Source organism: Leptosomus discolor, chromosome Z (assembly GCF_034619465.1).
Source record: "Leptosomus discolor isolate bLepDis1 chromosome Z, bLepDis1.hap2, whole genome shotgun sequence".
NCBI lineage: Eukaryota > Metazoa > Chordata > Aves > Leptosomiformes > Leptosomidae > Leptosomus > Leptosomus discolor.
Window position 1 is genome coordinate 27671076 of NC_141419.1, and position 137892 is coordinate 27808967.

General features: G+C 39.5%; 2 protein-coding genes across 2 annotated transcripts; one reads left to right on the plus strand and one right to left on the minus strand.

Annotated features, from left to right (window-relative positions):
* Positions 1–4965: 4965 nt before the first annotated feature.
* On the plus strand, positions 4966–95649 carry SNX24 (sorting nexin 24). The gene is made up of 7 exons (XM_086480494.1): positions 4966–5025; positions 49402–49485; positions 57927–58031; positions 88607–88701; positions 89829–89861; positions 90789–90853; positions 95579–95649. Exons 1-7 carry the CDS (start codon positions 4966–4968, stop codon positions 95647–95649), a joined length of 513 nt encoding a protein of 170 aa, XP_086336620.1.
* A 2830-nt stretch (positions 95650–98479) lies between these two features.
* PPIC (peptidylprolyl isomerase C) lies at positions 98480–107112 on the minus strand. Its single transcript, XM_086479177.1, has 5 exons — positions 106990–107112; positions 102580–102693; positions 102018–102111; positions 100228–100412; positions 98480–98810 (listed from the first exon to the last, which is right to left on the minus strand). The coding sequence occupies exons 1-5, from the start codon at positions 107095–107097 to the stop codon at positions 98682–98684; spliced, it is 630 nt and encodes a 209-aa protein (XP_086335303.1). The 5' UTR covers positions 107098–107112; the 3' UTR covers positions 98480–98681.
* Positions 107113–137892: the final 30780 nt, after the last annotated feature.

The window sequence follows — 137892 nt, forward strand, 5'->3', positions numbered from 1 at the left end:
AAAATGTTACTTGTTATCTGCTAAGGGGATTCCTCCTTCTTTTAAAATTCTTGTTTTCTATAGCTGAATGGGCAGTGAGCTTGCTAATAATTAAAATAACTTCTGGCTATACTGCTAAAACACTACTTTTCCAGATCAGTGAGGATCTTACTAACATAGGGAAGGGATATAAAATTATCCAAATCTGGTTTCTGTCATTAAGAAAGAGGGTCTCAGAAGACTATGCAAGGCAGCTTAGGCAGAATCCTTCTAGCAGGATATATTTATGAAAAAAAAAAGTAAAAGAAATATGCAATGAAAATGGAAGGGCAAGAAAAGACTTGAGATAAACCATGGATCTGTGGTTTAGGGATCAAGATAAGAAGAGCACAATGAAGAAAGATAGCACAAACCATAAGAATGGAAATGCTTTATCTTAGCCTCACATCTGATGTGGAACTTCCAGGGGAGGTCTCAACAGGGTAGAAGAGCACTGCACTGTATGAAAACCTGCAGTTATCTTACATTGTACTAATACATTGAATTTCCCCCCCTTGCCCCACCCACCTATGTGCACACACACTCGAGCTGTTCAGAAATCTACCAACTTACCCGCTCCAGATATCGTGGCTGCTAAAAGTACTGAGGTTTTTATTTGATTCTGTGAACTCATGTAGAAAACTGACTGACCTTTCCAGAGCTATGAATCTGCCTGTCTTCTTTCCAAGCAGTCTTATTTGTACTCACTGGCTGATGAATGTTTGTGATGTTTTAGAAACAACTACATCACTTTAAAAGAAATCCAGTCAAATCTTTAGAGGAGTGAGGAAGATGTGAACTCTTTAAAAGGCAAATGCTCTTTTGCTCAAAGTTTTATCAAGTATGTTGATTTTTGTTACTATTTACTTAGAAGACCAGTATCTGTAAGAGTATGGTGAGGTGCAAATTTACTTAAAAACAGTCTTTCTGGTAGCAACAGAAAAATTGGCAAACTGAGGTTGTGATCTTATTAAGGACTATATCTTTTTAATCTGGCCTCTTGTTTTGATGTGTACTTTACTTATCTCTTTGATTAGATTTTTTACATGTATTTCATTGCCTGCTTCTATTCTGGAAACTGGCCATTCTGAAACTCCTTGAATCGCAAGGATTAGTGGAAACTGATCTTTCAGCTCTGCCTGTGCCCATTCCTTTTTCTCTCCTGTGGATCTTTCTAGCACGGTGAATGCTGAATCCTCCCCTATAGGAGGAATTGCACAGTGACAACTTTGGAAAAAAAAGAAAAACAGAAGTGGCCAACAAAGGGGGTTGGTGTTTTTTGCTTTAAAAAATATGATTTGTTGTTAGATAGTCTGTAAGTTTGGTTGTGAAAATGCCTCGTTCTTATTCAAGCGTGGCATACTTCACTGATTGGACCCGACTCTAAACAGTGATGATTCGTAGTTTCTGTAATCATGGAAGGTTACGCTAGAGTCTAATGACAGATAAGATTTACAACTGGTGTATATTTTTTCATTTATTTTACATTCTGGATCAAGTTAATTTAAGAATATAACCCAAGATGCTGATAACCTGTAACAAAAAACAATGTTGAAGACCCAACACCTATAGCTCCTAGAGGACCCTTTGGGGCCTGTTCAACAGATGACTTTGAAGGCAGCCTGCGTAATTGTTGCCAGTAGAGCTCAACTCTTTTACAGTTTTGCTTTTAAGATTACTAACATGATTTTACTACATTCAAATCAAGCTACATTTAGACTATATTCTCATTGCTTTGCTGTTTGTGAGAATCATTGTATCATTTGTGCAATTAGCTTTCAAAAACAAGAATCTTGGATGGTTTTCAGTGCATGTTGATAGCATTTTATGAATTAATGTTTCTTAAATTTTTACTCTTCAAAGTATGAGACAGAAAGACAATTCTTGGCCAGTGAGCCGTGTGGAGAAATCCTATTTTTTCTTTAGATGTAACTTTAAAGATTAGCCAACTAATGATGATTCATTGTGTAAATTAAGTATTTAACATTCCAAAACATATTGACGTATTTGAATTCAGGTCACTGTATAATCTTACTTGTTCCTCTTGGCTGATGCACAGCCAAAAGTTTCATTATGTACTATTGAATTTGAAACCAGATTAATGTCTCAAACTTTTCTTTGTTAATAAGTTAGATGATATTAGGGAGAAAAGTAGCTTTTTGAAATAATTGGTTATTAGATTGCAAACAACAGCAAATAGTGCCCCTATGAAGTTCTTCTCCTGGCTTCTCATCAGCATAAATGCATTATAGCATAAACGTTGTCATTAGAATTGTCCATCCATTTTGTATTAGGGGAAGAACAGAAAATAATCTTAAAGACTCCAGTCCTAACCAGAAACTAACAATAATGATAGCATGATAATTATTCTCTAGCATGCCCACATTTACCAGACTGATTAGACTGCTATTATATGGTGTGGACACATGCTCAGCTTGTAGGGTCATTATGCCCTGGACAGAGCAAGGACAAGAGCTGAGCAACTTGTTCATTTGGCAACAAACAGCAAAAGGATAAGGGTGCTGGTATCTCCTTTTCCTTTCTACAAACTTTGTGAGGGGAGATAACATCTGAAAGAGGGAGCCCTGCAGGGGCAAGATGGCTCTGTTTTGGCTAAGGAGTGCAGAAAAACAGTTTCAGCACAAAACTGTGAACTCTACGCTGCCCTGGAGTGAAATATTTGCTTAATTATCTAGAAAAATTAATATTACAGGTAACATCCCTGCTTAATTCTATACATACATGACTATGTCACTCAACTTGCTGCCTAAATCATGCTATACATAACCCTTGGGAGGGGAAACAAAGAATTGGAAAATAAAAAGAGGAGAGTAAGGGGTAAAAATTGAGAGAAAGGGACTGAAGATCTAGAAGAGACGGTTGACAGGCTGTGCTCCTCTTCCTCCACCCAAGATAGGGACGCCTTCTTGGTAAGAATTGTGCCTTCACCCATGGTGAAGAATACCAGGGAAAACTTGGCCAGCATTATTGTAGTACATTAGCAGTATTGCAGTACGTGCATTTATCAACAGCATTTCCGCAGCTGTTGTATCTGTCGCCATAATAAATTATCTATCTTTGCAATTTGGCAAAACTGTTTCAGTGAAGGTCCCTGAGAGGACTCTGACAGGCAAATGTCACATCCTTACTCTTAACGTGACATATGGCCTGTCTTTCCTTGGCATGGTTATAATGTGTTTATCAGAGTATGCTTTGGGGGGATATGGGGTTTCTTATTCACTCCCTTCAGCCATCACTGTGTCCAAGCACATGGTCCCTACAGCGAGAGCACACGGGGACTAAAGACCTGTTTGCTTTTGTCACCACTACCGCAGAGCAGCACTGGGACTGTTCTGCTGGTCAGCAGCAGTTGAGGACACTGGCACAGGAACAGCATTGTGCTGAAACGACTGTCCAAGGACTATCTCGCTTTGATTTCAGGTCATTTTTTATTACATATGGTTGTTACTTTGCTTTAGTTTAGAAAATTGAACTAATGTTTGCTTTCTTTACTTGTCTTTTAGTCAAAAGCCCTCTATTTTGTATTGAATTCTTCAGGCCACAGGTCTTTGCTCAGAGCAAAATATAATTAAATTTAGCTGGCAGTAAAATAAAGAGAAATGGAGGGAAAAAGAGCTCATAACATTTTTGCCTCCTGATGTTACTAGTCTAGGAGGAAGCAAATTAGTTTTCAGAAGGCAATTCAAGAAGCTGATCTTAGAAGCATTGAGATAGCGTAGCCACAGAGGTCAGATAAAAGCAATCATTTGTTTTCTGTCCATTTTTGAGGTATGTTTTTACACTTGACTCGGCTTATGCAAAATCAACCCTGCATACACATGAATTTACCACGGTAGCTACTCTTTAAAAGATCAGTGAGCGATGGTGAAGTTGCACTTCTTAACCATTTAGCCTCCGAGATTCTCCAGCATTTGTAATACCTTACAAGGCGAGTTTTAAGATGCTGCCATCTAATACAGCAGCAGTTTGTTGTCATTTTGCTGCACTTCCAAATGGTTTGAAGCTTGAAGTTAGAACATTTGTGTGAGATTGGAGTGTTACTCTGTCCTACTAAATGCATCTAGTATTCTGCCTTCTGTTTCTGTCTCCATTACTTTTTGAGCCATCGACACAGCTGGTTATTTTGGGGAGTAAGAAGTTTTATTTAATTTCCCCAATGACCAGAAATCATCTGCACTTCTCTGAAACGGTTTGGTTTGCTCTGCTAAACAACAAAGTAAGAGGCAGCTTCTCAGGAATAGCCAGGATACGGGCAGCTGTCCTCAGCACCGAGCTTTTATTCCCCCCTTGATTTCGTGTATCATTTCACAACAGACATCACGAAAGGTGCTGTGTTTGTACAGCTATCTGGAGTTTGTTAACCAAGCAGGCATAGGAAGAGGTTTGACCCGTGGTGTGAATTTAGGACGTGATAAATTCGTCCCTTTTGAGTTAATTCTTCTCCTCCCCGTTTTTCTGTGCTCCAAAGCCCTGGCCTATGAAGGCAGGTGCTCTCAGACAATGTTTTCAGAGGAACATGGGCTCCCCTCATCTCACACCCCACCCACCGGAGCTGGGTGTCTGTCCCCTTACGTGGCGGCGGCGCGGCAGCTCTGCCGGCCGGCGGTCAGCCCCGGGCCCGCGGCGGGGGGGGGCGGACGGGTGGCGCCCGCCCCGCCCCGCCCCGCCCCGTCCCCCCGCCCCGCCGGCACCGTCTCCCCGCACGCCGTCTCAGCCGGCTCAGCCCCCTGCCGCCCGCCGCCGCCGGCCGTGCGGGGGGAACTCCGCGCCCTCGGCCGGGCCGGCGGCGACCGCAAGTGCCGCGGCGGCTGAAAGCCACGCCCAGCGTCACGTGCGCGGCGTCACGTGCTGCGTGCAGATGGCTGCGGCGGCGCCGCTCGCCCCTCGCTCGCGGCCCTGAGGGAGAGCGGGCGTCCCTTGCCCGCCATGGAGGTGTACATCCCCTCCTTCCGCTACGAGGAGAGCGAGCTGGAGCGGGGCTACACGGTGAGGGGCGGCGGGGCGGGAGACCCCCTTGCCTCGGGGCGGGGCGAGGCGGGGGGAGGGCGAGGTGGCGATGGCGAGTGGGGGCCGCGCCGGGGGCCAGGCCGCCATGGAGGTGCCGGCCTGAGGGGCCCGCGGGGTGGGGCAGGGCCGCGCCGCTCTGTCCTGTCCTGCCTTGCCTTGCCCTGCCCTGGCTGGCACGGCCCTGCTGGCCTTGCCCTGGCCCCTCGGCCCGTCGGGCATCTCCTGCCCCACGCGAGCTTTGCGCTGTGGAGCGGTGGCGACAGCGGCTAATGGAGCGTGGCCAGCGGGTGGGGAGAGGTGGTGCTTCCTTGCCTCTCGGCCGTGCTGGCAGAGGCGCGTCTGGGCTCCTCAAGAGCGAGCAGAGGTTGGAGCGAGCCCAGTGCAGGGCCAAAGATGTTAAAAGGAAGACTAGGGAAAATGTGGGCCTTCTCCAGAAGGATACAGGAGTCCTGGTTACACAGGATGTGGAGAAGGCTGAAGTACTCAACGAGTTTTTTGCCTCAGTCTTCAGCTGCAAGTGTTCCAGCCACACTGGAGCAGAAGACAAAGGCAGGGGCTGGCAGAATGAATAGCTGCCCGCTGTAGGAGAAGATCAGGTTTGAGACCATCTAAAGAATGTGAAGGCACGCAAGTCCATGCCACCTGATGAGATGCATCTGCGGGTCCTGAGGGAACTGGCGGATGAAATTGCAAAGCCACTGTCCCATCATTCTGTGATGAAGGGCCTGAAGCATCTCTTGCATGAGGAAAGGCTGAGAGAGCTGAGACTGTTCAGCCTGGAGGAGAAAAGGTTCAGGGGGACCTCATCACTATGTGCAAATGATCTGAATGGAGGGAATGAGAAGAGGGAGCCAGACTCTTCTTTTGGTGCCCAGTGACAGGACAAGTGGCTATGGGCACACATCAAAATACAGGGAATACCTTTTAAGCACAAGACAAAAACCTGTTACCATGAGGGTGGTCAAACAATGGCACAGGTTGCCCAGAGGACTGTGAAGTCTCCATCCTTGGAGGTTCTCAAAGCCTGACTGGATATGGTCCTGGGCAGCCTGCTCTGGCTGACCCTGCTTGAGCAGAGGAGTTAGTCTACACGATTTTCAGAGGTCCTTTTCATCCTCAGTGGTTTTCTCATCTGATGGAGCTGTTGGGCTGTAACACTTTGCCACATATTGCTAGGTGGAGCCAGGGGATGCTGTGGACCAAAGCCCAAGCTGTTTGACTGAAGGTGGATATTCAAAGCTAGCTTCTTATATTAAATCTATTCATTTGGTAGTTCTATTAAGAAATACTAGGAAAAAAATGCAATCCTGTAGAAGTGCCAGAAGATTGATTCATGTAGGTATAGCTACATCAAGAAAGAGTATCCACTTGATGCTAACGCTGTATATTCTTTGGTCCTAAGTACTTACAAGTATTTACAAGCTTTGTAAACCGCTTTAGATGTGTTAACGTGCAGTGTAACTGCATTAATATTTCTACCTCTTAGTTGAACTCAAATGCAAGTGGTCCCCTATAACATGTCTGCAAGATTTTGGGGAGTGAAACTGGCTTTAAAACATTCCAATTGAGTGTAGTTACAATAGTGCAGGCTGATCGCGGCATGTCCCAGTTGGCCCTGGTTAGTTGAAGGGACAGAGTGATATCTACGATGTGCATATCGCACAAATAGGGTTTTTCAGGCAATATTTATTTTTAGTATCTGTTTTCGATGTGTTTTTTGTTTCTTTAATAGTAATTCTGTCAGTGAATCCTCCTATCTAGAAGATTCAGTTTTTTAAATGTTATAAATGTTAAGCTATGTAAGCTTCAAAGAAATCAGAAATTAAGTTGTGTCTTTCTGAAAGTCTCTCAAGAAAATGATCTTGAAAGTGAAAATGTTTGATTACTGCAGCACTGTTCTCAGATCACTGGTGGTGGGTCAAACTCATGCATCTGAAACTTGTTCTAGCTCAGTAGGGTTTGGTAGTTGTTTCTGCATGATTACTTTGCCTCTTCAGTCAGATGAGGGGGGTTCTATACCACATCATGTACAAAAACTATCATGCTTTATGCTATCAAATGTATCGGTTCAAGGATTTCCGTGACCATGAAACTGAACTAGCTAAAGTTCCCCTGAGTCAGGCATGCTTGTGGGACAGGATATGGAAGACTGTTCTGGTAATAACATGGTGTATTTCCTTTATGTTTTAAAGAGCTTATGGACTATGCATGAGCAAGTCTTACTCTAATTAATTGTCAGTTCGTTACATTGCTAAATGATTTGCATAAGTATTGTTCCAAGCACAGAAATTCATGGCCAGTGCAAATGAGTACACTATAAACCCTCCCTCCAGCAAAACTGAGGTTAATGAGAGCTTACTATTGCTCTGTACTAGCTAGGAAGATACTGTGTAGGCACAGATACTTACTTAAGAAAAAACAGCAGCATAGGAATTATTTTTCATTGAGCAAGAAGGTGATTTCACTTGGACAGTGAGAGCTTGTAAATGTTTCCGTGTCCAAACCACATCAGCTCTTGTTCTTTTACACGTTATGTGGGGGTTAACAGCCAGAAGCTGTGGGTTTGGTAGATACCGCTATAAAATATGGGGATTGCAGGGTGTTAAAGACTTTGTGATTAAGTAGATGTTTCACCAGTTCTGTGCTACTTGAATGTGATGAATTAGAAAAGTTGAGATAATTGGAGGAAGTGACATCATGAAGTATTGGATCTCTTTGAAATGCAACCTTCAAATTAAAGGGGATGGGTGAGTTCCTGGACTAGTAAGTGTATCTGAGTGAAGTATGTTTTTTCTCAATGAAATTATACAGTTAATTCAATTTCAGTTATTTTGCATGATCGGGCTTACGTATAGTATTAACGTTCTAAACAGTGTGCTGATAAAGATCAAAGAAAGTGTACTCCCCCCAGATGAACACAACTGGCAAACTGGTAACAACGGATGAGGAGAAGGCTGAGGTACTTAAGAACGTTTTTGCCTCAGTCTTTGCTGGCAGCCTCTCTTCCCACACCTCTCAAGTGGATGGGCCACAAGGCAGGGACTAGGGGAGCAAAGTCCCTCCCACTGTAAGAGAAGATCAGGTTTGTGACCACTTGAGGAACATGAACATATCTAAGTCTGCGGGACCTGGTGAGATGCATCCCAGGCCTTGAAGGAATTGGCTTATGTAGTCACCAAGCCACTCTCCATCATATTTGAAAAGTCATGTCAGTCAGGTGAAGTTCCTGGTGACTGGAAAAAGGGAGATGTTGCACCCATTTTTGAAAAGGGTAGAGAGGAGGACCCTGGGAACTACCGACCTGTCAGCATCACCTCTGTACCTGGGAAGGTCATGGAAGAGATCTTCCTAGAAGCTGTGCTAAGGCACATGGAGGACAGGGAGGTGATTTGAGACAGCCAGCATGGCTTCACCAAGGGCAAGTCCTGCCTGCCCAATCCAGTGGCCTTCTATGATGGAGTGACTATATTAGTGGACAAGGGAAGAGCTACGGATGTAATCTGTCTGGACTTCTGCAAGGCCTTTGACATGGTTCCGCCACAACATCCTTCTCTCTAAATTGGAGGGACATGGGTTTGATGGGTGGACTGTTTGGTGGATGAGAAATTGGTTGGATGGTCCAACCATCCAGAGGGTAGTGATCAACAGCTTGATGTCCAGATGGAGATCAGTAATGAGTGGTGTTCCTCAGGGGTCTGTACTGGGACCAGTGCTATTTAATATCTTTATCAATGACATAGTGGGATCAAGTACACCTTCAGCAAGTTTGCAGATGATGTCAAGCTGAGTGGTGGGTGCAGTTGACACTCATGAGGGATGGGATGCCATTCAGAGGAACCTGGACAAGCTTGAGAAGTGTGTCCCTGTGAACCTCATGAGGTTCAACAAGGCCAAGTGCAAGGTCCTGCACCTGGGTCAGGGCAACCTCCGCTATCAGTACAGGCTGGGGAAAATTTCTTTACTGAAAGAGTGGTCAAACATTGGAACATGCTGCCCAGGGAAGTGGTGAAGTCACCATCCCTGGACGTGTTCAAAAAATGTATAGATGTGGCACTTTGGGACATGATTTAGTGGGCATGGTGGTAGTAGGTCAAAGTTGGAGTTGATCTCAGGTCTATTCCAACATAATGATTCTATGTAGGTATTGAGAGGAGGATTCAGCAGGATTCTCCTGCTTAGAAGGACTTGGGAGTGTGGGTGGATGAAAAGCTGGACATGAGCAGCCCTGTGGGAAAAGACTTGGGGGTACTAGTGAATGAAAAGCTGTACAGGAGCCATCAGTGTGCAATTGCGGCCCAGAAGGCAAATCACATCCTGGGCTGCATCAAAAGAAATGTGGCCAGTGGGTCAAGAGAGGCAATTCCGCCCCTCTACTCTGCCCTGGTGAGACCTCACCTGGAGTACGGCCTTGAGCTCTGGAGCCCCCAACACAAGAAGGACATGGACCTGTTGAAGCGTGTCCAGTGGAGGGCCATGAAAATGATCAGAGGGCTGGAGCACCTCTCCTATGAAGACGGGCTGAGAGAGCTGGGATTGTTTAGCCTGGAGAAGAGAAGGCTCCAGGGGGACCTTATAGCAGCCTTCAAGTACCTGAAAGGGGCCTATGAGAAGGCAGGGGAAGAACTGTTCACAAGGGGGTTTGGCAATTGGATGAGAGGTAATGGTTTTGAGCTAGAAAAGGGCAGATTTAGACTGTACGTTGGGAAAAAGCTCTTTAATATGAGGGTGTGTATCACTGGCACAGGTTGCCCAGAGGCAGCGGAAGTCCCATCCCTGGAGACATTCAAGGTCAGGTGTGATGGGGCTCTGAGCATCCTGACCTGGTTAGAGATGTCCCTGCTTCTTGTAGGGGGGTTGGATGACTTTTAGAGGTCCCTTCCAACCCAATACATTCTATGATTCTGTGAGATGGCAGTGTGCACTCACAACCCAGAGGGCGACTGTATCCTGGACTGCGTTAATTGCAGTGTGGCCAGCAGATTGAGGAAGGTGATTCTCCCCCTCTATTCTGCTCTGGTGAGACCCCACCTGCAGTGCTGCCTCCAGCTCTGGGGCCCCCAGTTCAAGAAAGACATGGACCTGCTCAAGAGGATCCAGAGGAAGGACACGAAAATGATGAGAGCACTGGAGCACCACTCATATGAGGAAAGGCTTGAGAGACTTGGAGTTTCTCAGCCTGAGGAAGAGAAGGCTCCAGGGAGACCTTATAGTGGCCTTTCAGTACTTAAAGGGGGCCTGTAAGAAAGATGGGGAAAACTTTTTAGTATAGTAGGGCCTGTTGTGATAGCACAAGGGGTAATGTTTTTAAATAAAAGAGGGTAGACTTAGACTGGATATAAGGAAGAAACTTTTTACAATGAGGGTGGTGGAACACTGGAACAAGTTGCTCAGAGAGGTGGTAGATGCCCCATCCCTGGAAACATTTAAGGTCAGGCTGGATGGGGCTCTGAGCAGCCTGATCTAGTTGAAGATGTCCCTGCTTATTGCAGGGAGGGTTAGACTAGTTGACCTTTAAATGTCCCTTCCAGCCCAAACTCTTCTATGATCATAGGAGTCCTACTTTACACAGTTTATCTTTTACTATTCTCTTTCTCACAAGTACTAACTTGCTCAGAATTAAAATGTTTTCTTGGAGGAGCTGAAACAAGGAACTGTCAGAGATGACATGACTAATAGTAGAAAAGGATGATGGAGCTTGGGGGAGATAGAAGATTGCTCACATCCTGACTCCCCAGAAGGCCAGTAATGTGCCAGGGAGCTACAGTGAGTCTTCTGCAGTGTGACTGTCAGGGGCCATTGCAGAGAAACAGGACTGACAAAAGAGTTTTTGAGAAGTGCGGTCATGGTTGTCCTACTTTCTCTGCTGGAAACAGTGATGGTGGTGACCTGCTGAATGAAATGGGAGACTGGAAGGAGACTCCTTCCTCTTTACAGTGGCTTTGCATGGATACCAAAACGTTCTTTCCTGACATCTCTGAGTTTCTGGTTCCTTACCTGTTTAGCAGAACAGAATCCAGTTTCTCTTGGATTCAGGCTGCCACTGTGTACTCTCGCTGCCTGGAAAAGAAAGACATAAAAAGAGTGTTTGTCCTTTTCTTTAAGGAAGCTCATTAACAACTTCCTCTTTTGTTTTCAGCTCCTTTCCCTGAAACCTGTAATTTCAGATTGTTTTCTTTTTCTTCTTGGTATGGCTAGGCAGCACTGGGAAAATGGAATGGGCAGAGACCCATCTACTACCAGCTAGCTGTAGACACAGGATGCAGTTCTAGGGAGAGGGTGGAAGTGGCTTTCCACAGAAACTGGAAACTTCTCCCTAGCTTCAAAGGGAAAACTACTGAGGAATAGAAAGGGTAGGGTGTTGACCAGTGAAAGATCGGTTTAGGAGGAGAAAAGATTAGAAAGAAGAATGAGGGAAAAGTCTATAATGCAACACTTAAGATAGGGCTCTGTCAAAAAAGCAAATGGGAAACATGCTCTTTTCAGTCTTTGTTGCAGGAGCTTAACTTTACCAAAGCACTCTTCCTTTGATACAAAACCTTGAAAGCCTTTATTGCACCACCACGTGCCCACCTCCCCCCCCCCCCCCCCCCCAATGTAAGGTAAACTTGCACTCATTCCAGTTCTGTTTGGGGTGTACATAAAATGATGAAACACAGAATGAGGAAAATGTCTGATTTTCCTTGTGGACAATTAGATTTCATTGTCAGTTTAAATTGATGACACTAGCTTCCAAACTATTGAGCCTGTGCTAATAAATGCAACAGTTGTTCATAATTTGGCTGTGAATGACCTTTAAATGTAGACGCTTACTAAGGATGTCCCTAGGGAACAATTCAGCTTCAAAATGACACCCATGTGTTCTTGTTATCATTTAAATATGCTCCCTTTGTCAATAACAGAATAATAAATACTAGTTAGATTTCTAATGTTGATTCAGATGCTAGGAAACTTACTGAATAAATTAGTGTATGTTTGATTTATATTGACCACAAAAATTTTACAGTGGTATATTGCAGGTCAAGGTGACATACATTTAAATGTGTGTAGAGCAGAGGGCGTACTTGACTGACACATGTGCTTACTACGTTTTTAGTTAACACTTCCAATACTACCCCCTATTGCTTCTGGATGTGCAGTTATTGTGGAAGTAAGATATGACATGTAAGATCCTAAAGTACTGTGGATTTTTTTGAAGATTTTACCTCCGTGGAAGAAGCAGTTTAATTACTAGGTTGTGCTCTTGTTTATGGAAGTATAAAACTACAAGAACTTGAAGTTTGGTATAGCTTATGTGTTTCAGCATTCTTTACTGTTAAAGTAAATGTGCATAGAGTCAAAAAGGGAAGTTGTTAGATAGTTCTTCCATTTGAAGCCTAAGAGTAAGCCACAATAGCAAGTGATAAATGTGAAAGATAAAGGGGGAATATTTATAAGTATTGTAGGTATAAAGCATGAGAGAGTAATTATGTGAATAAGCTTATGTACAAACACTTTGAAGTACTACTATTCTAACCCTTTCATTGAGTCTCTGGACTGTGTGAACTTGGTAGTTTTAAAAAATCTGAGCAGGCTTTCTGTGCCTTGAGTATGAAATCTGCCACTATGAAGACTTACTGCTTACCAGTCCGGCTTGTACAAGCTCACCATATGTTATATTGTGTCACGAGTCATATTGAAATCAGTGACAGACCAGTTACTCCAAGTTCAAGAAAGTTAAAGAGAAGTGTTAGATCTGTTAGATCATTTGACTGTTTTTGTTGTCTGAGTGTTGTCTTAGAGAATTTTTAAATGTCCTGGTTACTCCACAAGGGAGTCAGAGTAGGTCTATACAGATAACTCTCTCTCCTGCATGGGAAAATAAAGATAATTTGACAATGCCAATGATTCTGAAAAATGCTATTTTGACCCTTGTTTTTTTCAGTTCCAGTGAAGGAGCGCATATTAGTGAAAGAAATAGACGGGATAATTTAGGCCAAATATTGCTGTTATTGAATATACTTTCGTGTTGTTGTTGTTAACTTGTGCATTTGTCATCGGTCATGATTAAATTTCTTTCCTCCAGTCAGTTTTCCTGTTGACAGACTTTAAGTCAGTGATAGGAAACTCACCGTTTGGTATGCAGCAAGGCCTTGAAGAGTATACAGTAAGACACAGAGAATTTTGCAGTGCACATAAAGGCAGCTAAGGGAGAAACTGGAAAAAGATAAAACCAAAGTGAAAAACTGCCAAGTGTATACATAAAATTCATAATAAATTAAAGTTGTTTCCTTGTTTGTGTGTTTCAGGGTGTAGACAGATTAGACAGGGACATATAGCTCCAGTGATCTCTAATTGCTGTGCAATTGCTCACACACACCACCCCCTCCCTTGATTCACAGTCATGAAATCCTAGTGGAAAGGGCCATGTAAGATTTCCCTGAGCAAGAAATCACTTTTGATGTATTCCTGAGGGGAGTTCAGCAGTAAGATAAAGAAGCAGCATCATGATTCCTATATCAATTTGCCATCTGAAAGACGAAAAGTTGACACATTCTGTCAGTAAATCATAACTGCAAAACATCCATTACCCAATTCTCTCCCAAGATCTACTGAGTTGCAGTTTTGATGAGGAAGTTACATTTTCAGAAAGGCAGGGGGTAGCAGAGCATTCAAACATGCATCACAGTAAAGATGTATTTTAATTCCATTGAATCTTTGAGAGGTAGTAGTGGCAAGCCTTTGTTAATAATGTAATGCTACCAGTGGAATTAATTCATCAGAGGGTTCATGCTTAAGTGCTCCTGCTGATGTTTTCTGTCTGTATAGCATCAAGTTGTGATACTTGTAAAATCTTGCCACAAAGATAGCGTTAAGCATATGTACGTTCTTTACTTTCCAGGAGTTAGAACAGACTGGCCTTTAAAATGTGACATGAGGGAAGATGTAATAGATCTCTCCCTTTTTTTGTTACTGTCCTGCACATTTTAATTGGTCTTTGAAGTTCTTAATGCCTGATGTAATTTCTTGCAGGTTTAATTGATACTTTGTCATCGTTGTCCTGGTATTTATGAAGTTATCTTAGAATTTCAGTGTGTGATATCATTTTCATGTTAGTTGACTGGCAAGTCCTGAAGAAGCTGAAGATGTGTTTTTTTGTCTACAGCAGTGACTAGGTTATTAAATTAATTTAGTTAGTTATGCAGGAGCAGTTTTACAAAGCTGTCTTTTTAATAATAGGTATTTATTTTTAGAATAACTGGAAACTTTAAATGACAATTCTTCAAACCATTACAATTCAGAATTATCTGTTGGAAAATACCATCAGATATCTACCCACTTATAGATTTTAATTTTTGCAGTCTTTGTGAAGAATGTTGTCTGTGCTGCTAATTTACAGGAATGCATTCTTCTCGGCCTTAGCAGTCTCTCTTCTTAAGTTACTTCGTTAATTTTTTATATGGAGGAATTTAAAGGATTGCTTGTATGGAGACTGAGTATATATAAATCTTAGTGGTTCTTGTAGTTATTATCTTTGAATTCACAAGAAATAGAAAAGAAATTGATGGGTGTTTATACTTAGTGACCTAATTGTGTTTCTTATGCAATAGGACACTGAGGACAAAGTTTAGTCGGTCTCAACCCAGCTCTTCCTGGCGCCCTGGCAGCAAGGCGAACATAGAGAAGACAGGCTTGCATGGCAGAGTGCTTGGTGGTAGAGTTTCAGTGCTGCATTTGAGTACAGTGGAAGTACTTACGTTAGGTATGCACCATGGAAGGGTGATAATGGAGGCTTTGCAACTACTGCTTAGTGTAAGCAAATATTTCTCCTGTTAACAAGAATTAAAAGCTTTTCCATTTTCTGCAAGCTTCAACTTTCTGTGGCTTGAGGAAGGCTAAAATAGCATTTTGTGGAGCATTCTGGAAGTGGATTTTGATGACAAAGCTGTCATTCCCTTTGAAAGTGGCATTGTATTTTTAATGGTAAACGAAAGAGGAAGTGTATGTGGTTAACATATGTAGTATCTTAACAAACTATTTATCATCAGGACATCCGAGAATAAAGATCTTATAGCTAGGACATGGATACTCTCTTTCTGGGAACAGTCTTTTTTATCAATATTTCAACCTACATATCATGTTATAAACGTTTCACGTTTCGTAAACTATTGCACACTGTGCGGTTGTTGTTGGTTTTTTTTTTAAAATAAAGTACTTGAGGCACAACATGCTTAGATACTTTTAGACATTGAAATAAGACAGGGAAGAAGGAGCATACCATCAGAAAGGAGTACCACCAGGCTCTAAACAAATGTGTTTTCCTCTCATTCCTCCTCTGCTGGTGCAGTGAGAGCTCCACCTCCTGTTTGAAACAACCTTCAGTTCTAAAAATGTATAAATAAGAAATCTGAGAAGATGCTTTTGGATGTTGAAGCTGCCACCAGTGTAGCTAGAGTAAGTAATTTATAAGAAATGACAGCCAAACCTCCGCTGCATCTTCCATTTAGTATAGTATGTATTTGTATGTCATAGTGTTTGTGGGTCCCAGTTAAGACTAGAGCCTCTAGGTGACAGTTGTTGAATTGTGTACATGGTACACAGTTTCAAAAATCAGTTTTGAAAGGGTTGCCGACACTTTGTAATAGTTGTTTGTCTGAAGAAAAGTGATGTCTATCCAAAATGGTATTATTGTGGTTTGACTACTTAATTCTTTAATGTGGTGAAATTTCTGTGAAAGTCTTTTCTCTCACTAGTCTACCTGGAAAACTGTGAGATAAGAATTACCCATCTTCATTATTTTAGTTTTTACATTCCTTGTCTCCCCTGTGATTGATTCACTTTTTAAAAATGGATTCCTTTTTTATGCCAGGGCAGAAGCTATTCATGTGCTGCAGTATCTCCAAATTGGAAAATAATGAAATCTAAAGCTTTCCTATCATCTTTTACATAAGGACAAACAAAGAATCTTGATTATGTGGTGAAACAATCAATTGTTCAGCAGCAAGTTTGTATTGATTACAATGAACTGCTTTTATGAAAAGTGACCGTAGGTACTTCAGCTAACTGCCTTTACTTCTGGTCTTGCACAGGACTTGGTTTCTTTGCCTATAGATTCCCTTCCGTGCTCTTTGCTTAGTAATCAAGCTCTTTCCAGGAGTAGGACTCTCTGGCCATGTGTCTTCCTTGTGGTCAAGCTGTGATGGTAATTACAATGTAACTTTCTTTTCTTTAGAGTTGTGGAAACATAAGGAATGTCTTCAGTTTAATCATAAATTAATGGACTAATAGATTTATGGTAATGTCAGGGAACGTTGTAAAAATATTTGCTTTGCTTGAAAGATGTGAAGAAATGGATATTCACAAAAAAAATGCAAACCAAATTTGGAGTTGAATGCTATGCCATGATAGCATCAGAAAATATATTAACCTATTGCTTTTCTGACTTCTAATAAAACTTATGTCCCACGATGACAGATGCTACATGAAACTCCAAAACACTCTGTTCTTAAAAGTTAGAGAACATTTAAAAGTCAGGTTTTAATAAAAGATCGAGTCTCCCTCTAAAAGCCGAAGACCTAGCTTTAGTTTTCACATTGTAGTGAGTGAGCATAAAAAGTCAGTAAATACTGAAAACATCTATTTTTGATATTGAATAGAAAATGTCAGAGGCCTTTCCTTTTGCTGAGCACTCAGAATGTGGATGTGTGATTGGTAGGAGTACAATCTTTGTACTATTTCCTCTGCACGTTTTAAAAATTCCTTTTTGACACAGCGATTACAAAGCTCAAGTAGATTCTGAAGTACAGCTGAGTATGCTTTTTTAAAATTTCCTTTCCGTATTTCTCGTCTATATCAAAATCTGTTCCTTTCGTAGTTTCAGTTTTACCTTCCCTTGTCAGAAATGTTATGATGTCGGACTTCCAAGTTTTGCCATAAATTCTTAGTGCCAGTAGGGAAGTGGGAAAGAATATTTTTACATATGTTTTAAAACAACTTGCTAAGAACTTGTTAGGAGTGTTATTGAGGGTAGTAGTCGTCTCCTCTCAAATAAGACATTCCTTATGTTGACCTGAATTATAGACAAAGTAGGAGAATATACTCTTAGGTTCAGTGCTTGTGGCTAAGAAGTCTTTTAACATTTTCTCTTTACTTTTTGGTGCCTACTTGCTACTATTTATCTGGAAACTAAATGTAGGGAGAATTAGTGGGAATTGGAAACAATTTTTAAGGTACATGGTTGCATCATTTTCTTCTCTAGGTGCATTTAGTCTTCATATTTGAATTTTTCCTTTACTACTGAATTGTTTGTATCTAACTGCAGGTTTAGAAAATCTCTAAACATAGTTTTAACACTGCAAAAACCTGGTACCATCTGGTTTGTAACATGGAACTCTAAATTAAAAGCCTGATTTTTACCTAGACCATGATAGAAAGAAGGGAATTTCTTTTGAAAGATGAAGTTGTTCTGTAAACTAAGAAAAGATGATTAGAAATTAGTTTCTTAAACCGTGAAAGTCACTGTTCTTTCTTTTGCCTTTTTGTTGTTTTTTTTTTTTTAAGTATGGATGTTATGAATGTCATTACTCTTTTTAAATTCAGTGGCCAGGATAATACCACTAAGGCAAAACTTTCCTAACTGCCTAAGTGTTTAATAATACATGTTGTGAACTGATACAGAAAATGCTGTTACTTTATTTTTGAAGTGTCTGGGGAAGAACTGGTAACATGTTACACATTCATAATTATTTTTTGCTGCCTGCCAACTAAATTGTCAAAAATTGCTGATTTGAAAGGCATTAAAAACCTGCTTAAAGTAATCACATACATAGCCGTTATCTATTATGGGCTAAGAACTTAATGCCTCATTTCTCAAATGAGTTTTTACAATAACGAGATAGCTGTATCACACTCCTACGTGAAAAGCTCATGAACTCACCTGCATGTTTATTTCCAACCTGTACTCTTCTAACAAGCTCACAAAGTTGTTGTTGCTTATAAAAGTGGAAAATGGACCTGATAAAATTCTTTAGTCTGCAGGGCTGTGTTTTATTTATCATATCACAAAAGAACAATGTTTTGCTGCATGATGGTCAAAATAGAAGCGACCTTGCTTGTTCGTGAGTGCTCAAAGCCTAGAGATAAGAGGCAAAATAATAGAGTACAATAGAAAGAGTGTAGTGTAATTATTTGTGGCTTGTCAAGTGAAGCCCTCTCAGGCCCCAAGTGATTCAAATCTGGGAACTCTGCACAATTCCGTACACTAACTGTAGCCAGCATCAGAGAAATCTCACCCAGTTTCTCCGACAGTACTGAAATTGCATCAGTTTGTCATGCACTGAGCATGCCAGCTTCACACAATATCATTTGCTTGCAAATGGGCCTGGCCCCAACGCCCTGAGACACATTCTTTGGTATCTGACTCTTGGCCTGTGATTTGTCATGTCTCTAGTGCTATCGGCGTAAAGTAATTTTAATAGATTCTGATGGTTTGCTTGTGGAAGGTAAAGAATGCACTACAGATTGTGTCAGGTAGCTTTCTATGGCATGTAGCATGGTAGAGGCCCTCATCATGGTGATAGCCAAACAAAGAGTATGGAGAAATGAGAACCCTATTTTGCGTGGTATTTGACGCTCCCCTTCTCAACACCCTGCTGTGGACATCCTTGCTAACTTAGCAGGTTCAAGAGCTTAGTAGCCCAACAAAGCAGTGTTATTTGTGCTTAAGAGTTGTTTACAGATAGAGCATATATAACCAAAAATCAGTGTCTTCTGTTTCTCCCTATTCAAAATGAAAAGTGTGTAAGACATGTAAAAATTTTAGTTTCCAGGGACTAAACTGCATATATTTTTTTCTTGGTGTTTAACTCTGTGTTAATTTTTTTGAGTTTTAATACTCTCTAAGTAAAATCACTGGATTTTTCAGCAAGTTTGTCTTTAATACTGTAAAAAAAACATACTTGTGCAATTTATACTGAAATGTGTCTTGCGTAAAAATACATAAATATGGCCTAGAATATAGAATCGTGAAGAATTTCTTCATAGATTTTAATTGCAATAGTTATTTGACAATAACTGGTTTACTAATCTTTGTTTGGAATAGTTTTCTTGTATTATGAAGTAAGTATGTGGCATTTTTTTACTTTTCCTTTGACACCACCGAGATGAGATTATTTTGCCATTGACAACTCTGATCTTTGCATCATTTTTTTCAGCTGACTTCCTTAATTGATTACTGCTTTGGTGTTGAAGCCTGCAGCATTGCTCTCCAGAATTCTGCTGACACCAATCGATTAATGTGAAGGTGTTAATGTTAGTGATTTCATCTAAGAAACATTCAAAACCATGTCAGTAATCTGTTCTTAAAAACTGCCAGATCACTGAATCTTGTTATTTTGAACATTTTCATTTGGGTTAACAAGGATTTCTCTGGACACACACACACACACACACACACACAAATTTTTAGTCAATCCTGTGGGAAGAGCAGATCTTTATTCAATTGTTGTACATTAGTATAGCATACATGCACATGCCTTAATATTTAACAGACTGTTTTAAAATATGTTCTTATTAATATTTATGGTATCTCTGAGGAATTTATAAAAATGCTTGAGCACAAACTATTCTTTTTAATTTTACCTAGGGAATTTCTGACAGCAGTGTAACTCTGAGCACCCCGCTAGCAAGTCTGTGCAAGTCTGCCACTTTCTTTCCCGGTGTAGCTTCCACATTTGCTTAGCAGTTTTGCATAGCTAAGCAAAATTTTAAAATGAGCCTGCATTTTTTCCTTTTCTGTGCTAAATATATGCAGAAAAATACTGTTGTTCTATACAGTTCCTCAGAGAAATTCTGAGTTAGGATCAGGACTCACTGCTAGATATTGCACATAAAAATAAGGAAGGAAAGTTCCTTTTTAAGCTTGACACAGACCAGCTTTTGAAAATATGTTTTACTTTTATTTCTTGGTGGAGCTTTTTCTAGGATGACTTCTTAAAGCAATGTAGATTTTTTATGGTGTGCCAGTTTATGTGTATGTGCATAAGTAAAACAGCTCTGCCTTATTTCCTAGTTAAAAAATGTGGTTGGTTGTGAAAATTGCAAGTTAGTTGAATTCAGTGAGCATGCTGTTAACACAAGTTTTATTTGTACTGAAGGAAATCTGCATCGGTTGCCACTAAGCAAACATCAAAACCAATGAAGTACTGTGGTCAGTGTAATCTCCTTATATTCAGGCAGGGGCAGAACATAGACATGCGTGCACACACGTGTGTTTGTACGTATGTGGAGGTACGTAGAAGCACATGCATATGTCAACAATGGGTTGTATTGCAGAGGGGTCTGTTTGAGGTCCTGTTGGTGTTTTAAAGACCTGGATGATGGACCAGGACTGTCCTTATTTAAATTTACCATCAACACCAGGGTGGAAGTGACTGAACATGCTGGAGAACAAGAGTAGAATTAAAAGTATTTGTGGTGAATTGGAAAGATTATTTAAGAAAGGAAAAGGGCTTGCTTATTCAATAGGAACTGATGTCAACTGCTGTACTTAAATAATCAGTAGCACAATTTAGGTTACAAATGTTCTTGAAAGGATCGGGGCATATCATACATCACAGCATGGCCATGTCACTGGTGTCATTCTGTTGCAGAAAAGGCAAATGCGTGTTGGGGTTTCAAAAGATGAATATAAAAAAGAGGTTGATAATGCGGAGTCTGTACTAAGCATGGAGTACCATGTCCAATTTTAGGTACTGCATTCTAAGAAACATGTGAGTTTATGGGAAAGAGTGCCCACAGGAGAAGGCAGTGGAGGAGGAAATGTGAGATGTTGCATTGCTTTCTGGATCTCTGATCAGTGAAGAATGAAATACACCAAGGGCTGTTTAAATTGAAAATAAAACACTGAGCAGGAACTTTGTAACAATCCTCAGTAACATAAATTCTTGAAAAAAGAAAGGAGGCAATCAGTCTGTGGGTTGGAGATGCACATTTTAATTTTTTTTTCCTTTTTTAAACACTGCTATTATTATTCAGTAAAGCATTTATGTTCAGTATGTATCTTGTTTAGTACTGCAGAATGAGACCACCTGTGTTTCTCCATAACTGTAAATGTACATAGCAATGAATGGAGGTGCAGAACGTGAGGGGCAGCATCTCCCACTATAAGCTAATCAAGAAACAGCAAAAATTCAGTACACCTCTTCCTGAGTATAATACCTGCCATAAAATGAAAGCTTTCTAAATGTTTAAATTGCTAGATGGCTAGCTTATTAAGAGGTGGCTAGATTGGTGGCTTAGCAGTGAAATAGAAAGCAGCACAGTGACAGGAGCGACAGGAATCCTGATCAGAGCTCTGGGTCTCCAACCCCAGTCCAGCCCTTTGTCCTCGTCTGCTTGTTAAAAAGACAGGCACATTTTTATAGGAGGGGAAAGCTACGCTGGAGCCGTTCCCAGAGTTAACACCTGGAGAGTCCAGATGTGTTCCAACTCAGTCCTGGCTCATCTGACGAGGCATGATCTAGTCTGTACAAGTTTGAAAAGTTAGAAGACTCTTCAGATTTGCTAGAGACAGAGATAACAGTACAAAGACCAAGTGGTTTGTGCAAATTACTCCCAAATATTTTCAGGAGCTGATCCAAGAATCTTATTTTTTAAAAGAGCATTTCAGGGGGATGTGTAGGGCAACCATTAGGTATCGCCTAATCTTGCATTTGAATTAGTCAAGCACGTGTTTTTAACTTTGTGGGTTGAGCTGCTGCTTGTGAATGTGTGCTTGAGTGCTCAAAGATCGATGTTGTCATCTTTTCTTGATGTTTCTTGCATGTTTGCTGGTAATGCACACCTTGTCTCTGCCCTCATGGAGGAGGCATTATGTGATGACTCTCGGTAAAGTTCTTGTGTGCTTGTTCCCACGTGCTTTCTGTTGGGCACTGACATGCCATTCCATTGCAGACCGTGTGCTTTTCCAGAAGTTGTGGAGCAAGGCAATACAACAGTGTTCCGCCACCTGCCACTCTAGTCCTTTCTTGTTCCTCTTAGCTGGAGACATCCACAGATAGTTTAGCTTCACTTAATTCTTGAGCTATGTAATTAGTTTATTGCTCATGTTTAGATATACCTTTTTGACTGTAAAACCAAGGGAATGGTCAAAGAATCTTTAGCAGCTCCTGCAAGAGTAATACCTTAAAACAGAACGCTTGGTGCAAAATACTGGATGTACAGCTGTACGGTGATGTGCCTCTCTCCTGAAGACTAAATATAAACCCCTTGTATTTCACCCCTTGGCTTTAGCAGGATATAGATCGGGTTGCTGATTAGGTCCAACCTGACCTTTAGCATTTCCACTGATGCAATATCCACAACTTCTCTGGGCAACCTGTTCCAGTGTCTTACCACCCTCATCATAAAAAAGTTCTTTCTTATGCCTGATCTAAATCTCCCCTCTTTTAGTTTAAAACCATTGCCTCTTGTCCTGTTACTACAGGCCTTAGTAAAAAGTCTCTCCATCTTTCTTGCAGGCCCCCTTAATATATTGAAAGGCCACAAGAAGGTCTTCTCGGAGTCTTCTTTTCTTCAGGCTGAACAGCCCCAGCACTCTCAGCCTTTCTTCATTGGAGATTCTTTTCATGGCCCTCCCCTGGATCCCCTCGAGCAGGTCCATGTCTTTTTTTGTACTGGGGACCCCAGAGCTGGATGCAGTTCTCCAGGTGGAGTCTCACCAGAGCAGAGTAGAAGGGGAGAATCACCTCCATCGACCTGCTGGCCGAGGAGGCAGCCCAGAGTGTAGTTGGCCTTCTGGGCTGTGAGTGCCTGTTGCTGGCTTATAACCAGCTTTTTGTCCATGCACGCTCCCAAGTCCTTCTCAGCAGGGCTGCTTTCAATCCCCTTATCCCCCAGCCTATATTGGTACTGGGCGTTGCCCCAACCCAGGTGCAGGACCTTGCATTTGGCCTTGTTGGACTTCATGAGATACACACGGACCCACTCCTCAAGCTTGTCCAGGTCCCTCTGGATGGCACCCTGTCCCTCCAGCAAATCAGCTGCACCACTCATCTTGGTGTTTGGTTCAGTTCTGTGTTAGATCCCAGCACTTAGAAGGCCTGGGATCAAACATGAGCGAGACTGACCACAACAGTGCTGGAAAACGTGGTTACTGAATAGTGCCAAGATCTTGAGAAATAAGTTCTTAATTATCTCTTAAGGCGTTAAGCCTGAAGGGATTGATTAAGATGTACATGACTGCATTATTTCTTGAATTCCCTGACTTTGGAGTGCTTGACTTTTAACCTCAGTGTTCTTTTGCTGTATTTTCTTTTCATGTAATAATGTCTAAATTTGTATTTTTACAGTGCATGTTGTAGTACTCAGTATTTCAGTGAAAACAATAGCAAAGTTCCCTGTATGGTTTTGAAAAAAACCAAACTGCCTTCTTAAATATTTTATAGCATGTCACTGTTTTTTTTCTTTTATTCTCCTTTGTGTAACATTATAAATATTTAAATATGGGTCTCAAAAATAAAATCTCTATAAAATGTTGAGCTCCTGTTGCAGGCTCTAGGGATTTGGTGTGCTAAGTTAGAAGTGGTTGAATGCATTTTTAAAATAACTTCTGGCTGTAATTGTTCACTTCAACAACTTTGACTAGTGGTCCAAACTAAGAGGCAGGGAGCAGGCCAGCCTGCTGGTGACCAGTGGGAAGCTCCGAGGTCCAGTTCTGCCTCCAGGTTCCAGCAACTCCTGAGCAGCTGGGATGAGGGATGTCCCTTGTAAGCTCCCAGTATGAGCACATACTGAGGCAGCACTGAACTTACTTGGTTTAGAGACAGTGGAAACTTGCAGTCACTATAGAATATTCCTTTTAATTTGCAGGGGTTTTGAAGCAGAGAGAGAAGAGAGGATTTCTATTTTTATTGCTTAAGCTTTCTAAGCAAAGATTTCCTTCAGGAATGGCACTGCTTTCTCTTACTAGGTTCTTGGAATTAATCCTGGCCGAAATGGAGTCAGAGGCAAATGTTTGTTTTGTTTGGTCAATCTCCTGCACGCTTAATGTTGTAATCATATGTATGTTATTAAAAACCCTAACAGTTGAAAGACATGCACTTAGAATTCACACATAGCATAAGCTTTACTATTTTCTAGTTGTTGATCCTAGTTGGGTACTGATTTTACAGGTAAGTGTGTGTATGTAGGTCTAGTATATGTATTTATAAAAAACAAGAGAACAATCAAAACCCGTCTAGATGCAGTCCTGTGTAACCTGCTCTAGGCGAACCTACTTTGGCAGGGGGGTTGGACTAGGTGTTCTCCAGAGTGCCAACCCCTACCATTCTGTGATTTGGTGATTCAGCACTTCAAATAAACAGCCATAGTCTTATTAATCTGCAAGTGTACTCATGTTAGTGTTAAGAACTTGAACTGATTCTCCTACAACATTAGTAGTTAAATTAATAAAATAGTGTATTGGGTGATAAAATGTGTGTGTTACAGAGCATGTTATTGGTTACCTGGCTTATTAGTTGGGTGTGTATTGAAACAAACAGTATTTAGACAATAATTAGATACTTTTGTAACCTTGCTTTTTATGTATAAAAGAGTAGCAAGCACAGTCTGATTCATAGGAACTTATTGTTGTAAATGCTATTAATGTTTAATTGGGAAAATAAAGGAAATACACATCTTTCTCCTTTAAAACCTCTAGTAGACTGACATTTGTTTCTCCTGGGTGTTTTTTAAGAAAATTTTTTGAAAAAGTTGAAACTCTTCATCATAATGTGGCTCTCAGCTATAGATACTGGTATATGGTAAGTGTTCTTTACAAGCCATTCGCTTGATTATTTTGTTATTTATAGTAACAAGAAGAATAAATGTGTAAAAGTCCATAGAAAGCACTGGAGTATTTTTGCCTCTACTGAGTTATTAGTGTTAGTCATTCTGTAACTTGATTAGGGTATGCAAGCTTTTTATCTGAGGGTTGTCCATGTAAGTTAGCTCAGGTTCATTCCTTGGAGTGATGGTTTTTGTCAGTTTGTATCTTTGCTGGCGTGCTTGGCAGACCAGTAGGGGTCACTCTGTGCATTGAATTTAGGAAATAGGTAAGTAATTTTAATTAATTTTTTAAATTACATATGCTAGCACACTTGAAAATAATAAATGCTGTTGTGATGATTATTTCTTATGTTATTCTTTGTCTTTGCGCTGGAAGTACCTGTACAAAACATATATAATAGTTAACATTTTATAAGCTAAGTGCAAAGCGAGGGTATGTCAGAGACTGGATGCCTAATGATATAGTTTCAGGAGGGTCTGACTTTGAGAAAGTCTTCACAGCTTGCTGAAAAACAGAATGTGCTGAAAAGAAAGTGGTTCTGGTTGGAGCTGCTGTATTTCCATGCCCTAACACAATATAAGAAGCTGGAAGGTCTGGTGAGGCAGGTTGATGGGCCACGTAAATGGTTCAGTAATGTTTTCTTCAATTTCACTCAAAAAAACCAAACTTTAAGGCCATTTTGATAAGTCTAGCAGAAAGATACCAACCATGTATTTCCTTCCTAAATGTGCATCCATTAGATGAAATAGATGGCTGATAATATTGTGCTCTTTTAAATCAGGTGGTTAATTGTACAACTAGTTGATAATCAATGTGGTCACTTCAAACTAGTATATAAGACCTATCTGTTTCCAGTTTTTCTGTAGTGGCAGTGTTGTGAAATATCTCTTTTCCTCCTGCCCTCCCCTAACATCTGTATCTTGGGATTTGAAATGTTTTCTTGTATAAGGTTGAAGAAAGATGAAAGGACATAAGCATCTTAATCCTTTCTTAAATGGGGCATTTATCCAGTTTTAAATCAAATTTGAAGACTGAGATTTGTTGTTTGTAATGCTTTCATTACTGAGAGTTCTTAATGTGGGATGCATTGCACATAATTAGATGGAACTAGCTATGCCATTTATTTTCATATCCTTCCCATGATCTCCTCTTCCACACTTACTGTAGTAGTTTCTGTATATGTATTATTCTGTGCCACAGTTGTGCCTTCAGGGGTTCACATATGGCTCTCTGGCCTTATTTCAAAATATTTTGAAGGCATTGAGAATCTTCAGTGTAAGTGGTCTGTGGAGAAAGCCCCGTTTTCCAGGAAAAACCACCCCAGTCTGGTGCCCTAACTGATATCCAGGACCTGAGAGCTCAGTTATTGGTTCAGGCAAGTTACAGTGGTCTGGTAGTTTGCTTCAGAAAAGCATGGACAACCATGCGGAGTCAGGTGAAACTGTAATACTCATAGTCTTTGCTTCAGAGACTGACAGTAAGGGTAAGTGATTCATTTCTGTAATACTGGTGCAACAGCAGATGAGAACAGAAACAAGGTAATAGCAAGATAGCAGGCAGCAGCATTGCTTGTTTTTGTGTGCCTGCTGAGATTTGCTTAATTTGAATGATGAGCAGTATCTGAAAACTTGTGCTGATCACTTTTGCACACATTCCACTCTGACAAAAGAACCAAAGATCTGCACAAGTGTGTGTCTTTCTCACTTTTTTCAGTGAGTTGGTTGAAATTCTATTTATATTGGTAATTTGTGTATTATAATAAAGCATAACTTTGTTTCTTCCTTTCTTTAACTGTCATCTTTGCTAAGAGTAAATTGCATGGGAGAGAGGGAATGATGGAGAAGCAAGTGGTGGAAAAGATTATCAATCTTTTCCTTGTATTCTTATTTTATAAAATTGGTATTTTGCTTGATTAAGTAGTCTTAAAGGTGATATCTTACAAGCAGAGAAATGTCTTCAAATGACTAGGATATATTTTTTGTTAGAATAGAATTACAACATTAGTAATCCCATAACAAAAAGCTATGAGCATCTTAAATTAACAAAATTAGTTCAACTTCAGTGTAAGTATTTTTTAGTGTAGCATGAGCCTACTTGTTTTTCCTTTTAATGTTTGTTCTCTGCATCTCCAGTGAAGTCATTGTAACTTAAGTGAATGACAGCTTACTTAACATGTCCTACATATGATGCATTCTGGTGGTTAATGATAAATTAGTAGTGATAATTGGAAGATGATTGTGCTTTTTTTTAAAAGGGACTATTTGATTAGGGCGAATCGTTGTTGTGTTAATCAGTGATTAATTGTATTACTTTTTGCAATTTTTTCTTAAAAAAAGCTATCCATTCTGAGGTAGATTGAAGTAAAGCTTTCCATGAGGGCTTGAGTGTTTGTTATGAATTAGGAATACAACAAGATGTCAGCATAATGAGCTATGCTTTGGAACAGCAACTTTGTGAATGAGAAGCCAGAGGGGGGAAAAAAGAGATCCTTTTGCTGCTTCATTGTTTTGGGGAAACATACACCCATCTCTCTTATAAATATATCCAAAGAATGTTTTTTGAAGTGTGTTGACAAGATCACCAAATTTGTATGTTCAGACCAGATAAAGGAAACAGATTCCAGGATCTGAGAAGATAAAAATATTTTATTACTTTATTGACTGAAACAGTGTTTCTGTGGTTTTAAATGAACATGTGATTCTTCTTTTATGTGCTACTTTTCTGTACCTACACTATAAATTTTGATTCTGTTTAGGCTTTTTTTTCTTAAGTCACAGATGTAGCTATTTACCTTTTTTAAACTCAATTCATTTTCAGGTATACATGTACTTAACAAAAAACTTAACATAAAAATTAAAAATTAGTAAAAAAAGAAAAGTAGTTCACAGGCCCAAACAGTTAGTAATATAACTGAGAGCTGATAACAGTTGAGCCATCTAGGCAGAGTGAAAGAACTTGTTACATCATACCATAGTAAATGTTGTACTAGTTTTGGAAGTTACTGCTTGTACACTGAACTTTGTACAGAACACAACGGGTCATTTTGCCAAGGAGCAGAGTAAGAAGACTGAAGCTGGAGGAGGGAGCAAAGAGTGATGTGGAAGTGCACTGCAGAAGTTGTCATAGATCCTCAGTATGGGATCCTTTTGAATGATGTGACTTCAGTGCAAAGATGAATCCTGCTCAAAGGAGCCCTCTTAAGTGATGTGTTTTCCAATGGGAAGATCTGGTTATGTGATGCAGGTTGTAATGTCTCATGCTTTGGGATTCAAGGTAGCGGAGAGACAACTAAATTACTGCAACTTATTAAGCGTTGTAAGTGTTTGTGACTACATGCATTTGGTTTTGTTAGTCTTTCAGGATTCCTTTAAAAAATGTTAGGTTCTTGCTTTGTTGTAAATCTTTGATGAGACAGCAGCTTATGGCAGTAGAATCTATACTTATCCACTAACAAAGAAGGATGTCTCTAAAACATAATGAATCCAAATATTAGTTTTTCTTTTGACTTTGACTTTAACTCCATTGAGTTTAACTAGGAAAATGGAAAAGTCATTGCTTCAGCTTAGTGTGCCTGTCTAGAAAGAAGTGATGATACTGCTACAGGCATGCTTTGAGCAATGGCTTGGGCATTTACCCAGTTCATATATCCCTGTCATAAAGAGTCAGTTTCTGTTCTTTTGAAGTCAGGTGAAGTGATGTAGGCTTTCTGTGAATTATTCACAGGGAAGAAAGTCTTTTGTCTCATCTAAAACAGAAAGAAATATCTGTGATATATGTTTTCCTGTAGTGAAATAAAGGAATAGTAAAATAATGCCCTAAATACAAGCAAGTCATTTAGACTACTACATCCTGTGGTTAGGGTCTGCTTTAGGAAAATAAAAGCTGAATCCAAATGGAATGAAGTAGTAATATTATCAGATATGAAAGTCATTTTATGTTATCTAAAGATTGAAAGAGTGAAATGCATTAATTATAATTCACTTTCAAATTCTGCACATCCTCTATGCATCCATATGTCAGCAGCTTGTCATACAATCTCTGTTTCCAGTCCTCTTAGCTCCCATTCTATTACAGTGGAAATGTATGGCTTCTTGCTTTTCCTGAGAGAACTCACTCCAAGGTATGTCCAGCAAAATTTGGGAATGATTAATGTTGAGCAGTGTATCCTTGATTTTCAGAGTGACTCGAAATAGATTAAGTTCACTGAATGAAGGGAAGTGTTTCTTGTGTGTTGGATAGATAACTTTGCACTTCAAATAAAGCAGACAGTTCTAGATCCAGGGTTAATTTAAAAGTAAGTTCACTTGGGTTTTTTTTGTTTTTTCATAATTGATTATGAAATGCTGCCTTCATCAGTATCAGTGTCAAGGCTTTTAGCCCAGATATTTATGCCTATCAGACAACTGAGATGAAGAGAATTTCCTGTTTTCTCTATAAGCACGAAGTACAAAAAACAGACTTGGAAAGAACAAAATGTAATTTGTCTGCAACTACTTGTCTAAAGATACTCTTCTTGATAATTTTGAGTTCTTATGAATAAAAGTTTATGTAGCAAAGGATTTATGGCAGAATGCAGAACACTTCATCTTTGTTTTCTTTGTTTAAAAAAAGTCAGTGCTAAAATAAGTTTCTTAAATATACAAAAAATAGCATCCTATCTATACTGGCCGTTGTCTGGAGTACTTCCTCTTCCCTCTAACTTCAAGAAGATTACAGAAACTACTTTTCAGACATTTGGCATCACTTACATTGAATATGTGACTGTTTCTTTATCTTCCATTTTTCCCTTATATCAGTACATATTAAATATTCATGGTTTTGTGTATGTGCAAGCATATGCTGACAGCTAACCGTAGTATCTGAGATGATGCAGTTTCTGTTAGATGTATACTGAGCTAGCTGTGGAAGAATGTTGAAGGCATATTTGAAAGACATTTGGTAAGACTAAGTCCTTGGTTTCAGTTCTCTGAATCATTGTACATATTGGCTTTTGGGCTGAAATTTTCCATCACAAGTAATTAGTACACATTGAAATTCTTAAGTTTCAGTGAGATCAATTCATCTGCTTCTGAGAAAAAAAAAACAAAGGGAAAAAAGCGTTTTGCCAGGGTTAATAAAATAAATTTGGTCTTGTAACTGTTGTGTGACTTCAGTCAAGCTCTTGTCTCATGCTGCTTGTCTAAGTCAAGGGATAGGAAATGCCATCTCTGAGAACTGAGTCTTTTATCTCTTTCCCCTTGAAATGGAAAGAATTTTCTAGGTGTCTGAGGTGGCCAATAGTTTTGTTTTGAATCTGAAAACTGTTCTCAGTGTTAAGTAGTTAACCTGAATGCAAAACTTAACTTAGGCTGAGCAACACATAGCCATTGTGAAAAGCAACTTTTGGACCATTGGCCTCTTTTCCCCATCTGTTTTTTTCTTCTTCTTTGAAACAAAGACCTACTACTGTAAGATATGAAATGGAAAGCAAGTTCTTCTGAGGTCAGTGCTGTGATCAGTGTACATCTGGAAGTTTTGTGATTCAAGTTATTCAGGTACTTGTTGTAACATGCTGGCTTTTTTGAATCACTGCGGTTTACTTTGTGCTAAAACTGCTTTACGTTTTCCAGTTAGACTGCTAATGCAAACATAGATTCTGTAAAGAATGATTGTATGCTCTAATTATATCCTTACAGGTTACTCTCTGGCAACTGAGTTTACATTGATGTAGTTTTCTACTTAAGATAACCAGAAGAAAAAAGTAATAATAGGGAAAATAATGTTTTAGCTGCAGGACAGTTTATATGGAGAGCCTCTGCCCAAGAACTCTTCAGCATTAAAATCAATACAGTTTGAAAGACTCTCATGCAAGTTGATACAATAACCTCTGAAATACTAATGATCAGTTATCACTTTCATTGGGAAACTGTACCAGTCCCAAGCATAAAAATGGTCATTTAAAATGTCTTTACTAAGCAGCACAGAATTCTGCAGAACTAAATCTCAAGTAGATCTGGCTCCCTAAATGGTAATCCCATCTTTTTTTAAAAGGTCAGCTCAATTAGATTTTGGCAAGATTGAGTCTTCAGTGTCTCTTAGTATATTCATCAGGACACATTGGCTGGTAGTTTGCAAGTGTTCCTGAGCGAAACAGGTTAGTAATACGTTGGTACCAGTACAAACAGATTGTCCTCGTCACTGCATAGATGAAACACTCATGAGAACTGTGCAATTCTTTAAGCAGTAGTGGCAAGATATAATGAAGTTGTATTCCATTAAGCACTTGTATACAAGGGAGCAAAATGTCATCACCTAAGTGTGGCTGCATTTCTGTGATACAACCTCATCTGTGCCGTCAACTAGTTTTGTTCTGATCAATAAGCAGTTTTCTATGGCCTTTCACTACTGTCAGATGTCATTGAATGATGTAAATACACGTCAGAAATTAGAAACTTGACAGCTCACCTAGACTAGAGAGAAGTGTGGGAGGGGGTGTACAGCTGGGGTAGACAGAAATGACAGCTGATGACTGCTGTGTGTAAATGATTTGATATTGCTACAGATGACAAGATTTTTCATTTTCCGTAAGCATGCAACAAAATGACTGTGGCTTGTACAAGTCAAATCATTCAAAAAGACTGAAGAGAAAAAAAAAAAGGCTTTTTTTTTTTTTTTTTATTACAGGACAGCACTAAGCAGTGTTTTAAATAGCCTGCGTAAAAGTTACCTCTTACTTTTTGTTGTCTTTTGATACTAAATCTTGGGTCCTACTTGCTGTTAAAATGAAGGAAGATTAAATAATATTGAAAATGTTCTCCTAGGCAGCATACAATGAGTAAAATGTCTGTTCATGATAGCATACTCTTTCAAAGTATCCGAGAATTTACTTCTTCAGTGTTTCACCACAGAATCAAAAAATTGAGGGGTTTTGGTTGGTTTGGGTTCTTTTCTGTTGTGAAGAAGCCTAAAAAAACTTTCAAAATTGACAATGGGGGAGTAAAGAAGAAAATAGGTATGTTCCATAGTGGGGAATTGTAGCTGAAATGTACAATATTTTTCTCATTTTGCTTATACCTAATGATTCCAATGAGCATCAACTGCCAGGGAAGTTAGTACAAAGTGGAGTTTAGTACTATTCAGTACTTCACTTATTATAATAGTTGCTGTATTATGGGTTTACACTGTGCAACAGACTCTTGCTCCATACCATAAGGAGTTTACAACGCAAGTTCCAGACCACGGTTTTCTGAGAGGAGAGGAAATTTCTTTTATAGATGGTTGGGGCTAGTTAAACATTAAAGCTGTTCGAACAGGAACATGGTATTTGGCTTTCCATCTTGAGGCTCTAATCCTTCGTGTGCACTATAGGCGTCTTATCTTTACCATATTGGCTGCTTCATAAAGAAAACATGGAAGTCGTGGTTTTGAAGAGAAAGTAAATACGTGAGTGAAGTGAGGTCTGTTTCTAAAAAAATCCATGGTTTTAGTAATCTAAAGTAACACCTGCTGATGTATTAACAGAGAGGTCTGTACTCTAGCCTACTTGTAATAGCAGTCTCACTGATACCACATTGCCCTCCACCCTGCTCTCCTGGTCATTGGCAAAACTGCTGAGAAGATAGGAATGTTATCTGTGGGTGGTGGTGCATGCGTGTGTATACAGGTGTGTAATGAAGCTACCTGTCTATCATATCCAATTGAGTCTTCGCTACCTTAATATTATCATGCCTGTAGTGTTCTTATCAGTTGCACTGAAGCGTGATTTGTATGAAGAAAAGCTCAAGAGCCCACAGATTTGGTACTGTCCTGCTGTGCAGGCTTTAAGGATGTGCCATGTGGTCAGTGCTCACGTACTGGAGGTCTGGTCTTCACTGGTCAGTCACCGTACTGCCCTTGCGTACCAGGATGTCTCAGCTGAAAGGCCTGGTCTCAGAGCAGGAGTCACAATTCCCATTGACTTCTGGAGTCCTCAGTTTGGGCTCTCAGGTTATTGTCACCTCTGCACTCTAAGGGATTTTCTGCAGGGCTTTCAAACAATAGTTGTCCTCATCTGGAAAACTTAGAGCAGGTTTCTTGAGAAGGGCATGAATCTTGGTTAAGAATAGCCAAGGAAAAACACTCTAAATTAACTGTATTCCCTATTTTCTGAGGTCTTACCTCTACCTTTCTTCTATATTGTTAATTATTTGGTATGACTTACCTTTGTGTTGTATACAGGGAATGGCTGGATGCCCGTTTGCTGTTATACATTTGTAATGACTACTATAGAAAGTGAAGTGGAGATGCCAAGACATTAATTGCTACCCTGATAGAATACTTGAATTAATTTACTGCATGTGATGAAAGGGAGGCTGTTGGAAAGCTGTGTGTAAGCTGATGTTTATTTTAAATCAGAAAATTATTTTGAGTTGATTTCTAATTTGGCTTCTGGGCTCACTTAGAGCTAGTATTGTTGCCTTGCAAATAAGAAACATTGTCACTCTTTCTGATACATTAAATGACCAAAATGATTTTACAGCAATGTTAGTATGTGTAGAATAACTGTCACAAAACCAGAGTGGTGTCAGGGTGTAGCTGCTAAGTGTGACTTTTGTTACTGACTTCATTGTAGCCAGGATATTACCCACTTTTTTTGGGGGTGTGTGGGGGGGAAGGAGATGATTGACTTCTGGGGTGGAGGAAGTCATTACACAGAAGGAAAATATTCTAGCTGCAGCCTTGTGTATCTGGACTCAAATATCTTGAGAATGGTTATTGAAATTCTCTAGAAGCTAGCCAGAGGGCTCTGCTGCAACTTAGTGCTTTCGTGTGTTTTAGGATGCTTTATAGGTTTAAAACAATCTACTGGATATTTTCCACCTTTTTTTTTTTTTTTTTTTTTTACAGTATTACCTCTATTTCACTTGGAATACTTGGTTGCTAGCGCTGGCAAGTGAGATTAGGTATGTCATAGTCCAGTATAACCCCTCCAAATATTGTAACCTCCAGAATACATTGAAAATCCCCAAATGAAGAAGATAAAATGCCACTTTCCCGTTGTTCACAGTCACACTCTTGGCACAATATTTTAAAAATTCTTTCTAGAGCTATTTCTGCAACAGTTCTGAAATACACTTGCAATCCTAATACACTGCAGAGTGGTATAAAGATTAAAACTGGTTCGTGATAACGGAGTTGTGCAGTCGCCCCAAACATACTGATCATAGCAACTTTCCATACCATTCTGGTTTTTCTCTCTGTGTATTGCATATATTAAAGTAAACACATAGCCGGATTTTGTTGTGGTTTTTTTTTTTTTTTACAGATTTTGCAGTGTTTCTGTCACTTCAACTTCTTGTTCCTTATTAAGACTTCAGAGATACAAACCAGTAGCTCAGTAATTGCTTTCTTGAATCTGCCTTTAATAATTACATTTAGTAAAGCTGTATCGAAAATTAGAAAGGCAGAGACTAATGGAAAACTAGATTTTTCACTGAATTAGAAAGCAAGACAATCCATATATTGACAACATTTCAAGTTGAAACAGATCAGGAAAACTGTTTTGGACTGTCTGTGCAAAGAGGCAAACACAGGCCTGATGTGCAGTGGCATCTGCATTTTATACAGGCAGAGAAACTATAAGAGATTTCATGTAAATAGGTGTCTTGAGAGGGGACAGTGCAAATCTGATTTGGAAGCAAGTCACTTGAGGTTTTTTTCAGTCAGAGAACCTCTTTTTTCTTTGCATTAACAAAAAGTCTAGAAAGTACAACTTTTCACTGATTAAAATACTTTGAAATGGGAGGTAAGGGAAAGAAGAAACATGTTTTAAGTTCTTAGTTTAGACTGGACTGTAATCTGCAGTAGAATGTTTGTTGAAGTTGATATGATAACTCTGTGAGCCAGCTTCTATGAAGGGGGTAGAAGAGAGAAGGTATTGGGTCATTGTTTAGTCATTACTGGGACTTTTCACTAAAAAGGTAAGGCATTTGAATTCCCATTTTAAGAACAAGCAAAAACATGAAAACTATTTTCAGACTTCTATTCCTGATTTGTTGAATATTTTAAATGCCTCTTATTACAAGCAGGCTATGTTTATATGTATGTATTTATTAAGTGCAGTATATTCATTATAAATGGATGCTTTATGGTACCTTAAAATTAAAATATATATATATTTATACAGATCTTGCACTGTGAATAATCATCTCACAGTTATGTATTGTTAGTTGGATATAAAAGCTTGTGCTTAGAAGATTTGTATTTTAAACCAGGTTTATTTGCTCTTCTGTCTCCACGTGCTTTCCCTTTTCATGTAGTATCTGGATGTTTTGTTGATAAAGATCATTCGGGTATCTTTGCATCTTTTGTAGTGTTTTGAGGTTGGGCTTTGCTTCCATTATGCACTAAATAGGCACTGTGCCTGACAAAGGTCATTTTAGTATCCTCAGCATTTTTGGAGACCCTTTTTTTTACCCAACAGTATAGTCCCACTTACATGCTAGACATTTAGTAATAGTTTGCTTTGATAGCATAATGCTTTCTTCATCTGTGTGTTAGGAAATATTCACAGAGTTGGGCACATGTCTTGCCTGAGTCCTTGTGAAATTTGGATCGGTGTGCATCAGTAGAGCATAGATCCTGTGATTTTTATGACACCGAGGACCCATTTCAATAAACATGGAAAAAGAGAGTTGTGCTTATGTAAATTTATATAGTTTATTTATTGGATATTAAATTAATATTACTGAATTTTCAATTTTAAGTATGTTTCATTGGACGTAGGTAGATGGTTTGAAAGCTTCTGAACATAGAAAAGCGTTGATCTTCTCTTACTAGAAACTTCATCTTAAATCCTAATCACATAAGATAGAATTTAAATAGTAACTTTCATTGTTATATATATGTATTAATCAGTATGTAATCTTAAGTGCATGATTAATAGATGCTGATGATCTGATAACCTTCTTCATTAATCCAGCAACTCTTATGACATACAGAGAGCACTGGTTTTTGCTAGTTAGCTTTTGAACCTTTGTTGAGGCAGTGTGCTGTACTGTTCAGTGATGACAAGGAAGACACTATTAGATCACGAGCAGTCTGAAAAATTTCACTTTTGTTTGTAGAACCCGTAAAAGCTAATATTATCTTTGTATGGAAAGGAAATAATGAATGTATAAGGAAGCACTGCTGGGGTCACAGAGGAAACAGAGAACCACAAAGGTGAGGCATCTTTGAGATTTCCTCCTGGGTCTCTGCAGCTGCCGTTTGGGCAAACCAGTATTATATGTAATTTAGGAAGGATTTTGTCAATTGTGAATAAATTACTATTTGAACAGTGACTTTTGGACCTGACTTTTTCTCCTGTGCTTGGTAGGAAAGACAAAAGGCTCTTAAGAAGAGAAATAGTGTGAAACTAATGGGAATGGAAGCTAGTATTGTCTCCCTTCCCACCTACCTTCTTCAAAATATTGCAACAGGATCTTCACAGAAATAATGGGTTCAGCATATCATTTGGTAAATCAGAATAAATTTAACTTTTCCGAGTAGTTACCCTGCAAAGCTGAATGGCAAATTGCTGCTCGGTAACACAAAACTGTACAAATTTGTGATAGAGGAGAGGTCATGAATGTATAACTCCATCTTCTAACTGCCTTACAAAAAACAAGCACAGAAAAGGAAGCAATTTTTTTGTCTTTTTAATTTTTGTCTTGACTTGGAAGGAGCTTTCATAGGATCAGAATTGTTTAGGTTGGCAGGGCCCATGGAGGTCCAGACACCCACCACCACCACCACCCCTGGCAAAGCAGGGCCAACACAGATCAGATTGCGCAGCGTCTTGTCCTATTGTGTTTCAGCTTTCTGTGCTGCCTCTCTGGGCCCAGGCTTCAGTGTTTATCTAATGTAGACTTTCTGATGAAACTGTTAAATAGGCCAGATTTGGCACTAGATCTGGTGATGGTCTTATTTTTCAACAAAAATTGAGTTTTGCATGCAGTAATTTTCCATCGGTTCTTTGAAAAAATTGATAGAAGGAGATTTGATGGAGAATGTTGTTTTCAGTGCAGAGAAAGATCTGGGAATAAGATTATACATTTTACGCTATTTATTTGTATTTCTGATGGGTAGAATGTTACAAGCTACTTATTTTGCAGATTGATGTGGTGACATGTCTTGGGGGAAGACTTTTTTTGAAACTCAACATAGTGGGTACTATGTACATAAAGCAATAACTGTCCAAAAGCATTCAAGTCCTAGGTTTTTTTCTGAAATTATTTTATAACTAGTATCTTATCACTCTAAACTACAGTAATACTTCACATCTTCCTTTAAGACCACTACAAATCCTATCAGTCTTTACTGTCATAAATGTTATGTTCAGCTTTAGTAGGACGTTATAGTTTCATGTAGAATCAAGATCTTGCAAAGCTAACATAATACAGGAATAAGAAAATATCAGCCTTTTAACAGTAGCAGTTTTTTACCTACACATTGTGTGAATTGGTTTGCTCTGTTTTCTGTGGTCTTAAAGAATAATTAGATGATTTTGCTTTACTTAAAAATCCTCCACTGGTTTCTTTCAGTATTTGTTAGTAATAGGAGTGATTAAGAAGTTTTGAGAAGAAAAAAAAAGCTTTTCTTTTTATGTATGTCAAGGATACCTTAAGTATGAATACTATTTGATGATTTTTCAGTTACTTAGCATCAACATATGCCAAACATACTGTCTAGAGCAAAATTCTGCAGTGGTTCGTGGGTTTGCAGGTTAATGTCTTTTTTGAGACTTTTCTTCTCTCGTGAGGTAGAGGAGCAGAGAGATATTTTTCACTGAGAGTCTCTTTCCTCAGGTAGAAAAATCAATACTGCATTTTGTGGAATAGCACTTCTATTTCCTCCTCCACCTCTTTAACATACCCTGGAAGGAGAAGTTGAGAAATGTTGGATCTGCATGTAGAACAACAATCCCTGGACTTAAAACTTATGCAACTTAAAACTTAAAACATAATGCAACTTAAAAAAAAGTTGCATTATACACATACTCTGTGCAAAATTTTGTTAAGGGTGAGGCTTTTTTCCAGAAATTTAGGGGTTGGCCAAATTTGTCTCCCAGCTGTTTTCCTGGTCTTCTTATACACGTCTTGGGGGAATTTGTGTGAAATGGTTTGAGTTTTGTTTTGAGTTGGGTTTAGGGTTTTTGATTGGGATTTTTGGCAGGGGTAAAGTAAAATATATTTTTTGTTAAGTATGTATTTGGACTGTCTCAGCTGTAACTTTCTAAAAATATTTTCTGACTGAATCACATACCTGGTATGGAAAATTTAAGCACAAAAATTAAAGCGTGGCAAAGCTTTAAGTAACTGAGAACAGTCTTGTAATGGAAAATACTAGATTATTGTAATTACTCCCAGCACTGCTATTAACTCCTGTAACGTAGTATATTAACTCCATCTCAGGTACTCTTCAAATGTTATTGAGATGTTAATTAAAAATAACAGTAGAGTGTGTAAGCTGCAGCATGAAAGAGGAAGGTGAGGAATCAGCTGAAGCAAGGTGAACCCCTTCAGATACCTTACCTGTGAAAAAGATATGTGGGTGAAAGAAAAGGTAAGTAGGGACAGAGGCTGTACAGAAATGTGATCAATTGCTTGCTGAGGCAGTTGGAGGTGGCACCTCATACGCATAAAGAATAAGGTAAGTCACATTTTTCTCTGCCTTGTAAATAGAGAAGTGGCATTTTCTGTAAATATGTAGAAGAATCAGCTTTTGCTGCAACTAAGAACTTAAAGTAACCTAAGCGAAGTTTACATTCCTTCTGCAGGAAGGCACTGGAGGCTCACAATAATAGAGCCTTTGTAAGAAAAAAAAATATTTGAAGAAGTTATTTATGGCTGTGTTTTGTGTGAATAGAAATGGCAAAACTTTTTCTATTCAGTGCAAAAACTGAGAACCAGGAAAATGCCAAGACTCAATGAGGTTTGCGTAGGGGAGTAAAGTTTTCACTAAGTTCATGCTAAGGCAAAAAGAAAATTTGAAGCCTCAGAGTGAGGGAAAGCGTGATACCTGTGACAGTATCACGTTGCATCTGTAATGACTTCCTATTGTTACCTGTAATTTTTTCTTGATAGTACTTTTGAATTTGTCCAACTGAAATTGGGGTTTTGAGTCTGTACGTATGTAAACATGGGACTTGGTTGGTATCTGTAGGTGATGAACACCCAGAGTTTTCTAGTACAGTGAATGAAGATTTCTTTTACATCCAAGAACCGGGACGTGAAATGTGACTTTCAAATTTCAGCTAAAAATGAGTATATGGATATTGTTTCCTTGTAGTGCTGTGTTTAGGAACGTACTAGCTTTTATTACTGAGATGTTCAAGCCAAGTTAGCTCTTCAGTAGTCTGTGCTTGGCTTTGGCTTTAATTTTTTTCTTCTTTGAGGAAAAGACGGTCATAGATTTTTAGACCAGTGAATGATACTTTTTGACTCTGCTGCTTCTAGTTAACATTTGAAGAGATTGGCGTGTTGTGTTATCTTCAGTTCAAGCAACAGTTGGCAATTAAACATTTAGCACAATTCTCAGTCATCCATTGCCTGTCGCTTTGTTTGCAGTGTGCACACTTTTATTTCCACATTTCCAGCATCAGACTCAGTTTTTAACTTACTTAAAATCTTTCTGAAATGTTTTGGATACATAATGCTTTATCTGGCTGAATAAGTATGCAGGCATGTAATTACTTGATGTTTGTTGCACTATCTTCCAAGTGATTGAGAGGCCAGTTGCAAATTAACATAATTCTCACTGAATCAATTTTCATTGTCTTTGAAATTATAAATATTTAATTGTTCAATCAGTGTTCTCTGATAGGTTATTCAATCTTGTATCGCAAAATCACTAGTAGGATACTTTAATTATATATTATCATGGATATTGGTTTGTATTAGTATTTCTACTGCCTTTGAACCTATAGAATAGGTTGATGTAATTGGACTGGATGTAGCCTCCATAAGCAGTTTAGATGTTGCCTTTTCTCAGACATGAGTGTTTGAGTCAAATTCTGTGCTACCTTAGCTCATTCACTAGTGCAATACAGTTCTGCCTTGAAGCGTCTATGATTCAGCTGCTTGCTGTGTTTCATACTGTAACTCTAAGGAATGCAAATTAGGAAATATTTTTCCCTCTTCCCTGCATTATTCCCTTGTCTCAAAGTCAAATCTGAACCCTGCATCCCTCTGAACTTCACGCTCACCCTGCTCCCTTTTTGTGAGATGCCTGCACTGTGTTGACTGCAGCTCCTGCAGACATACCTGGCTGGCCCCCTGGCACCGAGCTTTGTCCAGACTTTGCCACAAGTTTTGCAGCTTGTGCTGCCCATGGTGCTGCTACTGTTATGCTGCCAGCAGTACCTGAACTGGTTTAAATCTGTCTCAGGAATGTCTGCATTCAGTGTGGCCACGAAGCCAACTCCAACATAACTGCTCTGTTAGTCACAGCATGTAAATTCAGAAGCTTTAAAAACCTAAATCTTAGTTTGGGCACGCTATTTTATTATTTTTGGGCACTGTTTGTGATAGCTGCTCTTGCATTTTCTTCAGTAGTTGTGCTGAGTTTGTCACTTCCATTCTCTTCGCCTTCCATGCATGTGAAGAACTGTCTGGTTTTCTGCAGTTGGGTGTATCAATAACCACAGCCTGGTAACCTGTTTCAGGTATTCTCTCAGTCACAGCAGGCTTAGTCCACTGAGAAATGAAACTGTCTTATAACTATTTGCGTTTGTTTCTTTGTCCTACTTTAAATTGCCATTCAAAGATTAACCTGGCAAGGGAAACCTTTGGTGAGCCAGATGGCATTCTTTGATAAATTGATATGATGACTCTTCTTTTCAGAAACAAGTGCTGATGTTTGAAATAGTGCTGTCAGTTGTGTGTGGGAATAACACAGGTAGCAGGCAATAGCAGAGATAATTAGGTTTCCATTTTGGAAGACAGACAAATGCTAATTTAGTGAAAGTTTAGATGAGTTGACTCCTTGAAAAGAAGTGCCTGAAAATGTTGCATCCTGCTGCTCATCTTTGTTATTAACAGAAAAGCATTTGAATCCTCCATTTTGGGGATAAAGACAGGCTAATCCCAATATTTAAATGTAATATATGAAGGATCTTAGCTAAGCTGCACAGACATTTAGAAAAGCAACCTCCTTTGACTACTGCTCTTCAAAAATTATTTGGATGAACTACTTAAGTTGATAGGTAAAGCTGAGGGTCTTCTCATGTGGGTTACTGCAGAGACCCTAGTAAGAAAAGATGCAAGGTGGATATACAGTATTTCTTTCCCCCAGTATTTAGTCACTATGAACAGTGTGGAGCTGATTTTTAAGAGCTAAGTGTATACTGTAACTTGACTAAATACTGATGTGTTTCATGTTCATATGTTGGTTTAGTTAGTCACTAGCAGGGGAAAAGGCTAAATTCACATACCACAGCAGACATACCATGGAACATGAGACAGTACAGAGCCAGCTCCTTCGAAGTGTAATGCTCATTACCCTGCTGTGTGTATACTTTTTTAATGTGTTCTTTGACACTGTTTGACGTTTTTGTTTGTAAACAAGACATCCATGCTTTGAAGGTCTTAGGTGGCCCAGGTGCTCTCCAGACAGCAAATACAAGTGCAAACAAAGTTTCTAGAAAAAACTCAATCTTGTGTCTAGCATCTTGCAAAATGGAGTTTCTTGCAGCTAGTTGGCTGCAACATGAGGGCACTTTCATTGTGATTAGGAGTTGCATCCTGCCTTGGGACGTGAGAGGACTCTTTATAGACTCTCCAAAGGCTTTTGTGACAAAACAGAAGAGTCCTTATATTTCATCTAAATTAGAATTAATCTCTTTCATGTAAATATACTTTTGCCATCAGCTATTTTTTGCGATATTCAAGTATTTTTTCCAGATGTACTATTTCTATTGGAAAGTTTGTCTTTTCCATAAAAAGGCTTGTGGTTGTTCTGTTAGTAGAACATTTCTGGTAAGGGACATTGAGATGATCCAGATGGACAAGTAGAGCAGAGCAGAACTAAGTTTTTTTTGTCTGTGTAACTGTAGGCATTAGCATGTGTTAGGAACTTTCTCCTTTTTCAGTAAAAGATCACTCCATTTTTGCTTGATTAAAGGAAGTTAGCCAAATAGTTGACCACAGTGACAATGAGATTTTAAGAGGGTATCATCTGTGTAACTATTGTGCTGTGCAGGGCTAATACAGAAAAATATCAAAAGCAAGTCAGATCTCACAGCTTCTTGGTTTGGTTACAAATTAGATTTCCTTAGTCAGTGTTTCACTGGCAAGGGAAAGGCTTTTTAGCTTGGAAAGCCAAGTAAGTTATTTTTCAGGAAATGACAGAAAAGTTCCTATGGGATTTTATGAACCATGTGTTTGGAGAAGATTGTTTTAAAGAGAGTTGAAAAAATCAGAAAACTACTTACTCTTATATGTCAGCTACTCTTTCATTCAACAGTGACAGCTCCGTAGAAGCCTCCCTTGAGCTTCCCATGTTGTAGGAATTACAAAACTGTCTGACTGGGTTGCAGTATAAATTGTTTTACTACCTCTTCCTCTAAACTCTAAGAAATATGACACACTTCTCAAAGACCGTCTTCAGAAAGAATACCCCTGAGTCCTATGAGCGACTTTTGTATGTAATTCCTACCAACACTATGCTATTTTATGAGTGGAGGAGGCCTATACTGCAAAAGAGCATAGGAGAGGGAATATCCTTAATTATTTTGTAGTATTGGTGGGGAAGACAAACTGCATGCTGAAAGGTTCTCAAAGAGACTGTAGTCTGGTTTAGGTAGGTACTGGTACCAGTAACACTGGTAACTGTTAGTGAAGAGACAGCTTTTTCAGTAATTAAATTGGCTGAAGGTTAAGTAAAATTAGTAAGGAGACGTTTGAAGTAGGAGCCACACTTATGAGAGCATGTGCCTGTGATTGTTCTCAGGTACCCGTCTATTTTTTAGTAATGAAGGTCCGAGTTAGAGTCCAGTAATACGAGATTTGATAGCAGGAGTCAGTGAAACTACGTACTTGTCTTCTCATGGGTTTATGTCACAGTAGAAAGCCTAAGTCTAAAGTTAAGGCTGCTTCTCCAGGCCGGGGTGGAGGGATGGGTCAGGTAACTGCTTCACAAAGGCTGGAGCTGTTTAGAATACTCTCTGGAAATCCTACGGTGAACGTTTCACTACACTGATGTGGTCTTTCACAGATTCTGGACAAAGCAATGTCATAATTTCATAATGTCAAGCCTTGATTTCCATAGTTAATAAAACCATGTACTTTTTTTGTTGTGCTGTAACTTAGTCCCAGTTACAGTGTACAATACTAAGTGAAACAGTCTGATGTCATATAACAGACATGACAGTGCTTGGGGTGGGGAGAGGTGCTGTTTGTGGGTCCAACCTAACTTTTGAGCTGACTTTATGTAAGATAAGCACATCTTATAGTGGATATTGTAATGGATCTGAATGTCTTTGAACCCTTCAGTAAAAGTGAAACACTTCTGTTGAGTAGAGGTATACCGCTGGAGATTGAAGCAGAGGCACAACAAGCAGTTGCCCAGATCAGCAGAGAGGTGGAGGTAGCGGTGGGCCCATTGCCTGCCTGGGAGGATGGTGCTCCAAGCATCTGTGTTAACTGAGCTGCCGGTATGCAGCTGCTGCTTTCTGTCTGCTCTCATGGCCACCAGGAGAACTGGTTCAGCACGTGTGAGGACTGCTAGTAGGAAGGACAGATGACTGTCAGCTTTGTCCCTGTTCACCCTCCCCTCCCAACACTCTAATTACTCAGTTTCTAATACCTAATATTTTGCTTCTTTTCTTTTACTGCCTCTTACAGCCACTTTCATTCCTAAGGCCCAGCAAAACTAAACAGAGCAAACTGAGCTTTTCAGGGCTGTTCTGCATCTTTTCTTGCTGTGCCCCAACTTGTTTCCCAGTTCTGCAGCAGGAAGGTGTCCCTTTCCTCACAGGAAGACTGTGCAGGAGCTTGTGTAGGGGCTGCTTTTGTAGAGTTGGGAGAGCAATTGCTTCAGAGAGGAGGCAAAGATGTGACTATAAGCAACCTGCCTAAGGCACAGAAGGTGTTAAGTTTCAGCAAGTGGACGTGGTAGGGATAATCCAAAGTAAACAGTGGCTGCAAGACAGGGGAGAACTAGAACTAGGGGGAATGTGGTTGGAGAGGAGAGAGAAAAAAGGCGATTTCCCTCGCCTCATGCCTCCGTGACCTATGTCAGCCTGTCTCTGCGCCCTTGAGCTGCCCTGTGCCCACAGCAGAACTGATTTTTTCTGCCCCCGCTTCCAAAGGATGAAGTCAGAATAAGTTAATTTGGTTTTGTTTGGGGGATACTGAGATTCAATTTTATCAAGGCTGCTCTGAAGTTTGAGTTGGCTCTGAGTACTGTCCTCGTCTCCACCTCTGCTGTGGAGGGCATTCAGAAGTATGGACCATTGCCATGAGGCACTTACACCCCTGAGATACTGGATTGCTGCTGCAGCTACATGCATCTGTGGTTACTACTGCCACCCAGGTGCTCGTACTGATTCTGTGGAATATTGTTTTCCCCCAAATCAGTTGGATGGGAATATGTTTAAAGTCATCTTTTGATCTCTACTACGTGCTGTGGTCTTGGTTCTAGTCATAGCACGACTGAGACAGAAAATGTGCCATTGTCTGAACAATAATGAAACACTAAACACGTGGAAATCCTATTAGTGTTCCATGGACCGTAGCTGTCATTTAATTTGCCCTGGAATTCCTTCCATATGGCCATGACAAAGGTTTAAGGTTGAGTTTCTTGACACTTTGAATGTATTGGCTGTTCCTCAGACAAAAGTCTGTCAAGCATACTGAAGCATCTAAAGGTATGTATTTATTTCTGTAAGTAGTGTATTAAGTAGAATTAGTGTTGGTAAGCTTGATCTTGAGAGACAAAAGCGCAGTACTAGAATTTTGTGGGGTTTTCTTTCCTGGTGAGTATTAGACAAATGTATCTGGTTTTTGTAAACTCCTCTTTTTCTGCTTCTGGTTTCCCTGTCTCCTCATTTTAAACAAGGCTGCCCCAAATCTCTTTCTCAACTGTAATTTTTCAGAAGTTTATGCACTTTGCCATTAATTTTTCCATGTATAAATATACACACTATGATAATATTAATTTACCATAATTATAAATGATGTACTTAATGTAATTTCCATGAGTGAATATAAAAGTGTCATCTATGTGTTTCTCATGTTATAGAAAACCAAGCTGAGAAGTTATTATTCTTGTTAGTTTTCCTCCCTACTCCTGGTCGTGTTTATCATTCTTGTCTGTGTTTTGTTAAGCTGATTATTCTGGGTTTTCTGGAGCTGCATATTTTCACATCAAATTACCAGATAAAAGATGTCCTTTTGTATTCAGTGTAAATGTTTGACATGGATAAAACTGAAAGAGGGGAGTATCAATGTTGTTTACTACACAGTTCTTGATGTGCACTTACAACACCCGTGAGCTCACAGGAAGGTGTGAATCATTCTCGTACGTCTTACTGGTTCCTGTTTTATTCTGTTTTCTGTTTTGGACATTCACAGTGATACAGTACCATTTATCTGCTCGTATATAATCCCATTTAGTTAATATGTAGTACTGTCCGGTTTCTGCAGCAAGAAGAGAAATGTTTGTATTCTTCTTGAAAATAGTGAAAAAGGATCATTTGGTTAGAGGTTTGCTGACGATCAGAAATTGATGAATTCAGAGAAATGCAAAATTACGCATACTTGCTAACAATAAGAATGAAGAAAATGGTTTCCAAGATCTGAATATAATCCATATCATTGGAACAAAGTGGAGGCAAAAAAGGGAGACAAAAAAGGTGATGTGGGTTGGTTGTTTGTTTTTTTTTTAATATCATAATGTAAATCTGGTTTGTAGCTGGACCTGAAAGTTTTTACTATCTTATTAATGAAAACATAGGCATTCTTCTTGAAGAGTTTCCTTCACGTGTTTGAGTGTTACAAATTGCACTGGCAGATCTGCTAGGCAAAAGATCAGCGTTATTCCTACTGATCCGGTCAAAAGGTGTTTGTCCCACACATCATTTATGTGGGTGGATTTCTGTTGGAAGAATGCTTTTAATGGATAATGATATTCTGGCTTTGTGCAAACATTGTGGAAAACTGTTTTGGTAGTAACCAAGAAAGGTGAGACATTTCTAGTTTCAGAGTACTCATAAAGAGTTTTCTAATAGATGTCTTCATATCTATGGCCCCTTGTGTCCTAGTCAGGATGAACTGCAAATCTTTCAGTGCAGTGTAACTTCTGGTATTTCAATGACTATGGGAAAAGCATTTTCCTTGTCTTACTCAGTGATTAATTGTTGCATATTTCATTTAACTAACAGTCACTTATAAAGTCGTATGTCTTTTCAGAGTTATCTGTTCATAGAACATGAACATTTCTACAAGAAAAGTAATTTCCTTGCAGTGTTGCATTTTTTCCCCCCTAGTTCTTCTGTCTTTATTTTGGCACTTTCATCTATGTTCACCAGTTTCCTTACATTGTTTTTCTGTCAGGGCCTGCAATTGCTCAATTAAATTTGTGTGAGATTTGTTTATAGCTATTTTGAATCCATGAGGAGATACTGTCTCTTGTAAGCTAATGTATCTTTCTGTCTTTCACACAAAGCCATGTTATTGCATGAAATAGTGGCATAGAAACTGACTTCTGTGCTTTTGATTTCCTCTTGTGAATTGTGATCTGGTAAACTGTGAGGAGGCAAACCCAGAATTTATGCTGTCTAGATAAAGTAGTTTAATAATGTGAGGTTCATAAGCACAATATGTGTTTTTTCAGTTACTTGCATTTCTGCTTTGTAAATCAGTTTAATATTTAATTTGCATTAAATGAAAACATTTACGTATTTTCCACTTATTTATCACAAATTGCTTTATATTTCTGAAGTATAGGTGCCACAGTGAGTAGATTATAAATGCCATTTTTGCAGGGTTTTGTTTTCAAACAAAAATTTTCAACTTCATGCATAGCAGATCTGTTGTCCAGCTTTGTAAATTTATATGGTTGCTGAAGTTGGACCCAAGGGCTCTGGACAATAGGAGGCAAAATTAAAGGCTCTATACTGGTACAACCAATTGAGGGTGTAAAGGTAGTAGATTTGTGGGTTTGGAAATCACATCACTGTGCATGGGAAGCTGTCGTTCTCTCTTCTCACATCTTCTGCAAAAGTGACCAGCAAATGTGTTCTCTAGTGTCATGTTGTTAGCAAAAAATTATGAAACAGTAATTAAAACTTTGCTAATATTAAAAAGGAGGGTGAATAAATACTTCATGCTTTTCAGTGTTCTGAAGCCATTTTTGTAATTCCTCAACTAGTGATGAAACACAGAACAAAATAGATACATGCTTTGAAAAGAAGGTCCACAGAGGGATTTCTATTTTCTTTCTTCCCCGTATTCCAAGTATTCTCCCTTATGAAATGAGAGGTTTAGAGGCTTCAGAGGGAAACACTTTTCTCTAAAGTTGCGCATATATGACTAAAACCAAAATGGGACTGCACAAGCCAATCCATGATTCACAAGAAAGTTACTTGTCAAGGGAGTGCTTATAGCTGAGGCCAGAGACCCTTATACTTCTCCAAATTGCATGGCAAACCCTGTGGCCAATAGAAGTGCTAAACTTAACAGTGCTGCAGTGGCTCTTAGCTGACTGAGGTGTAAGCGAGTGTTATGGGTTGCTCATAATTCCTGGAGATTTAATATCAAGTTAATTCAAAACTGTTGCAACACCTTAACTAGTGACTCATGGTCACTTCTAACTTGACTAGTTTCATATTCTGTTATCCGTTCTTCCCACCAAGTTATCCTTGAAACTCCTTCAGTGCAGTAGTTTTCCTATGCAATCCAAAGCATTTTGTTCCTTGAGGAACTGTTTCATACAGTGTGGAGAATATAAGATGTAAATAATGTTTTCCTATCGTATAATTAGGATGTTAAGTCTCAACTAAAGAAGCAAGCCTACATTGATTTTTCTTTGCATGTGATTGTCTTTAAAACTCTGAACTTACAATGTATTCCTAAGGGTGCCTTGGAGTTTTTTCACATGTAGAGAAAAATTGTTTAATAGCGAATAGCTGTTCTCCCAAAATAGTCTAAGTAGATTCAGGGGGGAGGAGGGAATCAATGCACCCAAATAAGGTCATCTGCTCACAGTGATTAGGACAGAGAAATAGTCCTTTTCAGAGAGGTAGAATGTAGCACAAATTATTACAACAATCTAAACTAATTTTGGTAATGTAAATGTTGGTGTGAAATGACTGCAGTCCCATCTACACTGCATTCAACAAAAGCAGATGCATTTCAGTCTGGATTACATAAAATGCTGTCTGTTTCTAATGTGGTTTGGCTAGCTGGTGAAAAACATGGCATTTTGACCTGTGTGAAAGGCAGGTTCTAGTGGACAATAGAAAGTGCTTATCCAGCATGGTTTCTGTATGTTTGCTCTGATCAATGCTAGCTGGATGTGTTGTGACAGAAACTGCTTTTTTTCTGCATTCAGGCATAGACACTGTTTGCAAATTTTTTTCAGACAACTTTTTATTTGGCCTAAGTCTTGATGTAGTAATCTGTCCTAAACATCATCTCTCGTTGTCCTGGAAATAATTATTTCCAGCATTTTCTGATCCAAACAGAAAACAAAGGACTCCTAGATAGATCAGGCACCTTTTCTGTATTGCTTTTCTGCTGATTTTGTCTTCATTTTAATAGACCATGTTTCCTTGAGTACTTCAAAATATTTCTCATCACTTGCCCTCAGAACTGACCCAGTGACCTGAGAATCAAGAAAATGTCATGTTAGTGACTGCTAATTAGTGGATTCAGAGAGCTGCTTCTCCTGGCCTTTCAACCTTCCAGAGGCAGCAACAAAAGCTGTCACATGTATCATACAAGGAAAACAAGCATTTGCTGTGTTAGGGTTTTTTTTTTTTCCTAGGGTGTGGATAGTAGCACAAGCTCAGTTGAGACTACAGATGGATTTGTAGGTTAGGAGGAAATTAACCTACGATACAGTGTTTGCATCTGTTTCTCCTTTTCCATGCATAACATACTACATCGGTTATCCAGTTCCTCCTGAACATTGTGAGTGTGTTAGTATGCTGTATTGTAAGAGGGAGAAAAAGAAGAAAAAGAATCTTTATTTCTTTTGTTCCTCTTTTTTTTTTAATTCTTGCCATCCTTTTTTTAAAATATTTTTTAACTATTTCAAAATGTATTAAATATGTCTGAAAGGAAATATTTTAATGCTTAGTTTTTAATGTACAATATACAGTCCAAGCTTAACTTGTCTTTTTGTATGTTTGTTGAACAAGCTTTTTAACAGAAGATTCAGACATACTTCCCATTAATCATTGCTGTAATTCTGCACCTCATGAGACATCATGGGTTTTTTGGGACCACCTACTGGAATGACCGTGGTAAACTGTGCAATCACAACCATGTCGCAGAACTGTTTGTGCAAGTAACATTAATTTCCTTTTTACTATTTATAATTTTCAGGTCTTTAAAATAGAGGTGCTAATGAGTGGAAGGAAACATTTTGTGGAGAAGAGGTATAGTGAATTCCATGCACTTCATAAAAAGGTAATGATCTCTTTCTTTTTAAGATGTAACTTTGTTTTGCCTTAGTTGTGTTGTTTTCCTCACTCTTGAATTTGTTACTATACATGGTTTATCTTAAATACATCTTCTGATTCTCTGGAAATGAATTCCAAGCTAACTCAGTTTCTTCTTTGTTTTGTGGAAGGGGATGATGACTTCGCAGTCTGAGTTACTAACTCTCCTTTTCTTTTTGATTATTGTTTACATGCTGTATTGCTAAAATGCTGTCTGTAGTATTTTTTTTTTCATCTTGTAAAATCACAAAATGAGACACATTCCTATAGCAAATAAATACATTTTTGGGGTTTTTTTAAGCCAATTAGACAAATAATTTGTTAGTTCTGTAAATTGTGTTGCTAACCTGCTCTATGTAAAGCTGAGGAAACAACTTGTATACACCAGGAAACTAGACACGAAAAAGACTGAGTAGACCATCTCTGTCTGCTGCTCTTCATACAATGAATGTGATATAAAATATGTGCTAAGCGTGTCTGCTGCATCATGTTACTATAGAAGGGAACTCGATGCTTTCAAGATTGGTTATCCACTAATTGTTCTTTAAATTGTTTTGATCACTATTAAAGGATAAATATGATTTCTCCTCTCTGAGCTGAACTGGATGCTGCTATACAGTTGTGCAGCTGAAAGGCAAGTTTTACCTTTTTTCTGCCTTATGGAGGCTGTACTTGAAGGAGAATTCTGGAAAAGCTTTGCAGCCATTGCCAGTGGTGGGACTGTAATGAAGAGCCTCAGTGCTTCGTTCCTAGGACCCGGGTCAACTGAACATTAAATATCTAAAGAGCAGCCGTCAAGAGGTTGGAGCCAGGCTCTTTTCAGTGGAGCCCATCGACAGGACAAGGGGCAACGGGCACACACTGGAGCACAGGAAGTTCCCATTGAACATAAGGAGAACTTCTTTACTCTGAGAGTGGCAGAGCCCTGGAACAGGCTGCCCAGGGAGGTCGTGAAGTCTCCTTCTCTGGAGATATTCAGAACCCATCTGGACGTGTTCCTGTGTGACCTGCTGTAGGTTAACCTGCTTTGGTGGGAGAGCTGGACTAGATGATCTCCAGAGGTCCCTTCCAACCCCTACTATTCAGTGATTCTGTGATTTGTTGGTATGTGGCTGTCAGTGGCAGTGGAATGTGTGCAGACTCAACTGCTTTGACTGGTACTGCTTGCCTTCATTATGGAAAAGCTTCTTTTGCAAACAACAGAGAGAAGCATGGCTGTTTACAGCTCTTGCCAGTGCAGTGTCAGAGGAGCGTACCCACACCAGCATGTTTGCTGGTGGCCCTGAATCAGCTCAGGAATCATCTCATTCAGGAAAGAAGCATTATCCTGGTGGCAGAGAGGATGGATTTTGCTAGCCTTGTATGGTGTGTGGGTGGATATAAGGAAACTTGAGTCAACAAAAGGCAGCTATTTACCCATCTGTGTGTTGGCTCTCAAAGGTCCAGAGAATAAGTATATATTTTGCTTTACTGCACTGTAATTATAATGTGCTAGTGTTTCTTTACTTCTTCCTTCTTGCCCCAGTTGTGGTACCAGCTGCCACTTTTTAATACTTATTTCCTTGTTTATTGTTTTAACTTAGATATGTCTGAGGTATTTTCCCCCTTGTGTTCACATTGAATATGATACCACATGAGCAACTGTGTCACACTGTAACGGGTCTGCGTGGCAAGGTTTTGGTAGCGGTGGGGGATTACAGGGGTGGCTTCTGTGTGAAGTTGCTAGAAGTTTCCCTATATCAGATATAGCCAATGCCAGCCGGCTTTAAGACAGGACCCGCTGCTGACCAAGGCCAAGCCAATCAGCAACAGCGTTTTTTGCCTCTGTGATAACGTATTTAAGAGAGTGAAAAAGTTGTTGTGCAGCAGTAATTGCAGCGAGTGAGAGGAGTGAGAATATGTGAGAGAAACATCCTGCGGACACCAAGGTCAGTGAAGAAGGAGGGGAAGGAGGTGCTCCGGGTGCTGGAGCAGCGATTCCCCTGCAGCCTGTGGTGAAGACCATGGTGAAGCAGGCTGTCCCCCTGCAGCCCATGGGCGGTGGAGCAGATGACTGCCTACACCCCGTGGAGGGCCCCCATGCTGGATATGTGGATGCCTGAAGGAAGCTGTGACCCCGTGGGAAGCCTGCACTGGAGCAGGCTCCTGGCAGGACCTGTGGCCCATGGAGACAGAGAAGCCCACGCTGGAGCTGGTTTGCTGCTAGTGACCCTGTGAGGGGGGCTCACGCTGGAGCAGTCAGTTCCTGAAGGGCTGCACACTATGAAGGAGACCCATGCTGGAGCAGTTCATGAAGAACTGAACCCGTGGGAAGACTCACGCTGGAGAAGTCATGGAGGACTTTCTCCCGTGAGGGGGACCCCACATTGGAGCAGGGGAAACGTGTGAGGAGTCCTCCCCCTGAGGAGGAAGAAGCGGCAGAAAACAGTGTGATGAACTGACCCCAACCCCCATTCCCTGTTTTCCCCCCGTGCCGCTGTGGGGGAGGTAGAGAAAAATCGGGATCAAAGTTAAGCCTGGGAAAGGAGGGAGGGGTGGGGGGAAGGTGTTTTAAGATTTGGTTTTATTTCTCATTACTCCTTTCTGAGTTAATTGGTAATAAATTACATTTTCCTTTAATCAAGTCTGTTTTGCCCGTTACGGTAAATATTGAGTGATCTCCCTGTCCTTATCTCAACCCCACAAGCCTGTTGGTTTTTTTTTTTTTTTTCCTCTCCCTTGTCTAGTTAAGGAGGGGGAGTGATAGAGTGGCTTTGGTGGACACTTGGCATTTTGGCCAGGGTCAACCCGCCACACACACTCAGCACCAAGCCTTACAATATATGTGTGCTTTATTTTACGTAGGAGAATAATCCTGCAATTGAAAGTAAAGGAGGTGACTAGAGATTATACAGCTAAAGAAGTTAGAAAACATTAAGAGGGGAAAATCAGGATTTATATGCTTAAAATGCATCCTGCCCAAGTAGATGGTCTCCTGTAGTATAGAGTAGAATTAGAATCATCAGGTTGGAAGAGACCTCTAAGATCATCAAGTCCAACCGTTGACCTAATACCACCATGCCCACTAAACCATATCTAGAAGCGCTACATCAACACATTTTTTGAACACCTCCAGGTCCACTTTTCAGGACTGACCAAAAGTTAAAGCATGTCATTAAGGGCATTGTCAAAGTGCTTCTTGAACACTGACAGGCAGGGCACATGGACCACTTCTCTAGGAAGCTTGTTCTAGTGTTTGACCACCCTCTCGGTAAAGAACTGGTTCCTAATGTCCAGTCTAAACCTCCCCTGGAGCAACTGTGGACTACTCTTACATGTCTTATCACTGGATCCCAGGTAGAAGAGCTCAGCACCTCCCTTAAGTGTCCACGTGGTTGTCTCTTTCCCATCCCCCTTCACTCACAACACAAACAGAACAAAGAGGCACAATCAACGGCTTCTTTCACTCTTAAATAGTTATTCGCAGAGGTGCCATTGGTCTGGCCTTGTCCAGAGACGGGTCTGAAATTGGAGCTGGGGGGGAGCTTGGAAGCCTCTTACAGGAGCCACCTCTGTAGCCCCCTCCCCCACTGCCAGAACTGCGCCAAAACCCAGCCAGACACTAAACCACCACACCTCCTCAGGAGTCTGTAGAAGCAATGAGGTCACCCCTCAGCCTCCTTTGTTCCAAACTAGACAAACCCAGAGGCCTCAGTTGCTCCTCACAGGACATGCCTTCCAGGCCTTTCACAAGATTGGCTACGTTCAAGGACCTTCACATCCTTCTTAAATTGTGGGGCTCAGAGCTGCAGACAATACTCAAGGTGAGACCACACCAACGCTGAATACAGTGTAGCAATCACCTTTTTGACCAGCTGGCTGTGCTGTGTTTGATGTACCCCAGGGTGAGGTTTGCCCTCTTGGCTGCCAGGGCACACTGCTGACTCCTGTTGAGCCTGCTGTTGACCAGCACCCCCAGACCCCTTTCTGCAGGGCTGCTCTCTCCCAGTTTGTGCTTGTGCCCGGCAATACTCCGTCCTAGGTGCAGAATCCAGCAGTTCTTGTTACATTTCATGTCATTGATGATTACCCAGTGCTCCAGTCTATCTAGATCCCTCTACAAGGCTTCCTGTCCCTTGAGAAAGCCAACAGCACCTACCACCTTGGTATCATCAGCAAACTTGCTAATGTTGCATTCAACTCCTGCATCCAGATCATTGATGAATATATGGAACAGAACTGGCCCTAGGATTGAGCCCTGAGGAACACCGCTGGTGACCAGTTGCCAGCCAGATGTAGCCCCATTCACTACAATCTGTTGAGCCCTGCCATTCAGCCAGGTCTTCTCCCAGTGTGCTGTGAACCCACTCATCCCACAGCTGGACAGTTTGTCCAGAAGGATGCTGTGAGGGACAGTATCAAAAGCCTTACTAAAATCCAGAAAAATTATGTCCACCACCTTCCCTTCATCCACGAGGCAGGTGACATTAAAATAGAAGGATATCAAATTAAACATGACTTTCCTTTCATAAACCCACATTGACTGTGTCTGATGATTGCATTGTCCTTTAAATACCTTTTGATAGCACCCAGTATGATCTTCTCCATATTTTTTTCCAGGAACTGAGGTTAGACTAACAGGTCTGTGGTTTCTGGGTCTTTGCTCATGCCCTTCTTGTAAATTGGACTAACATTGGCTAGCTTCCAGTCAGCAGGAACGTACCTAGGCTCCCAAGACCTTTGGTAGATGATTGAAAGGGGTCCTGCCATAACATCCACTAGCTCCTTCAGTAGCCTGGGGTGAATCCCATTAAGCCTCATGGACTTGTGAGCATTCAACTGACACAGCTGGTCCCATACAATTTCAGGGTCCACAAATGGAAAGTCACTGTTCTCACACTCAAGGTCCTCCAACTCAGGGGATCAGACAGACCAAGGTCTATCAGTAGTATTAAAGACTGAGGCAAAAAAGAAGTATTCAATGCCTCTGCTTTTTCTTCTTTTCTTTGTTGTCTAATTTCGCTGTAATTTCTGGAGTTGCACAGTTACTCCACACAGAAGTCACAAATTACTGCAGTCTCACTCTCAGATTTGTCTCCTTGTACACTGCTTCCTCTGCAGTAACTCCTTTTGCAGAGATTTCTGCTTAGAACACCAGAAAAACCATAAATGATGGTCCCTTTCTCTCTCTCCAGAAATAGCAGCAATATAAACAAACCTGAAAAACAGATAGTCTAACCACTTTGCACCACTTTTGAATTTGTTTCATCTTAGACCTCATCTGCTTGCTTTCTGTTTATATTACTCTGCAAACTCGATAGTGGCTTTTTCTTATTTGTTCCCTGTACAGGTGCAAAGCACCCAGCATATTTCAGCAACAATATACTTTTTTTAACTCTTTCTTTTGAAAGTTGTAGTGAGCTTTTAGTAAACATGGTTGAACAGCTCGTGCTCTGAACCTTTCTTAGTGCTTTCAGTGTTACAGAAATCCAGGAAAAGGCATTCTCTGGAAACAGTATGCAGTTTCACCCTTTCTTCTCCTCTGTTTTGTGTTAAAGCAGAAAATTGCTATGCGCTTGAAAAGGTAGGCTGTGTATTTGAACAATTTTTACCGGAGAATATTTTGAACTTTTCTCTCGATCGTTCTTTGTGAACAATTTATTCACATCCCACGACACTATTTGTACTCAGGTCCAGACACCAGTTTGCTTTCAGCATGCCAGTAGGGTATTTATTTTTTGTTCCTCTCTTCTCCTTTAATTTAAAATGTAAGTTTCACTCTAAATTGCTGTGAGTACATGGCAATTGGAAAAGTATCTTTAGACTTACTGCATATTCAAGGTGCCCTTAGTGCTGGAGATGTCTGTAGTGAGCAGGAGAAACAAAGCTTCTGTAGAGGACAGCCATGGTAGAAAATGGGAATAGATTGTGCCTTTCACCGGGGAAGCACATGCTTCACTGTCATCATATGGAGGAAGGAGGACTCCATTGCTCCTATAGGACGTTATTCATTCATCAGAATGCAAATTAATGTTTTGATTAATTTTGATGATTTTTTTTTTTAAACAAGTCCGTTTCCAAGAACATGGCTGGATTTGTCTCCTTCCTGGGTTCAAGCTTTCTTATATTCCAGTTGTGTAAAAAGTAAAGCCCCACTTCCTGTGCAATCTGGCTGTAGAGGAAAGGGTTTAAAATCTTTTCAAGACTGCCATGCTACACCAGGAGGACAAATTATTCCCTTGACAGAAACCATCTGCTGCTGTTGCCTTTTTTGAAATAGTTTGCATAGGCCATTATACTTTGCCTTGGTTATGAACGACAAGCCAGGCCTTTCAGACTATGCACCATTCACGTTACAGTATTGTATTCAAGTCTGAACAAAAGTTTTGTTATTCTCATATTGAGAGTATTTTAGAAATAATTAAATTCTTTCTATGTGTATAACATAGTTAAAACCGCAACCATTTATTCTTATTTATTCCCTAATTCCTTTTTATGTATTTTTTCTTTTACATTTTTAAATATCCGTAGTTCTTGTTAAGCACCAGAATGCTAGAAGGTGACAGTGTTAAAACTACTGCAGTGAAATCTGCAAAAATCTTAAGTTCTATACATCTTGTTTTGCAAGTTATTTATAATTTTAGAGTAAGTAGGGTACGCTCTAAATCATATTGACTTTTCACACTTGGACAAATAATTCTTTGCTTTATAATTTGAGCCAACTTTTAGTCTTGCAGGAAATAGAAACTACAGTTTGTCAAATAGGCATTAGGTCAGTGTTATGGACAGGAGGGTATTACAGACAACAGTTGTCCTTAGATAAATATTTCTTATGCAGAGAGAGGTCTGAAGCAATATAGCTAACACATAACGTAGATTTGCTTAATATTCTTTGACATTGTAATAATTATCTGTTGCAATATATAATTGGATAATTGTAAGCATAAGAAAGTGGGCTTATTTATTCCTTGTACATCTGTATAGCATGTGCTTTCTGCCAACAGACAGTACCTGTGCTTGCATATTTAAGCAGTTGTGTTTTGGGTGCTTTATATAACAGGGTTACAGAGCACAAAAGGCTTGTTAATCATCAGCTGAGTTACCAACCACTCAGCTAGGCCTTGGTGGATGCTTGCATTGTTTCAGAATCTGGAGCATTCTCCTCATTTTTTACTCATCTGCAGGTGCTGTCATAGTTTGCAACAGCTGTGACCATCGCATCTTCAACATTCCTGACCAATTTAGAGGAAAAAATGGGGGTTTGTATTCTGGCTTTGAGATCAGTCAGTAAAAGTACAGGGGTTTGGGGTTTTGTTCTGGTGGGTTGTTTTTCTCACTTCACATTTAATAGTAATCTAGCACTGTTAAGAAATAAGGAAGTTGCAAAATGTTTCCAGAGCAATTGAGGTTTCCTTGCTGCAGCTTCGTTACTTGTGATTGTAGAGACGTTGATATGTTGGCATTGCTTTTTCCTATAGTGACATCTCAGCAAGCTCGAAGATGAAATGTAAATTCTTAGTCTCCCATGGGTATGCATGTCAAAGTCAATTTTGAGTTTCTTTCCTTGCATTCCTTGCCTCAGATTTACTCAGAGGCAATATCCAACAGAAAGAATGTCTACTGTCACCTTCTATTAAAATGCAGTGGAATCTATTCCAGTTATTATTTTTGCTCTGTAGTTTTCAGGAAAACATTGATATTTTTTGCTTTTGAAAAAATGTTTTGCTCCAGCAAAAGGATTCTTAGTGTTGTAAGAAGGTATGTTTGTGTCTATCTGTATGCACTCATGTGTGTGCATATACACATTTCTGTATATATCTATAAAAGCATTCCTGTGGTAATCTTCAGAGGAATAGTTACAGAGCTTTCTTAGAAATGTATTCAGTGGCAATCTTTCTCTGTATAAGATATTAAACACAACTGTCAATCTGATGGTACAATTTGAGAGCATAGATATTTTGCTTTCTTATTGTTAGCTCTTCAGAGAAATGGTTAGCTCTCCACCCTGTACTTCTCCCACCTGTTCATAGTTGCCTAAACCTTGAGTTAGAAATTGTTGTGGTGTTTTGTCACCACACTTAGCAAGGCAATATCTGGGTACATTCAGTGACAACATGAGGATCATCCCAGGTTGACTAATGGGGAACTTATTTTAAGTATTCTCATGTAGTTGTTGCCATTTTTTTTTTTAAGGCTGTTAGTCATGACAAATTGTTAGTAGGGTTCCTCTTCACTATCCAGGGCAGCTATACGTGGAATTTTTTAACTGCAACCTGCAGGTACAAAGTCTGCTGTTAATTCAGTGAGTGAGTAACTTCATTGCCATGCTGTTGTCCTTTATGCATGGTTATTTTACCTGTACCCCCTCATCTCTAACATAAACATGTATTTTAAAAGCACACTTTACTTTGTCTGCATTTTCGTTTGCAGCTCAAGAAGTTCATAAGAACTCCAGAGATCCCTTCAAAGCATGTCAGAAACTGGGTCCCCAAGGTTCTGGAGCAGCGACGGCAAGGCTTGGAGTTGTACTTGCAGGTAAGTCTCCTCTCAGCACTGTGAAAGTAAAAGCAGCATCCACTTTCAGAGTGGTAGTATCCAAAGCATTTGAAGGTATGAAGTGGGGTGTTTTACTGATAGGCAATTTTAGAGGTCAGAAATGAACTGGATGCTTATGAGCAATGATGATTTCTGTTCTCTTAGGAGGACTAGCAGCTTGAAATCCTGACTGTTTTGCATTTTTTTCCTCATTCTGGCAAAAGCTGCTGACTGACTTCGGCAAACCTACTAGTGCCTCATTTTCCTGTGTCTAAAATGGGGAAAATAATGTTACTCTTTCCAAAGTCGTTCTGACCTTCCCAATCAAAAGTGTTGCAGAAGATACAAGGAGGCTTTATTTAACTCACTTCTATTTAGACAGACTAGAGAGGAATCAGATCATCAGATTCATATCCCCGTACTATACATGCTTGTGTCTGAATCGTTCGTCTAGTTGAAATAGGCATGTCATCCCAGATTCATCTCAGTCGGTTTGGAAACTTGCATTTAAAGTCCTTGCTTCTACCTATTTGGGTTCTGATTTTGCTACAGACTGTAAAAAGTCTTCAGGAATGACTCAGACATGCAGACATCTAAATACACCAGTGATAAATCCCAACCTTTTTTGATAAACGGAATTTCTACTCTTACCGTGATTGCTTTAAAAATGCCCTGTGGTGTAGTTTCACAGCCATTTCTCAGGTGACAGATTAAGGTGTTTACTCTAGATATGTTCCTAGTTCACTGCACCTTCAGCTGTACTGATGCAAGTGCTGTTTTATTGAAGGGGATCTTAGAAATCGCCTGAGTCGAAAGATAATTGTTTTGTGAGGAAGGCAAGAGTGAGATCGTTCTATTTTTACTCCAATCAGAGTAGTAAAAATAGTAAAAATTTCAGAGATATGATTCATGTCATCATCCTCAGTTGCAGTAGCACAACCAGAAGAATGGTGAACTGCAACATAATGGACAGTGAGCTGCATTCATAGAAAATAGATAGTGGCCTGCACCACTCAGGAACCTCCCTGATTCTCAGGAAGGTTTGTAAAATAAAAATGCTTAAGGAGGAGAATAGAATTATAGTGTGACACGAGACAGTATTACTTCTGACATTAAACTTTTAAGAATAAATTTGGAAATCAGGAGAAGAACACAGCTCAGATTTTGTTCTGACATAGGGAATGTTTCAGGCAACAGAGTTAAATTTATTTATTCTTAAGTATTTAGTTAGTTTTTTTAAATTCGAAACTTAAATCCTTTTTTCGTTCTTACTCTATGATATTTGTAGCATCTTTGGCATCTAAAAATTAAATATATTGTGTAGTTGAAAAAACACTGCTGTTGGAGAGACTTTGGTTTTGAAAAGGAATAGGGCCTTTTTGGTTTTTGATGGCTATCAGCACAGCTGGCTCCGTCATCGGTATGTTTTTATCTTGCAGCCGTTTGCTGTGAATTTTTTTTTTTTTCTGATTTTCATGTAACTGTCTTTTGGAGAATATTGCTACTGAGGCATGTGTAACAATTTCTCTTATGAGGTTGATTTTCTTAAAAAGATACAGGGATAAATTAGTTAGCACTTTTTAATTGCTGATAAACTTTAAAATAACATCTCCCCCTACTGGAAGAGTTAGTCAACTCTTGTTCTTGTACAGTCTTCTCCATTTAATTAAATTTTCCCTTCTCCTATCACCATTGGCTGTCATAGGAACATGCAGTGGTTTAGGTTGGAAGGGACTGCTGGATGTCATCTGAGTAAAACATGACAAGCCTCTAAATTATATGCATATTAATGCACATACCAAATTAAATTATTAAAATTCTTGGCAAAGTCATTAATTTCTGTTTCCGCTAACGGAAATCAGAACTAATTATCAGTGAAATTTTAGCTTTTAAAATAACGAGAGCCTGATTTCAGACAATTAAAAGTTCATATTATGGCATTTCAGTTATCAGAAGGTTTTTAGTGTTGCCAAGCATTTTCAAGACACAGTGTACGAATGTGCTACAATTTCAGAAGACATGATCAGTTTTTAATTTAACACCATATAGATAAAATATTGCAAACATATTTTCAGGTGATACTAATGACATTTAATCTGTAAGGGCAGTTTGGCTACTACCATTGCTGTCAGTGGTAGTACTAGTAGCCAGCCATTTGTGCAGCTGATAAACTATTATGGAGTCACAGTAGTCCTTAACTGTTTTTTCAGAACCAGCCAAAATCTCATGCCCAGTTGAGCGTTTACACAGATGTTGCATTCAAATAATTTGTTTTATGCAATCTGTCTTCATTTCCCATTATTGCACTTTGCACCTTGAAAACCTGTACAGGCAAGAAGTAACATGCCGTACAGAGGGCAGTTGAATGCAGACCTGTATCTGACATGGTCTAATCACATCAGGTTCTTAATATATTTTTAATTAAGTAGTCTTCTAGAGTTAAATGCAGATAAAAATAATTATATGAAATTAGAACAGTAGAATCAATCTGTATCAAGCAGTAAAGAAAGCAAGAAATTCCCATCTGAGCCAGCAGGTTGCCAGTACCTTGTTACTTCTCTGTGACCTTTTCATGATGAAACTGCCCTCTTAAATCCTTTCAGCACAAGGTTATTTGTTTCTTGGAGTGGATGGATGGGAGCTCAGAAGCATTTCATTCTATCTTTCTGAAGAATAAGAAAATTACGAATAAACCAAATATTACTAAATTATGAGATACAAGTAGTCATTTTCCTAAGTTTACCAGTACCCCCTATCATCTAATATTCATCAGATGGCTTATTTTTCTCCTGTTTTTGAAAGGCTGAGTGGAGATTTTTTCTTGTTACAATAGACCAATTTTCATGGAATTGTGAAAGAATGATTTATCTATGTTATCTTTAAGTGACTTTCATGTTTTACAAGTTTGACCAGAATTTAAAACTTCTTTTAAATACTGTGGAACAGTTGACTAGTAAGCACTAGTATGTATAGTAATTCAAATGCATGTATAATAATAGTTTTACAGAGCCCTTGTGAATACTGAGAACAATCAACTGGCTGACAGGAGGAAAGAAGGATTATGTTTAATTTATTAACAAGGAGACAGATGCAAAGATAAATGAATGACAGACTGTGGCCCCAAACATTCAAGCAAATTAGTATGAAGCAATAAGTTATTGCTCCTCTGCTGATCTGTGGTAACCGTCTCTGTGCATGATTTTAACCTACAGCACACAGGACTTAATGTTGAGCTGGTTTAGTTGTCACTGAATAAGAAAGTGCCTGTTACTGACTGTGGAAGAGGACTAAACCAGCTCTAATTACCCTGTGGTGGCTATCAACTAGGAGTTAGCATAAATCAATTAGTGTGTGATATAAATTCTGACTTAATAGTTACTGATTTCTTTATCTGAGCTTGTAGCTTAAAATACAGCAGAGATGGCAATCCAGTTGGTTTTGATTTAAAATTTGCAAAATAAATCATTGGATTACACTATTGCTGACAAAAATCTGATCACAGTGTTAGATTGCAGAAGGATTTGAACTTAGCTATGACTTGTTTATGGTTACAAAATGTCTTTTCTTGATATGTTTCCTGAAGAGTTTGGTGTTGAGAAGATGTAGAAGATACAGATATGAGGTAGCTGGTTGTGCAGGGAGCCTCTAATTTGAGAAGGGCTGCCAACTGGACCTGCATTGAAAGTCTGTGACTCCTGATAGTATATTTGTGAGCCTGGAGAAATATATTTGCTTGAAAGTACCAGAAGGTAAGTGTGGAAGATGACAGGACAGACTATAAATCAGCATTGTAGCTTCTGGGTGGTGGTGGTGGTTGGTTGTTTTCTTTTTTTAATCCATGTATAATCTTGGACTGACCATTGATCACAAAGCAATACAGAAAAATAGTCTGCTTTGGAAGTGTATTTAAAGGAGATATAGGTTACTTGAAATGCTCTCTCTTGCACAATTATTGTTGTGTATAAGTTCAGTAAGTCATCTTGTGGATGGACCAACTGAACAGGTAGTTGGGGTTTTATTTTGGACATTGAAGACATTGTTGGGATTACTAAGGGACCTTATCCAACTGGTTATCAAAGTAGCTGCAGCTGCATTGTCAATCTGATCAGTATTTGTTACAAATAGATTTTATATGGTGTACTCTTGGAGGAGCAGTTTTTATGGAGCTTATTTGCAGTGAATTGGTAATGGGGAAGAATTTCATCTAGCCACCTGCTCTTTACTGATTTGGAGTTAGGTCATATCCTTGTCCCAGTAAGCTGACACTGGATGTTATTGCCATCCAGTCTCTCTGCCCCAGGGACTTGCCCTTTGACAGGTCTGCCTTTTAAAGTTCAATGGAATAGATATTTTCTAACCCCCTTGGGCAGAAGAAATCTCGTCATTTGCTGATATCATCAGTCCAACAAGATAACAGGCATCGTTAACAGAATTCACTGTGAAGTGCACCCACACCTCAGCATGAAACTGTGTAGCCACTGCTGGTCTTCACTGAAACGATTTGGTTATGGAGAGAGATTTTGGAGGAGGCCTATATTTTTGATTAGCTTCAGGATACTAACTAGTTTCTTGTGTTTGGGTGACCTGAAGAAATTCTTCTTGTGACTGGCATGACTCTAATATAAAACAGAGGGCTGTAAACCTTCTAAACTGCTCTGTATGGGCGTAGGGTCTGTATGTACATATGTCTCTAACCAGAGTTAGTATGTAGAGCTAATATTTCTCTCTTGGCTGAGGTCAAGAAAACATACTTGCCTTTTATTTACTCTTGAACTTTTTACAAAGAGAACAGTCCTGATTCCTGGAGATAAGATTGGTTAAAGTGCTGCTTGGCTGTGAGGCTTGAAGACTTGATGAACTTCAACATTCCAGCAGTTTCAGGAATCTGAATCTTCAAAGTGAATTATGGAGTTTGTGAAACTGGACTAGAGATTTGTTTTCCATTTAAGGAAATAATCTGGAGATCTGAGAAGCACTTTGACCTATATTTCAGTATTCTTCAAAATACAGTTCTCTTTAAAAATATTTTAACTACCAATCCTTCCTGAAAAAAGATGAATAAAACCATATCTGTTATGATTTTGCTCTTAAGAAAGTAGAATGCAATCCTATACTCCTTAGCTGTCTTAGTTTCCAGCAGGGTGGAGTTAGGAAAACAGTGGACAGAGTGATGAATAATGTGTAGATGCTTTATGAGTAAGTTCATCAGAAATATAAAGAAGAAAATCACCCATTATTATATTGCATTTTTTTACTTTTTTTTTGGGGAACAGTTCAACAGCAGCTGTGAAAAAATGAAGACAAATGAGCTATTTCTGCAGTTAGTGACTGCAGAAGGAAAACTATCTTACAGAAAATTTGGCCCAAGGTGTCATTTTTTTCTTGGGCCATGATGATTTTCTTTCATTAGTTCCATAAGTGTTGATAGGAAATTCCATGTAGTAAAATTTAAATAAATAAATAAATAGCCTTTTCTGACAATGTGTATGACCAAATCAGTAAATCTGTATGGAAGGATTAAATAACCTTCCCTAGCCCCAGAAAAAAAACTTCTGATTTTAGTCATCAATCCAAATTATATTTTAGAGTTTTTGAACTAGCTTTTTTTAAGTTGATCTAATTGTGTGCTGTTGTTTCATAGAAATTTTAGGTTCAATTAAAAAAAATTAAAATACTGAAACGATCTTTTGGTTGATTTGGAAACTGTTGCAGAGCCTTTCAGAGCTAATACAATGTTTCATATTGCAATTGAGGATAAGAATCTTCTGCTTTCTTTGAGTGTCAGTCATTGCCCCTTTTCACTATCGTTTTGGGGAGTGAGATAATTTGATTTCTCAGGGTTTTTTATCTAATTGTGAAGAAAAAGAGTTTTCCGTCACCTACTGGGAAGTTTCATTAGTTCTTCACTGCTTAACTGATTCAATTTCTGTTGGCCTCTTGCTATTCTAACAAGGAGGAATGTGAACTCAGTCATTTATAACCTTGTCCATCCTCAAGAAGACTGGAGAGGTCTCTGCTCTAAGAAGTCCTGATGCCAGTCTGCAAGTACTCCACATTGTGCATTGGCTGGAGCTTTGCCTTTCAATAGCTGAATACTCCTCTGTAACTGTAGCTGAAATACTGTTTCAGAGCTGCCTGGGGTGGAGAGGATCAGAAAGTGGGGAAAACAGATCCTTGATGATGCACTGGATTTTTTACTGTACTCTTCTCTTTGTGAAATGGTGGAAAAAATGTCCCATGGTAGTATATAAAAGTCAGCCTGAGCTCTGCTAGGCAGAAGAAAAGCTAGGATTTCATATAAGGACAAGCAGATCTTGGTTTCTTGGTTGGTTGAAGCTGACATAGTTTTCTAGGATCAGGAATAATCTTTAAGTGCTTTCTAAATTGAACAGTTCTTGACATTCCATTATCAATATTAAAGAAGGAAAAAAATGCAATATCTGTAGAGGCAGACATTTTTGAACGACTGCTGTTGGAGCTGTTTAGAAATATTAAGATCTCTGTGTGTGGTATGTGAACTTTTATGAGACATTCATTTGCTTTTGGTCAATGAAAATAAATCAAGTTGGTTACTATTTAATTCTAGAAATGTAATGGCAAAATGGTCTTAGAACTATTCAATGATTGTTCAGCTATTCAGATTTTATTTCTGTGCAGTTCACATTCATCATATTTATCCACTCTGTCAATGTTAATATTAATTACAATTGTTCTCCCTTTATATTCTCAGAAATGCATTCTGTATCAAGCATTTAATTATTCCTGTATACCTGTGTGTCTTTGCCAAAGGGTGTTGTGAATGCAAAATTTTAAATTTGTTCAAGAGAAGACTGGAGAGGTTCAAGGAAGAGTAGTTTATATCAAGCATAGAAGGTCCTCAAGCTGGAAATCACTTTCAAGGCTGCTAGAGTACTAAAGGAAAACGTCTCATATGTTAGTCTTACTCATTTATACTCTTCCTCGGTATCCATTTATAGCCATTTTTGGAGAGAGGATATACTGCTAAATGGACCTTTGGTCTGAACTATTATGATCTTTCTTATCTAGTCCTTAAAGTAAATAAACACATACTTGTGTTTCAGCTTGTTACTAGGTTTGATTAATGTGTTTTCATAAACTAAGCCCTGTATGTATCACAAACACTATTCTTAAAAGAAAAAAGATTGAATGGTACGACTGAGAAGACACAGTTGAATCATATTGATATAATGAAGAGGTAAGAAGGCCGGATGCCACTGTGCAAAGCCACTTGTAAAGGCTAATGCCTTTTAAGACCAAATGCTTTACACACGGGAGGTAATTGGCTGTGTATTTTAAAGCTGAACTCAGAGGAAGACATTTTAAGCTATAAAACTTCTGTGCAAAACGTGGGCCTATTTTTGTTCTTCTCCACGTTACTCTATGCTTGCCTGACCTGTGGGGTTTTTCCCACTAGGCTTCTGTTTAACCATTCCCCATATCTGAGAGCAGGAGCTGGATAGAAATCACTTTAACTTCCTTGTGTCATTCATTAACCACCACAAAGATTTCTGCAGAAGCAATCCTTCCCTTTGTCCTATGTACACATTTGCTGTTGGGATCTATTTCTAACTAATTTAAGACCAAATTGGCTTATTTGCAGAAAAAAAAAATTCCCATCAAGTCCAGAACAGATGCTTATCTTCCTGATTGCTGTTTCTGGAAACCAGTTTTGTTTTAAATGCAGGTGAATACATTGGGAAGAACGAGTCTAGTGTTAGAAAGTTGCAAGTGAAAGTTGGATTCAGTGAAATAAGATTTAACTGATGTTTTGCTGGGAGGTCTGTTGAATCACCCACATCTATTAAACACATTCAAAATTCTCTCCGTTATCCAAAATTATTCAGTGTCTTCCTTCTCTAACTCCATTTAGTCTGCAGTAATCAAGGTTGAACTGTACCTGTAAGGAGCTCTAAAAGCAATGGTATGGTAAGTATGAAAAGACAAAATGTTCTTTGTCCTCATTAAAGATTGTGAGCAGAGTGTTAAATAATATTAATGGCTGGGATTGTCAGTACTTAACAGTACTTTCCTAGTACAAGTGATTTTATTGATCGATACAGTCTCAATGTAACAGGGCAGATTATTCTACTGATTTTATCGAAACCTTAACTAAGTTTGTTAGTGTACCACATATCTTTAAATAGATCTAGATGATGATGTAGATTAAGAAAAGCAGACCACCATCCATCTTTTTTTGATCGGTTAATAACTTAAATCCATCATTGCTGGGACCAGCTTTTTTAAGATTCTGTTGTGCATACAAGTTTCTTTGGTGATACAGATACGTAGCTGGTTTTAGATGGCTGTGGATTTTAGGGAAGTGTGCTTGACACATGCAGGATTGCATATTTGTTAAAAGGAGGCAGAAAGCAAGAGAAAACGGGGAAGCAAAATAATTCTGTAGATAATGTAAAGGAGAGCCATTTATTAAGAGTGTCTGTTTGCAGAGGTGTTTCCTGAAGAAATGTTCCAAGCATTTTTCAAGCGTGCTTAGGAAAATCACCTGGTTTATGTTTTAAGAATTTCATTTTTTGCTTTTCAAGTCCTGCTACATGGTAGTTTATGATACTTTGGTTTTTTCCTTCATCTTCAATATGTTTGATTTTGCTCTATAGAATTGTGCTGCATGAACCTTTTTCTCATTTCACTCACATGTTAGAGCTGATCAAAATAAATTTTCTCAGTTAAAAGCTGAATTCACATTAGAAGTCATGACAGGTTTAGAAACCATGTCTAAGTGCTTGTTCTCTTTTCATTATACTGTATATCATAACACTATTGTATCACGTGCTTTCACCCAAGTTAAGATTAACATCAAAGTGTACTAATCGTGCGTTTCTATACAGTGAGAAATGGTCTCTGTCATGACCTGCATACGCTCGGAATAACTGTAAGATATTTAAAAGGAGGGAGAATGAAATTAAATTCTTTGTCTAAGACATCACAGCCTGTTAAAGCAGAACTAGGGATATTAAAACTTGAGTGCTGGTGCGCTGCTATAGTCTGCTGATGGCCAATTGTTCTAATAGCCATGATTCCTTCTAGAGCAATATGATGTGTGAGATACATATTTCGTTTAGCCATGATGAAAGAAAAAATGGTTACCTTCCTTATCCTGAAGGGAACTCCTCGTTTGATGTGTAGGTATTAAATTTTCTTGTTCCTTAATAAATATGTAGTAGATTTGCCTGAGCTTCTTGGAGGACAGGGGTGTGGGGGAGGAATCAAACAACTTTTGTCCATTATAGTAAAGGAAGGAAGGAAGGAGCTGTAATTCCTGCAAAGAGTCTTCATTATTACCACCTGAAGTCTGGTAGAAAGACTCATTTTCCCCCATCTTTTTAATCAGTCTACAGTATTTGAAACACGTTTTCATTTCCTACTCTGTGTTGTTTTACATAAGCTAATTCTTTTTTTTTGGTGTACAAATGAATATTGCTTTTTTTAAGGCAAATTAAGTCTTAAGTGCTTTTTCTTGAAAATTAATCTGTAAAGCTACTTAATGAATTGCCAATGAAGGGAAAAACTTACTTTCTAGTGAAAGGGTATTTTATTATTGCATGTGTAGTGCAACATACTATGTTCTGTTATGGTTGATCAGTAGTGTACAGCACTAAATTAGCATGTAGTTTAGACCTAGGTCTGCCAAATCATTGCCTTTATACAATCTGATAGTATTCTTTTGCCTACACTCTTTGTGTGACTGAAGACCAATCATTAGTATTCTTTACACATTTATAAAATGCACATGAGGACTGGGGAAAAAAGTTCTCAAAGAAGTGAATAATTCCGTCTTTATAGCAGGATTTGTATTTGCACATAAGACACAGGCCACATTTGGGGGTGAGAGGAAGAAAATTAAATATTGAATATATGCTGAATAACTGAATAACATCCATTTTGTGCTTTGGATGAAGAACTGATTCAAGGAGGGGCGGGAAGTAGTACGGGATCATACTACATATGTAAGCAATAAATCTTTACACATAAGGAAGCTGAATTAAAGTTTGATTGATAAACTTTACCTGACAATTATTCACTTTGAAGTGTGCCATAATAACTGTAATGTATTTATCTAACATTTGTATCATTTAGCATAGCCCATTCTGAAAAATACGCAACAAAAAACTGTGTAACTAATCACAGGATTTTACTGGAAAGATACTGAATTAAAGAAGCAGTAATTCTTGAGCTTCTGCTTTAGAGATGTTGCAAGTAAAGAGCACAGGAACAGAAAAATTCTTTGCAAGAAGGGCTACTTAAGCAAGAAGTAAGAGCTAGTCCATCAGGAGCTAAGAGAGGTGAGCAGAGGAGGAGGCAACTAGTCTTCCTCAGGTAGGTTGTGGCAAGGTGGTCATGAGCCTTCTCCTTTGGTCCTGCAGTAAACTGGACTCTCCTGCATTAGATATAATTCCCTTGTATGTGTTCCCTTTTCTTGGATTTTATTCAGTCTTGCATGTCTCCCTTCTGAAGGATGTGTTGAAGGATTTCAGAGTGAACGAAGGGGTGAAAGCCCTGTGCTCACGGGTAGCCTAGGAGAATAACAGATGCTTGTTATCTCCTGCTAACATCTATCTCCATATGTATCAGCATTGCTTACCTTTATTTTTCTTTTCACCTGCTTACTGTCTCTGTAATCCGAATGGAATATGGATTTACTTAAGTGTAAAAAAGCTCATTTTACTGAAACTTGATTGTGGAATGTCTTGACTGGGACTTGAATTTAAATGCAGGTATTTTTACAAACAAATACGCATTACTGAATGATGCCTAAATTTATAAATATAATTATAATTCTGATACAGATTTTTCCTGTTGTCTTTAAAAACATGGACATTAAAATAAGAAACTTTAATAAACTTTCTTATGATAAATACTATTTATATATAAGAATTATATATAAGAAAATCTTTAATAATTATTGATATAAAAATTCAGTTTTGTGATGCAGTTTCTTCTTTTTAATTTCTCATAACTATCGTCTTTATCTAATATACTTTTTCTTCTATAGGTGTAAAAAGTTTGCAGAAACAAAGTGTGAAGTAGAAGTAGAACCTTTAATTTCATTAGGCACGTTGTAACTGGTGAAGATTAATGTATATATCTCTTGCTAATTCTTTTCAATTACTCAGTTCATATAAATTCCCAAACCTTGTTAATTATGCTGAAGTCAAGTGGTAATTTTTAACAGTATTTCCACAGCAAGGGAATTTTCCTGGTCTAACCTTGCCCTCCTGTAGAAACTCTCAGCAGATTAGGCATTCTGACTCTAGTCCATTCATTTTCAGCACAAGCCTAATTGCTGCCGACTGCCTGCCACAGGTACCCTGGTTATCGTACATTTAAGGGATGCAGGTTCTTCTGAGAACAAATAAGGAAAGATTAATTGTTTGTTTTGTTTCATCCCAAGAGAAATGTGGGAGCTTAATCAAGAAAAATAATTTCTTCTGTTGATTTGGCTTATTTGTGGAAAGGGATAATTGTATAGAGGCAGGCATAGAGCTGTGCATTTTGAAAGAAATTTTGTCATTTACCTGCTTGTGAGGCAAAGATACAGCAAAATGAATGTAACACAGCATTGGAATTGATGGGGATTGTTCACATTTCTCATAGTAAGTAATTTGGCTGCTGGGCTTTTATTTGAACCAATATTGCTAGGTGGTATTGTCATTTGTTTTGTCTGCTTCTTTGGATATCTAATCAAGGAGACAATAGTAGAGGGAAAAACGCTTTTCCAAATTGTCCTTAATTGCTAGAGCACGAAGTGAGCTAAACACTCTGGTATTTCCAATTAAAGAACTTGTTTCCAGCAAGCACCATTAAATCTATCTTTCCCAATCTGATAAATAAGCTATCAAAGAGTGGAACAGATTAATTGAGAGCAGTTAGTTCAAAGCTCAGTATAACAATCAGAGCAAACCAACATTATCAATGAATGCAAATTTTACGTACAGCGATAAGAAGCACCAATGCAACAAAATAGAATTGAGAATAACCACTAAGCACAATGGAAAATTTTTATCTGTGATACAGAAATTAGTCTTGTTTGTTTCTCTTTGCAACAAAAGCACTAAAGCCATTTTTTTTCAAGACCTGTTATGGGAATGTCAAATTGTATTTGACACCTTTGCTGTGTACATTTCTCCAGCATGCTGCAGGAAATAATAGACATGGGAAAATCATGGATCCTACAACTCAGAGCCAGTCACAAGATTTACTCCAATTGCATCTAAAGCTCAGGAAAGCCTGGGTTATTCTACAACATTTGTGTTTGTTACTGTCTAGAAGTGTGGTTTGCTTATGTTAATAACCAATTATGCCTGTGTTTGGTAGAGACTTAAGCCTAGCACATTGGGGTTTGATTCCTCTCTCATACAGATGGGTGTCCCTAATGATATGTATCTAGACATTTTTGATGGGTGTTCCTTTCTTCCAGCTGGCTGTGCATGCCAAATGGTATTCACCCACATGGTGTAAACATCATTCTGCACGTGGATCCTCTGGATATTTCCCTTGATGACAAACCGTAGGAAAGCTACCTGGATGCTCCCCTTAAGTGCTAGCTTTTTGCCTTTTGTGAATGAGTGCATCAACATGAAGAGGAAGCCTCTCTGTCACCTTAGATATTGAAATAAATTTATAGGCTTTGAGTATTAGTATGTTCAAAGAAAGGATGGCATGTTGCTTCCATTGATATTTGTTGTGAATATAAGGCTTTGGAGTACAGTGCTTCATCAAGAAGGCAGCAGGAGAGGATATACATAGCCTGTTACACACTAAACAGACTAATTTCCAAGTCAGTTTTTACAGAACTACCTTGACTAGGTAAATTGTATCACTACTGTGCACATTGACCTCACTCATATAAACGGAGAGCACAAATATACCAGCTGCCACAGCTTTTAAAACTGCTGTCCTAGAACAGAAATTTGTGTGGTGCATCCCTGGCCTTTACAACAGCAATGTGGCTGGAGTCTGCTTTTGTAGAATTACATTTTTTTTTTAATCTTACTTCTTATGCTGTTGCAACCCACTGGGTATGTCTATTCTAGGAAAATGAAAAGGTCAGTGATAACTTTCCCAATAAAACATTCTGAGAAAATGTCATTCCAGTTAGGTGTATTTGACTGGGGGCATTCATCCTCCATTTTTTGAGTGTCTTATTTTTTATTTCCAGAATATCATCATCAGTAGGGAAATACAGCATTCATAACTGTGATAGTATGGTGTCATGTCGGCTTGTGAACTGATGATAACAGACATGCTGCAACAGATGTAGCACTTTGAACACAGGTCATTTACAGTATTTTTCTTTGCGTCCTTACTCTCAAATCACTAAGAGATCACAGTTGTATTCTGAGTAACTGTGATTTTCTGAGCATCTTCCCTGTAATGTTGGCTTTTGGAAAATGGCCAGAATGTTCCCAAGAAATCATGAGGAAATTAGATGAGTGAGAACTCTCCCAGTTTCTCCAGATGTCAGGGCATCTGGATCTCCAAGTATGCTTTTCAAAGTGGGACCCAGCTCTCACACCTGGTTCGGTAGGGGAGATTCCTAATGTAACATTTCAAAAGCACTTGTAAAGCAACAGGAGGTTATGGAGAAGCAAAGACCATGCACAGGATTTGCAATCAACAGTTTTGCAGCCATTTAAGCAGCTGTCTCTACATTATCCCATCAGATGTTTCTCTGTATTTGGACTCAGTCAAGGTCATGCAGTGATACGTGCTAGTAGTTTTGAACAGTAGCAGTTGTATAACTTCAGGATTCAGGTCTTTTTTGTAATGACATTGTATTTATATGCCACAATAGTATTTACCTGCTTTACAGGTGGATTTTTTAATAATTAATCAAATTCAGGAACATTTAATCATGCAACCTTAATTAGTTATCCAACTTTAAATGCTGGAATGCTGAGGACATGTACTGCGAGAGAAAGTTACCATAGGATATTGGGGTCTTTTTTGTAGTATTGGAAATAAAGGTTAGTGGGTTTTGTGGTGAATTTGTGCTCTAATGATGCAGAAGGCTGTTGATAATTGTGGTCCAATGCAGATACTCAGGAACAGTATTATTAATGTAAAAGTACAGACAGCATTTCAGGGAAAAGGTCTAGCAGCCAAGCTTGGCGTCTCAAAAGAAATAGAATGTGGCCAAAAAAAAAAAAAAATCCCAATTGTTCTGATTTGGTCAATTATTTTTGCCCAATTTTACGATGTGGTGATATTCACCAAGGAAGTCAGAGGGATGTCCACCATCGGACCATTGATTGACGCTGAGATGTGGGACAGCTAGAGATGCTAGGCTTGTTAATGTGTGCATGAAGACGTCCGAATTATTTTCCATGTAGTGTATTTACCAGTTATCATTTTTATATCGATAGCAGATTCTATCAACTTCATATGTCACTACCCAACTTTGCACCTTTTCTTATTTTGTTTTTTTTTTTCCCTGAAATTTTGTTTTGTCCCCTTGACTGGTTTATTCAGACTATGTCTGCTGATAATCATGTTGAAGGTCACCTCTGTGTCCAGTCAACAGAGAATGCAAGGTTTTTTATAGACTTCAGTTCCACTATAAATTCTTTCTGAACCCTTATACTATATCCACACCCACTTTGATTTCAGGGCACCACTTCTCCAGACCTGCTTGCACTGATGGCATACTGTCTTTTATTTGCTTATCGTGGAGTCTAGAGTCTGATTAAGCTCTCCATACCACAGTATTACAGTACTGTCCTTTCACTGAGGCACCAAGGTTGTCAGGCATTGGAACAGACTGCCCAGGGAGGTGGTGGAGTCACCATCCCTGGAGGTGTTTATGAGACAGGTCGATGATGTACTTAGGGACATGGTTTAGTGGTGTTGATAGAGCTGGGACAAAGGCTGGACTCGATGATCTTGAAGGTCTCTTCCAACCGAAACTGTTCTATGATTCTATGATTCTATGACTTAAAATAACAATTTAAGCTTAGCTTCAGATTGTAAGACTTGCTTGTAGGGTAAATTGGGTATTTGGGACAGAATAACTACTGGGAAGGAAGGGTGCAACACAGCCTTTTTGCAAATTCTTCTTGCATGGGAAACCCAGAGACCAAATATTTATGCCAAAACTGAATATTAGAAGTAAAGAAGATTGCTGTCTAAAAATGCCAAAATATATGATTCATGAATTCGTCATTCTCAGTTTCAACCTTATTTGTGGAATTTACTGGCCAAAATTAAGTAGTTCTTTGGTTGCTGAGTGAGGAACATCAAGCAATTGCTAAGTGTGATGATAACATAAAAACCTTGAGATTTATGGAGAGCAGCTTGGCATTCTTGCAGTATTTTAATTTTATGATAATTTTTAACAGAAATCTAGATAGCTCAGTTACTTCTGTTAGGGATTTACCCTGCAATCTTGTTTCTCCTTTCTGGAGAAGTCATCCCTCTTTCATTAACAAGAATGTGGAGAGTTTTAGCCAAATCAGAACATTATCTGCAGAATTGCTATGCTGTGATAAATGCAGCCCTCCGACTGATGCTCCTTGTCTGCCATCAGCACAGAAGAAGTAAATAAGCATTTGCTGACCAAGTTAGGATGTTCTCTTTTCACAAGTAATTGCATTGTTCCTCACCTTTATCAAGGACTCACTTGCTAGTGAGTTTTGGGAGGGACAAGTGTCAAGGAACAGAACCATAATGAAGTACCTGCAATTGAGCAAGGATTACATTGCTCCGTTAATTCTGTAAAAAGTTGTCAGTTTGCCACCCAAATAAATGCCTGGAGTGCGTAAAACATGGAGCAGAGTGACCTCTAGAAGAAAAATCAATGGCAATTCATATTTCATATGTCTATAATTGCTTGTGAGAGCGTGGCAGCCGTTTGTTTATAGAGCAACCTTGTTCTACCAGGGGTTGTTTCCTGACTTTTTCTTCTTTTCCGTGGTGATGCCTCCCATGGACTGTGAATCAGCCAGATGTAGCAATAGACAAGTTTTATTGGTGGTGTTTTTTATTCTTGTTTTCACATTACTGTCTTCAGAATTGCTGCACCATGCTCTGTTTGAACCAGTGCACTAATCTGTAGTCACAAGTAAATTGTGTTCACAACTGTTTCCTTGGAAGGCTCCTGAAGCTGTTTTTTACCTTCTTTTTAGTAGGCAAGGCTTTATCCTCTGTGAAGTTATCCATTTGCTAGTATTTCAACCATCAAACTGAATCCATTGTGTGGCCTTCATTTTTAAGCAATTTGTCAAGAGGCAAGGAATTCTCACAGTCTGCTAATTTAAAGACAGAATTTTGAAAATGTCTTTTTTCCCCCCACTTTGCTTTGCTTTGTTTTTTCATTTTTTTTAAGAAGCTATTGTAAGATTTGTATCCCCACTGAGGACCAACATGTCATAGGGATAGAGAAAATGCCGCTCACTTTATGGATTACTGTTAGGTCAACAAAACTTTGGCAGCATTGATTAACTTGACAGTGAGTACAGCAGTACATTTATCACTTATGGCTGTGCTGTAGAAAATCTAATAAGAGGCAAACAATTCCCTTTAGAGCAGTAACAGGTTCACTGTGGCCAACGGTGCATGCACTGGAAATTTCTGACTTTAAATTATACCCTTGCTGCTAGTTGGGTCATTGAATCAAAGCTAGTGCACTTTCACTACTATGTTCTGTATTATTAATTTGATCAAAATTGTTTTGGCTTCTGTAAATGTGATCAAACTGTATATTGGAGTTCGTATAAACTCATAAGCATTTTTGAAGAAGGCATGCAGAAGGAGCTTGATCCAGGCTTTTCTTATGTAGAAGGGGCAGCTGCCTGTTGTAACCACAAATGTTTGGGGTCTTACAGGGCTATAAAAGAAAAATTTCGAACTGTTGCTTACAAATCTGCCTCTAATTCACAGACTTAAATAAACACAAAACCCAAACCTATCCTATATTTAAGAAGTTTCATTGGTTGGTCAGAAGGACTTTTTCATATTTGCAAATGTGTACTTTGTTAATTACCAGTAATTACCTTAAAGATTCTATGCAGGTTGATTTACAGATATGTTCTTCCAGTTGTCTTGTTTTTGTAAGAATTATGAGAATTGGGCAACAAACAAGATTTTCTGTCTCTCCTGTGTATAAGTGCTGCTGCTTGACTGCATGTTTGTATTTGGTTCCAATCTGATCGTGAAATTATTTTTTATTCAGTATTGCCTGGTTTCACTTTAATAAATCCTTTATGGAAGTCCATGACCAGTACATTGTGAAGTGTCTTTGCATTGCAAATATAAAGAAAAACAGTATTTTATTTTTTTTAAGTCTTGTGCTTGGTAGTACTTCTCTTATGGATGTTGTCATTAACATTGCTTGTCTTAAATGGAAGCTCTGTGTAAGATACTCTTTTACAGAAGTGTACCAAGCTTTTATTCAATTGAAATAACCAAAAGTAAGTAAAGGCCACATACATGAATAATTGTATTTCTAGGTACAAGCAGGAAAGAACAATGAAGAAAATGCAATATTAAGGCAGATCAGAACATACAGTGTGTAACTAAATTTGTGGCTTTATCTTGGTGATATAATTGCAAAATTGTTGTTCAAATGAGAGAGTAGTTAATTTTTTTTTTTTTTTTTATATAAGGATGTATGTCTCACTATAGAGACCCTTTGTAAGTAGCAACTGTTATTTCAAGTATTTTGTGTTATTTTAGAAACCTGTTTAAAGTGGAGGGTTTGTTCTGCAATATCTGTAAAAATGATGTCGTTTTCTTTGTTGGGAGAGAAGTATTCTACTTGAATCAATTGTCAGGAGGGTTAATGTAATAAGGCAGTTTGTGGTCTGACTAAAAGAAACACTGTGCAAAAGAATTCCCATAGCAGTTTGTTTTTAACAGAAAAACTGAGTTGACCTGAAACATAAATACATTGAAAACCAAGACTTAATAAGGTAGAGCAGCTTTAGAAGGAAACAGAGTGGGTTGCTGTCCAAAGTATGTCTTATAATAGCTACAATTTAACCAGATATCCACGTTAATGATAGTATAGCTCTATCTATATGAACGTAACAGCTGACTCTTTGCAACAAATGATCAGGCAAGTTGACATAAGTACCCTTTGCATAGTGAGGGGGAAAAAAAAAAATTAAAACAGCGCCTCCTGTTTCATTCTCTTTTTTTTTTTTTTTTTTAGTTTGCAGGATAAAAGTTGTGCTTCTCATTCTCTTACTTCATTTTAAAGGCAACAAGACACATTTCCACACTTTTTCCTGGGTTCACACAATAAAGGAGTTACCCTACTGCCTGCCTTGCTGAACAGAGACCTGATATTGATTAACTATCACACTGGCATCAGAACTACTCTTAGGATTCAATTTTTTTGTTGTTTTGCATATTTTATTGATCAAAAGTGGTAAATGAGCATCAAGCGTGCAAGAAGACGATGAATTGTTTACTTGCATAAAATAACCTTTCAATAAGGGAAGATGCATTGCTCACACTTTTGGTGCTGTTCTGCTGCCCGAAGCAGATGGCATTCAGCTGCTATTGATTTGCTCCTATAGTTACAGAGCAGCATGTAACAAGGCGTGCTCATTTCTCTGAAAGGGAGGTGAGGTTTTTTGCCAGGGTGGCGGGAGTGAAAAAGGAAGGGCAGGGGGGTTTTGGGATTGTTGTGGGGTAGGGTGGGTTTTTTTTCAAGAAAAAATTCGGAAAACCTTGTAAGCTTCTGTTAGTGTGTCTATGCAAACAAAAAGCAGGGTTTGTATGCTTGCAGAGAATGGGAGTTACTTTGTCTAGTTCTAGGACTTCTGGTAACATTAATTCCTACTGCAGATTGAATCTGTGAGTGAGCAAGTACTTAAGATTGTAAAAAGCAAAAAGCATCCAGAATTTAGCATTGCAGAGTACACCACGCTTCTTACCTGCTGTATTTTTTTATTTATACGTGTTTTTTCCTACTTGTGTAAAGACTGTCGACTGCTTAGTAAGACAAAATCATACTGCAATATGCTGGGCTTGATTCTGCAAACAGTTCATTTCACTGATGGGTAAAGAATTTAATAATTTGCTGTTGGATCTCTCCAGTAATGTGAGGGGGTGTGGGGGAAGTGGGGGTAGAGGGACAAAGAGAGCTTTCTCTGAAAGTTTATTTGAAAGGCTATTTCATGCAGAATTTTGGCACAAACAAGATCTTTGTTTGACAGAATTTAATGAAATGTAGATATGTGCTGGAAGAGGATTTCAGTAAACAGACCATAGGAGTGGTTGTTCTAAGACAAAACATTTTAGATAATTTAAAATCTTATTTCTGGAAGAGTAGTATGATGGGTGGTAATGAGAAATGGGGTGTGGTCCTGATCAATCTGTTTAAACATAGAAATAAGCCATTTGTCAAGACCCACAAGTATGACAGTATGAGAGTTAACAAACTCAGCCTCTTGATGACAAAACTGGACCAGGTAAATATTTTGACAACACTTACTAAAGTCTTCCTTGCCCACCTGACTGTTCTGCAGTGACTTTTAGTGCTGGAAGTGCTTACTGTTGGGTTTAAAATAGTCTTGGGCATTTTCCTACTCTGATGGTTTTTGGGAAAATAAAATAAGTTACTCTGTTACGACTGCCCTGCTATCCTCCATGTCATTTATATTGTCTTCCTTTTTAATGAAAATAATCCATGAATTATGACCCCTGACAAAATATTCTCACAGCATAGTTAGTAGCTGGTTATTTATCAAGAATTTAATTTAAACATGCATGTTAGTGTCTGTTAAAAAATGTCCTACTTCATCTGCTCAAACTTGTGTTCTCTGACATTGATTCCAATTTGCTTGTGTAATTTATGAAATGCTGTCTAAGCTTTTTTAATATCCATATGGTTAGATGTCACTACATCACAACCGTTTGTTATGCTGCTTCTGTAGCATAAGCAGGCAAGAAAAGATTGTCTGAATCTTTTAATCTGTTGGTTTCAATCCAAAGTAGAAATTTCTTATGAATGTTTTTCAAAGGGAACAAACCTTAGTGAGTTTTTCAGAAAACAGATGCTTTTGAATCAATGGCTAGTGCTGTCAGTACAGTGTTTACCGTATTCTTCCAAGATGATTGGGTCAAGCTCTCCTGTGGGGCTAGGGAAATGTTTTAAACATAAAAAGTATTACAAACAGAAGTTAATTTAATGGGACCTGGAAAAGTGCATGTTCTTCTCTGTTACAGTGGTTCAAGAAAGCCAGTTGCTTTCACAAATTAAAACAAATTTATACATTTATATTATTGTTCTATTTTATATATAAAATATTTTTATATATATACATTTATATTATTGTTCTATTCCTGTGGTATCTGTTTAAACTGTTAGGAGTGACTACAGTTTTCCTCAGCCCCCCTGGCTCTCTCATTTCTCAGTTTGTTAGTGGCCAAAACTTACTTTGTGCTTCTTTGCCCTTGTGTAAGCGTACCACCTCATTAACTACAAAATCAGGGTATCAGAGTAAATTGTTAGTATGTTTATAGTTCAGAAAAAAAAAAAAAAAACAACAAATTTTTACCTTGCCTTTGCTGCTAAAGGTAAGTAAATAACTTGCAAATGCAACATATATTTTCATGTTAAGCTATTTAAAATTTAATGTAAGCTTCAGAGTTTTTAAAATCAAGCTTACAGATTTCCTTGCAGTTACTCTTCCAACATTGTAAAATAGCCTAGAATCCTTATTCAACACCACATTTTATGCTGAAAGGGCTAGCAGTGCTCAAAACTAAAAAACAAAACCCGAAAAAGTCCCCACCATATAAATCTAAATATATTTGGTCAGCGACGTTACCCCTTGTTTAGCTCTGCAAAAGTGACACAATGCGTTCATTAACCCCAGATGCAGTGAATTCCCTGAGCTTTCTACATTCTCTTGTTTGGACTTTGGAGTGGGTACCTGCTGCTTAGTCTAATTAGTTTCAGTGGGAATGTCAAGTCATTTCTCAAGAGTTTACTCTGACCCAAAACCTCTGACAAGAAAATATCAGGGAGACAAAATAAGTTATTGTAGAGTTGAATAGCATTTTTGTTACCGTACCTTGTGGAAACAATGCAGATGAGGAAATCATCCTCAGATGATTTCTAGGGGTGGCTGTATGACATTTGCATGAAATTGTCATTCATTCTTGTGGAGAGCAATGCTTTTCATAGCTAACCTCCTCAGTTTTTGTCAACCACCTGACTCTTTCCTCGTTCCCAGCAAAATGGGTTAGAGCTGTGGGACGTTTCTTACAAAGCAAAAAAGAAGTGAAAATTATATTTCAAGGCTATTTTTAAATGTTTCAGTATTTTGAGGGACTTTTTCAGTTCTCTTGAAGCTGTGCTATTTGACCAAAACCACATTATCCAACCAAAAAGATCCAATATTCAGTCCAACATGCGCTTTTTAACAGAATAGTCTGTGATGTTATCTAGAGAGTGTGGGGGGGTTTTGGATCAAGAGAAGGTTGGTCACGCTGCAGAGCTACTCTTCTGTTTCTCTGACTGCTGATGAAATACTCTGTTGCATTTGGGTCTGAAAAATGGAGTACATCTTAGTTCTTTAGTCACTGGCTTTTCTTCAGGCTTGCTCATTGCTTTCTTCCTTATAAAGGACTATTTACAACCATAGTAAAAATAGTAGATAGGAAATATCACAATGCAAGGAAAATACAGTAAACATACTCTGTGCAGAAATAGGTGACATTTTTTTTCAAACTCTGCTTTGAAAAGCAGGAGAAAAAACAGGAGAAAAAAATTTTTTTTTTTGGTGTATTTTAGTATGAATGAGAAGTCAACATTAAAGTACAAACACTGCAGCCACTCTGCAGCCAAAACTATATTCCCTGTCAAGTAGCGTTTTTAATGAAGTGTGAATTACTTCAATATATCTCACAGCCTGTCCACATAAAACTTTTAGTGAATTGAAATAGCAGTCATTTCACTTTTATTTTACAATCAGAAATGTATTTTCTCTCAGATAATTTATATTCAATACAGGTAAAACAAGGCAAACAATATTTTGTTCCACGTGATGTTTTAAGTTTTCGTAAAATAATCGTTGTGTCCCATTAACTCTTTTCTAACTTTCTTTTGTACTAATATTATTTGGCTTTGGCTTTAAGTGGTGTGTGTATTTCTAAGATAAAACTTCTCAGAGTTGACAGCAAGAAAGAAGTGTTGAATTATCATCCCTGCATCACCCCTTCATCTTCACTGTGTGCAAATGGGGGTGCTGGCTGCCTGCCAGGTCAGCCTCCAGCTTGGACCTCTGTCCCCAGCAGTCCTTCACATAGGATCCACAAAGCAGAATGAAGCTCCCACATCCCCTCAGCAAATCTCCACCCTTACTAATGTTGGGAGAGGAAGGAGGTAGATGGACTTTGGGTGCACAAAAGCCAACAACCTGCCTTTCACTGTGGGATTTTGCTGGTGAGAGCTGGCAGGTGGGAGCAGACTCTTCCAACCACCTAAATGGCACAAAGGATGAGTGAAATGGACGGAGGAAAGGGCGAGCTGGCCATCTCCAAGGCATGCTCCATCTTCCTTCTCTGGGAAAGCCATCTGCTACTGTGGACTAGTACAATTAACCCTGTAACTCAGCTGGTATAGCATAAAATAATAGTTGGAGCAGATTAGACCAGAGGTTCCTCTGGGAGAATAGCCTGCCTCTGATAGCGCTTAAAAGCAGGTGTGTGAGGGAGAACAGAGAGAACATACTTTGGTAATTCCTCCTTAATACACTCTTGATGTCCATGCTTTTTCACTTCAATGAATTCCTCTTCCATCAATCCATTCAGTCTCTACTTAAACACATATAAATTCACAGCATCTGCAATATCCTGTGGCCTATGGTTCAGCTACCTGTTCCATGAAGAAGTACCTCCTTCTGTCTAAAGCCTCTCCTTTTTTATAACGATAATATATAATAATAATTTCGAATTATTTCTTGATTCCTTTTCTAATAGCTTCTAATAAACTTTTGATTATTTTTTTTTTAATTGCTGCTGGATATTGAGGTTATCTTTTGAGGGATATATAGTAGCCCACAGCTTCTCACTCCTCTGGTCACTAATGGTCAGTCTGAAGCTCGTCGTTGTTATTTCTTTCTGATATGTATGACTCTGGGCTGTGTTGTCCCAGCCTTTCTTTCAGGACTTATAACTACTTACCTCTGCAAGAATTAATCTGGATGAGGGGATCAAGCGCACCCTCAGTAAGTTTGCAGACGATACTGAGTTGGGTGGGAGTGTTGATCTGCTCAAGGGCAGGAAGGCTCTGCAGAGGGATCTGGACAGGCTGGATCAATGGGCTGAGGCCAATTGTATGAGGTTTAACAAGGCCAAGTGCCGGGTCCTGCACTTGGGTCACAACAACCCCACGCAGCGCTACAGGCTTGGGGATGAGTGGCTGGAAAGCTGCCCAGCGGAAAAGGATCTGGGGGTGCTGGTCGACAGGCAGCTGAACATGAGCCGGCAGTGTGCCCAGGTGGCCAAGAAGGCCAACAGCATCCTGGCCTGTATCAGCGATAGTGTGGCCAGCAGGAGTAGGGAGGTGATCATGCCCCTGTACTCAGCACTGGTGTGGCCGCATCTTGAACCCTGTGTGCAGTTTTGGGCCCCTCACTACAAGAAAGACACTGAGGTGCTGCAGAGTGTCCAGAGAAGGGCAACGAAGCTGGTGAAGGGTCTGGAGAATAGGTCTTATGAGGAGCAGCTGAGGGAAGTGGGGCTGCTCAGCCTGGAGAAGAGGAGGCTGAGGGGAGACCTTATTGCTCTCTACAACTGCCTGAGGGGAGGTTGTAGTGAGGTGGGGATCAGTCTCTTCTCCCAAGTAACAAATGATAGGATGAGAGGAAATGGGTTCAAGTTGTGCCAGGGGTGGTTTAGATTGGATATTAGGAAGAAATTCTTCACTGAAAGGGTTGTCAAGCACTGGAACAGCCTGCCCAGGAAAGTGGTGGAGTCACCATCTCTGGAGGTATTTAAAAGATGTGTAGATGTGGTGCTTACGGACCTGGTTTAGTGGTGGGCTTGGCAGTGCTAGGTTAACGGTTGGACTAGATGATCTTAAATGTCTTTTCCAACCTGAAAAATTCTATGATTCTAAGAAAGGGTTATCACAGACTAAGAAGAGAGGAGCATGCACTAAACCCGGTATTTAGAGGAACAGTCTTAGGACTGAAGAAGCACTTGCAAATTTGGAAAATCTAGAACTGACATTTTCAGTACCAGCTTTATTTGCCTTAAAGTAGAGTATATATTTATGATAATTACTTGATCAGATGCTGTTGCGGGTTTTTGCTTCTTATTCCCATCCAGCCTCTTCCTCAGCGCACAAGGATCGGCATGGAAGGAAGGCAGTGTCTGACTGTGCGAGAAACCAAACACCCACCAGCTTCCAAGCTTTCCAGGTGTTGTAGTTTGCAGCCTGAATGTTGAGGGTTTTTTCATTACAATATATTTGTATTTAGTTCCTTTAAGCTTTCAGTACTGCAAGTTTAAACTACTACTTCTTTACCTGCTGTTGTACTGCGGATTTTAAATGTGATCGCTTTTTTCCAAACCTTCTTCCCCTGTATTCTTGAGAAGACTTTTCCAAACATAATTACCTAATTTCTTTACCATCCTAGAATGTGTATTTTCTGGATCTGCTGATTGATACATGTATATATATATATATATATGATTGTCTAAGGTATTCCTGCACCTGTTTGTTTTCAGCAGCCTTATTGACATGGTCTTAATTACTTGCTAATTGCCCATTGTCTTAGTGGTCTATTGACTTTTAAAAAACAATCAGCCATTTTAAAATCAACGTTTATTTTTGGTGTCTGTCATTAATGGATCTGCTTACTCTTTGTACTACTTTTTCTCATTACTGATTTTTAAAAGCTTTTCTTGTTCCTACCAACTTTTTAAAATATCATTAACTCCTCCTACCCTTCTGCTTCTTTTCCTTTTGCTCTGTTCATTTCTTCATTTCTCATCCAGCTTTGTCTTAATCTCCAATCCTTTGAGCAGGTCTCAGGAAATGGTATTGACTGCTTCCTTTCATTTTTATTTTTCAGAGAAACTGTAGTCTGTTGCACTTTGTTTCTAATCTTTCAAGGGCTAGTCTCCTATTTTGCTGCAAAGAGATTCACTGTTTGCTCCCACTACATTGTGTTCCCAGTTTTCAAAAAAAAAAAAAAAATCATTATTTTATTTTTCACATCAAATAAGTTATGTATGTACACCCAGCCTCAAGTCAGTCTGCTCTGCATTTAGTGGTTAAATATTAGTTGGAACTGTAAATGTGTAATTAACTATCTTTTTAACTAAAGTACGTACTACCTTAAAACTTACTTCGTAGTATTTTTAATCAAAATTAGTAAAGTACTTTAAAATTAGGTTAGGTAAGGCGTAAGTAAAAATGTTAATAGGTTACAGACGCTGTAATGAATTTCTGCATACATATTTTCAGTGATAATCCAGTGATCATTTAACCTATTGGCCTTCCCTTCCATCTACTTCATTTATCCCCTGTGTAGCTTGAGAATGGGGTGATAGATGGATTTGTCACTCAAGAGATACCTGGTGATTTTTAAGCTGACTGGAAGTATAACAAATTGATCTGAAAGTTGGTGCAGGAATTTTTCTGCTGTTCTCCAGTCTTGAGGTTGAGAGGTGCAATTCCCCTCTGCGCTTTTTTTTTTTGGGGGGGGGGGTTGTACTTTTGTAACTTTACATTAACTTTCAGATAGTAACTTATGGATCTTTGTTGGAGTGTTTTGGCGTTTGATACCTACAGTCAATATCTTGTTCCCTTTCAGGCTCACTGTGTAGATGGCACTCCCTTTGATATGCAGCCTGGGAGCGTTAGCTAGGTGGTACTTCATACGGACCATCACTTCTGTGTGATTGTATGTGTGTTTGCATGCTTCTTGTGTCTTTATACAGAGGTTTAAACATGTTTGATAACCTCTTCCTGTTCTTACAAAACTGCCCATCAGTGAATGTTTCTGGTAGTAATGAAAAATGGAGAGTCCTTACTACAACAACTTATGTGACAACTTATTTAGAAATAATTCATGTTGATAACCTGTAAGAACATCCTCTTCATAGTTCTTCACAATGGGTAATATAAAACATTATTGTATCTGCTATTACTTTAAAAAAAAAAAAAAAAAAAAAAAAAAAAAAAAAGAAAGCTTGCTCTTAGAAGTCTGGTTCCTTTGTCTACTTGGTTTTTAGTTAATGTGTTCTTTTGGTAACCTTTTTATCATTTCATGGGACTGTGTAAAGCAGTTCAGGAAAAGCAGGTTAATAGAAGAATATAGACTCTAAAGTGTTCTAAAAGATGTGGGTTTTGGTCCCAGTGGAGACTGACACTCCAGCCTACTTACTGTAGCTGGAACGTATTGATTTTCCTCTCCCCCATTTTAGCTGCACCACTGAATTAGGTACTGTGAAGCATCTTTCCCTGTGAAGAGAGGAAAAACTGTCATGAACTTTTTCACCCTAACAGCACAGCATTTCAAACTAAGCCCAATTGAATGGAAAAGTCTGTAAGGACTCTTAAAAACCTTGTAAATCAGCTTCCCGCTCTCATTTCTCTCACTCAAACAGCTGTTCAGCAACCTGGAGAAATTATGATAGATGATTGTAAGAAATTAATTTTTAAATCTTTTTTTTCATTAAAATCAACAACAACAAGAAGAAAAGTCTGTCAAAACGATGCATTCCTGTGGCATGATCTCCTAAGGTTAGCAAAGTGGTCTTGTTCAGGTTTTCAGCAAGATGTTCAGTTACTGTTATAATTGGCTGATGAGTAGGTTTGGACCTAAGTAGAATGCCAGTGTTCGATTTCGCAGTGTCCTCTGTGAAGGTATGTCACCATTTACCCTGGCTTTAGTGACAATTTTCTAAAAAGGAAACTCGTGGGAAATCATTATGCTGTTTATATGTCTCCCTTGTTGGGGAGCATTATCCTGTGATATTTTAGCACTGTTTTCCACTGCATGATGGCATCTAGCTAAGGTTAAGGCAGAACAAGTCCCTTTGCAATTTTGTGACTATATTTTACTTGCTGAAGGAGAAAAGATAACCAACAATTAAGTATTTCAGATGTCACTGAAAGAACATGTGCAACTAATCAATTACATCCTTAGGGAACATGATTTTATGAAACTGATAAGGTAGAAAAATTGGGGGTTTTGTGATTTGTGTTACATAATAATAATTGCACCCTTTCGATGAAAAAGACATTTCTGTTAGTGTAAACATCAGGCCTTCCCTTGCGTTTTTTTTTCCTGAAGCATGGAGTAGTTCATTAAAGTATGACAGTAACAGATAAACACCCTTTACGATTTTCTAAGAAAATATGGCGCTTATACTCTTAGTTCAGCCGAAATCAATGAGTCTGAAAAATGTATTTCTCGAGTCACTTCCCAAATCACTTGCCAGAGGCTGTGTTAGATGGTTTTAGTTAGGGTTTTTTTTTATTTATTTTAGGAAGGAAATACACATGCTGGGGTTTTTTTTCTTAAATTAGTCGACTTAGCACTCTGGGTCCCGTATTTGAAACTCATTGCTATGATCTTGGTAGAATTCAGATGTATTAGAAATACACATTACTAACAAACTAATTGCGAGGGTTTATTTCTTTGAAAATACGTATCTTTAGTTTTCTGATTGCAAAGCAAACAAGGTACTAGCCATGTTTACAAGCCAATGTCATATATTCACTTGAAGAAATTATAGACAGGGGTTTAGAGACTTTACCTGCTGATTCCTTTCCTGCTCATCAATGGCTTAAGATCATCAAGTTTGCAAAATATGTATTTCTTACAAGTTTTCAGTCAGAAGTCAAAAATCTGTTGTATTATGGGTTGTTCTAGGGAAATTAAGCCAATTATTATAACATTTATTTCTAATGTAAGACTATTTTTTCAAATAACTTAAATAGGAAGTTGAGAATGCTTACATTTTTCTCTGTACATCCACTTTGGGCCACCACCAGAGATAGGAAATGCAACTAGACAGACACACCTAATCCAGTGTGGCTGAGGTTGTTTTTTATGGTTGTTTCCAGGTTTTTTTTCTCTTTTCCTTTGGTTTCTACCATGCATATTAAATGGCTGGATTATGGACTGGCACTGTTTTGTATTGAAGGCAATGAAGTCAAGCCAGAAGATAGTAAGGTATTAGTGTAATTAACTTCTACCTTCATTTATCTTCTGATTCCTTAAAATGCATGTCACATTACGTTACACCAGTTGAAAAATCTTCCTTTGTTCAATACAGTCATTGCTCCCTTAAAATTCTGGAAATGACAAAATTCCCGATCAACAGAGGTAGCATCCAAAATACAGTGCAGTGCAAAATTGCCTTTGCTTCTCTGCAAATTCTACATTTTCAAGTTTATTGATCACCAAAGTAGAGTTATTGAGAGTTAACAAACTATATAGATTAACACACTGAAACAGATGCTATTTGCTTACATCTTTTTGTGAAATATATTTGTTTGAGGCAGGATTTGTGGGCTTGGGTTGACTTGATGCATATCATGAAAAAAACCTAAAAGAAGCAGAATGAAATATTAATCTGGAGTGAATGGAAGGAGAAACAAATGGGTTTGTAAGAGCTGTCAGGAGTTTTCCTTTTATATAGTGATGTGTCCTTCTCTTCTTCCCTGACAATCACTGTTCTGTTCAGCAGCCTCAGCAGGCAGCTCAACTTCTGGAAAAAGCTGTCAGGACTTGTAAGTATGAGGTTGCATGTAAGCACTGGATGCCCTTAAACATCTTTATACAACTTTTTGCAGTTCTTCATTGCATATAATTAGTAAGACGCTTTTATTTGAGCAAATCATATGCATTAGTATGCAGTTCACACACCCTCTGAATATGCATCCACCTCCACCCCTCCTTCTGTGCATAACCTGAATGCAGAACAGGATAAATTTTGCAGCCGCAGAGTGCTGATTTTGCAGAATGCAAATGAAGTGGCATTTTTTAATGCAGCATCTTCATGTAGAGGTGAACTGAAAGGCTTAACACTTGCCAGCATTTCAGACCTCGCTATTTGTTACATCTGTTAAAATCTACAACAGAAATGTTCAAAAGATGCATTTTTCTCTCTTCTTGTTTTTAAGCTTGTTAGTGATGGCCTCAGCTGTTGAAGAAACATAGACTGAATTCAGATTTGCAAATGTAACATAAAAAAAAGAATCAGTTCTCAAAAACACATTTGAAAATAAAGATATCTCTCTTTAAGTCTATGCACAGCTTATGTAATTTTTACACTAACTGGGTTTTCATTAGACAAGTAACCAAACCATTTGCTATAAAACCTGCTATAAAATCTAGATGACCTCTAGATGTCTCTTCCAACCATTGCGACTGCCTAGCGATAATGTGATGTAAAAGAATACACATGCAGGAATAGGTTACCTCCTGAATGTGAGCAGAGCAGTGTTTCTTCCCATCAACAGTCTTGTTTCTTCTCTAGGATGTGAAAATGAACAGGATGGACCTGGATAGCTTTACTTGTACAAGTCATTTTATTTATAAGTCTGGTGAAGTTAAGTTTCTTCCGTGCATACATTCACTCCAGATCAGGTCTTTATGAAGGAAAGTTTTTTAGGGAAGAGCTTGTGGCTTTCATTTGCAGATGAAGTATGTGTGTTATTAGAATGTATGGCAGCATGAACAGTAAATAAACAGGGGCTTGATCTTTCAGGTGAGATATTGGTTGGATTTATGAACTGTTTAGTTTGCCTCGTGAAAATTAAAGAGCAACAATGATTTTTGGTCTGCTTCTGTGAAACTGTCGGATGTCTGTTGTTTCCTTTAAAAGTCATTCTTTCACAATGAACATGCACTTAAGCATCTCATTCATTTGCTACATATTTTGAAGTGTACTTGTAATTAATTTACTGAAAGTTGTAAATCATCTCATCAGTGGAAAAACAAAGGAGGGTGGAGCCCAGCCATTATGTCATTGCTGTGGAAGAATGTGGCAGGTCTAGCCTGCGGCTCTTTGGTTAGACCTTTGTCATTAGGAGTCACAGCACAGATGTAAGGAGTATGTTACAAGCTGATCTGTCAAGCCAAGCAAAATTTCCCTTGTTGGGATTTACCAAGGCATGCATTAATAGAATTGCACAAAGTGGAGACTTCCTTTTTCCACTGATGTGCCAGACAGGAGTCTTCTGTGAGGTGAACATGGAAGCATTGAGCTTTAGCTGCTCTATTTTGTGTTTTAAATAAACAGAATTTCATTCACAAATGAGTGTGCCAATAACTTCCAGAATCAGACATCTTTGCTTGAGAGGCGTCTAGCTTGGCACCAGTGATGGCAGGTGAAAAAGAATGTAGTAGCATAAGCTCAATGTATTTATATGTGATTCATTGAGAACTGTGGTTTTCCTATTGAAATGAAGCACTCCAAAATAGGTATAAAAAAAATGGAGAATTGAAAAGTGTTGCAAGTGGGAAATGCTTTGGTAGCTTGAATAAAAGTGTGCAATAGCTAAAATATTAAAAAGTCCTGGGTTTCTGTTGTGCCTTTTTTTTTGTTTACAGACGGTCATTTTAGAAAATGAAGAGCTCCCTAAAATATTTCTTGATTTCCTGAACGTTCGCCATGTACCTACCTTGCCAAAAGCAGAAAGCTGTGGGTAAGCTCTCATTTACTGGAAAATACATGGAGGCCAAAAGGCCCATATCCACTCAGTGCTGGTGCGATTCCACTGACTTTAAATGGTCTTACTGCCAGCTCTAATGCTATAAAATAAATGGGCATTAGGTTCACGTTAAGTATGTTTATACATCCTCAAAAAGTGGATAAATAAAAAATAAATCCAGCCTGTTCAAAGACAGAAGCGAGGTTTAATGTAATATTCTTGGAAAGCAAAGAAGAGTTTAGATGACAAAAAAGAGATTTTCTCATAGATCCTGAAGTATCTACTGAGATGTAAGATATTCGTAAACACTCACTAAAGTTGCATAGAAAGCGTTTGCATATGTTTTATGGTCATAGTATCTGCACAAAACAGAAGTACATTCTGTGCTCATTTTATGATCTCCTTCTGTGTGTTTAAAAGTGGTGTCTGTCACCTTTCTGATGACATCTACCTCAATGGCCCCATTGCCCTTCCCCTGGGAAGGGTTCTTGATCAGGGTGGGTGAAGAGAATCTTAGTATGACAAGTATAATGACTAAAGAAATACCCAAAACAGTGTAAATGGAAGCTCTGATGCTATCTGCAGCTGTAAGCTTTGTAGGGAGAATAATTTCTTCTGCTGTGCAAGCTGGTGTAGTTGATAGTCCAGTCGCATTACCAGAACATGTTCCCCAAAAAGCTGCGTAGCTCTTTTCCGAATTGGAGAAGGTGGTGTGGATCTGCAGTGGAGAGAAGGCAAGCTGAAAAAAAAAGTGGAGATAGTTTTGAGGACCCTCTTACACTTGGAGGTGTCTATGGCCCAGGGTGGTGTCTAGGGTGATTCAGAAGCTAACAGACTTGTAGTTAATGACAGCAGCTAATACCGACTGTATCCCATCACTTTTTGGATAGATAGATAGGCTTGTGAATCTGTTACAGTAAAATGGATTCTGTCATTTCCAAATAGTGGTTGTTGTAAAATGTTACTATCTCCCACATTCATCGCATCACACTGCATTATGCAGCTACTGACCAAAAAAAGTTTGCTCCCTTTGGTGGTTCTTAAAGGATTTGTTTGGGTTTTTTTTTTTATTGTAGAGTTAAGTTTGTTGTAACTCAAGTTTCCTCTCACTTTACTTGCAGATCTTTTGATGAAACAGAATCTGAAGAATCAAGGTGAGTTTTCTAGGTACTCTTTCTAGGACACCAGATTAATAAACTACTTGAAATTATTGGCATTTACTGTATTTGTTCCTTGCAGCTGACGAAACAGCGGTAGTTTAGCATTACAGTTAGATGTGTTTGTTAAATATTATGGCTAGTTTCATCAGCTGTGCAAGATCCATCCATTTGTAGTGTGAATTGAACATCCTTATGCTTGTATTGAGAAACTCCTTACAAAACCCTAATGGAATACTGCTAGCTCTGAAATATTTCTGGGAATGTTTTTTAGACATTGAAGTGTATTTGCCATAGCAAGAAGATTAAGCAGAAGGAATCAGAGGTTTGGGTTCTCCCATATGCATTTGATAGAGCTTTGTATGTTATCTGGTTGCACTACTTGGCACGTGTATGTACAGAGCAGAGCGGAGAGGGCTGGCGCTGGCTGGGGGAGGATGTCTGTACTGTGACCATGGTGGGAGATAGCCCTGTGAGGGGCTCCCAAGGACTCTCGGTCCATGGGTGAGGTGTACAGCAACTGCTTTGTGAGCTGGAATAATGTGAAATTTTGAGTCTCTTTGGTGGCCTGAAGAGTTAGAGACTGTGGAGCCTGGTTGTAGGTGATCTTGTAGCCTGCATTACCCCACGTGCCAGGGAGCTGAGCAGGATCAGGAGGTCTTGAAGTCAGCTGCAAGCCACCCCTCCTGGATGCAGCCCCTTCACCTCCAGCTTCACATTGACGGTTTCACTGTGTGGCTGAGGAGAGCGGAGCTTTGCTCCCAGGAGATGGAGCCTGCCTGGTTTTTTTGTCAGCGCTGGTGTGCAGAAAGGCACCGGTGTGGCTCCTGCGTGGCTCGACCACCTCACTTTATCAAAGCTAGTTTGTAGAATATTCTGTTTGCTGTCCCTTGATACTGACATCCCTGTTCTTGACCTTTCCAGCAAACTGTCCCACCAGCCTGTGCTGCTGTTCCTAAGGGATCCATATGTCTTGCCTAAAGCCAACGGTAATCAAACCTGTCATCTGTTAACAGCGCTTTACTGATCTGAGCCTGCACCGCATAAACCACATTATTATTAATACTGGCCTAGTCAAATGACACTGGTGCAAAATCTAATAACCTGCCAATAAAACAATAGTTCTTGTGTAAGAAACCATTAAAACACTAAGTGGGGTGGGTGATTTATAAAAGGGTGGAATTTTTACCCCCAATTGTTCTCTCAGACAAACCTACCGAGAATTCAAGTCAAAAGGCGAAGAACATTGCTTTGCTTTTCTTGTTGTTGACCCTTTGGGCTGTTTTGCCTGAAGGATTTGAATTTAGAGGTCCAGTCCTTTGTAAGTGCTTTTTCCGTAAACACCAGTCGATCTACTGTGGGCATGTTTGTATTTCCATTTGGATTATTACTATTATCATTTATAACCTCTAGAGCTCTTTAGGGGGGAAAAAAAAGTATATACTCTAAATATAATTGATGTGTTTCACAGGACATTTTAGTCTTCATCTCTTAATACATGGTTCAAAAGAGTGTTTGAAATAGCTTGTTATAAACCTTTTTTTTTAATAAAAAGTTCTTTGCATTATTAATTCAGAGAAGTTTAAGACCCTCTGTCTTAAATTAAATGTGTGCAGGAAAAAAATATACTATTTTTAGTAGTGTGTTCCTCCTGGTTTTGTCATTTTACTTGTTTGAACTGTTACTTCTACTAAATTTTATATTAAAAATGTAATATGCTTTCAAGGGAGAATTTTCTCCCAGAGCTGGAAATTAAGAATCCATATTTTTAATGTGACATTTTGTTTTATTTTACAAAATACTGTGTTGAAATCAAGAGTCAGGTTCTTGAGCTGCCTTGAAAATCATGAAATGTTTAAGAGTAGATTTAGGAACAACACTTGTTTGCTTGTAGTTTCTTAGCCAATTAAGTGTACTTCCTTGAGATTTTCTCAAGATGTACATAAATACCTGAAGGGAGAGTGTAAAGAAGACAAAGCCAGGCTTTTTTTAGTGGTGCCCACTGGCAGGACAAGGACATCAGAAACGTCAGGAAACATTTTGTCACTGTGAGGGTGATTGAGCCCTGGCACAGGTAGCCCAGAGAGGTGGTGCAGTCTTCAAGTCTATTCCTTGGAGACACTCGGAAGCCATCTGGACGTGGTCCTGGGCAACTGGCTGTAGGGGTCCATGCTTTAGCAGGGGGCTGGACTAGATGACCGCCAGTCATCTTCCAGCTGCAGCTATTCTGTGATTCTGTTTTTTTCAAGCTGTTTTTCAAAACTGTAGGGACTAGGCTTACGTATTTTGAGAGGGTTAAATAGTCTCTCTGGCAGGTAATGCCCACTCTGGCTAGTAGTGGCCCAACAGTATTGGCCCTATGGAGTCTTACTGAACTTGAAATTGTAGTTCTAGAGTGAAACAGTGAGTGCAGAGGTCCTGTGTGACCGGGGTCCACATTAGAAAACACATTACAGGGTCGTTTATTTTTTACTTTGATTTAGCGCCAGGCTGGTCACGTGGACTGAATGGCCATTTGAGGCTGGAGTGCAAATCACGTCACTGAACCAAAGCACAGTAAGGGCAGATGGTCACTTCACGAGGTCACTCCTGACCCAAGTGACAACAGTAATGCAGAAGCACCCACAGTTACCTCCGTCTAAAAGTTGGTCCAGATGCTGCCTATACTAATATTTAGTGTGGCCTGCATTGCATGTCTTAATCTACTGTTTAATGCTCCTCTTAATTGCAAACTTGGATTCCTTGAGAGCAGGGTGTAAATTATGAACATCATTTAATTCCATACCATTCCTGAGAGAGAAAATGGGTTTCATGTACAATCATCCTGAAGAATGAATGAAGATGGTGCTTAATGCTTCCAGCCCACATGTGAGGTTTTGCTCTAAGACTTCTATTCAAAATTTTGCAGTTCTGTGATGGTATTTATATTCCTTCCCTAATGTGTACTCCAAGTAAGGCTAAGCCTCCTTTTCTTGAAATCATTAGGAACTTGATAATGAATTTTGTAACCACTCTTTTAGCACTTTACTTGGGTTAAGATAAAAGCCCCTTCTAATGTGTGACGTGTTTAAATATTAAGTTAATGCCATCTGAAACAAAGGACTTTTCATTTTCAGGCTTTTGCCAAGGCATTTTTTGGCCTTGACACACAAGATTTAGAATTTCATGTGGCAAGTGAATATTCTTTCTATCTGAAGATCCTAGAACACCAAATTCATTTGCAAGTTATTATTTACTTAATGAATTAAAACACAAATTAGAATGGGAGTTGTAGTTTAAAAAAGGAAGATGAAAACCAAGTCGTAAGTCTAGAGGCTCTACTAGTTGACTCAGGTCTTGTTAGACAAAAACAATTTTTTACACAGCTACCATCACCTTTAATTCTTCTTTGATTTTAGTTTGGAGCACAGGGAAAATATAGATGAGCTGTCTAAAATTTTCTTTCTCAGATCAGTTGTTACTTTGATGGACTCTGATTCCTTTGTAAAAAGCAGCCAAGGTTGTTCAAACTATGACCAAAAGTAAGCGTCCATTAGCAAGTAACTATTCATCGTATGTATTCTTTGAAGAAGGTGAACTGTGACAGTTGTTTGGATCAGAAATGGAGTTAGTCTGTCCCGGATACAGGACTGCCTGTGTTAACATCTTCCCATAAAATAGGAAACTGTGTATTTGTGGGTTTTTAATGAAATAAATAGTTGTTTCTGGAACATAATACTCAAGGAACAGGGTTTTTTCCCCCTCATTGCACAGTTAGTTGTCTTTATAAAATACAGTCTTGCCATTATTCTAATTACTGGACTTTAAGCATTGTTGAGTTGCAAGAAAACTTTCCAAAAATAAGATTCACAGTTACAAACCTCATTGATTTTCAGACTTAGTTTTTTCATGATATATCTAAGAAGTCTGAGTGCATGAGCACATCACTTTTTGAGTAAGGCGGACACTTCTTTTTAAGGGGATGGGGAAAAAAAGAATTATGTACTATTTTGAAGAAAAATCTAAAATGCTGCAAATTGAAAATGATACCCCAGAAGCTAAAAAATGGAATCTCAGATTTGCTGTCACTTGTTTGAAAATTGTTCTGATGATTCTTTAAGCCATGTTAGTGTCATAGATCTGCAAGACTGTGCTTCGGTGTATTTATACATTTAACTTAAATTAATATGCTTGATTTTTTAAAGCAACAAAGCCTCACAGTTAATCTGCTGCTGTAAAGTTCTATCATTTTTTTAGTCAATACTCATTTTCCTAAATATACTGTGTGTTACAGAAGAACCAGTAAAAACTGGTTTCTGGAACTGCAGCATTTCATTTGGAAGGAAAGCATCAGATTGCCCTTACGAGTCTATTTTTAATAACATTAATGACAACAGCACAGGGTTATTCTGCCAGGGTGATTTGGGATAGCTGAGCTTGCAGGACTTGACGAATCATTATTGGATTCAAAACACTAACAAGTAATTTATAATGATGACTTACTATGAGAAGTTGGGGAGAATTATGCTTGTATTGTTTATGGCAGAGGTTGCAGTTCGTTAAAACACCCTAGAATATCTGTTTGTAACATCTTTAATACGCTGGAATCACCTTATTAATACCTATGAGGTAACACCTTTAAGTTAATAAGGATTTTTTTTCTTCTTACTGAGTCCAAATCTACTTTTTGCTCAATATTTTTACCTCCAAAATGACTTCAGCAAAAGAATTAGGGACAAAACCTAATTCCCACCCACATTAGGTGATCTAATTTATCAAGTACCTAATGATTTTTATAAAAGTTGCATCTCCCCTTTTTGAGTATCATGTAAGCTGACAGGTAGAGGAAAGATTTGATTAGTGTGGAAAGTTCTGTATCAGAAATAGTCTGTTGTTCTAGACAAATCAATTTCCTAGTGTACTAGCAATTTTAAGATCCTAAGATGTGATCGGAAATTTCTGATTTCTTAACTCTTAACGCCCAGTGATTTAAGCAAACCCTTCATTAAAAATACAGGAGTTGGCGCGTTTGAAAAATATTTTCACTTCAGTAATTTATATCCTGCCATCCCTCTGCATGGATCTATTACTGTATTCTATCGGTCAATTCTTTCATGCTAAATTTAACATGAAAACTACGTGCCAGTTTCCTCTGCGTCTTCGGTAAGAACATAGTGGGGTTTTTTCCTTCAGATATTATGGGATGACTTTTTGTAACACGGGACGTTTTGTGTTGATTAGACAGTCTGAAATTTTCCTGCCTCAAATAATCGTCTCTGATTGTACAGGCATCCTCGAGTCTTCTCAGGCTAAACGCTGCTGTAAACCACAATGGATAAACAGCTTTGAAGTATTCCCAGTAGCAATCTTGGAATTTCTTCAAGTATATTGAGATTTTGTTAGAAATTGAATCGCCAGTGTAATCCATCTTCCTTGTGAGAAAAGATTCAGATAAAGAGCTGGAGCCTAGCAGCATTAAGTATTAGAACATCCCTTGAAATCAATAAGCTACAAATCTGGCAGCGCATTCATGCAGCGCCCAGTGCTACGCTAAAGTGGCTTTAGTGCTGAAACAGCATTACTAATAGCACATCCCCAACATACATAAACAGTTGAGTGATGCAGTAACCCAAACTATATGAGGCCTTACCTAGTTAAGTTTCACAAAAACATTTGTATTGTGCTAACATAGATAAGAAAGCAAGTTTTTTTTCCTTTTTTTTTTTTTTTTCCAGATGACTTTCCAAACGTAGTTATAGAGGGCATTCTACATGGAATATTTTATCCTCATTTACTGCCCAGGTAGAAGTGACGCGTGGCTAGAAGAAGCTGAAGCAAGTCTCTGAGTCATGTTTAATGGAATTAACAGGAATAAAGTTCTGTGATGTGAAAATTACGCTCATAAGCAAAAGGCACAATCTCAGTTTAAGTTCAAGCATTGTATCTTTTTAAATAATGTCACTACAATTGCTGCTTTTAAAAAAGGAAGATATGGAAACAACAGCATTGAAGTTATTTATACCTTGTCTATATTGACATGCTCTATTTAACACTAAAAGCTGAAAGTCATACACTGAATTACACTAACCTTTGAAAATAATCGAAAGATTTACTAATTATTTCTATAATTTCTATCATAAATTACATTAAACCTTTTTGCACCAGGATTTTTCGCAGCACACTACCCATTGCTGGCAGTGGATGGATTAAAAGTGCTGGCACTGAAGACAGTGTGTGAGAAATTGCCAAAAAAAAAAAAAAAAAAAAAAAAAGAAATTAAAACAAGAAGAAATTGAAAGCAACTTGAAGTATTTTGTTTATTTTTCTTAAATTATTTTGAATCTGCTCCTTAATATCAGGTTGGAAAAGAGCTGAGGCAGGTGTATGGAGAGTTTCTATTGGAAAACTTGCTTCCACATTCTGAAATACACAGCTCTCAGGAAATTTTCTAGATTTCAGTTGAAATGATTTTATCTACCAGGAGATTTTGCATGGCATTTCTTCATCTCCATTCAGTTATGGCATCTAATCTTCTGTGTGTATGTTTACTCTTCACGTCAACTTGCAGAGTGTATTCCATGTCTTAACATTTTAGAAGTCACAGAGCATACAACTTTGTAGTAAGCTAAAGCAAGAATACGATTAAGTAGTTAAATTGATAAACTAAAACTGATACATATATATTTATACACACATATATATATATATGTGTTTGTTAAGATTTAACTGGAAATTTGTATGTGTGCTACTGGACATTACAATATAAATTACTATAACATGAATGTACTGCTTCAGTGTATTTTTTGTGCATTTCTATTCAAAGAACACATTTCTCCGAGCTTGTGTCACCAGAGATGGGTCTCACAGATATGTCCATATGGAGCAAGAGAAAATACCTGGGCATCTGCTCATTGAAAGCTCTCAGCACCATGCTATCTGAACATGATAAGCTTATAAAATGTATGTCTTGGGTGCAAAAATTCAGTGTAGTTGAACAGCCAGTAAGTCACTGGGCTCATCACCGGAAGGCAGGGCTCCACAAAAGCAGTAATGGCAACACTACACACGAACAGAAGTCTGATCCTGGAGACACACCGGTTGCCTCCTGCTCACTAATAAATTGTTCTGAAGCTGCCTGGGGATGGTGAAAAGCTGGGATTTGTTTAAACGGCAGGGCTGTGACTGCAGCCCTTGTTCAGGTAGCCAAACTCTCTACACTGTCTATGGGATCAGTCTCCAGGAAAGCTTTCAGCTACTAGTGGAAAGCTATTTGGGCAAGGGAGTCTGACGCATTCTTGCTCTTACTTCCTAACGCTGCTTCCCAGTGCTGCTTTTCAGAGAATTTTACTTTAAACAGTTAGTAGAGAGAAAAATTAAGAGGGGTGAAATGGAAGTCTGACTGCCTAGTACTAGCAAATTTAGAGGCCCTCGACAAGTTCTCCTCTAGTTCTGTTTTAAAGAGAAGGACAGTAATCCTTTCACAGGTCTCCAAAAGAAGTTGTCAGTATTTACTCTCAGGAGAGACCCCAGAGCTGTGGATAGTGAACCAGCAGAAGCACACCTGAAACTATAAATGACGTGTGTCAGGAGGACCTGCGGCAAATCCCTGCCTACAGCAGGGCTTCCTTGCAAGGGGGTGCCAGTAGGTACCTGCAAGCTCTGTGCTGTAGTACTCACTCTTCCCCTGCACCACTTCCAAGTCTGGATATCTCACATGGGCTCCAAGACCACCTTCAGGAAACTAGTCACCACAAAGATCTGTGGTGCGCTGCTGCCCACTGAGCAGGTGGATGAATACCTCCCCAGATCTTGGCATCGGCTCTTCGATCTTGAGTTCTAAAACACTCAAAACTCAAGAGAAAAAATTCACATCTCTTTCCTGTGGAGTACTATGTAACTCACTAAAGAACGTTAACAAACACACCAGCCTCTAAGTGGTAGCTTATGCTGACCTTGTTTAAAAGCTACCAGTTAAGCTGTCAAGAGTCATTTATAAAAATAAAGAACCTAAAGGTGCATCTCTGACATACAGCAAAACTGCAAGAAAAAGCATTTGAACTCTGTCATAACTAACAGTAGCTAGGTGTTACAAAATTCACTGTGCTGTAAAGGCCTCTTCTGTTTTAATCAGTTTCTAATGGACAATGCTATTTAACAACAGACAGAACTGTTCTTCCTTGTATCTACAATTCAGAATTGTATCTGAATACTGTGGGTTTTTTGAAAGACAGCAGGGACTTTACGACACGTTAAGATTAGAGAAATTTACCATCTCTGCTCTAACCTTATAACCTCATTTCCTGGAAAGCAGCACCCCCTGTATATTTTGCAGAATCAACTGAGGTGAGAAAAAAAAAAAAAGGGAGGGGGGGATATAAAAAAAGCTTTTCACTAAGTATTTCTTTTAAATCAAAGTTTATTTATTCAAAACACTTCTGTATATTGCTTTTTTTTTCATTTTTAAAAATGCTGTTACTGTTACAGAAAATAGTATTTTCAGTTGAAAAGATGGAAAGAAATATTGCAAAAAATTCAAAGAGAACAAAATGACTGAATTTCAAACCTTGAAAAAAATAGTACTACTTCTAAAATTTTTCATGAAAGACTTTTTTTGCAAGATCTAGGATTTAGGGGGCTATGTCTTGAATTTCAAGGAGTGACAGCTCCACTAAGTTGTTATAGAAATTGTTGTATCTTTTCTGTATTTGGCAAATGATAAGTATTGTCTAAATATAGCCTTACATGTTTTGAGAAGAAACCCGAGGGATAGTCAAGATTGGTCAAAACCAGGCCTTAAAGAAAAGTTATTAAGTTTTACTTCCCATCTGACTGTTAGTCTCACCAGTCACCTACATCAACTACAAATGGTTCTTTTACAGCTATTTTGCCACTGTTCACAATCACACAGTCTTGAAGAGGCCGGTCGTGTTCATCTGTCTGCTGGAGTTCTATCGAGTGCACCACAGACTGTTAAAAAAAAAAAAAAAAAAAAAAAAAAGTTCAGTTTAGCCAAGGAAACTCCAGTGGCTCAAGTCTGGTACCAGGTAAACAGCTACCTGCTCCTAGCATTACTACTTACTAAGCAACTCCTGAACAAAGACCTTTACCCTGTTCAATTACCACATGCTTTTTTTTTTCCCCACATTAACAGCTGTACCACTCTGCAACCAACACAAAGTTGACAAGCACATAGAAGGCTGTTTGCCCTTCTACAAAAACCTTCAGCCAACAAAAATATTACGAAGGGGCAACTGAAAATACCCTTTCATCTGATCAGCCTAGCACATACAGGGTCTGTCTGTAGCCTATAAGCAGAATATGAATCCAGAGATCAGAAAGGATGAGCAGTAATTATTTTTCTAATTGTATAGCATAACTGTGCTTCAAGAAATCTGATGACTGCTTTTACCTTCAGTATAACACACACACACACATATGTTCTAAGTGTGGTACCATGCCCTCCAGACAGCTACAGGTAAACTACCAGCCTCACACTAGGCAACTAATTAAAGTGGTATTTTTAAAGGACAAAATTCAGTTAGGAGTACTGACTGTTTCGCTTTAGATATTTGTCCATTAGTCTAACTAAACTAAAACTTAATCTAAGTCTGTGCTCCAAAATGTTCAGCTATTACTGCAGCTCACAAGAATCAAATTCTTATGAATGTGGGAGTCGGGGGCAAGTGTACTGATGACATTTTCATACTCCTCAAAGAACTGGTCAGTGCAGCAGTTCATGACTCTGCCATTAATTTCAAAACACAGATTAAATAGAGTAACTTAGAAGGAAAAGTACACTACTAAAAGTACAACCAGTTGGAAGTACCATTTTTAAACTTAAATTCTATTTGGCCTTTGATCAGTTTTGCGGCTGTGAACAGTTGGAGGGAATTAACTAGAATTTTTTTCTTTTTAAACAAACAGATCTCAATATACGTGTTTGTATACTTTACATTCATATGCTTCTAAAAGCTGTAGCAATGAAAGTGTTACCCATAGCTAGCATGTGCTACAGAATTATATTTTTAGCCTATAGAAATACAATTATTTCACAGCTAACAGTGTTAGTGAAAGGAGGACTTGAACTTATTCCATTTGCAATCTGCAAAGGTGTCAGTGTTGATTTCAGTGGTTAGTGGTCTGAAACAAGAGCTGTGAAAGCCAAAGGCATGATTTAAGTTTCCATTTCTGCAGTCACCATTTGCTATTTCAGTTCTAAATCGTCCAGCTCCAGCCTCTTCAGAATTGTTTTCTACTATGTACATATTAGATAAATACTCAATTGTTTTGAACCACAACAGTGTACGTTACACTAACACAGTTATAATGTGGCAGAATTTGTCCATGTTTTTTTGGACTAATCTTGCCACTACTTTTAGCTTACCATTCCATCAAGGACTTTGCCAAATACTACATGTTTTCCATCTAACCAGGAAGGCTTTGTCACACTGATGAAGAACTGGGATCCGTTTGTGTCTGGGCCCGAATTAGCCATGCTAACCCATCCAATTCCATAGTGTTTCAGCTTGAAGTTCTCATCTGGGAACTTTTCTCCATAGATGCTTCTTCCTATGACACAAAATAAGAAAGCAAACTTTGAAAAGAAAAATAAATTCAAACAACTCCCCGCCTCCTAAAAGTATAAATTCAGGACTTGAAGATTCATTGTTTGAGTAAGCACAGCAACATCACTGTCTGATTCCATAATTAAAAGCATTTTGTGTGCAAAGAAAAAGATAAGCTAAAATACCACACATAAGGTGAGAATATTTAAAGCTGATGATGCTTTATCCTTTGAATTTCACAAGCAAGCTCAGTAACTTCCAAGGTCCTGCTTACATACACCACAGAATAATAGTATACTTCACCCTGTTCGACAAATTTAAATTGCGTAATTATGGCCATTAAAAATAAGGTTGCTGTGTTTTGTGAGAATTTTAGTCTTTACTTTTACAATTTTTCCTCCTAATAAGACATGTTTAGAAATATATGAAGACCAAATGGAAGTTAGCCTAAAAGACTCGATGTGGATTTGCACAATCATTACACAGGGATTTTGATGTTTCTAAAATAGTTCAGAAGAGAAAACATTTGAGTCATGTTTAAACCACCATCACTTTGAAAAGAGAAGGCTGTCTGTCTCATTCTTCATTCGTAGAATGCTGAGCACAATGAGGACACTGCTACCAACACTGCCAGATACTATCCCAATAAACAGTATTAGCAGTCAAAGAAACACTGCCTACCTTCAATGCTAAGAGAGTGTCTTTGGTATTTTAGCCTTCCCCATTGTTTGCTGCAAGGAAAAGGAATGTGTGTTTTCCAGTCTGTCCCAGCAGTGAAATCACTGACATTGTATGCAGACAGTTCAAATTGTAGCACGTGAAGAATGTACGTGTAAAGGAAGAGAAGAAATCAGAAGCCAGAATGCATGCAATGCAGGAGATGCTGCACTGGGATTGCCCTCCTTAGTGGACTGGTCTTCTAGAGGCTCAGGAGGGAGAAGTGATACACACACAGGCAGAACTCACACCACCAGTAAGTTTATGGTTTTAAATTTAGTAAGAGAAAAAGGGGAGAGAACATGACCCTCATTTTCTAATTTCTCTACCCCGGTTTCTAAATCCCCTCTCACAGCACATTTCAGGTGGTTCCACAGAACTGGCTGAGCTGCGGGCAGAGAGGATGGCCTACTCCTTCCCTACCTGTCTTCCCTCTACATGCTTTCACTGTTTCATCACGGATTAGTTTTCTGCTGGATGACTTGAACTGGTTCACGTATACATGCAATCAATGAGTGCCTCGGGGAAGGAGCGCTGTCACAAAGCCAGAGCAGGGGAAGGGTGGAGACATCCATCTCTTGGAGACAGCTCAGCTGGTCATGTGGCTCCATGCAAAGCCATGCTTCTTGAACGGGGACAAGTCACAGACAGAAAAGAGCTATCTGCAAAAATTGAGGACAAAGGAAGCTCTACAGATACTTATAATCAGGTAATCCAAATAATTGCAGCTCATGTTCCAAGATGCCTGGAAAAGTACCAGATGCTCTAAAACAAGTGTGTTTTTTTTTCATTTATGTGAGCTGAAGGAATGAGGGAATATGCTGGTTTGCCCATCTTTTCAGCAGACATTTGAAGAAAGGAAAGGGAACCTGGAAGACACTAAGCATGTTACCTCCTGATCCATCTCCAGCTGTAAAGTCTCCTCCTTGTATCATGAAGTCTTTGATCACACGATGAAATTTACTTCCTTTGTATCCATATCCTCTCTAAGAAAATGAAATAATTCTTTAAATGAACGTAACATCCAGTTCTATACAGTCATATGGAATGTTTCACAGAATATACCACCACCAGAGACAAATACTGGCAAGAAACAAATTAAACTGAGATGCAGGTGAATGCAGCTGGACAGCACTGCCACAAAGCTGGTATTATTCAGGTGATCAAAGCCACTGTCTTTATTTGACTGGTATCTGACCACAGTACCTCTACATGCTAGATCTGCATGGCAGGGACAGACTGTGGTGGCGATATCCAGCATCTCATAATTACATCTTGTGAACCAAGCTCCAAGAACCTGAGAAAACACACACCAGTGCACAGCCTCGGGTATGGCACTCTCGCATAGGCTCCACTGAATTAAGATCAACAGTTCACAATTGAAACAGCATTAAACAAATATTTACTTCCCAGTTAAAACTTGAGTACACTGTGGAAGAAAACCGCAAACGTACTTCTCCAGTTGCCAGCACAATGAAGTTCTCCACAGTCTTTGGGACAACTTTTCCAAACAATCCAATTACAATTCTGCCAACATCTTTGTCTCCAATCTTCACATCAAAGAACACCTGAACATTTTTGTGAAGAGAACAAAAGTGATACAAACATGAGCACAATAAAAAGGCCAAGCTTTTGAAAGCGTAATGTGGTAAGAAACGGCTTCTGGCTGGTCTAATATATAACAGTATCCTTCAATTCCTGAGGGTGCTGTTTAAGAAAAATCCTTTCAGAGCTATCAAAATCAGATTACGCAAAAAACTGTTTGAGAACTCGTGACTATACATTTTGATTCTTACTGTTTTTAAAGGCTCACTGAGCCTGCTGTATCACAAGTTTGAAGGCAGTGTTCAAGAAGATTTTTCCCAGACGTGCATGTTTTAAAGCTGTATGGAAAAGATGAAATATGAAAGTAAGGAGGAACAACAATGCTACTCCAGTGTGATGAACAATAACGTGCAACTAAAGTACTGACACTCCCCACAAACAATAGTTTGCTATCCATTCATAATCTTCACTGTTGTAGGAACTAGTATGTATGTGATTCAGTATAGGTGACAGCCTAAATTTCATGAAATTGACAAACAGTGAGAAGGAAATCCTACATCTCAAGCAAGGAGTCGCCTTCCTAAATGTGAATTCAAACCTGATAAGGGAAATTACCAGGCTACATTATTCATCTGTTTGCCTAAAAGCTTCAACAAAGATGTTGCTAAAAAGCAACTTTAAAAAGGCAAATGAGTTATAAAGCATTTTAATATAGTTCAGAATATATGAATGCATATTTGAACGTGCAAAAATGTTCCGACAATTACTGAAAATAGGAACAGCTGTCAGGAAATGAGGCATTTTGAAGTTTTGAAAAAGTTACATAAAGACTATTACAACTTCTAGGAAGCAACAATGTGTATTCCTATGATGTGGTATTTGCTGTTCCTTGTGGCACCTGACCAAATATTACTTGTCTGCAACGCTAAGAGATTAGTCCAATAATGATAATAAATGACTACAGTCTTTCGAATGTGAATGACACTTTCACACTCTCCTACTAAACATTTCTACTGTTTCTTGATCTTCCATGTGGTTTTGACTGTTGAACTTTTGGCTAACACTATAAAAGCTTTATAAACAGAATTCCTTTTGATATACCTCATTCATTTCCTTGGCACCTGGCACCAAATACCATACTACTTAGATGCGTGGATCCCAAAGCGTTAACAGCACACTTTCACTAACTGCTTAACATTTTTATGAACATATCTCTCCAAATTTTGCCACCAGAGTTATCTAGGTAAGGGGTATTGCCTGCCTCTGTTTTCTAAACGCACCTTACTTTGCCTGCAATTGTTGTCCTCGTAGGAGTACTGCCTGAAATATGTAAGCATATACAGGTAACACAACTGAGGCTACCAAGCAATGACCCCAGACAGTAGTAACATCAAACACTTTGACAAAGCACATGGAGACAAGTCCCTCACACATTATAAGCCTAACCCAACCAGAAGGCAGAGCTGCTCGCCTAAGTACCAAACCCAGCACTTCCAAAAAGCGCTGCTTTGGCTTATTCTGCATTTATGAATAAACAGTAAGTTCCCGGCTTCCCATTACCACTCCACATACCCGTGCCACACGCTTGTTGCTTTTTGGAAAAGTTCTGCACTTCCTAACTATGCATCCCATAAGACGTCTGTGCATATTTCTGGCCAGGAAATCAAATGCAAAAATACTTGGTAGCGCTGGATGCCATTTTTGCATAGAGAAGGATTTGGAGCATGTCTCATATGAGGAGCGGCTGAGGGAACTGGGCCTGTTTACCCTGGAGAAGAGGAGGCTGAGGGGAGACCTTATCGCTCTCGACAACTACCTGAAAGGAAGCTGTAGTGAGGTGGGTGTTGGTCTGTTCTCTCTAGTAACAAGCGACAGAACAAGGGGAAATGGCCTTAAGCTGCACCAGGGGAGGTTCTGGCTGGATATTAGGAAGAATTTCTTTTCTGAAGGGGTTGTCAGGCATTGGAACAGGCTGCCCAGGAAGGTGGTGGAGTCACCATCCCTGGAGGTGTAAATGTTGTACTTAGGGACATGGTTTAGTGGTGTTGGTAGAGCTGGGACAAAGGCTGGACTCGATGATCTTGAAGGTCTCTTCCAACTGAAACTGTTCTATGATTCTTTCTCCTCAACTTTGCTGGAAAGTCAAAAAGCATGAAGACACTAGTGAGCTGGTCAATACTGCTGTCTCAAATCTCAACAAAACACATGGCCAGATTCTTCACCAAAAACTCTCAAAGAAAATAAATATTACTCTTTTTCAGTCTTATTTATATAAGTATTTTATTTACAATTTGCAGTTAAGTATTTCAAGATTGAAATGAAAAAGAGTGACTGGGTTTCATGAACATATTCATATATAATTTACACAAGATGGTATATATCAAAATGAAAAAATGGCCAAGAATAATCAATTATTCAGGGAAAAATAAAAAAGTTGACTGTGAAAGAACGATCTCATGACTCCTAGAGACTAGGTAATATAATGATAAATGAACTCCTGACAAATGTAAAATACTGCATGTGGAAGAGGACTATACAGTCACAACAAGGGGTCCTAAATCAGCTGCCACTCAGGAAAGACATCTGGAGTCACCCTGAGCAGTTTGATGAAAAGTTGGCTTTGGGCTTGTGAAGGTCTGAGAAGGAAAATGAATGTTAAAAATAATTAAAAATGGGTAACAACAACAAATGGGCATAATTATGCCACAGTGTAAATCTTTACTGTGCATTCATACTCTGAGTGCCACATGTAATTCTGGCTTCTCTACTGCAGAATGACAAAACCAACCTAAAAAAGGTACAGAAAAGGGCAGCACAGATGCTTAAAGACCTGAAATACCTTTTATATGAAGAAACACAAAATAAAACTGTGCAAGCTGGAAGAGAGAAAACTGGTGTGATCTGATGAGCTCTGTAAAGTTATGACTGCCTTGGACAAGGTAAATCGACAGCTGCAATTCTCTATTGTCCCACAAAGTACAAATCAGGAAAGAGCATAAAATGAAATCCTAGGCAGAAGGTCCAAAGAAGCAAAGTACTTTTGCATAATTAAACGAATATATTGCCAGAAGATGATCTGGAGGCCAAAGTGTATGGGATTTACACCCCCTCAAAAAAAATCAAGTTCATGGACTAGAAGTCCATGGCAATGCAACAGTAGACAGTTACAGACAATGGTGGCAATGAAGTGCAGAGGCTCAGGAAGCTGAGGCTGTGCCAGAAGCAGCAGCTTGCCCCTGCCCTGTCACTCTTCCATGAGTGCCGGCATCGTTCACCAGGAACATGGCACTCACTCTTGAGTGTCGGTGGAAAGGTACTTGGGGGCAGAAACACCTAATCCTGGCTTTAACCAAAGCCAGACTAGACATCCCACCTCCTGCACCAGCAAAAACTTTTGGAAAGAGATGGTGGCATGTTGCAATAGCCAGGCGCATCCTCCTCCTGCTGCCAGGTGGCATGGCCCGCAACTCTGTCTCTGGGGCAGTGCCATCTATGATTACCGCCTGTGACTCTGGCGCAAACCCAGTCCTGCCGACGAAGGGGACTCGCGACACCGAGGCACGCCGGCTCCCGGCCCGCAGCCTGGCTGGCAGCACGCTCTGCAGCAGACGGCCAGGGCGAGGCTTTAATAACAGCCTCAGGGGCCCGGGCCTGTCGCGGGCTGGAAGGACGAGGCAGCGGGAAACAAGGGGGCAATAAAACGACAGCTCACAACGCCAGAGGTTTCAGCAAAGGCAGCGGCCAAAAGATAAGCACGGCACACCCGAGCCCCGGCGTGGTGAAAACCCCTCTGCTGAGAGCAGCACCCCGCAGTCCCCGGCCGCCCACGGCAACGGCAGGGACCGCTGAAGCTAGGGCGTAACTACGGATTCTAAAGCTACCACTTCTGTAAGCCTGAGGCAGGCTTCGCTAACTGGAAGTTTGAGGTGTGTCAGCACCTACAGAAACAGGGCATGCCTAAAGGGGTTAAAAAACTCCGCACCAAATACTTATGAAACGGGAAAGTAACAGCATTTGCCCAAGCCCTCCCCAAACCCGGCCTCGCAGGGGCCTCCCTTCTGCCCGGAATCCGGCCCGGGACGGAGCGAGCCGGAGAGGGACCAACTCCGCGCTGTAACACCGGGCCAAAAGGCAGCCAGGCCGCCCCCACCCTCTCCGCAACCGCCGACAACGGGCGCGGAGCTGGCAGGGAACACACCCGCGCCGGGAGCCCGCTGAGGACCCGCCGCGGCCCCCTCACGACCGACCGATCCCGACCTCCCCCAGGCCGGGGCGGCTTCCCGGTCGGTGGAGCCGTCCCGCCCGCGGGCGAGAGTCACCTTGGCCGTCACGCTAGGTCCCCTCTTCTTGAAGCCCTCAGCCGCCGGGGCCAGGAAGCAAAGGCAAGCAACGGCGCCGAGGACCGCCACCGGCCCCCCACGGGCCATGGCGCGGAGACGAGCGCTGCGGCGCCTGCGCCCGCCGCCGGGCGGCTCCTCCCGCGCCGTGTGGCGGGGGGGCTGTCGGGGGAGCGGGCACCGGCCGAAGTGCGGCCGCTGCTGGCCCCCCTTCGCTTGGGGGGAGGCGGGGGGAGCGCGCCAGTGGGGCGGCAGTGGGGAGAGGGGCCTGCCCTCAGAGCCCGCGGCGTTCTTCTGAGCGGGTTCTCCTGCTTCTTGGGTACGGCGGGCTGCTAGGGTGAGCCCCGGACCCCTGGCTGGGTCTGGGGTGGTTACAGATGCCGGAGGGGGTCACAGTGCCCGGTCCTTGCGAGGGGGGCACACGCCGACACGCCGTGTGGCCTTCTCGGGGGCTCAGTCTGGCCAAACTGGAGCCCGAGTTAGGGACTGTGAGGGGCTGAGCAGCCCCGGTTTTGACCGCACGGGAGGGTCCCTTGAAGGTCCCACAGGTGGGTGAAGTAGCCAAAATAGTAGATGTTCAGGGGATCTTGAGAGTGGTTCGTTGGTCTTTCATCTTTGGTGTATTTAACGTGCTGAGTAGAAACACAAGCCTGTCGGGTGTTTGCAATACTGGTGGTTCCCTTTGTCTTAGCAGTAGAGGTGCGCTGCTTGGCATCCGTGGCGGCACCCCGGCTTTGAACAACAAGGAGGCAACAACAAGGAGGCACATCAAATGAAGTCGTCGAACACGAATGTCTTTCCCAAGCCATTGCCTGCCAAGGCAAGGAAGAGGGATCCCAGTCTAGCAAATTACCTTTGACACCTACCTGTTCCCTTCTCTGCACAAAAATCCTTTGCATTCGGCACCTGTCCCAAGTGGTGCTGCTGCTACAGTCCCTAGAAAATTTGAAAATTTTAACACAGTGAAATTTATGGCCTCCCAAGTGCCAGCATATGAAAGAAAAATAGTGAATACCGATATACTGCAAGCAGGAGGCTGACAGTGTCTTATGTAAACACACTCGGGATCAAATCCAGTAGTGCTGCGTTTCTGGGTAAGCAGCATAGCACCTGCGCAGAGTTTGGTGTTGGTTGCAAAGCCAGCCCAGAGCTTGGATGCAGTGCCTGAGAGAAAACAAGCTGTGCACTGCTGTATCCACGCTGTCATTGCCACCGAGCCTCTCAGCTCGAGATTGCACCTCAGCAAGTAGACAACACAATAGCTGATGCTGAAAAGTTGCTATCTGCGCTGTGTGCTTTTCACATGGTCTGTCCAGCTGACCAAATGCCCACTAGTAGTTGAAGACTGCTGGACATGCTTCTGGAACACATCTTCTCATTTAGTTTTATCTGACAGGAATCTAGTTTGTACATGGCAAGACCTCTCTGCATTGAGAACCGAGGCACAGTAAGTGTGGGTGTTGGAAAGATCCACTTCAAAAGTGCACTCCTGATTCAAACTAAATGTACCATGGACATACCCTAAAGCACACCTTTGGCTATAGATTGGTCACATACTGTTTTTCGCAGGGGATGTTACTTTTCTGCTGTTTTCCATTCTGCCCCACGTGCTGCCTACACTAATGCATCTGAGTACAGTGGGACTTCTCATCAGGCAATTGCAGTAAAAACTGATTTCCCAGGCACAGCAGAGAGTGATGGTTACTGATTCCACACTACATAGCACATGAGCAGAAACACCAAATTATCATCTTGCTTAATTGATGACTGACACAAATAGTTTCCTCAAGAGGTGTAAAATACCTGTGGTTGTAGCTCCTGGACCACCTGGACTAATCTAGGTCTTAACTTTGAAAACTGATCTATGTACTGACATTTTCTAAACCTGAGGGCTTTATCGAAGCCCTGCCCGTGGGGACTGGCTGTCAGTGCTGGGGGCTGGGGGCTTCAGGGCATGGTTCAAGGTGTTTACTCAGTTTCCCTGTAGCTAATTAGATCTGTTCGCCTTAGTCCTGAAACAAAACTAGTTCATGTGTGTATAGGTGGTTAAGGTATTTCTTTGATCCCATTGTTAGTGGTTGCTGTATTTCACTCTCACATTCTTTGTTAAATATCAAAGCAGGCCCAAAAACTTTACTGTCTCTTATGCTGCATTCTTCGATATGTCAGTGCATTTTCAGTGAGTATGTAAATATAAGAGTTTACTCAGAGTAAACTTAGTATGTGTTTATTTTTTTCTACTGGTTTGATAAGGTACTGGGAATTTAAAATTATGATTCAGCTGCCTTCCTTGCATTGCATCACCACATAATAATGGTGTTTGACTAGCTCTGGCGTTAAGATTTACTGCAGAAATATAACAAAATCCAAAGATTTGTTGCAGTAGTTGGGTATAAACTTTAAAAGGACTGTATTATTGTACAAATGTGTTAGAAAATAGTTAGGGATTTTAACTACTCACAGGAACCTCTTGCAGCCCACATATGTACCTAATCACATAAATCTCAATAATTAAAATCCAGAAGGTGAAAACCATTTCCATCTCTCTTTATCACCACAATCTACCTTTATTACAGCTATCTCTTCAGTATTTTTCTACTCTGAAGTTACAGTCATTACACTTACACTAAACAGGGAATGTTACAGATGTTCAGAGGATGTTCAGAGGAATATGGTGAAAATGGAAAGAGGTTCCTCTTGGAGCATACGTGAGGGCATATGAAAATTCTTCAGCAGTCTGAAGGTAATATTTTTAGGTTTGGAGTGAGTCGGAAGAGACCTGTGTGGGACAGAGCATTTTTGATACTCTAGACGCATGCGAGTCATAAGTTGAATGTTGACAGAAATGTGGGAAAAGGTGGAGCCACAACTAATTCTAAGTTTTTAATCTGAAAGAAAACAAATACTGGCTAATGAGACTGTATTTTCTCAGAGCAATTCAGTCAGAGTAGTACGCTGATTCAAATAATGAGGTGCAGAGGAACAAGCAATGAGCTGGGAAGACAAGAAAAGATGGTCTGGTTGGGCAGCTCCCTAATGTAATACCCCTTAATACAGAAAAGCCTGTTCAGTGTGGGTATGCTGAACAATACTATCCACAGTACTCCCCAGAGTTTGCTTTCACTTTCTCTCAATAAAAATGTTGGTGTTTGCAAGGATGACTTCCCTGTTTATTGAAGTGTAAATATGTTTCATCTATATACAAGATGGCAGTATGAGACAGGAAGAATGAAATGAGTGGTTAATAGCACTGAAGAGATTTAAAAAGAGCAAGATGAGACAGGATCTGGTTTACATTATTTTGGAAAGTTTTTGCATATTGGTGATACTGCTAAATAATTTTTGGAAGAAGATAAAACAGTGTTTAAAGAGGAAATCTTGAAAAGAGGCAGCAAATATGTTCAATGAAAACTCAATTTTACACAGAAAATCTCTTCCTGATGCTGAAACAAGAATGTGTTTTTTTGGTAGGAATTTGATGTCATGACTATCCAACTGAAAGCAGACAAAAGCCAGACAAACAGTAGGCTTTGTACTAGCTGTGAAAAGAAAGAAATCCTTACAATAAAACTAGAGAATAATAGGTAAAAGTCTGTTACGATTGCTTTATTTTTCTGCTTTAATTACTCGTAACTATCTTGAAGATTTTGGAGGTCTCTGCAAACTCTTTACACAGACAAACTGAGTACAGCTTGCTGAGAACTACAGCTGATTTCACTGTGACTTTGCACAGGGTCACTTTCTCTACCTTAAAAAAAAAAAGTATGAAATCAGGAGAGGGTCTACAACAGAAGACCAGTCTTTCCTGTTCCATCCTCCCTAGCCATGAATAATTTGTTCACCTCTTCAGTGCAGCTGATTTGAAGACTGTTATCATTTCTCCCCTCAGTTTTCTTTTCTGTAGACTAAACAACCCCAATTCCTTCAATCTTTCCACATGGGTCAAAAGTTAGAGCAGGCATCATCTGGCTGTGTAGTTTTTAGTTGAAATATTACATTTATCCTTAAATGTGAATAGAAATTACAGATAAGCATATTTTGGAATTTCTTGCTCTTTTTTAAATTGATCAAGTGACATGAGGCTATTGTGACAAAAAATTGCATAGCCCATTAAAAGAGTATGTTCAAGCTATCTTGTCTTTGTAATATGGTGCACAGGACATTTTGCATTTTAGAGCAGACATTATTTTGATGCTTTTTGTCTTCTGAACTAATAATCAAGCCTTTAAAAGAATAATTTGCTACTGTTTGACAGTCTTCAGTTTAAGTAATAGTATCTGTAATGATGTGTTTCATTACTGCTGATCGGCTCTTTACAATTTAAAATGGGTACAGAAGAGAAATATATTAAGTGTGTAGCACCTGACAGATTTTGATTTCTAGTAGTACTAGCATTGGCAGTAATTCTAGCACTTCCTTTCACCACTATGGCATTTTAGTGAGCTGTGATTTATTGTAGTGATATAGAAATATTTCATATCCAAATTGCTCTAGTATATCACATTACACAGGTAAGAAGAATTCTGGGCATGTCATACGTAATAGTAATGCTTTATGGCTCTATAGGCACTTTCATCAATGTTAACTGCTTGACAGCTGCCAGCATAAAACTTGGAGTAAGCACTGTATTCTGTAAGGCTGCTGTAACTAAGCTTTTATTTTTTATTTCCTCACTTTGAAATGGGTTTTTGATTCTCAAACCTGAGTCACTGAAGTTTGTCATCTTTCCTAGGCTTGATCTTTGTCCATATTGTTTCACAGTGCCGTCGTATTACTTGTCTTGTGTTTTTAGTGTATCACTGGCTGAGTAAAGTCATATGTTGAAAGCCAAACTTTAAACCCATAAAGACTAAGAAATGACACCAGTTCATCTTATACATTGTCTGCATTGTAACATGGTTAAAAGCTATAAAATGTCAGGGCCATTGTGATTGCATATAATTTTAAGAGACCACAGTTAAAAGAAACAACTTAAGGGCCACAAATTGTAAGTAGCTATATATGGCCTTCATGAATAATGAAGAAAGAGGTTTATGGGGAGTTTTGTTTGTGGTTTTTTTTGTCTTTTCCTTTATGTGACTTCAGAAAGATGGAGTGTATCATATGGGCTGTCTCTTCTGTTAAATCACTTGTAAAATGGCTTAGACTTCTCCTGTCATCTGGTGCACTTATGCAAAATAAATGTGTCCTATGCTCCGGATAAGTGTCTTCCTTTTGGAGAATAGTTTTTAAGCTTTTTGATTTTTGTATCCAAACACAATTTGAAGTGTCATCCTTTCCACTCTAATGGTCAAAGCATTTACTTAGGTGATACCAGCAACGTGTTTTCAAAATAGTGCAGCTGGAGCCAGAACCATTTTTGCTTTGAGCACATTTGTTTACAGGATATCAGAGCTATCTGTAATTGCACATCTCACTGCAGTGAGCATTTAGCACATAGTCATTCATTTGAATTCTGTTTTTCATAACATCTGCAGTTGCATAAGATTCCTTTGGGGAAAAGAAAAAACTAGCAGTAAAACCTAACTGTAAGGAAGCATACAGCCAGATTTCTTTGTTTTCAAGGAAAAAAAAAGAAAGCTAAAACTTAGCTAGGAAAGCTAAAACTTCTGGTGTCTTAAAATTAGGTGGTTTTTTTCTTTCTCTGATTATTACTTACAATAAAGATTTTCGTTCCCCGGACACTTTTGCACATCCCTTAACTGTGGCTACGGTCTCTTCCATGGAACTACTCATACCTAAAGGTGAGCACATAGGTGTTTGAAAAGTACGACTTTGTTAATAAGTTCCAGTAATCGATACTTACAGCCTGATAAAGCCCATGGATGCAAATCATGATATACAGCCTGTGGTTCTGGGGTCTTAAGAGAAAAGAGGAGAGAATTCCTTCCCTAAAAATGCAAGTGGGAAGTTAAAAAAGTTGTGAAGCAACCTCCCATCGTATGACTATGGTGAAGAATCGATCCAGCTTTGCTCTGTTCATGTAAGATTTTTAGTTTTTACTGATACAGTTGGCAGAGGGGAGGGGGAGCTTGAGCAAGGGGAAGGTAGGGGAAGAGGAAAATAGGAAGAGTGGAACAGAGAAAGCTCATTAATTGTTTAGGAGGTAAATAACAACTGAGAAGTAACACACTGAAGACAACTAACATACTCAGCATTGAGAAGGCATGTGAATGGGATTGGTCGCCACCTTCCAAATATCAAAGAAGATTGTAGTAGTCAAGAGAGAAGTGGATCTTGCAACTGATCAAGAAAAAAGTGACAATGACAAGTTTTTCCTTTACAGGCCATGAAGAAAGCAGTCAGATGTTTAGGAGCTTTTATACGAAAAGTCAGTTTTAGAAAAGACCTGAGTATCTACAACCAGGAAGAAGGCCGTTTCAAGGATGGTTTTAAATGGACAAAAATAAGTTGGTGGTTTGTTTCAAGATGAATGAAAGGTAAGGATAAATGATATTTCTCTCTTCAACTCACTCTGAAGCCTGCTGTGCTGACAGGAGTACAAAGTTAGCTTCATTAGTACAAGAAATATCTCTTAGAAGATACAGAGAAAACAGGTATGTGTAATTTCAGTATCCCCGAAGTTCAGCATTGTTATTACCATACTACTACTTTTGGGGTATGGGGTCTGATCAAGGACCCCATTTATCTAGTAGGTTTCTAATCAGTAAGGTGCAGTGTTACTGAAAAGATGAATTAATTTTCTCTCTCACGGAGTACACTATGCAGGAAAGATATCTTAAACTACCTACAAAGATTTTGGTAGCCAGTTCTTGACTTGCATATTTCCTTTTAACTTTGAAAGAGATTTCATGCTTACGCATATGCAGTTGCCTGCGTACGCTTGACTTAGATACTACCGTGTTTGTTGCACGTTTCAGGTCATTATGAAAATACACACTGAAGTAAAGAAAATATTTTATTAGAGCTGTAATATTCTTCCTGGAGATAATTTTTTTGAGAAATACATACCATGATCCTTTGTCTATATGGAATAATTTTGTTTAAATTTTTTGTACCTTAAATGTGTGCAGTAGCTAAAGCAAGTCTGCCAGGATTACGGAATGATCTAGGAAAGGCTGCTAGTGCTGCTTACAAGATGAGCAGTAAGTTCTCGCCTGTAGGCAGGTATATATATTTGATGTTTTTCCTTAATATCTTTTGTCTGAACAGTGTTAAGGTCAGTCATATGTAAACTCCTGTACAGTGAGTACTCGTTAAGAATTTCTGCCACAGTATCTAGGAAAGTACAATGGTTTCTCAAACTTGAAAAAAAAAGCAGTGACCTGACTAGCAGGATACAATAACTCTGCATGTTCTGACATTTTAGTGGTGTTTGTGTGCATTTTGCAACATCCAAATGAATGCTATTGAAGCCATTAGTCTTTCCCTCTCCCTTATCTATCCTAAGTTGATTCTTCCTATTTTAAGTGATTTATTTTATGAAAATCCTGCTCCAGAGTGCTTTTTAAGTTCTCCATTTTGTGCTCCTTAACTCGTTACAGCAATCACCCTTACATTTCATCATAGGGGGTTTTGTAGTGATGGTAATAAATGGTAATGTAAGTGTGTTATTATTGAGAAAGGAATTTAGATAATTTGGAAATAAGTCTGATTTTCAGTTTTGGAGAGCTGCACTGATGGCAGTCAGACCCTTTTGTGGTGGGTTGATCCTGGCTGGACACCACATGCCCAGCAAGCTGCAATATCACTCCCCTCCTCAGCAGGACAGAAATAAGACAGAAAAAAATTGTGGGTCAAGATAAAGGCAGTTTAATAAAGCAAAAGCAAAGGCTGCACACAGAAGCAAAGGAAAACAAAAGATTTATTCACTTCCCATCAGCAGGTGATGTCCAGCTGTTCACTACTTCACTACATGTAATGATTGCTCCGGAAAACAAATGTAATAACAAATGCCACACACCCCTCACCCCTCACCCCCCCACCCCAGCCCTCTGTTCTCTTAGCTTTATTGCTGAGCAGACATCATATGGTATGGAATATCCCTTGGTCAGTCTGGGTCAGCTGTCCTGGCTATGCCCCCTCCCAAGATCTTGCCCACCCTCAACCCACTGGCCTTTGGACGTGAGCAGGGGAATGTTGAACAGACAGCCTTGATGCTGCAGGAGACCTGCTCAGCAGCAGCCAAAACACTGGGGTGTTATCAACACCTTTCTAGCTACCAGTGCAAAGCACAGCACTATGCGGGCTGCTACTGGGAAAATCAACACCATCTCAGCCAGAGCCAGTACACCTTTATATTTACAAGTCAGATATTCAGGGGTGCCTGAAGGATCTCAGCATTGAATTCCCATTATCAAAACAGCAACCAAGAGGCCTCACATGAAAACCTTTTTTACTTTCGGGACAGGAGCTTTCAGCCATTGGGAAACTTTTCAGTATTGTTTTTAGACTTCACAGGATTAAGCTAGTGGAAAAGAGCAGTGTTTTAAAGACTTTTAAAAAGTGTCAGCAACCCCCCTGAGCCCTGAAGACTATACAAAGCATTTTAAAACAAGAACTTCTTACAAAATACATAGAATATACATAATGCATGGAAATGCTATTGTATGGAGTCACAATTTGCTCATACTGCTGTTGCTTCTCAATATTTAATTCATCAGAAACTGATGCTGATAATGTGTTTTCCACTTTTATGTTCTCTGTATTTCCTGCGAAGCAAGACTGCTAAGCCTTAACTGTAAGTATTTGTTCTTTGTACATTGCCATTAAATCTTTTGCTCGTTTTTGGTTTTATCACTCATTGATATGAAGCACTGCAACATGTCGGAAAAAATGCAAATAGCCTAGGAAATTTAAATTGGTTTGAATAAACAGAGCAGGTCTCTGAGCAACCTGACCTAGTTGAAGATGTCCCTGCCTATGGCAGGGGGTTGGACTAGATGACCTTTAAAGGTACCTTCCAACCCAAATTATGGTATGATTCTATGAAAAGTAATCAAATTTGAGACTGCAAGCAAAGGAACCTCGGATAAATAGCTCAAGGATCAGATGTGTTAATGTCATTTTACTGAGAAATGCTTTCAGAAATGTAAGTTCACATTGTGTTTTATATGCTGAAATGCTTAGTGTAATTGTAACACCATTGACAATTTTGTTATTTCTTCAGTCTTTAGATTGCTTATGCTGGATGCCATATTTTTCCTATGTCTGGAAGCATACCTTAATTATGTAATGTTTTGGATGGCAAATCTCACAGAGTTTTGGTTTGACAAAGTAGTGGTGTGGATGGTGAAAGAGATTACAGAATCCCATTAATATTATGTAATCCATTAAATTCTAGATAATCCTTATTAGAGGCCCAAAAGCCCTACATCGATTACTGGTTTTCAGTTCAAAATAGATTTTGGTGGATTTAAATCAAATCCCACAAATGCTACCTGGGAGCTGACTTATTTTTATGTCAGTTTTTACATATCTTAAAATACAGCCCTGGTTTGTAGCAGAAGCAACAGCAGAGTAGAAACAGAGCAGATATTTCTCTGATTGTATCTAGGGATATGTCAATGGTATTCTTAGAAAGAGAGAAATTTTGGCTTGGCAAACTACTAGTGGCATTTTTCTCCTCATTAAAACATCAGATTGATAGAGTCCATGTACTGCTCTGTTCCAAAATGTTCAGGCTTCTTTAAACATTAGCATTCTTACGATTTCATTGGCACTACAGGCTTCTAGGGAACTCACTTTTTACAGATCTCTTCCTTCACATCTTTCCTTCCATCAACCTGACAAGTGAGAAAAAAGTCACCCCTAAGATTGCCAGTTGTGGCTGCTGCTGAAGGCAAGGGATTACAGTGAATACTTAAAATTCAGTTCCAGGAAAGCTTTTTCCTTTTTGGGGCTATGCCCTCTCTCTCTCCCAGTTGACAGAAAAGCCAGCACTTTCTCAGATTTAGCAATGTTCTGTGTCAAAATTCTCTAGCTTCAGACAGCATAGCCAGGGAAGTGACAGCTTTATATGTATGGCTTTGTAGAAGACCTCGGTAGTGTTGTAAATCTGGAGTTTATTCACAACTGTTGTGCTCATGCATTGCTATAAAAGCAGACTGATGTACCATGTGACGTACAAACTACTGTTTTCACACTTAGGACACCAATCTGTAAATTTGAACCAGTAAATCTTCTTGAACATGAAGACAAAATTGGTACTCATTTCATAAACACATTGGCTGTGTATATTATGTCTAATGCAGCAAATGTTCCCCCAGAGGATAAACAATGTCATCCACAGCTAAAGTGTTGTCTTTTAATGACATGGTTCATAAATTACAATGTCATTAGGAAATTAGATTCAAACCATTTAGAAAAGGAAAATGAGTTTTGAAATGTAAATTAGAACTTGGATTTTTTTTTTTTTTTCCTCTTTAGCATCAGTGTAAGCTCAGTGTTTGCCTGTGTCAAAGCAGGATACTCAGAGCACGAGCAGCGCGCTGCTGAAGCCTTCCAGCAGGGGTGTCCTTGTTGGCTGACCTCTTCTCTCTGTCTCCTGTCTGTGATGCTTCCCCATTAATTGCGTTTTGTGTCTGAGCAGGATTTTTACATTTGGTAGTGTAGGATCTCTGCATTTGGCAGCCTATAAGGATCCACTTGGCTATTTTTCTAGTGAGACTAAAGTATACACATGTAGTCTTCTCTGCCAGAAGCTGTGAGTGGTAGCAGAGACATTTCACAGCTATGATCTGACTAAATGAAGCTTATCCATAGTTGTGTCTGAACCTCTTACTGATTCAAAGATAGAGGCATGATTCATGCTTCTTCCTTCAGACCTAGAATAGGTCTGCACGACTACAGATATTATCACAAGTCATATTTCAGCTGTGTCCTGAATGAGCAAAGTTGTCTGGCGTCCCAATCCTGATTTCTAGAGGAAAGTAAGAATGACCATGCTTTCAAATCAATTAATTAGAAGGAACTCTTGTGTGAAAGCTCAGACAGGAGGAGGTCATCTGTGAGAGACAACTAAGAAGACAGGCACAAGTTCATAATGTGGCAAGCTGGGATAAACATGAAATTAAGGCTTCAGGTTTCCTTTCCATCCCTTCTATTCCCTTCCCACTGACTTTTTCAGAGATTTACAAAAAGTTTTATCTCATCTGCCAGGACAGTGACTTATATCACAATCTCATTTGCTACACAGAGATCAGTGGCTCAGCTGCAGGCCCCATCGGTATTTTTCAAAAGTTACCGTTGGGAGAGTAAGTGACGAGTTCTTACCAGAGCAGCTCCCAGCAGTACAATGACAACTGTGTCTCTATCGTCCGGTGGATGCTATTGCCTCTGCTATCAAGAAAGCAGGATGCTGTCAAGAAATCAAGTGTGACTAGCTCATCCGGAATCACAGCAAGGTCAAAATTGTTCTGTGAGATGATGCTTTGACTACCTGTTTGAGGCACTCTTTCCAGCAGTATACAGACCTCTGTGTTGCTCTATGAAGCCTTGGCATCCTGTCTGAAATTGGATGACCAGATAGTGTCAGTATCTACAAATGCCTTATTTAACATTTAGCTTGCCTGGAAACTTTGTCTCTCCCTGCTGGCAAGTACCTGATAAAGCAAACAGTGAATTTTTTTGAGATCTTGAACAAATCTCAGCTGCTTCAGTTGAAGCTGGCTGGCTGAGGCTGTTAGGAGCCCATCAGTCACTGAGCTCCTATCCAGCTTTGCATCTACTTTTCCAACAGGATCATCTTCAAAGTCATGAATTGTCTGAGTGAGATGAATGGGGTAGAAAGCAGTTGTCCTTCCCTAAACCTGTGCTTTTGTCACCTACTGATGTTGCCTTTCTATATCTACTCAGCAGTAATGTCAGCAAAACAAACAAATCTAATAGAAAGTGTGTTTTCAGGCATTCATTCCCAGGCATTTGAAGCTAAAGTGATGCCTTGGGGAAAGAAAAAAAAAAAAAAAGAAAAGAAAAAGGCAAGCTTCTGGCATGATCACCCCAGCTGCTCTCAGTAATATGTGCTGTTGGTAATATGCAGGTAGTGGCTATAAGACTAAGCATATGCTCAGGATACTGCATAAACAGTTGAAATTAGTTAAATTACTTGCTTGGTTCTAAAATTGTAGCCCACTAACCAGTTGCAAATTACCTGTATTTTGTTTTCTGAATTGAAACAGGTGTCTTTGGACAGTTTTGTATTTCAGAATAATAGAATTGTTTTTTAACAGAACTCTAGGCTTCCCAAGGAAGTGTTTTTCAGAATTGGCTTGGGGAGGTAAGAAGAGGTCTTTTAGAGACTCCAGTGTCTTTCCAAGGAATGCAGCTACAGCTCCCTTCTCAAGAAACTGAAAAATTATCATATATGATTATAGACAGCTATAAAGCATGAGCTGTTTGCTATTTTATTAGGAACATTATCCCTACAAACTTTAAAGAGTAGCAGACCCTAGTTGTTGGCAGCTGCCAGTCCTGGAGCAGAAGAAATGTGTATAATCCACGACAGAGGACTCTGTGACTGAGGAGCAAGGAAAAAGGCTTCACACACTGTCGCAGCCATCTCTGACTCAGACCTGTCTACTTATAAAAGCTCAGAAACCGCAGTGGCAGTTCCATTTCTCTCATAAAAATATTGGCAGCTGAAAAAAGAGTTTAGTATTTTGAGGATTTGGCTTTCAAAACAGCCTTGGCATTTTACGTACCAACCTGGAAAGTGCTGCAAGAAACTCTGACAGAAATTATCTGAAAAAGGTAGCCAGGAAATACACATGGGAGTAGAGCGAGTGGCCTAACAGAAGTGGTGAATTCCTGGCCTGACTTCAGGTGTCATCAAAGCTGCTGTTGACTTCAGGAGGCTTTAAATCAGGAGTAAAAGTCTGATGTCAAGAGCTGCACGGTGGCCTAGTTCAGACTAGCATCACCACAACACCAGGAAAGACTGTCTTCAACTATATCAAATCTTGTGTGCTTAAGAGATTACACATCACTTTTAGCCCCATCTTGTGATCAGTGTGGAAAATTCAGTAGGACTTGGAAAACAGACTTACTCTAATTTATCCTGGAAATATGGGTAAAAATATGAAAAGAAGAATCAGTGAAAAGATAAAGCAGTTCATGTTTATTTGTTATGCCTTTTTTAACCCAAGAAGTCTCAACAGTGCAAAAAGAAAAAGATAGCCTAAAGAATAATAAGAACAAGGTCAAATTACACTCAGAAATGTGTATTTTTAGTCCTGCCTTCCTTTTCCTTTTTCACTTCAAGGCAAAAGAAAAATGTTATTAAAGTTTTCTAGTGACAACACTTGGCCCTAGTGGCTACTACCATTGATTCTGGAAGGAGCAAGGATCAGAAGGGATGACATAAAAAGCAGTCCTAACTCAAATTCTAGTTAATAGAATACAACTGAGGTACTTTGTTTTGGGAAGAAACAGGTTCAAAAAATTTCAAGGATGAATATGCTTTTTATTTTCAAGAACTATTTGTGTAAATCATGTAGGCATGACCTTTTTTGTGAATGAGTTATAGATTGGATATTTCCATTATTTTAATTTTTATTTAATTCCATTTTCCTGCCTTGGTTCAACCACATAGGAAATGTGAATAGCAATATTGGACTTTGAGAAAAGTGTAGAGAAATAGGGAGAAATGGCTTTGATTGTAACACTCTTTGGACACCAAAGGATTTTTTCCTGCATGAGGACTGAAGTAGATGTTTCAGAAGTTGCCAGTCAAGAGATGCCTAAAAACTAGTAACAGAGCTATCTCGCTCTTCTTTCAGCATGGCAGAACAGCAGCCTGAGAGACGAGTAGTGTAGATAGGGAGATGGTTTTAAAGTTCAGCTGCATTTACTGACCTCTTTTTCCCTTCCTGAATGTAACACTCTAGAGGCCAAGAATGATGCTTTTTCAGCAAGGCAAGAGTTCCCAAAAGTTTTCACGGTTTTATCAGACCAACGAGTAACTTTAACACATCTGTAGGTATGAGGCTGTCATTATAGCATTACATCCAAAGGTCATCAGAGGAGCATTTCCTATTAAGTTTTAAGGGAAGGGGCATTGGATTAAGACCTTTTGTGCTTACTTGTAATTACTCAGAAAACTTTTCAACAGAAGATCTCTGCTGTAGATACAATTGGAGAGGAAAACGTAGCAAGTCTGAATACTCACTCACTAATGATAATACTAGCCCCCCCATTTTACATAAGCCCCCTGCAGGTTACTGTATGTTATTGACGATTAGGCAATGAATAACACTGATGAGAAGATTATCCTCTTTCTCTGTAGCTGGAGCTACACGTTATTTTTCATTGTTTCGTAGTCTACACTCCTTAATCTGCCTTTCTTCAAGGCCTTTTCCTCAGCTGTTGAAAAACGAAATGTGTGTAAGAGCCCGGTCCTAGCACATAGCCTGTGAGATGCTACTATCAGCAAGAAGTCTGACGGTGGGGAAGCAGGGTCTGTGATGTGCTGTAAAAAAGCCAAACTAATGGGAGTCCTTACGGGTGCAACAGGACAAGCCAGATTCAGAAACTTAATTTATTGCACTGTGATGATGCCCTTTTGTGTTTCACCTAATCTGACTTAATTGTGGGCTGTCACCAAAAAGAGTTGATCCCATTTTTTCTTCTCTCTACCAGGGCATTGCAAGTGGCAAGCTCTACCCTGTCCTTTAGGTCATATGAAATAATCATACAGCTATGCAGAGAGTCAGGTAAACCTGCTGATCTAACAGACCACGTACCCTTCTTTTTTTTGCATTAGTTATCTGGTGGATCAGTGAACCAGAACATCTCACTCTAAAGCCTCGTAATTATAGATCCAGTTTTATGTTGGTGAAGGAAAGACAGAGAATAGAAAAGTGGGATAGTGAGAAATCCCTGCTGTTTTATAAGATTAAACAGAACACATAAATTCATCCTAAAAAAAAAAAAAAAAAAAAATCAGCTAGCTATCTAGGACTCGATTCTAGGATCTCATAGGTCATTGGACCTTTCTGTACCTATTTCCTTCCCACTCAACAGATATGTAAATGATTTTGTGTTTTTCTTTCCAAAGCATTGCAAAGACAATTGACTAATTCAACAGCACAGTTCCTCTCAGGATTTGCTGTAGATTCTGGTGATGACTTGCCCACCTTGCACTCCCATAGCTGTTGCCAGCTTCCTTTTGTTTGCTTGTGTACCACTTCTGGTGTCTTCTTAGGCATACAGAAGGGGGCTGACTGCAGTGGGCTTTTTGAATGGTATAGGAGTGAATGCTTCTGCCTCACACAACTGAGGACTGAGACAAAAAGGTTAAGAGTTATCTAGGTGGTAAGTGATGCTGTTGGTTTTTTGATCAAAACATTCAAGTAGTTGAGCTGAAGAATACAGCTATGCTCACACGTGCAGAATTCTTGCTAACAGCTTCCTTGCTGCTCTGCTTTTTTCATCAGAACTCTTCCCTATAGCATCACTGAAATATACATTTATTAATTTCTATTATTAATTAACATATCACATCAGGAAAACCAGCTACTATTTGTCGTAATTTTAATTTTAAAAGGTTTTATTTCATGCAGTTTTTATGCTGGAGTGGATGATTGGACCCCAGTTCAAGACTCCCCAGTACAAGAGACATGGACATACTGGAGAGAGTCCAGCAAAAGCCCACGAAGATGATGAAGGGACTGTAGCATCTCTGCTATGGAGAAAGGCTGAAAGAGCTGGGACTGTTCATTCTAGAGAAGGCTCAGGGGGATCTCATTGATGTATATACATACTTGAAGAGAGAGTGCAAAAAGGACGGAGCCAGGCTCTTGTCAGTGGTGCCCCATGACAGGCAGAGGCAACAGGCATAGACTGGAACACAGAAGGTTCCCTTTGAACATCAGGAGACATTTTGCCACTGTGAGGGTGACCAAGTGCTGGCAAAGGTTGCCCAGAAATGGGGTGGAGTCTCCCACCCATGATGTATTCAAAAGCCACCTGGCAGCTGGCTGTACGTGTCCCTGCTTGAGCAGGGGCTTGGATCAGATGGCTTCCAGCTGTCTCTTCCAATCTCAAATGTTCCGTGATTCTTTTAACCTCCTGATTTTACTGAGCTTGAACTCCTATCACTTACTGCTTACAACACTTTCTGATGATAAAATACACAGTAATATGATTTCCCAATGTGTCCAACTCTTCTGTATGATTCATTCACAAGAAGAAATACCAGAATTACTGCCATATGCACTCTGTCTTTAATCTTACAAAAATAAACACTGAAGCTATTGAGGGTGAAGCAAATTGCTCAGTTTCCTAAAACAGAACAAACAGCAACAATTTACCCTCTTCTTCATCATGCAGAAGTAACTAAAGAATTCTCTGCTAGTAATTAATATGGAAAAAGCGCAAGAGAAACAAGGCAAAACCTATATGAATATGGAGGCAATTTAGGAAATATTTTGCAATATGGAGTTAAATCCCCAAATCTTAAATGTCCCGTTCTCAGAGTTAGCTCCAAGAACAACATTGTACTCCATGATCTAGCTGCCACGAATAGGACTTTCAGTAGCTTTACCAAAGGCTCTATTCATCAAATTTAAGGGCACAGGCAAAGGAAATCGGTTCACTTCAGCACCACTTTCCACTGAATGACTTTCCACTCTAAAATTCATAAAATAAACAGTCTGGATGCTGCAGTGATGTGGCTGCTACCACTTGCAGTTGAGTAAGACCACTGCTCAGTTTTACTCAGACTTTTAGATGAAGCTGTGGTCTTTGCACTCTCTCCTCTTTAGATAAATGTCACTAGTATGTTGTGAATTATTATTGCATGTGCACACCACATACTTCATACGACAAGCAGGGATAGCTGTAGCATATTTAGGACTCTTGGATCTTGCCTCCCAGACTCGTGCCCCTTGTAACAAAGAGGCACTGTTACTGCATTGGAACAATTTTTGATATGTCTTATGGTGGTGTATGGATTGCTGTTGGAATTTGTTTTCCAGGTTTAAGCTTTCTGGTTATTTCAATACAATAGAAGAAATAGTGCTATAGCTGAAGCACAGAATCAAAATCACTGTGAATGTTAAATGCCTCCAAGGCTTTCTGTAGTCTAAATCAAGTGGTCTGTCTTTGTGGGACTTCCTGAATGATCAGTTCAGATCATGAGCTGTTTGGGACAGACCATCTTAGAAGATGCAGCCATGGAATAAAGTAAATCCATTTTTCTGTGTTGTCAGTCTGCCTCAGTCATACACTATCAGCAATGGTAACATTTTAAGGCATTGCACTAATTTTTTTTTCCCTGCTTATGTTTCTTGTCTAGGCACTAGCCTGCTTCCCATATGGTGCCAGAACCTTCTCTCCATGTCTTCTGTAGGACAGGTTAACTTTTTTGTTAGTGCCCACCACCACCTTATTATTGAGCTCATTTCATGTACTCTTACAGCATGTCTGATTCTTCTCTTGTGCTTCATATTTCTCATCCCTTTTGTCTTTAAAGTTTAACACTCTGCTAACGTCAGGCAACTTTTGAGACAGCCCACTTGAAGGAAAAAAGTATAAATCAAGCTGTTCTAACATAGGTTGTCACCTCATAAGTGCCTGAGGTGTGGACAGTGCTTTATAAAGTCATCTGTTCTTCAGCTGCTGGGAATGAAATGTGACAGTGCAATCTCTATTTGTGGTTGACTGTAAAAGGCAGAGGCAGTGGGAATGGGAGATTCCAGTGTCCTAATTCTGTTTCATAATGATTATGTTTGTGTCCTGGGACAAATAACAAAAGCCACCCAATATTGCACATGTTTAGCTGTTCATATGACATTTGTTCCATTGATTTTAAAGAATATATTTTTATGGATGAAGTTTAAACCAATACTTACTCCATGGAAGATCAAGACCTATTTTTTTCACTGACTTCATTTCTTCATCTGGAGGATAGCCATCTGCTATTTTAGTGATATTGATAAGAGGCTTTGTAGATAAAAGTGGTGAAGGAGGTGCTAATTGCCACTATTTCTTTTTACTTGATCCTACCATTTATTCTCAGCCAAATTAAAAAAAAAAAAAAAAAAGTCTTAATGGAGTAAAGTTTGAGTAAAACTTAAATAAGGTTTGTGATACCTTACCTTTCTATTAATTTTTAACTAAACATAATTGTCTGCCAGACAAAAGCAACTTCCTCTTATACTACTGATTGCTTCAGGAAGTTCCAGATTTTCTCCTGACTATATAATAGCTGAACCACCCTCATAATGTCCTAAAGGGCATACCACTTCTGTAGACTTCTTTTTGGCAGATGTACTCTAAAGTGAATGTTCTGGGCTGCAAGTTAAATGCTGTTTGAGGACTTCTTGACTGCTTGTACACTTACAAGTTTGGACCACATAAATGTGTATAGAGATGTTTTGAAACAAGCCAGATCTGCTTATTATTCCAACTTAATTGCTGAACGGGCAAACTGCCCTATTCTCTTGCAGCTTTTTATTGCAGGGAAGCTGACTAATCTGGCTCTTCCTCCATCAACAGAACTTTGTGAACTGTTCACATCCCACTTTGAGAACAAAATTAAGATCATTGTGAGTCAACTGCCATCTAACGAAGCTGCCAACACTAACAATTCTGTAATTTCAAATCTTGAGCCTGTCACAATTCTCAAGCTACAAATACTTCTGGCATGTTATGCTCCAACACCTCAGGGCACTATTATGTTTTGCCAAATCTTTGGTCTAAACAGTTACAGTTTTTCTTGATTCTCTAATTCCCCTGGGTTCTCACATTGTTAATCTTTCTTTGATGGTGGGGAACTTCTGAATAATGCCACAAAGTAAAACAATTATCAGTCCAGTTTTTAAGAAAAAAAATCTGTTACCAATAGAAGATCTAGCACATTGCCATCTATTGTGCAATCGCCATTCTTTTTTTTTTTTTTTTATTCTAGCAATTGTAACACATTGCAAATGTGGCAATATCTTTCAAAGAAGGTCTTTTGGCTTCCTTTCAGGCTGGACCCTGTCCTCTGCACTGTGAAACAATATTCTTAGTTTATTTTTGATTTTCGTACCCTGCCTGATGATGAATTTTTTGCTGCTGCTGCTTGACCTCTCTATTTCCTTTGGCGTTATTTTGATCATAATAGAATATTAGGGCTCTTGCCAACCCAGATTGATTTAGCTCTTGTTTTCATTGAGATCTATTACATGCATAGTCACTCTGCCTTTCTCTTTCTGTCCCTCTCTGTCACGCATATATTCTCAGGCACACACAACACCATAGCTCAAAGCAGGCAAAGCAGAAGTGGTCTGACATTCAGTAACCTCTCCTGGCCAATGTGTGGGTTTATTCACTGTATTTTAATTAATAGATACAATACCTAGCACATTCACCATTTTTCATGAGAAGGTATGAAAGCTTTTTAGAAAGATCTGTAAGAACTAGTATCTCTGTAGAGACACTGTTGCAGACAATGCAGTTTCCCTGTTGCATTGTTGGGGAGAGTAGCTAATCTGGGAATAGCAACCAAGCTATCAGCATATAGTATCATGAAGAAAGGGGTGACATTACTGAAGTCTCATGGGTTTTCAGCCATCCTGTCTCAACCCATTTATATGACATAGCTTCGTGCACCCTATTTAGGATATAAACAGGTTTAGGTCCTGTTTCTTTTAGACTCCATCTGTCTCAGTGCAAATCTTGTATGTTGTTTGCAAAATGTTTCCAGGCCATATTATGTGTACGGCACTGTTGATTGGGTATTCATTTGCCCAGATGTAATTTAGTGCTGTGCAGCCTGGCAGGTCTGCTTAAGTATTCAGGTGTTAGATCACTTCATTTCACAGCACAGTGTCTGTTAGTGCTGGTCTTTTGCTCAGCTTTTCTTGAAATGTAAAACAAAGACATGTAAAGCTAAATCACTAGTCGTTGGTTCCAGAAAAGAATTGCACCTAGTTTCCTTGTTTGCATTCTTTGTCAATGCTCAAGGTGTTCCTGCCTTGTAAATCAAGTGCTCTTTTTTACCAACTCTTATCTTATAGACAACTAATAGATATTATTTTCAGCCCTTTTTTAGTTACGTTTGGTATTTCCTGAAATATATTTGGTGTTTCTTGAAAAGATTGCCAAAATACTGGTTCATTCCTCTTCGTACATTATATTGTTTTAAATGTTTTGTATAGTCAAGTCTTCTTAATGCCCACATCTATTCTCCAGAATGTTTTGAAGTTATCTGAAATGTTTCCGTAAGTGTTCTGACTTTCCTCAAGTAGAAAGTGAAATCTTAAAAGGTCAGGAGAGTGAAAGCTTAATTCCATTCTTCTTGGATCATTTTTTTCCAAGATTTGTAAGAGTATATGAAGTATTATGGGTGTATTTAATCAAAAATGTATTTTGGATGAGTCCAGTAATCAAGCACGCAAAGTATCAAATACTAGTGATTTTTTTCAACAGACTTTACAGGGGAAAGTGCTTAAAATATGGCTTTTAAATGGCTGTAACTATAGTGTAATGAAGGTTGTGTTTTTCAACATCTCTTAGATTTTCTATATTGCATTTGTTCTTTCAAGAGACTTCAATGCAGCCAGTCCTGAAAACCTAACCTGTATTCTAAAAGTGAAGCTGCTTTTTTTCTGATCACACCGTATCACAGATAATAAAGATTAAGGAATCAGAGGCTTGCTAATAAATATGCTTATCTTACATAAATGGAAAAGTATCTAGCTCATTCTCCCACAGCTGTGTTGATTCTATACAACTACCAGGAATTAAAAGTGGTAAAAAAATATATTTTAATCATGGAAAAATAGAAGAAGGAAAAGCAGCTATGACTCAATGCAGACCAGGAGTAACACTGTTGGAAGGTGCCGTTTTCATATAGTCACTTTGCTAACCGCAGTCACACTTTGACTTTAAACAGCTAGAATGATACCAATCTTGGTGTAAAAGGCTTAGGAACTGTTTTCAGTACAACTTCCTGTTGAATAAACTGAAAGTAAGCATGCCTAACAATAATAACTTTTTTGAATTGGTAACTTCCACATGCTTATTCAAGCTAGTAGGTGACTACATTCAACTGACCAGTCTTTTTCTGGGATAAGTATATTGGTCATTTGTCAAGTGAAAATATATTCCAAAATTCTAGTGAATACTAAACCAGATCTAATAAATACAGTATTACACTCTGTGTTATGCAGAGTCTATTCCTTCTGACTGAACTCCTATTGATTTGCAATCTACTTCTTAGGATACAAAGGTAACATATTACGTAGCTGCGAGATTAATTTCCAGAATACTGTATCTGTCCATATGTGCAGATTTTAACAGAAGTTAATGGAGATAAGTGTTTTGTGACTGAAGTTCAAATTGTATTCAGGGAATGCTATATTGCCTACGCACTCGTCAGCATACCATTTCCCTTTCTGGAAAACCATCTTTTTAAAAAATATCGCAGAAAATAGCCATTGAGCACACTCTATGAACGATACACTCTGAAAATTGTGTCTTTGAATGTTGTCTTGTTCAAAGTCTAAAAAAGGCTTTGTGGAAAAACTGAATTCTCCTGCTGAACTTGAAAGAGGTTCTCAGGTTATTCTGAATTCACCCTTTGCACATGAACAGGCAAAGTTAAAACAAAATAATAATGATTTTTGTTGTTTCTTCAGGTCATGTGGCTTTAGCTAAGGAATCATTTTCCCTCCAAATAACTGTTGAAGAGAATTACTCTAGTCTTTATCCATGACATAAATCTATATTTAAATGATTCTTACGGCTTTTGTCTAAAGTACATGATCAAAGGATGCAAATCTTCAGTATTTTCCAGCAATGGTAAGATGGATGATAAATGCTTGATTTAAAAATGGAAGCTTTGCACTCTGAGTGCCTGATAGTGTTTTTTATAACACTTGTACTGCTGAAATCAGTGGGACTTGGGATATGCTGAAGGCATCAAAGTTTGCCCATTCCTATTATCTCTTGCTTACAAAAAAAGCTTGACTAAAAAAGAAGAAATTATATAGTAAGGGCGCTTCTCAAAATACATGTTTTTTCTTTCCTTAACATTCTTCCTTCCTTCCAGCCCTATTATTTCTGCTTTGGAACTATTTACATAATCGTAAAATAAATGCTTTAATGTAACATTTCTGTGTGGTCTGTACTACTTACATTGTTCTGCATGCACTGGAGGAAGTCTAATATTCCAGTTCTACGTTAATCTGTAAAGCCTTTGTTTTGAGGTTTTACAGCCTAAAAGAACTAAGAGGTGTTCAGAAAAAGATCATCTGTACTTTTTTTTTTTTTTTTTTTTTTTTTTCCTCTATCTACTTCTGTATCTTTACATTGCCTGATGCTTATTTCTGAAAGAAGTGTCTCTGGGCTCTCTTGTTAGCTACTTAGCCCTTCTGCCTCTGCTCTTCTGTGATTTTTTCACAAATCTGAAGAACTCTCAGGAAGTTCCATGAAGAGCAAGACTGCATGGCAGACAACCAAATTAACAGTCAAAATGGCAGGAAGAATACATTTTGAAAGATACATGCCAGGTTTACTCAGCGAAAGGGAAGTTTAACAGAGTAGAAGGGTAAGATCAGAACTGTACCCACCTCGCCTCCTTGAGATGTAACTAGAACCTGCTGTTCCTGAACAGAAAGGGCAGCAAGCTGGCAACAGAGGAAGTAAACTTAATTTCTTGCTAGAATCAGCCTGAACTTTAAAAATATTGCAGGTTTTGTTTAGATGGCTAGGACAGATGATGGTTTAGATTAGGTTGGGTCTGGGTGATGAGTCTGTTTCACGTCTATTATGAAGATCACTTCCACCCTAAGTGATTTAATAGTGTAAGCTAAGTCACTGTTGATGTTTTTATGTTAGCAGTGCTTTTTAGGGCATTGTATCTTGAGTAGAGACGTTGTACTGAAGTGTGTGGTATGTTTCAGTAATACTTGTATGTGCAGAATAGATGGGAAATTATTCTGAAATGTAGAAGATTTTGAATGTTAGACACTAGGTTGACTAACTTGCCTGACATGCACTAGAAGTCTGTTCTAACAGAGAAACGGGTGGTTTCATATCAAAAGTAGTGATAACATTCCAGAATGTTATGAATCCCTTTCAGATAAATAGCACAGTAATCCATCCATATTTAAGAAGTATAATTTGTGTTTGTATGTCTGAAAAGAAGCAACACAAGTAGTCTTAATCTGACTAGAAAAAACTTTGTGGAACTGCACATAATGCGTGTTATTTAAATTCCTAATCATATAGTATATTGGCAACATGACTGACTTTTTTGATATTCCCTGAAAACATAAATGTAATAGGTTGAAAATATTTTTAGGAAAACTCAAGATCATAAAGGCTCTAGTGGAAACAATAGTCCTTACCAAGAGGTTTATAATGAAAGAATATAAATGTATTTATATGACTAATTAGCCTAAAATAGGGTAGCAAGAAAACAAATTTTCAGGTTTAACGCTAAACACATTCTGTTTGGTAGACCTTTTGTTAGAGAAAGAGATCTTAAAGTTATCCCAAGTGCCTTTCTGGTGGTAGAGGACATTTTGCAAGTTCCTGCTGGACTCATCTTCTCTAAGTGAGACAGGCTGTGTATATCACGTCCTTCAGTGTCACACAAAGACCACACACAGATAATTTCTTCTCAATGTAGCTGTATGTGTGAAGAAGTTACCAACTACGGTTTATTTTTGTCACCTGACAGCTAAAAATTACAGCATGTTCAGTCAGCACAACAAATAGTGTGGGAAGTCCCTTCCATTCAGCACAAGACGTAAATTAACCTGCCTCTGAGGGTATTTTGCATTAGTCTGGCTGATACGGACTGAAGGACATGATTCCCTTTCCTGCTTCTGCCTGAAGATTGTAAGCTTCAGAAGAGATGCGATAAATTATTTTAGGACAAAAACATCTTGCCGTCTAAGAACAAATTCCAAAGTGAAATTACAATACTGTGAATTCGTTACCAAAATACAAAACACTTGCACCTTACTACTCACATTTTGTCCTATAAATGTCCTGTATAAACTGCTGAACCTGTTTTTAAGTGCACTTTCTCATACTGTAAAAAAAAATCAGAAAATGAATTTCCATAGTTTGCAAACTCCAAGATCTTCAGTCTATGCTGTTGTGAAGGCCTGAAAAACGTGTTTTAAGATCTCTGTAGTGGGCTTCTGTCACTGGAACAAACGCAACAACAGTAATTCTTTTAGAATTAAATGGAAGGAGGTATCCCATACAAGTTTCTAGAGGAACTGTTAGTGTACCAGAAATGGAGTGTGGGAGGAACAGCATTCCAAGGTTTGCTCTTGGCTTTGGGGAGGGACCGAAGTCTTGCAGTCACAGCAGTGGCTGCAACGGATGAATCATGTGTATAGATTTGACACTCCTGCCAGTGAACATAGTTTAGCCAGCGGCTCTGATATGTGAGATTTATCTACAGTGGTTGTCAGGCAGAAGCTTGAACTTCTGTTCATGCCATTTCACCCAGTTATCGACACGGAGCAGCAGTGGATGCCATCTGAGTCCTTGTATTCTGGTCAAGTTCCTTCTACCCCTCATAGCCATGAGCCATACTGTAGACAGTTTGCACAGCAGGGGCACCGACAGCCAGTGCCTAAGTCTCTGCTGCTTTCTTGCTTAGTTTGTGGTCAAGAAGTTAGATGAATTTTATAGCTTGTTTGATTCTTATTCCTTCATTTTCCTCAACGGTTATGCCAAACTGCCAGCGCAGGTGTTACCTGATCGCAGCTGCTATAGGCAGGCTCCCACTTTTTTTGTCTTTCCACTGTATCTATACATACCATAACGGGGTGGTTGGCCTCATTTTTTTCTACTTTTTCTTGATGCAAAATTGTGTTCTGTGTTTGTCTTTCAAGCACCAGGAGTGCCCTGATGTGCTTAATATCTTGGAGGATTCTCAATTTTATCTGGTCAAGATTTTCTTATGTTTATGGATAAAGCTGACCGTTACATTTTGATCTAGTGAAACCTTTCCCTGTGGTTAGTAGCGACTGCTGAAGGCAATTTTATTTCCTCTGTTCTGTGTGGGTTATTCACTTTCTAAGTTCCCCTGGGCATTTTCACTTGATCAGTTTCTTTCCCAGTGCAGAGGCCCATAGCATCCCTTGTCTTTCCTTTATTTTTTGCCTATGGTACATTGTATTCTGGAGATCCTTTTTTTTTTTTTTTTTTTTTCTGGTCTTCTCTACTAAGTCCCAAGTTTGTTGTAGGTTATTTTGGGGGGAAGCAGGAGAGGGCAGGGCTCTTGCAGCATACAGTAGAAAGAAGGGATTTATTTTTCAGCTTTTTTGGACTGAACAGATGTTCCACAGTTGCCTGCAATGGTAGTGCACTGAAGGCAGTGACCAAAGTGTTTCTTTGCAGTCTACAGTTTCTGTCTCCTCTTTCTAACCCCAAGAATCAGTACTTGCATTGCCAGTGTAGCAGAACACCTAACCTGTTGCAGCCAAAATGTGGAATAGCTCACAAAATCCTGTATCCTCTAAGAGCTTTGGGTTTTAGGGTTGTGGTTTTTTAATGTCTGTTCAGCTGGATGGAAGCTAAGTACCTGTGACAGGATACAGAGAGCCTACTTGTTTTCTCCAAACAAGGGAGTTAGCTCCCAGTATAGGTTCAGCACCGATGAACAAGGTGAAATAATAAAGCCAGTGTCGTTGTCAGAAGGCAAACAGGAAACGAGAAAAACTTCTCGTTAGTCAGAAGGGAAGAGTGCAGAATTTCACAACGGGATGCTTAGGCAGGTTTCTAGCCTAAGGTGTGTGGTTGTTCCATATATTTCCATACATCAGCTATTTTGGCTCCCTTGCCATGAATAATTCACGCTGGAGTGTCAGAAAGTAAGCCTTGCTGCAGAAAATTGCCAACTGCAGTATGATTGCTCTCTATTGAGGTTGTCTTATCTATATCATTTGTTCTTTGAGCAGCTGTGTTTCTGGATTCAGTTCTGGACTTCGGTTGCCATGACCCCGTAGTTCTAAATAACATTATGGGAAGTAGTTGACCATGTGAGGAACTGAAACAACCATTTGGCTGGTAAAGCATCAGAAATTGAACTAAAGCAACTACTGTGGAGTGGCAAGAACTCTATCATAGTTACTTAGCTATTTCAATTGTTGATTGAACAATTCAATATTCCTCCTTTAGAGTTCATCTTCATATGCTGTTCAGTTTTATTCATTTATCCCGTAAACACCTTTGGACATGAGGTGCTATTTATTGACACTGCTGTAGCAGCCCAAGGTTTTTCACTTGGTGCTAGAACTGTGACCAGACAGTTTTCACAGTATGCATAGTACACACCACACATCCCTTACAAAAGAGCTCCTACCCTCTCCCCAAGTCCTTCTCTACATATGCACGTTTACCAAAACAGCTATTCCTGAATAATGAAATCAGAATGAACACTTGTATTCCATAATTTGACTTACTAAAATAAATACCAACATTTTAAGAAAAAAATTGCCTACAAGACGTAGTCCATCCAGCAAAAAACAAAGAATATTAGCAGGGCAGGTATTTCAGACATGTTCTTGCAGCCTTTTACCACAAGGTACAAGAGGCAAAGGAAGGCATGGTCCCTGCTTTGAACTTTTGTTCCCTGGGGCTGTCAGTCTTCTCCTTTCCTCATCAATAGATTCACTGGTGATTTATGAAGGAAAAAAAAAAAAAAAAAAAAAAAAGGAAAACCTAGCAGGGTACAGGCCTAGAAAAATCTGTTAGAAAAGTGTATGTTGTGAAAAAGCAGTTAAGTGGGAAACATGAAGTGTGAGGTATTTCTGGTTTTTTCTGTTAAAAAGCATTGAGTCATGATTATGACGCTAAGCCAAAATTGAAAAAGAACCCCATAATTTCCATTTATTTCTGCAAACATTATGGCAAAACTGCGGCATTCTCATAACAATACTAACCATTGAAATGCTACTATTCTTGAGTTTTGTCCAGACCTTATCATTTGCATGTCACATGCAAACAATCATATTTAATAGATTCCATATTTATGAGAGCTATTTTTAGATAAGGTACAGGAAAACTCTCTAGACTATGTTTTGCCATTTGAAGCAGCCACACAGTGTTGCTTAAGCATTCAAAATGTTGAGTCGCTTGGTTTTGGAAAGCTTGACATCAGGGATTTTAAAGGAGGTCTGCCTTTCAGAGTGCTCCCTTACATCATTTCTGAAACTATGGTGAATGAAATATGTGTAAACGTGTGCACTCAGCTATGCAGGAATCAAAAAATTGCAAAAGCTGTGCTGAGATATATCAGACATGCTTAAAGTAGTCTACCTATTAATCTTATCACCCAGAGAATGGATTTTAAATTGTATAATCCTGTCTGGAAAACTGTCTTAATATACTGCATTATGCATTAAATAGTGTCTTTTGTTTAAAAACAAAACAAAACAAAACAAAAAACAAACCCAAAGACAAAACCTATATTTGAATAGTTAATTTCATTCTCAGATAATTGAGAATACTTTCAGATGGGTTGTGCATGGAAATAGGAATGAAATTAACCCAAACTTGTCATGTTTAAGTTCAACTTTATATATAGCCTGACCTGATTTATTTTTCCTTGGTCTTTACAACTAATTCCTCTTCTCATCCCATCTGTAGTGTGCCTTGCTTGGAGCAGAGTTTGTTTTGTTGACGGACATAAATATTTGAATCTGTCTGTGAGGGGGGTTTGGTGGCTGGGGGAATTGGTAACAGACTATAGAGCGTTTCACCTCAAGGGTCACTAGTTCACATCCGTATCAGGTCAATAGTGGCAGAAAGTCATTATGCATCTGGCTGGCATCTGCTTGGTGGCCATCGCCAAATCATTTAATAATCTCAAGCCCCATTCGACGTGGCAAGGTGCTTTCTGTTCTCCCCGAAGCAGCGGCCTGCAGCAGACCTCCTCGGCCATTCTCCTGCTATCTGCTCCCGAGGAAGGACCCCAGTCCCTGTTTCCGAGGGACCACTTCATCCCCCACACCAGCACCCCCAGGGAGAGGACACCGGGGCCGCCGGCTGCCTCACACCGCGGGGCAGCCCCAAGCGGCCTTTGCCGAGCCCCTCGCGTCACCGTCCCGCGGGGAGGGGGGCGTGGCGTGGCGTGGGTGCCTCACAGCCACGGCGCCGGGAGCGACCCCGGGCACCGCGACGCCTCCGTTCGGGCCTCGCCCCGCCGGCGGGGGCGCGGGCGCCCTCTGGGGCCCCTCCCGGCCCCTGCGCGGCCGTGACTCCCCCCGCGGGGCTCTCGCTCTCCTCCCGCCGGCCCTTTCCCACGGGGGAAGCCGCGCCGGGGGCCGTCCCCGTGGGCGCGCCGCGGGGCGCGCTCCCTCGCCGGACCGCGCTGGCCACAGGGCGAACGCGCGGGCGCCGGGAGCCCGCCGGGTGCCTGGGGCGCGGCCGGGGCGTGCATCTCGGCACCCCGCTGGTCCGGGCTTTCGGGACCCCGTCCTCACCCGCTGCGCTCGCCGCGGCCGGCCCGACGCAGCCCTCTCTGCTCCAGAGCCCTCGCCTGACCCCGGGGGCGCGCTGTCAGCCAGGGGCGGGCGCGGGGGGCAGCGCTGGTTCTGGCCGGTTCTGCCCAACCTTGCCCGCGCTTCGGCTGCTTTCTGGTTTCGGGGAAGGGGAAGGGGGAGGGCTTCAGTTCAGAGAACGCTCGGGAGGTGGAGGGTGCCGCCAGGCCGCCCCTCTGCTCCGCAGCGGCCGCAGCGCCGGGGCCGGCAGCAGCGCCGGGGCCGCCTGGCCCTGGGGGGTTCTGGAGGGTGGGCTGGCCTGCCCCGGGCGGGTTTTCGCTGGGGGGAGCCACGTTTTAACCACGTGTGTGGAAATCGGTCCGTGCATTGTGTAGAGCCTTCCTCCATCCCTTCTCCTCCCCCTCTTACTCTCTTCGAGGGAAACTAAATCCAAACGGTGAGCTGTAGGAGAGAGCGAATCCCCGTGAATCCCATCTGAATAAATGTCTATATTAATGAATTATTAACTCAGCCGCTCATGACCTTAAAACTGGAATGAGGAGACGCCTAGGGCAAGAAGGAAAGCTGCTGAATCCTTTATCGGACTCCTGTCAGAGGTAACCGACCATTTGTCTTCCCCAGATCAGGAGAATTAATTAATATGAAAGGCAAACTTTTTAATTGTGTGTCAAACGAAATCAGATAGGGTGTCCCCGATTCAAATCCGTCCTAAAAGGTGTTTAGCTCCCTTTTTTACCCCAGCCTAAAAAAATTATCCCTTCGAGTTTCCGAAGAGACGGGCATCTTTTCGAAGGTTTATTTACAAAACAAACAAACAAAAAACCCAAAACAAAGCAAAAAAAAAAAAAAAGGGGGAGGGAATCGCAGAGAAAATGATGAATTTGGGTAGTTAATTTATCGATCTTGGCTCCTCTTCCCGCTTGTTTTATTTTAGAGGTCATTAATCAATGAAGAAAAACACCACCGTGTTCCCCCTTTGCATTTAATACACTTACCCTCCTTATTTATTTCTTTTGAACAAATTCCTAGCAAATATTCACCAATCGATCTGTAGGCGATGGATTTTTATAAAGGTTTGATCGCTTTCTAAACGGTCAATGTGATTTGTTTCAGTGCTCGTCCTCTAAATAATGAAAAAGCCTGAGAGAATGAGAAGGAGGCAGTAGTTAAAAACTCCTTTCTTTTTTTTCTGCATCTTTACACACAGAATTCACATCCAGGAGGAAAAAATAAAATAATATTAAAAAAAAAACCCAAAACAACAACAAAAACCCAAACAACCCACCAATAAATAGTAGCAGATAGACCGTAGAGAAACTCGGGGGAGACAAAAGGGACACGCACCAGCCGCTATGCCTGGGGAAGCGAGACCAGAGGTCAGGGTTGGCTAGAGCCATCCCGGGGAGGGGCAAGTTCAGGGGCTGGGAGCCCTGCTCCCAGGTCTGCTCTTTCCGAGGGGGTGAAGGGACAGGGAGCGGTGGTGGTTTGGAAAGGCTAGGGCCAGAGCCCTTTTCTGTCCCGGGGAGGCGCGTCGCCCCCTTCCCCGCCAGCCCGGGGAGCAGCGCTCTGCTCTCCCCGCTGGCCGCCCGGCACCGCGGCTGCCCCGCTGCTCACGGAGCCTCCCCGCCGTCGCTCTCCTCCTTTCCCAGGGCGTGTCGAGTGCATCCGGAGCAGAGGGGGTGCTTGTCGTTCAGACGACGGGGCTCACCGGGTCCGCCAGCGCCCGCCGGAGGGACAGGGAGCGCCGGACGGTGCTGCCCGGCCGCAGCGCCCCGGATCCGCGGGGAGAGTCAGCGGGCGCGGAGCTGCGATGCCAGCTGGGACCGGCTCCGCCCGCCGCCCGACCGCGCCGCCGGCTCCGCTGCCCGCCCGGCCTGAAGACGGGCGAAGGCGGCGAGCCTTGCACTGCTTTCTTCCTCTTTCCTCTGCTTAGGCTAGGTCCCAAAGTGTCAGGGAGTCTATACATTTCATTCTGCCACCTCGATCGCTCGAAGCGCTACTTTTCTAGCTGTAAAAAACCCCGCAGCAACAGATTAAAAGTCCTCCTAATATGAACCCGCACGGAATATTTCTGTTAACAGCTCAAGGCAAGTGCAGATATTGACAATGTACTTAAGCCCATTAGCTGGGAGCTTTTCCCCACTTCATCACGTTTTTCTAGCGTGAAACGAATTTTTAGAGATTGCTGCTGCTAAAAGAAATTCAGTATTTTTAAAAGACGTCCTGTAAGGAAAACAATAATAACACAGAGATGCACATTTTTAAAAAAAAAAAAAAAAAAAAAAAAAAAAAGATTAAAAGAGTCGGAAAGGGCAAAATAAAATTGTGACCAGGAAGGAGCTGGCCAAGGACGAGACACTGTGTTAATGCAGTGAAAACCGAGACAACCAAGCGCGCCCATTCGCAGATGAATGTATCCAACAAGGCGCTGCGCGCACGCTAGCGACTGTGCGAACAGCCTCCC

What these genes read in the sequence shown, in the direction of transcription:
- PPIC (XM_086479177.1), bottom strand. Translation starts at nt 107,097, where the DNA reads ATGGCCCGTGGGGGGCCGGTGGCGGTCCTCGGCGCCGTTGCTTGCCTT. An exon ending in GACCTAGCGTGACGGCCAAG is followed by an intron (nt 102,694 to 106,989) that starts GTGACTCTCGCC and finishes AAAAATGTTCAG; the next exon opens with GTGTTCTTTGATGTGAAGAT. An exon ending in TTGTGCTGGCAACTGGAGAA is followed by an intron (nt 102,112 to 102,579) that starts GTACGTTTGCGG and finishes TCATTTTCTTAG; the next exon opens with AGAGGATATGGATACAAAGG.
- SNX24 (XM_086480494.1), top strand. Translation starts at nt 4,966, where the DNA reads ATGGAGGTGTACATCCCCTCCTTCCGCTACGAGGAGAGCGAGCTGGAG. An exon ending in AGCTGGAGCGGGGCTACACG is followed by an intron (nt 5,026 to 49,401) that starts GTGAGGGGCGGC and finishes TATAATTTTCAG; the next exon opens with GTCTTTAAAATAGAGGTGCT. An exon ending in TGTCTTGCCTAAAGCCAACG is followed by an intron (nt 90,854 to 95,578) that starts GTAATCAAACCT and finishes TTTTTTTTCCAG; the next exon opens with ATGACTTTCCAAACGTAGTT.